Source organism: Tiliqua scincoides, chromosome 5 (genome assembly GCF_035046505.1).
Source record: "Tiliqua scincoides isolate rTilSci1 chromosome 5, rTilSci1.hap2, whole genome shotgun sequence".
Classification (NCBI taxonomy): domain Eukaryota; kingdom Metazoa; phylum Chordata; class Lepidosauria; order Squamata; family Scincidae; genus Tiliqua; species Tiliqua scincoides.
In genome coordinates, this window is record NC_089825.1 from 138,581,678 (window position 1) to 138,714,817 (window position 133,140).

A 133,140-nucleotide genomic window follows, 5' to 3' on the forward strand; every position below is an offset into this window, starting at 1 on the left:
TCCCATTTGTTGCATTTTGGACTTGCATTGCAGTTTGCAGCACTCCGAGTGACTTGCATTGTAAAAACAGACCTTCCGAAGCCATGATTGACAGCCCGGTCCGAACCAATTTTCCAGCCTCAATGCAGTCCTGAGGTAAGGGAAGGAATATACCCTTACCTTGAGGAGGCCAGGGATCTGCTGGTCCCACCCCGCTCTCGTCCCTGTTCCCCCCACTCTACCCCAGAACACCTCACCCTGAAAGTCCTTACTGCCACCCAGCACTCTTCCCTTGCTCCGGGCAGTATTAGTCCATCACTGGGCTCAGCACCGATTGGCGCTGGGCTGGTGCCAGCACTCCCTACTCGGAGGGTGCCATAAACATGCTTTACATCACGTTTATGACATCCAGCGGCAGTGCTCCTCATCCTTAGGTGAGTTCCATCCTCAGTGAGTTCCATGGTTGAATAGGAACCTGAACCTAGGTCTTCCTCTTCCCTGCGCAACACTCTGGCTACTCCATCACTGTGGCTCTGTAGTGGGTAGCACTGCCCAGCTCTGCTACCTGAGGTCTTCTTTACTGGCAATGGCAGGAGTGGAACAGGGAATTCTGCATGGAAAGCCTGTGCTCTGCCAATGAACTACAACTTGTCTTTATGTGTCATTACCCTGCCAGTTACCGTGGAAGGTATTAACTGTATGTATTTAAAAATTCTGCACTTATTCCACTTTGGCACACAAATACATACTATGCAAAGATGTCAGAATAGGGACATTTGATCATCTCAACTTCCTTAAGAAACAAATTAACAAAACATGGTTTCTAGTCCTCAAGTTTCTGAATGCCTACTCAATGTCTAGTGAAATACCAAGTGGAAACTGAGTGGTATTAGCTCAATCTTAGTCCCCAGCAGGAACAGAGAAAGCCAGGGATGGCCACTTGAGTTAACTCGTGTCATGGATGGCATTGAATCGCAATCAACCTGTGACTTGGTGCCAGTGACTTAGAAAAGTGTTTGGACCCAAATTGACTTGAGTCCCGACTCACTTTTGTGCGGGCTTGCAACTTGTGTGTGTGTGTGTGTGTGTGTGTGTGTGTGTGTGTGTGTGTGTGTGTGTGTGCTTGCTTACTTGCCACCTCTGTGTTGTGTCAAAGACCTTGTGGACCATCTGAAAGCTGGTGTTCATATCGACAGCAGTAAAAGACATGGTAGGAGCCGGGTAGGTTGGGCTGGGGGGTGGAGGGGAGGAGGAAGGCTTAAGTTGTTTTTTTTTTGGGGGGGGGCTGCATGAGTCTGGTGGGAAGAACCAGAAGAATGTAGAGCCAGCCACAACATGGCTATTTGAAGTCATTCAAGGAGAGTCTTGAATATTGGTCTGAAATTTTCCTTTGCATGCAATAAAATGATAAGGGGGCCTGGAGTTTAATCGTGAAATGTTAATTTACCACCCAATCCTATTGGGCATTTAGGACAGCAGGTTGTAAATACTGCTGCGCTGCTGTAAATGATGCATTGCCACCATGCGCGAAGGTGGCAGAGGGGAGCGGGCCAAAGTGTGGGGGAGGCAGTTCAGGAGCAGGAGGGAGTGGATTTCAGAGGCGGACACACATGCCTGATTCTCTCCACCTTTCCCAGCCCAGACCAACCCCCTGAGGCTCCTCAGTCAGCAACATAGCTGGTGCAAGTCCAACAAAACACACTGGCAACCAGGCAGCCTACAGGGAGGTAAGGAAGAAATGTTTTACTTATGTTTCCTGGGTCTGGTCACCCCCCACCATTGAATGCAGTACAGTAGGCACAGCTGCATGGCATAGAATGGAGAGGGATAGGATTGGGGCATTAATTTAATTTTTCATGTGTTTATTCCACCTTTCCTCTAAGGGCCACAGGGTGGTAGCCATGGTTTCTTCCCACCATTTGTACTCCAACCAACCCTGTGAGGTAGGTCAGGCTGCAGGACAGGCTGCAGTTCACCAAGGATGCCTCATGGCTAAGCAAAGATTTGAACCTGGAAATAAGAACCTTGCTCTTAAAAATAAAAGCAGGAGCTTGTGGATTCTATTCATGGTACCAGGACGGAGAAGCTACTGGGTTTGGAGAGGTGAGTAAGGCCTGCAAGGGTTATTGATATTCTCTTTCTTTCTCTGACTAGAACCAGCTATCGGGATGAATGGGTCAACAGTTGCAGAGTTTGTCTTCCTGGACTTCTCCTGCTCTCGCTCTGCTCGGTTCATCCTTTTAACTCTGGTCTTGACCTGCTACATCACTATCCTTCTGGGAAACACGCTTATCATGGTGACGGTGTGGACTGAGCCCAAACTCTTTCAGTGCCCCATGTACTTGTTCCTGGCTAATCTGTCCCTCCATGATATGACATTGGGCTCTATAGCATCTCCCAAACTAGTGACTCACCTGTTGAACAGCGGTGGAACCATTTCTTATGGAGAATGCATGGCCCAGATATGTAGCCAACACTTTTTTGGTGGTTCAGAAATTTTCCTCCTTGCTGTAATGGCCTACGATCGCTATGTGGCCATCTGCCACCCACTAAGATACACAACTATCATGAACCGACAACATTGCTTCGGTCTCCTCATATTTTGCTGGATAGGGGGACTCACTCATGGCATTTTCCAGGTAGCAGTCATGGCCCTACTACCATATTGTGGAGCGAATGTGTTAGATAATTTCTATTGTGACATCACACAGTTGATCAAGCTGGCCTGTTCAGAAACCTCTGTTGATGAAATACTCTTGATAGTCAGTGATGGCCTAGTAATTGTACCCTCCCTTCTGGCCTTGCTGGTTTCATATGCCACCATCCTGGCCACCATCTGTGGCCGTTTTGGGAAGGATGGTAGTAAGGCTCTGTCCACCTGCAGTTCCCACTTGACAGTAGTTGGCCTTTTCTTTGGACCCAGTATCTTTGTGTATCTGAAGCCCTCCTCCTACTCCCAGGTGGACAAAATGGCCTCTGTGTTCTACATGGTGGTCACTCCAGCACTCAATCCTCTGATCTACACTCTGAGGAACCAAGAGGTGAAGAGAGCCATAGGGAAGTTGAAAAACAAGTGTCAATGCATTCTGGTTCCTCAGAGGGAGTGAATTTTCCTTTTCCTAGCAAAGATGTTGTGCGTTTGAGCCGTAGATTTCAATGAATTGTTTGCCATTCTTACACTATTGTAGAACTATTATTATTATTATTATTATTTTGGTAATTATTTATTTTTTCACTGACTGTTGATAGTTTGCCAGTGGATATTTTGTTATAATACCCTTAAGTATGAAATGCTGGGACACATGTTAGGAAAATCTCAAAATCCACCTCCTTCCATGTACAGTGAAAGGATCTAAAATAGCAAGGCTCCACAGTTGCAAGCAATCATAGACATACCATTAGCTTGACAGGGAAGCTTAATAGGTTGAATGGCTGACTAAAGGGAGATGACTCCACAAACCTCCTGTTGCCTTGTCTTGCCTTGACTTGTCACACCAACCATCTTTTTGTCTGGAAGACTCTACATGCAAAGATGAGGGCTGAGGCTGAAACTTCTCACTGGGTCCTTGTCTCTTATTAATATCTACACTTGGAAATAAAAATGTTTTGGCAATGAGAAAGCACATACCTTGATCTGGGTTAATGTGGTCAAGTACTTGTCTCCCCTTCTTTTAATATTTTATTAATGGCAGAGTATTGTGATTTTTAAAAATGTTCTACCTCCAGAAAAAACCTCCAGATTCTCTGTCAGGAACCCACCAGGATTTTGGCACTAAAATCATATAAATCAAATTTATTCAGAGTTGCATTTCCACTACATTTTTAATCCACTTCCAATGCATTTCTGTTACCCCAATACATTCTGGAGACTGTAGTTTGTTAAGGGTAGCTCTAATAGCTCTCAGATGCTTTAACAAAGTTCTGTCCCCTCCACACAGAATACATTAGGGCAGGGTGTTTGGGATGAGTTCAAGAGTACATGCAGTAGTAACCAGTAGCTGTCAATCAACACTTAACCTAAATGAAGACTGGCAGCCCAATCCTGGGCATGTCACTCAGAAGTAAATCCCATTGTAGTCAATGGAGCCAGGGCCTAGGAGAGGGGAGTAAAGGGGATAATTCGTACTCGGGCCCAGGGTCAAAAAGGGGGCCCAGGAGCCAAAGGAGGGGCCCCAGAAATTTCCTAGGGTCTTACTTTTTCCAATCTATTCAGACTTGTAGCCTTCATGGGATGCTGGGGACACTACCACAAGCATTGCAGCTGCAGTCACTGGCAAACCATATATGCTTAGGAGTGTGTTTGGTTTTCCGTATTACTGCATCTATCTGCCGATGCCACATGGGTGGGTAGACCAGGGCTCAGAAGACTTTTCCAGTTGTCTCCACCCTCTGTCCTGTTTTGCCCTTCCCTGCCCCCATTCTGCTTGCCCAGCATTAACCTGCCCTGCTCTGGTTAATTCACCCCTCTCCCTTTGCAAAGGGGCCCCAAAGAAAACTTCGTACCCCCTGATAACATTCGTCTCAGAAGCCCTGAATGGAGCTTACTCCCAAGCAAATGTGGATTGGATCTTAGCCCAACAGCTCAATTCTTTGGGCTCTAGTGCTGTTGGTTCGCTCGTACGCTGACTCTGGGTGGTGCAAACATGTCCCTTGGGAGCCCAACCTGGAGCTTCTCAGGTCTGCGCCAACTATTTAGTCAGCGCAGATTTGAGAAGCCCCACTGCAGGGCTTGGGGCTTTCCCCAGGGGAAGGGGATGAAAATCCCCTTCCTCCGAAGAGACCTCCAGCTGCTTCCCAGCCCCCGCTGGATACAGCAGCAGCCATTTTTGCACCGTTGCTCCTCTGGGCACCGGGAAGCTCCGAATTAACCTCTTAAACTCTTTCACAGTAACCTGGTAATCCAAGAAGATGCTAAAATCAGCTGTGCATCGTGCACAACACTGTATGAGCTTTAAGCCATTTCTGCCCAACGTTGCATGTATGCAACAGGGATCAAACAGAAGCCCATTTGGAAGTGTACATCTGTGGGCTGGGCAAAAATGGGTTAATGACAGTAGAACTGTGTTCTGATGTTGCAAAGGCAGCCCAGGGCAAGGATTTATGAGGATTGGTCTATTAGAGTCCATTCTTGCTCAACTAAGTGACTTTGGGCTGGTTGCTTTCTCCAGCTAGCTTAGCTTTCTGGGGAAGGGCACCATGTTTGCCACACTGCGGACAGGTGGGGCACAAATTAAATAAATGAACTTTATCAAGCAGAGGAGTGCGTGCTTTTTTCAAGTGCTTTTTCCCCATGCAAGACGAGCCTACATCAGTAGAACTTGATGCAGCAAGTTCTGCTGTTTAGGAGAACTTCAAAAACTTTTTCCTTTGTAATTAATTAAGCCACTTGGGGGACAAGAGCAGGCAGCACCATCCAGCATGCTGATGTCTTTGTCAGCTTTCGAAAAAAAGAGCACCAGCTTTGAATACAGAGGGTGAGAAAGCAAAGGTCCTCATATTGCAGGAGGATTATATCCCGGGAAACTGGCTGTGCCCTCCCAGTTCCCAGAGGTGGTGAAAGATATGGGGTGGGGGAGTGAGTCATCTCACTCCAATTCTCCTTTTGCATTGTTACATGGAGAAACTTATTCTAGTTCTCAGTTTTCTCATTTTCATATGAGTAGCATCCTCGACCACCCCACCTTCCGCCTCCATCTCTTCTTTTGCTTGCCTGGATTTCGTGCATCCTCCATCATTTCAGAGTCTTCTGGAAAAGCCACAGAGTTTGTAGGATGCAGGATTGCCTTGCCATGAATTCTTGATCACTGAGATAGATGGAACCGAACCCACCTCTCCCTTGAGTGTGAATTCCTGCAAGAGTGAGTATTGCAGTTATTTCTTTGGCTTTGTAGACTGATCTGATCCTTCTGTTTTCTTGCTAAAGCCTCTTTTTGCAGCGTTGAATAATATGTCTTAAATGTGCATATGTGTTTGGTCATGACTCGCTAAGGATGCTGTTTTTGGTGTAAGAATAATTTATTGCAGTGTTTCACAAACTGTGGGTCGGGACCCATTAGTTGGGTCACGAGCCAATTTTAGGTGGGTCCCCATTCATTTCAATATTTTATATTTAATAGACTTGATGGTTGGTTGGCAACCTTCAGTTTCGAAAGACTATGGTATAAGCCTACAGCACCTGATATTCCCAGGTGGTCTCCCATCCAAGTACTAACCAGGCCTCACCCTGCTTAGCTTCCAAGATAGATAGACTTGATGCTCTCATGGTATGTGACTGCATTTGGGGATATATTGCAGACCTTAATTTTAGGTAGACCAATTTTAGGTGGGTCCCCATTCATTTCAATATTTTATTTTTAAAAGACTTGATGCTCTCATGGTATATGACTGCATTTGGGGATATATTGCAGACCTGTACTTTGAACAAGCTACTATGTATATTCTTTTAACAATGATAGTAAAGGAAACTTACTCCTGGGTAAGTGTGGGTAGGATTGCAGCCTAGGATTATTAAAAATTTTCCTGCTTGATGATGTCACTTCTAGTCATAACATCACTTCTGGTGGGTCCTGGCAGATTCTGATTCTAAAAAGTGGGTCCTGGTGCTAAATGTGTGAGAACCACTGATTCATTGCATTTAGGAACTGCAACACTCCAAGGGATTTTCATTTTAAAAGACAGAAGCTCAACCAACATAATGATTGAAATGGGTAAAATAATAAAATTAACACATGAAAAACTAAACACAGCAACTGGATAAAGGATGGAAATTGTGTTCTTTTGTTTTGATTGCATATTTTCTGAGCTATCAAGGAAGGAGTTTATTTTCTTTTTCAGTATTTCTATCAGTGCATATTTACAATATTATTAACTGAGACAGCGCAACTCCTAAGGATTTTAGTACACAACGTCTCAGCACAATATTAGTTCAACTTGGTAACAGTGAAAAAGTAACAGGAAGTAAAATCTTTTCCATTATTCTTCCAACCTTCTGATATCACTTGGCAACAAGACAATGCCATCATACAGTATATTATAACAATCTCTATATAGATATTAGAGCCTGTATAGATATTACAATGAATGTTTATATAAGAAATTCAATGAGTTAATTCAGTAATGGTAAAAATCAAAACTTTCAATTGGGAGGTTTATGGTTCAATTTTTTTTTTCAGCATTGACCAATCATAGTTTAGGATTTCCAAATTAAACATTGGCAAAGATTTTTACTGAAATATATTTTGATAAAACAAAAAGTAACAAAAGCCATTAGACTCAGTGCTGAGTCCTATGCAGGATCTGCCTTCAGAACTCCAGCAACAAGATCTGCTAGAAATCTCTCTGCAACACATGAAGCTTCCAAATGTTCAGATCAGATAAGTGATATCACACTGAGACCACACTGCCCTGAATGTTGGGCTGAAATAACTGTCTGTAGTAATGCAAGACAGGAGCCTTGTGTTTGGTCTCAAGGGCCCAATCAGATCATTAGACTCACTAGAATCCTTAGAATCCTATATGTACAATAAGGTGGCATAACACACAGGCTGCCAGGGTACCATGTGGGCTGCTCTCTTGGTAACACCTCTGCTGGTTTGCAGGATGATGCTGCCAGGGCAAGGTCCAGAAGGCCTCATGCCACTGACAGTGCTACACACATTAGCCTCTTGTGAACCTGGGCAGTGAAGAAAGAAGTTCAGGAGAAGCTTGGAGACAGGACAGGGGAGGATTGTGATGGGACTGGGACAGATCTCAGGGTCAATGGTTTCTGCCGAATCCTATGCCCCCACCACTGATCCGACACCACCTGAAAGGCTAATCAAAGCTATGCCAGCAAGATGGCTGGAGTAATCTTGGGGAGACCCAAAGGAGACCAGGCAGTGGGGGGGGCAAGTTAATAAGACTTTTCATTATTTAGCTCTTCCAGCTAGCCTACTTTCCAGCTAGCCTGCAGAATGAAACAGACTCCGGGTCAGCAGCCATGCACCGTGCAGCCCAGCCCAGCAGAGGACTGGGCTGCAAGAGCAAGAACTTGTGGGCTGTATTAAGATTTCTAAGAGAAGAATATAATATGGTAGGTGAGGTGACCAGGGTCTATAGCAGCAATTTCCAACCAGTGTGCTGAGGCCCAATGTTGTGCTGCAAATGGTCTGCAAATATGCTGCAATGTTTGAAGGAGGGTCATTTTATTAGTAGAGCCATTGGGGGGTATGAGCCCCCCACCAGCAGCGTGGTGTGCCTTGACAATTTAACTGCCTTGGCAGCATGCCATGAGATGAGAAAAGGCTGAAAATTACGGGCTTTTTGCAGAGGGTTCGAACTCATATTATACAGCGGGCCGAATAGCATTCATGAGGCCTGCTGAGGGCTGGAAGTGATGTAATTAAGCAGGAAGTGATGTCATAAAGCAGGTCATGGAGCAACTCATGAGCCACAACTGACAAGAGAAAATATGCAATTCTTGGTCATATCTGTGAGAGCTCATATGTGAGAGCTCAATTATCACCTGGGTGCCCTTTCAGCAGTGACTCCTCAGCACAGCTTAGCAGCTGAGAGTAGCTGATGGTGATGCTGGGAGAGCCCTATGAATGAAGAGCTCCCATGGGCTGCATTCGGCCCCCTGGCCTTATGTTTTATGCCCTTGGCCTAGAGTAGACATTTTCAACCTTTTTCAGCTCACGGCACACTGACAAGGAACTAAAATTGTCAAGGCACACTACCAGTTCTTTACTCACGCTAAATTACTACATTATAATTAATTTTTAATTAATATAATTAATACAATTAAATCACTACATGACAAAGGGCACAATCCTAACCAGGTCTACTCAGAAGTAAGTCCTATTTTGTTCAATGGGGCTTACTCTCAGGAACGTGTGGTTAGGATTGCAGCCAAAGACTCACAAGAAGTTTGGAGAGTATGAAGTTTGGAGTATTTCTGATTCTGGAAAGGAGGGAAAATGTTGTTATTAAAGTGTGATGCCAGAAAGTGCTGGTAAAGAGAGGTCAGACTGAGCACATAGTGGGGTGAGGGGCAATGAAGACACGTGATTGAAAGAAGTGCAGGATTCAGCTGGAGTGGGGGGGGGGAGAATGTGAGGAAAGTGAGTCTGGACCTTGGGAAGATACGGAGGAGTGAAGGGAGGGACGGTAAGAGAGGTGCTAACTGCAATTATGAGATTTGGGGGAGGGAATGTGCCTGTGGGAGGGAGTGGGGTGGGGAGAAGTGCCAGTTGCCTCCTCCTGTATTTAAGAAAAAAAAAAGTGTGACCAAAAGCCCGATTCTAGGCATGTCTACTCAGAAGTAAGCCCTTCTATACTCAATGGGGCTTACTCCCAGGTAAGTGTGGATAGGATTGTGGCCCAAAGCCCTTCGTCTGAAAGGCAAAAGGCAAGGCAGGGAGGGTCGCTCTGGGTAGTTGCAGGCAACTGTGGCAGGAAAAGGATCTTTCGGGGACCCTTCACCAGGCCAGCCAGTTCTTGGGCTGGTGGCCTCAGCAGACTCGCTCCCTTCCGACCTGCTTGCATGCTCCGGCCTCCCTCCTTCTCACTCACTCCGTGGGCTTCTCTAGCTGCCCAATCAGCATGCGGGGCGGACTTGATACCCAATCCTAGGCGTGTCTACTCAGAAGTAAGCCCCGTAATAGTCAACGGGGCTTACTTCCAGGTAAATTAGGATTGGGTTGCAGCCTTCCTCTCAGCAGCAGATGTAAAGCAGCCGTGGCCGCTCCTTTTTCGCTGGCTGCCACATGAGGGTCAAAGCAGCCGCTTCTCCCCCACGCTCGCAGCTTCTGCCTGGCCCCGTGGCAAACCTGAGGCTGCCTCGCGGCACACCAGTGTACCATGGCACAATGGTTGAAAACCGCTGGCCTAGAGTGTTAAAGGTATCCTATTTCTTTGTAATTACAAGTTTCTGAGGTTCTAAACCACTTTCCATACGAGTCTGATCTCCCTGATGTTTCATCAAGCTCAAACTTGCAGGGAATGTGGTCTAGAACCTCAGAAGCTTGTAAACAGAAACAGTTGAACTCTGACCATGAAATCCTGAAAGATTCCTGTTTGTTTTTTTCCCTCTTGAAACAGCCAACAAGATGAATGGGTCCATCATTACAGAGTTTGTCTTCCTGGACTTCTCCTGCTCTCGCTCTGCTTGGTTCATCCTTTTAACTCTGGTCTTGACCTGCTACATCACCATCCTTCTGGGAAACATGCTTATCATGGTGACGGTGTGGACTGAGCCCAAACTCTTTCAGTGCCCCATGTACTTGTTCCTGGCCAATCTGTCCCTCCTTGATATGACATTGGGCTCTGTAGCATCCCCAAAACTAGTGACTGACCTGTTGAACAGCGGCAGAACCATTTCTTTTGGAGGTTGCATGGCCCAGATATGTAGCCAACACTTTTTTGGTGGTTCAGAAATGTTCCTCCTTGCTGTCATGGCCTACGATCGCTATGTGGCCATCTGCCACCCACTGAGATACACAACTATCATGAACCGACAACATTGCTTCGGTCTCCTCATATTTTGCTGGATAGGGGGACTCATTCATGGCATTTTCCAGGTAGCAGTCATGGCCCTACTACCATATTGTGGAGCGAATGTGTTAGATAATTTCTATTGTGACATCACACAGTTGATCAAGCTGGCCTGTTCAGAAACCTATGTTGATGAAATACTCTTGATAGTCAGTGATGGCCTACTACTTGTACCCTCCCTTCTGGCCTTGCTGGTTTCATATGCCATCATCCTGGCCACCATCTGTGGCCGTTTTGGGAAGGATGGTAGTAAGGCTCTGTCCACCTGCAGTTCCCACCTGACAGTAGTTGGTCTTTTCTTTGGACCCTGTATCTTTGTGTATCTGAAGCCCTCCTCCTACTCCCAGGTGGACAAAATGGCCTCCGTGTTCTACATGGTGGTCACTCCTGCACTCAATCCTCTGATCTACACTCTGAGGAACCAAGAGGTGAAGAGAGCCATAGGGAAGTTGAAAAACAAGTGTCAATGCCTCCTGCTTCTTCAGAGGGAGTGAATTTTCCTTTTCCTAGCAAAGATGTTCTGTGATTGAGCCCTAGATTTCAATGAATTGTTTGCCATTCTTACACTATTGTAGAACTATTATTATTTTTTGTTTTTGTAGTTATTTATTTTTTCACTGACTTGATAGTTTGCCAGTGGATATTTTGTTATAATACCCTTAAGTATGAAATGCTGGGACACATGTTAGGAAAAGCTCAAAGTCCACCTCCTTCCATGTACAGTGAAAGGATCTAAAATAGCAAGGCTCCACAGTTGCAAGCAATCATAGACATACCATTAGCTTGACAGGGAAGCTTAATAGGTTGAATGGCTGACTAAAGGGAGATGACTCCACAAACCTCCTGTTGCCTTGTCTTGCCTTGACTTGTCACACCAACCATCTTTTTGTCTGGAAGACTCTACATGCAAAGATGACGGCTGAGGTTGAAACTTCTCACTGGGTCCTTGTTTCTTATCAAAATCTACATTTGAAAATAAAAATGTTTTGGCAATGAGAAAGCACATAGCTTGATCTCAGCTAATGTGGTCAAGTACTTGTCTCCCCTTCTTTTAATATTTTATTAATGGCAAAAATTCTGAGAGTACTGTGATTTTTAAAATGTTCTGCCTCCAGGAAAGAGCTCCAGATTCTCAGTCAGGGGCCCACCAGGATTTTGGCACTAAAATCATATTAAGTTTGCAATCCTAACCTACTTTCCAGCACTGGCGTAGCTGTGCCAGTGGGGCAAGTGTTGCATCCTGCAGTTGGGTGGCAGTCATGGAGGTCTCCTCAAAGTAAGGCATATTTGTTCCCTTATCTAGGAGCTTCATTGCCCTTACTTTGGTGCCGGAAAGTTGCTTAGGACTGTGCCCAAAGTGACACATTCTAGGCACAAGTTCAGCTCAAGTGGGCCACTGAGCAGATCTGATGGGCCTCACTGCCACTGCATGTACACTGGGAGGACAACCTAAAACACAAACATTGGTTCTGCACACCTGCATATTAGCGAGGAAGAACAAAAAAGGGGGAAGACACTACTGGTTGTTCAGATTCTGTTCTATGGACACAATGCGATCAAGCCGACCTGTACAGCAAAGGTACGAGCACCAGCAAGTAGATTGGCAGGCAGCCAGCCTGGCTCAGAAATCAAAAGAGTTCCTAGCAAGAGATAATTATATTAGGGCACAATCCCAAACAGCCCTTCGGCCGGCACAAGTCCCTTGCTCCAGCTGAGGAGTGTCATGAAAGTGCTGTACATTTGTATATTAGAGAGGAAGAGGAAGAAAGGGGGTAAACAGTACTGGTTTCCCAGACAGGACTGAGAAGAAGAGGGACAGGGGGACAAAATCCCCAGGGCTTGAACCTTTATAAAACAAACTATACAGTACAAAACAAATTTATTCAGAGTTGCAATTCCATTACACTTTTAATTCACTTCCAATGCATTTCTGTTACCCCAATACATTCTGGAGACTGTAGTTTGTTAAGGGTAGCTCTCAGGTGCTTTAACAAAGTTCTGCCCCCTCCACGCAGAATATATTAGTGTAGGGTGTTTGAGATGAGTTCAAGAGTACATGCAGTAGTGACCAGTAGCTGTCAATCAACCCTTGACCTAAATGAAGACTGGCAGCCCAATCCTGGGCATGTCACTCAGAAGTAAATCCCGTTGTAGTCAATGGATCTTACTTCTAAGTAAATGTGGATAGGATTTCAGCCTAACAGCCCAATTCTTTGGACTCTAGTGCCATTGGTACGCTCCTACTGCTGGCTCTGGGTGTTGCAAGCATACCACTTGATAGCCCCAAATGGAGCTGCTCAGGTCTGCACCAGTGATTTAGCCAGCACAGACTTGAGAAGCCCCACTGCAGGGCTTGGGGTTTTCCCCAGGGGAAATGGATGAAAATCCCCTTCCCCCGTGGAGACCTCCCGCTGCCTCCCAGCCCCCTCTGGATACAGTTGTATCCATTTTTGCACCGTTGCTCCTCTGGGCGCCCTTAAACTTTTTCGCAGTAACCTGGTAATCTAAGAGGATGCTAAAATCAGCTGTGCATCATGCACGACACTGTATGAGCTTTAAGCCATTTCTGCCCAAGGTTGCATCTATGCAACAGGGATCAAATAGAAGCGCATTTGGAAGTGTACACCTGTGGGCTGGTCAGAAATGGGTTAATGACAGTAGAGCTGTGTTCTGATGTTGCAAAGGCAGCCCAGGGCAAGGATTTATGAGGATTGGTCTATTAGAGTCAAATTCTTGCTCAACTAAGGGCACAATCTTAACCCCTTATGTCAGTACTTTCCAGCACTGGCATAGCGGTGCCAATGGGACATGTGCTGCAGCCTGCAGTTGGGTGTCACTCACGGAGGCCTCCTCAAAGTAAGGGAATGTTTGTTCCCTGACCTCAGAGCTGCATTGCCCTTATGTTGGTGCTGGAAAGCACCGACATAAGGGGTTAAGATTGCACCCTAAGTGACTTTGGGCTGGTTTCTTTCTCCAGCTAGCTTAGCTTTCTGGGGAAGGGCACCATGTTTGCCACACTGCAGAAAGATGGGACACAAATTAAATAAATGAAATGCATCAAGTAGAGGACTGTGTGCTTTTTCAAGTGCTTTTTCCCTATGCAAGACGAGCCTTGATTCAGCAAGTTCTGCTGCTTAGGAGAACTTCAAAAACTTTTTTCCTTTGTAATTAATGAAGCCATTTGGGGGACAAGAGCAGGCAGCACCATCCAGCATGCTGACGTCTTCATCAGCTTTAGAAAAAAAGAGCACCGGCTTTGAATACAGAGGGTGAGAAAGCAAAGGTTGTCATAGCGCAGGAGGATTATATCCAGGGAGCCTTGAAGGGCTGTGTCCTCCCAGTTTCCGGAGGTGGTGAAAGATATTGGGGTGCGCGTGTGTGAGTCTTCTCACTCCAATTCTCCTTTTGCATTGTTGCATGGAGAAACTTATTCTAGTCCTCAGTTTTCTCATTTTCATATGAGTAGCATCATTGACCACACCACCTTCCACCTCCATCTCTTCTTTGGCTCACCTGGATTTTGTGCATCCTCCATCATTTCTGAGTCTTCTGGAAAGACCACAGAGTTTGTAGGATGCAGGATTGCCTTGCCATGAATTCTTGATCACTGAGATAGATGGGACCAAACCTACCTCTCCCCTGAATGTGAATTACAGCAAGAGTGAGTATTGCGGTTATTTCTTTGACTTTGTAGACTGATCTGATCCTTCTGTTTTCTTGCTTAAGCCTCTTTTTGCAGTGTTGAATAAAATAATTTAAATGCGCATATGTGTTTGGTCATCACTCGCTAAGGGTGCTGTTATTGGTGTAAGAAACATCTCAATTTTATTGCATTTAGAAGCTGCTTTTCTGTGTGCAACACTCTGAGCGATTTTCATTTTAAAAAATAGAACCTCAACCAACATAATGGTTGAAATGGGTAAAATAATAAAAAATAACATGAAAATCTAAACACCATAACTGAATAATTAGGTATGGAAATTGTGTTTTTTGGAAAAAAAAATTTTTATTTTTTTGAGCTGTCAAGGTATGAATTTGTTTTCTTTGTCACTATTTAGTGCATATTTACAATATAATTAACTGAGACAGCGCAACCCCTAAGGATTCTAGTAAATATCTCAGCACAATATCAATTCTTGGTAACACTGAAAAAGTAAAGTAAAATCTTTTCCGTTATTCTTCCTGTTATCAGATATCACTTGGCTACAAGATAACTCCATTGTATATTATTACAATCTCCTGGAGAAGCTTGGAATTGCAAACAGACTGAAAGTAGTTATTAATTTTATTTCTATTTACCAGGCAGCCGAATCCTAATCTGTGCTTCTACCACCAGCTACGCAGGTGAGGAGGTGACTGGAAGTCTCCTCGGGGTAGGGAACAGGCATACAATTTAGAAATATACTGGAGAGACTGTATAAATATTACTTCCTTTATACAAGGAATTCAGTGTGTTAATACAGTAATGGTAGAGATTAAAACTTTCAATTTGGATGTTATTACGGTTCAATTTTTTCTTCAGCGTTGACCAATCCTAGTTCAGCATTTCCAAATTAAACTTGGCAAAGATATTTACTGAACTATATTTGGATAAAAAGTAACCAAACCCCTTTAGTGTCCAGTCCTATGCAGGAGCTGCCTTCAGAACTCCAGCAACAAGATCAGCTGGAAACCTTTGTGCAACACATGAAGCTTCCAAATAGGCCAGTGGTACATGTGATATAATTTCATTGATACCCCATCCTACCCCACCAACACTTTATTTGAAGAGATCACCCTGCCCTGAATTTTGGGCTGAAGTAATTTTATGTAGTAATGTGAGACAGGAGCCTGATGTTGGGTCTAGCCTAGATATTGAGTCTAAGGGCCCAATCCTATCCTTAGACTCAATAGAATCCTTAGAATCCTATATGCACAATAAGGTGACATAACACACTGGCAGCCAGGGTACCATATGTTCAGGATTGCTTTGCAATGAATTTTTGATCACTGAGATGGATAGGACCTGACGGATGGATAGGATCATTTATTGCATTTAGAAGCTACTTTTCTGTTTGCAACACTTCACATAAGTTTCATTTTTTTAAAAATAGATCCTAAACCAACAAAATGATTGAAATGTTTAAACTGATAAAAATGATAGCTGAAAAATCAAACCCTATAACCGAGTGAATAAAGTATGGAAGCTGTGTTTTGTTTTCATTAAACGCATTTTGAGCTGAAGAGGAAGGAGTTTATTTACTGAAAAGTTAGGCCCATTATCGTCAATGAGGGTTAGGTAAGTGTAGATAGAATTGCAGCCTTTCTGCCAATCCTATCACCACGCTATGCTGCTGGAACTCAGGTTCTGACAGCACAGCAGCCCAACTCAGAACACAATCCTAACCAGGTCTACTCAGAAGTAAGTCCTATTTTGTTCAATGGGGCTTGCTCTCAGGAAAGTGTGGTTAGGATTGCAGCCTTCGTTAATTGCAAATCAGGGTGCTCTCTAGCGCTCCACTGGGTCTCTGCCAGAGAAAGCAAGTGGTACCGGCTGTGCTGCAGCAGCCTCTCCAGATCCCCCGGGGTCAGTATGTCAGCAGCACAGTGGTTCATGCGCAGGCCGGGGAGGGAAGAGAGCAGGTGAGGTGAGCTCAGAGGGGCTTAAAACTAATCCACTCATACAATCAGGTGACATTGCATTTTTTAATTCATGGATTCTTCCTCTGACATCAACATCATTCATTCCCTTCTGTGTTGAGACTGGCTTCACACAGATCCCACTGCCTCTGCTCTCAATCCTTCAATATGTCATCAACTTGTGTTGTTGGCTTCAATGAGCCAGGCTGTTGAAACCTCTGCAGAAAAGGGCAGAGTAGAAACAAGGGAAATGACATTTGAATACAGCCTAGCTGCAAACACAAATAGGTGCAAATGGGAGGCATCCTCAGAGAAGACACAGAACCAAATCAGACTGGCTTGCTGATACTGTTAGTGCACAAGAAATTCTAACCTGAGATGTGGATATGAAAGTGGGATTTTAAAGCTGTAAACCAGAGTATGTCAGATGTTCTCCTTTGGTCATTCTAACCCAGGAGGCTGTCACAAGCTAAGCTATAAATAACCTTTTTTTAAAAAAAAAATGCACAGTACGCAGATGTCTGCCACTTAACAACAGGGGTGTGTTCTCCAGTCCCTGTTGTTATGCAATTAGGTCATTAAGTGAACATTCAGCCCAATCTATTGTCTTTGTTGTGTAAACAGACAGTCCCTGCCGCACACTCACTAGCTGCACAGGCTACTGGAAATAGAACCCTGACCCATTTGTCGCCCCCAATCCGACCCTCAGGAAGCTCCCAGTCTCCCTTGAGCCTCTGGCCCGTCAGAGACTATTGCAGCCCGCACTGGCCCGTTACTGCCTGTTGCGACGGCCAGATGCAAGCTGTGGGCCGAGTTAGACCAAGGCCTTTTATAGTCTCCATGTGTTTTCTGCTTTTCCCTGGGCATTATTTTAACCCAACCCCCCCCATTGCCTCTGAACAGCTTATGTCTGTATGTTTTCACTGTGCAAGAGGTGTGCGGCAAACAGTTCATAGTTCTCATGTGGTTCTACCTGCATGTGGTATAGTTCTTAGCAGCAACTGTTACCCTGCACATGCCTCATCTTGTCTGATTTCTGAAGCTAAGCAGGGTCAGGCCTGGTTAGTACTTGGATGGGAGACTGCCTGGGAATACCAGGTGTTGTAGGCTTATACCATAGTCTTTCTAGACTGAAGGTTGCCAACCAACCATTTATAGTTCTTGTGTGTATTATAAATAAGTTCAGTAAAATTCATTCATTCATATAAGTTCTGCTCTAGTGTATTCATTTATGTAAATTTATTCAAATATGAAATGTAAATTAATTCTTCTTTTTCTTGGCCCCCAACACAGTGTCAGAGAGATGATGTGGTCCTCCTGCCAAAATGTTTGCCCACCCCTGTTCTAGGCCTTCAGCTGCAATCCTATGCATACTTTTCTGGGAGTAAGCCTCCTTAACCAGAACAGCCTGCATGAGACTGCACCATGACTAACACAGGCTACCGGAGAGATAATCTTTCTCCAGTAGCCTGCACAGCCAGCTAGTGTCTGTTTACATAATTTCAGGAAAAATCCCAGAGGAAAAAAGCTCCAGAAAATTTCCAAAGTCAAGCATTATTTTTATCTCAAAGTCAAGATTTTTCTTTTCTTTTTTGGCCATTAGAGGTTTTAAAAAAAACTTTGGGGGCAGTGAGACAGTAGATTTGCAGTTCTAAAATCCTAGAAAGTACCACCCAAGGATCAAACCACCTTTGCATTGGAGGAACTATTGGCTAATCCTTAAAAATACAGTACTGTATCTGTAACATTTGCATTCCAGCAGTAACCACATGATCCTGTTCTACGATGTTGTTGTGAATTGCCTGGGCTCCAAATAACCTGAAGATTTGTGAGGAAGCTCTTGAATGATTTAATTTTTTTAAAGCATAGCCTCAGTGCTCACAAAAAGGTCATTTTCAAGCCTGTATCCTCTGAGGCCATATTTGCAAAAGTGCAATAGCTGCTTTGGTGTGGACGGCATAATAGGTATATTTGATGTCTGATAAGTAAAATGACTCTGATTTCTTAAATGGTATAACTTTTTCATGGCTTCTATGGAATAGCTGCCCTAGTGAGGCAAGGCCCTGGAAGCCACAAGTTATTATGTATGTGTATGTAGCCATTATGCTGAACCAAAATATTCCATGTTCACATGTTTGGCAGTTTAATAGGGAGGTGTTCAGGTGTTTGCTTATGTTTAATGAAGCCAATGTTGATGCTATGTTCTGAGTGAATTAGTTTAATTAACCAAATTATTAGAAATAGGGAAAATGTTTGTGGCTAGATATTCAGAAACAAACAAAGGCAAACTTATAGAGAGATGCTCAGAATTTGGAGTGCATTTTTAGGCTCTGTCTGCAAACAGAGTTACAGAGATGAGATTACAAGCAGGCAATAAATCAGAAAGGAAAGCCTGCTGGAGAAGTCCCTTTGAAGCCAAAGTCTGCTAATAAGGAATTAGGGAATGAAAATACATTCCCTCCTGCTCTTTTATAGAACACAAAATTGCAGAGAGCACCCAAGTCATTTATAAGTGAATCAGTTCAAAGCAATATGTTTAATAATGTTAATGCAATGGGTGAATTAGTTAAATAAGAAATGGAAAATTATGTCTAGCACTGTTTAAACCATATGAACTTTAATTCACCCCCTCTGGAGAAGTTTAAACAGAAGGCTGAGGCAAAAGCCATAAATCTAAGATGTTTCACTACTTAATTGTCGCAACATCAGATAAGAGAAGGCTAGAATTAGTAGCCGTCAAGCCTAATTAGAATGATGAATAGGACTATGCCGTAGCTTCACTTTGAAGTCAGGAATGCAACCCCCAGAGCCTGAATGGCTTGTAGGAAAAACACATAGAAAGAAGGATTTTTAGACAGAAAACATCTTGTATTTTAAATATAATTGAATAAGCTTTCTATAAAACAAATTGAGCATTAGCAAAGCTATCAGAAAGGATTCATGTCTTGTGCATGCAACATCATGGTGTGTGTGACCGCATTTAGGCTACAAACAGGCTACTGTGCAAAGTGTAATGAGAAGTGCCTAAGGTTGTAAATTAGCAGAAAGAGATATCTGGAAGCTGTTAAAGCCTCACACCCAAAGGTTTATAGAATTGCCAAATGAATCATGAAAGTCAGCATGTATGTTGATATTCTTCACTGCTTTAATGGTTAGAGAATACAATTAACAATATAAATGAAAGAGTGGATTCTAGTTGTTAAATTTAGTTTAATGAAAGCATGAAAAACACAGAATATTGGAATGTAGTAAAAGACTTAAGTCTCAAGCCTTGAAAATGCAGATGCCTAAAGTGAATTAATTAGGAAGACTCTAGAGAAGTTACAGTTTACAGATAAGACCTTTATCTAAGCAAAAGCATTCCAACTCTCTATATCATACCTGTCAACTAGATAAGGAGCAACATACAGAGAATAAGGGAGTAAACTAGAAAATTTTTATCTCTATCTGTTGGTGCCAAAAGCAAGAGTATTTTAATGAGAGAATAGTCAACCTTAGTTGACAAGAACCGATAAGTAAGGGCATCTGGAAAGTATCATCAGAAGCTCAAACGAACAAAAATATTCCAGAAATAGTCTGCCTGAATTCTAAAGTTAACAGAGAAAGCAGGCTTTAACAAAGAGAGAAAGTCATTTGAAAACCCTTGTTTTTAAGAAGAAATCAGTCTGTTTGGTATCAGATTAAATTAATACACATACCAAGAATGATAGAAAGTCAGAAGTTCAGTTAATAAAGAGTTTATATTGTTTGATAAAGAATAATTCAAACTAGCTCTGAATAAATGGGTAAACAGTGCCACCTACAGGTTGTTGGAAATCATGCTGTAACCTGAGACTAACCAATCAAATGCTTAAAACCTGTAGCCAATCCCAAGAAAGGCTTCATTTCTGATGTCATCCACCCTTAGCCAATGATAGTGAAATTTTTCAAACAAAGAAGCCAGAATCCTATATAAACCAAGGATTCATAGTGAAACATTGCTATTCTCTGGAGGGCAATGAGAGTCACCACACAGCTCTCACTGCTCTCATCACTTTGAACAAAGGAGAGGCCCATTGCTGGCAATGAAATTAAAGAAGCTTGCAGATGATCACCATTCTTGCCTACCGAGTTTGTTTTTGAGTTTGTTTTCAACTTTAAAGTTTGCTTTTGAAGTTTGCTGCGGACTTTGCATTTCACCTCGCAACACTAGGAAGTACCTTTCTGAGGAACTGCTATCTTTCCAGATTGTGTCTGAGGCAAAGCATTGCTTAGTACATCCCAATGGCCCCATGACTTCTTCCTTAAGGTAGCTACTGAGTGTGGAAAGCCATTTGTACAGTGGCTTGCCATCTGGACTGGGAGATTTTATCTGGACCACTGCAATGCCAGTTTAGGCACTTTGCCACTGGAGGGAGAGATTGCTGTGGAACCCCCCCCCCCACCACCATATAATCTCCCAAACTGGGAGAAAATCCCCCAAACATACATATGACTTGCTGCTTGGAGACAACAGACTCAGGGAGCAATTTAAAATCATTCTGCAATCATGAAGGTGTTTTTGTGTGTGTTGACCTTATTGATCACTCACTGATAGGTAGGTACTTTCTTTATAAAAACTGATGCTCAACTTGATGCTCAATAGCTAAATGCATTTTTTTGAAAGACATTTTGTTTGAGTGCATACAAGGCCACCCAAGTTTCAAAAGGAACTCATCTGTTCCGTTTGGCTCCAGGAACATGAGCAATCAGCAGCCCAGAATGAAGGCGCTTTCTTGCTCCTTTCAACACAGTGGGCCCACAAACTGCAGGTACGTGATAGGCTTTCCTATGGTTCTGGGAAAAAAAAACACTTACAGAGATCAAATGCAAGATGAGACACATGTGATGTTCCTTGCTATGATGTTGCTTCCCTGAAGAAGCATATGCAGGAAATTCAGAAAGAAGAAACCTTTGTTCACAGTTACTATTAGGTGCCATTCTATATTTTCCCTATGCAAATAAAGTTATTATTTTTAGAGCTCCCTATGAACATTCTGTAGGAGAGCTAGTGGCTCTGAGAGCCTGAGCTATGTATGAATTAGGAAACACTCCCCCCCCCCCGATCCCTCCTCAGCAATGCACTCACTAAATGGCCTTGGGCAAACTACTATCAGCCTTTTCTCCACCACACCCACAATAATATAGTGAAAAAATTCTGACCTGCCTTATAGGTTTATTGTATAAATTATTAAACTAATGAATGTGAAGTGCTTTGATCACAATAAAGTACTATAGAAATGGTAATTGCTCTGTTACAGACACACAATTTTCACACAGTCTGTCAAGGGTTCATCCCCGGGACTGCTATGTAATTTACTGGCTGTACAGTAGCAGGCCTGAAGCCTTGGCCAGACTTAGCCAGCACAGCACCCTGGGAACCAAGCTGATGCAATATCGGGTGATGTACACCAGGTGACACTCTGTGTGTGTGTGTGTGTGTGTGTGTGTGTGTGTGTGTGAGAGAGAGACAGCACATGCCAAGTCAGCATGACTGTGCAGTATTTCCCTCATGCTGATTGGCTGTCACCAGTATAAGTTCCTGCAGGGGCTAGCAAAGGTGTGGGAGATGCAGAGTGGATTTTGTGCCGAAGGCTACGTCAGTGCGATCAGTGATTCGTGTACCATTTGTACAGTTTGGACTGTTGCTCTTGTAAATATCTTGTACATAGTAAAGAACATTTGGTGGAGGACTTCTGCCTTGTGTCGTCTTTGTTGCCAGGAGTGTGTGCGCGCCGACCTTGAGAGATAGGCAAGCCAAGCTAGCAGCCGGGCAGCCAGCTGCATGAACGTCCACACTCCAGCAGCTCGCAACAGGTTATGGGCCCAGCACCCAGCTGCTATCTAACCCGAGCGCGTCTGTGAGCACCCCGGTGAGTCTGCAGAGCAAAGTTTATCTGCAAGAGACCTGTGTACAGTCCTGAAAGATGACTGCAGTGCCAGCATATCCACTGACAAGGCTCAATGAGAGCAATTATATGAACTGGGCTGTTAAGATGAAGATGTATCTTACCAAACAGTCGCTGTGGGAAGTTGTTCGAACTGCGCAGCTTGATGAAAGCCCTGAAATGGACATTGCAAACGAGCAAGCCTTGGCCACTATTATTTTGGGCTTGGAAGATAGCCAGTTAATCCACATACGAGGCATAGAGTCAGCTCACGAGTGCTGGAATGCACTACGCCAAGTTTACGTTTCTGACTCTGCCGTGTCAAAGATCAGCCTAACGAGATGGCTGTATCGTAAAAGATTAGAACCTGCCACCAGTGTTACAGAGCATCTCCGTGCCAGGCGGCAGCTATTTACAGAACTGGACGAGAGAGGAGTCTCGTTTCCGGAGCTGCACAAAGTATTCGTCGTCTTATCTTCGCTGGATGAGTCCTATGATACACTTGTGACGACTCTGGAAGCTCTCCCGGAGAGCCAGCTAACCCTTGCTTATCTCACCAGCTGGCTGGTGGAGGAGGAGCAGAAACGGGCAGACAACCGACAAGAGCGTGGGCAGGCAGCCAAGGAATCCCGAGTGAGGGAGGCTCCAACAAACAAGGCTGCTTTCCAAGAGAATGTTGATGTTCCTGGAGTGCTGGTTGTAAAACGCTGTTTCGCCTGCGGTTCCACATCACACCTGCGACGTGCATGTCCCTCCCTGAAGGATCGAAGTACAGGGAGGAAGGATATGAGGCGTCGGAGGGGCTACAAAAGCTCCAACGTCTCGGTGGTCCAGGTGGTGGAGCAGGAAAGTGAGCACCAGTGGCTGATCGACAGCGGGGCCAGTCAGCACGTCGCCCGAGACAAGGAACTATTTACATTTCTGCAGCCAGCTGCTCGAGCTGCAGTGAATCTGGCAGATGGACTCAGCTCCCCGGTTAAAGGGGAGGGCACAGTGTCAGTGCCAGGGTTTGGTGAGTCCGTGACTGATGTATTGTATGTCCCTCAACTGAAGCACAATTTGTTGAGTGTTGCTGCTTTGGACAGACAGGGATATTGTGTGCAATTTCAAAATGGGCACTGCAAGGTCTTAAAGGGAAATAAGGTCTGTGCACAAGGCACTGAAAGAGGTGGTCTCTATGTCTTGGAAGTAACACCTTCTGTAAATGCCACAAACTTGTGTAGAAATGAGGCAGACCATATTCACTGTTGCCATCTCTGGCATAGAAGACTTGGTCATCCTTCTTACGCAATTCTAGAGAAAACAGTGCAAAATGCCTGTGGTGTAAAATTCGATGAATGCCCTAATTATCTTGACTGTCAGACCTGCAAGAGGGTTAAGTCAAAGGCGTGCCCTGTAAATTTAAAGAGCGATAGACGAACGTCCTGTCCATTCGAATTGACTTATGCTGACCTTATTGGCCCCCTAGAAGAATCCTTCGGGGGTGCAAAATATGTCTTAGTTTTAATTGACCACTTTAGCAGGTTCAGTTTCTGTTATCTACTTTGAGAAAAATCACAAACCTGTCAACGTATCTGTGAGTGGGTGAGGTTTGTAGAGCGCAACTACGCGCACAAGGTTGGGGAACTTCAAACCGACCGTGGGACAGAATTTACGTGCTCTGAGTTGCAAAACTGGTTAAGAGCACAAGGCATACGCCAAAGGTTGATTAATAGGGGCATGCCTGCCGAAAATGGAATGGTTGAGAGACGGAATGGTTTATTGCAAATGAAAATGTGTGTGCTGTTAGCTGACTCAAACCTGGGAAGGAGGTATTGGACAGAAGCCATGTTAACAGCAAATTATTTGTTAAATCGTCTATGGACATCCGCCATAAATAAAACTCCGTACGAGGCGTTGTACGGGAGACCCCCATCTCTGAAGCACATGCGCACATTTGGGGTGTCAGCCTGGGTTAATGTCCCCCACAAATTTAGACGAAAAAAAGCGGACAAAGCGTTAAAACCGACGTTTTTGGGCTATGAATCTGGGGCTAAAGCGTACAGATTCTGTGATAGAAATCACAAGCTGACAATCTCTTGGTCAGAGACCTTTAATGAATCGGAAGGTTGGGACAGGCAACAAAACAGGGAGGAGAGCACGGCGAGGCAGAATTGCTACCTTCTCTCATTATCTGCACCTCTGTTCTCATTATCTGCTATTCAGAGACTTTCTGGAGACTGCAGGGACCTTCAGAATAGTGGCTGTGACCAGCACGGACCCCTTTAAGATGGACAGTGGAAGCTTCTGCTGGTAATTTTAAAGGAGTCTGCACTGGTTGCGGGTGCCATCCCAAAGGTCCCTGCAGCCTCTGGAAGGTCTCTGCAGCATTCAGATGTATTTTGGCACTTCCTGCTGCAGTCTGCTGGCTTTCTGAGGTTCGCTGTTGGATTCCTCTGATGGCAGGGAGGGTACCCCTTCTGCTTACCCCCATTGATCCCATTGGATTAATGGTTTATTATCTGCGAATTCACTATCCATGAGGGTTTCCAGGAATCTAACCCTAGCAGATAATAAAAACTGACTGTACAGGTTGAGTCTCATTATTTTTGAGGGTTCTGTTCCCTGAACTCACGTGGATGGCAAAAAACAAAATCGCACTAAAGCAAATCAATTTAAAAATCAAAGTTCTTTTCCTCAGTGATTTAAAAACAGCCTTGCTGACCTTTTGAAATGCACACAGAGACAATCCGTCTCTCTCCATGTGCTTAGAAAGGCTTCACTAGGAGGCAGCAACCCCTCCTTTCACCAGGAGCCCCAGCAAGGGGGAAAGAATGGATGAGGTGATAATCACTGACATTTAGCCTTCTTTCATGTGTTCAAGGGGAATGGGAGTGAAGCCTGAAGAGAGAATGATTGATGGATTGTAAGCTAGCTGCCCTCTATTCCATTAACAAGGCTATTGTTACTGTTTTCCTTTAAATTGCCCTTCTCATTGCTTTGAGATAGAAAAATCTGTGGATAATTAGGTTATACCTGTAATCGCTTGCATGACTATCTCTCTACAACAGTAAAAGCAGTTTTTTTAACTGTGATTTTAAAGGGATGCATTTTTGCCCCTTCCCCAGGGATCAGCACATTCCTTCTCATTTGCAGGGGCCATTCATGTTGAGTCAAATCCGTGTATAAAAAATCCATGTATAACAAGGTTGGACCTGTATATCACTTTATGTTGCATAGTCTTGATTTCACCAAGTGAGTTGTGTGCCTGAGAGATTCAAATCCAGATTCTTATAATTCCAGATCAGGAAAAACAAATTCAGATAAAGAAAATACCTTTGCATTCGGAACATTACTTACCTAATTTAATTGGGTTAGCCACAATTTTCAGAAGTCTACCATAGGAGCCCTACCCCCTTTATTACTTTTAGTTCTTTTGTATGATTACGCATGACTTTGTGATATCTATTGCCTCGTAATACTTTTGGCTTACAAAGACATAGCCAACCAGAGTTGTATATTACCCTCTGTGTCACTGATATTTGTTGTCTTATGGCAGTACAAAAATTATGTTACATTCTCATTGATGCCTGCAAAGAAACTGACATAAAAACACTGGTTGGCTGTTATGTCCATTCTGGGGGCTGCCTCCCCCCCTGGGGTTCCCCATCACCTACCCGCTGTTTGAGCTGAAGCAGAGGCAGCAGTCCAGGTCCTTTTGATACAGTTTAATCGGGTAAGTATCTTTACATTCATGAGAGTCGTTACAACACCCTTCAGCTAACAAGGTTTCTTCTCTCCTTCCACCACGTCTTCCTCGCAGATGCCCCGCCAAGTTGCCTCACTGGCTGAAGAAGTCCCGGAGCATCCCTGGTCCGGTGCTTGGCGCCTGGAGCCTCCAGAGGTAAGCCTGGGTAAGTGTTGGGGAGGGCAGCCGGGTTCCTCCCTCTTCCACTTGCCCAGGGGTGCCAGGTGGAAGGGCCTCCTCCAGGGCCTGTCCAGCCCATTTTCCTTTCTCCCTGGGCTCCCACCTCGCTCTCCTGGGGGCAAAAAGAGGCGGCCTCATTTCCTTCACGAGCCGTCCTCCCTGCCCATGTTCTGCCTTTCCCTTTCTCGCCCTCCCAGCTCCTTATGAGGCTTTGCCTCAGACTTTGGTGCCCTGCCTCTTCTAGGACAGGTGAGACCATGGGAACCCGACCATGAGGCTCCGCCCCTCCCAGGTTCCCCCAGGCGGGGAATCCCCACCTTCTGCTGTCCAGCCCCCTCCCACGGCAGCTGCAGGGGAAAGGCACCTCCCGCATGCCTTCCCTACGGCCGCTGCCGTCGCTGGGGCCAAGGGGCGGGTCCTCTGCCTCTGTTGTCCGCGGCGTCCCTGGGCCAGGTCAGGCTGCAGGAAGGACGGGCGTCTTGCTTGGGGCTGCTGCCGGCTGAGCTGCGGGGTGCTCGTGTCCAGGTAGGTCACCTCCCCCCTTCATGCAGGTGAGCCCCTCGAGCCAGGCTGGGTCCCTGGGGGCATGCCCTCCCAGTTGCGGGGTGTGTCCCTGTGACACTGGCACTGGGCTAGCTCTGGTTCTGGGCCGGCACTGAGTGCTCGCAACAGCATGTTTGTGACAGTGGGCACCAGCGCTGAACCGGTGAGTACTATTTAGTATTGGGGTCTTTATTTTATTTTTATTTATTTTTTTAACAAAGTTTATTTATTACAGATACAGGTAAGGAAAATCGGTTAGACTTAGGGCTGGGACTACACAAGTTACGCATGAGGGTATTGGCCATCGATTACAACATACATTAGTAAAAAAAAAAAATGATAATGTCTATAAACAAGTTATTCATCAATACAAAAATTATCATATTTGTTAATCTACTGATTAATAATTTAACTAAACAATCAATATTTTTTATCTAAAATTATCTATCCGATCATAAAAAGGCTTCAAATTTTAACTTATACGCTCTTCTTGCCACTAAACTAATATTTAGAATAACATATTTCTTATCTGACTTAATTTCTGATGTCGCACTTAAGAGGAATGTTTCCAGTTTAAATGGTAATACACACTTCAATATCTCTTGTAACAGTTTATATATCATTTCCCAATATTTCTTTGCTTTTTCGCATATCCACCACATATAATAAAAAATTCCCTCAATTCTTTACTTATCCAGCATTTGTTTGATGACCCAGGGTACATTTTTACTATTTTCTCTGGAATTAAATGCCATCTATAAAATATTTTATATAATTTCCTTTTTAAAGAATAACCCTTTTAGTTATCTTAATACCACTTTAGTTTTCGCAATATTTGTGTTCCAAGTTTCCATTTACATCTACTTAGATTTAACATAATTAATGGAATACTCTTCATTTCTAAAAAGAATTCGGTCCATTAATATCTACAAAAGAGAAAAAAAATTCTACTTTGTTGTTCAGTCATTTTGACTTTCTGTCTTAGTAGTTTCTTTGTCCTCTGTCTTATTGGTGTTTTCCTTCTTGCTCCTCCCACTGCTCCTTCCACTTCTTCTTTTTCTTCTTAACTCTCTTAAATTTCTTAATCCCTCTCTTTTCTTCTTTCTTTTTCTTCATTCTGTTCTTTTTGGATTTAATCCCAAAATTCTTCCTCTTCTTGAAACAATGTACTGTCTGAAAGTTTCCTCTTTTTTCTTCCTTAAAATTCTTAATTCTGATAATGACGGTTGCTTTTTCCATCTCCTGTCTCATTTCAAAAATCTCCACTTCTTTAGTTTCATCCAACATTTGACTCATTCTTTTTTCTTATCTGTTATTTGTAATCTGTTCCTGCATGCTTGTCAGGGAGGAGTTTATTTGCTTCATTTTTTCAGATAATTTTCTGACCTGTTGCTTCATTTCACTTCTGAAATCCCACAACAAATCCATTAATAAGGCCTGACTTTTACTAACATCCTTTAAATTTTTGAATGCCATTCTTATCAATATCAAATCAAGCCGAAATACCTCTGGCTGTAAAAAACAGAGATAAAATAGTCCAACAATTAAAAAAAACAACCAACTCTCATTATCTTGTTTCACCTTCTTGTAGGGCTAATTTCCAATTTTTATATCCAAAAGGGTAAGTCAATATTCCACTTGCAGTCAATAACAATGTCAAATCAGTCAAACAATTGAAGAGTCATCCAAGTCTTTATCTTGTATCCCTTCTTCCAAAAGGGGTGGATCAGTAATCCAGGTCAATAACACTGTCAAATTACTCGTAGTATGCCTTTAAATGACCAGGCCTGAATTGAGCCTTCTTGCTAGGAAAGTAAAAGTTATTTCAGCCGTTGAAGATTAGTTATTTATTTCTTTTCCATGCATGCCATTTAGCAGGGTGATCTTTATCTTTTTGTCTCTCTTTTTCTTGCAGTCACCCTTATTACGAAACAGAGAAAATTACTCCAGCAAGGGTTTCTTTAAATCCAGATTCGCTGATTTCCCCTCTGGGTGGTTACCAGCCAACGTAAATAATCTTAAAGTTAACTTTTCCTCCTTCCAACCTCTTGATTGCAGTTCTTGTTATAGCCTTTTAAGGAGCTGGTTACTCACAATTTAAAGCTTTTTTCGCTGTCATGTTGTTGTATCTAGGCCGTGGGGGGGGAGTTCCCAGCTGTCCGAATCATCTCCGAAGATGGCGTCCGGGATACAATGTGATTCAGCACGGAGCAAACAGGGAGAAAATCTCTGAAATTGCCGTTTCAAGAGACCTCCCCCCCCCCCCCCCGTTCAAGCTCTTAGCCTTCATTCCTTCTTCTTGGCAACGAAGAGTGCCTCATTGTTGAGGCACTTGAAAAACACATCTATTTAGCAGTCCCCCCGGAAGCCCTCCAAGGTTCCCTGCTACTTCACTGCCCCCCCAAAACACAGGCAGCCAGGGTACCATATGGGTTGCTATCACAGCAACATCTCTGCTGGTTTACAGAGTGAAACTCTCAGGGCAAGGCCCAGAAGGCCTCATGCCCTGACAATGCTACACAGATCAGCCTCTGGTGGACCCTGGGCAGTGAAGAAAGAAGTTCAGGAGGAGCTTGGAGACAGGACTGGGGAGGATCATGACGGGACAGAGACATATCTCAGGGGCAGTGGTATCTGCCGGATCCTGTGTCCCCATCACTGATCTGACAGCCTCTGAAAGGCTAAAGAAAGCCACACCAGCAAGATGGCTGGTGTAACCTTGAGGAGACCCAAAGGCAACCAGGCAGCGGGGAACAAGCTCATAAGACTTCTCATTACTTAGGTCTCTCAGTTAGCCTACCTTCCAGCTAGCCTGCAGAATAATAATAATAATAATAATAATAATAATAATAATAATATAATAAATAACATATTTATATACCACCTTTCTTGGTCTTTATTCAAGACTTTATTCAAGGCGGTTTACATAGGCAGGCTTCTTTAAATCCCTTATTAAATAGGGATTTTTACAATTGAAAGAAGGTTCTTTCTTTCAAGAACGACTACATTCAGGTGTTTCATTCCGATCTGGCTTCACATTCTGACCTCCATCCTCCCATGCTCAGAGCAGATGAAATAGCTCGGCTTCAGCTTGTCAGCTGCTTCAAGGTCGCACGGTGCCGGTGGCCTCGAACTGGCGACCTTGTGGATGTTATCTTCAGACAGACGGAGGCTCTACCCTCTAGACCAGACCTTCTGCCCAGACCAGACCTCCTGCCCAGAATGAAACAGACTCTGGTTCAGCAGCCATGCATCATGCAGCCCAGCCCAGCAGAGGACTGGGCTGCAAGAACAAGAACTTGTGGATTCTATTAAAAGTTCCAAGAAGATAATATGGTGTGGGAGGTGAGGTGACCAGAGTCTACAGCTGTGATTTTCAACCAGTATACTGAGACACACTGATGTGCTGCAAATGGTCTGCAGGTGTGCCATGGGAGTTTCAAGGAGGGTTATTTTATTAGTAGAGCCATTGGGGGATGTGAACCCCCCACCAGCAGTGTGATGTGCCTTGACAATTTTAGCACCTTGGCAGCGTGCCATGGGATGAAAAAAGATTGAAAATCACTGGCTTATTGCAGAGGTGTCAAACTTATACAGTGGGTTGAATAGCATTCATGAGGCTTGCTGAAGGCCCAATGTCATGAAGCAGGAAGTGATGTCATGAAGCAGGTCATCAACCACAACTGACAGAAGAGAAAATATGCAATTCTTGGTCATATTTTCAAGATATGTGAGAGTTCAATTATCACATGGCTGCCCTTTCAGCAGTGACTCCTCAGCACAGCTTAGCAGCTGAGAGTAGCTGATGGTGGTGCTGGGACAGCCTGAGGGCTACGTAAAGGGCTCTTGTGGGCCTCATTCGGCTCTCTGGCCTTCAGTTTGACACCCTGGCCTAGAGTGTTAAAGGTATCCTATTTCTTTGTAATTACAAGTTTCTGAGGTTCTAGACCACATTCCATGCAAGTTTGATCTCCCTGATGTTTTGTCAAGATCCAGCTTGCATGGAATGTGGTCTAGAACCTCAGAAGCTTGTAAACAGAAACAGCTGAACTCCGACCAAAAAAGTCTGAAAATATCCTATTTGTCTTTTCTCTCTTGAAACAGCCAACAAGATGAATCGGTTCACCATTATAAAGTATGTCTTCCTGGACTTCTCCTGCTCCTAGTAGAACATTGCTCAAAGTAGAACATGGTTGGCAACCTTCAGTCTCGAAAGACTATGGTATAAGCCTACAGCACCCGGTATCTCCCAGGTGGTCTCCCATCCAAGTACTAACCAGGCCTGACCCTGCTTAGCTTCTGAGATCAGACGCGATCAGGCATGTGCAGGGTAACAGTTCACACCAAAGTAGAACACAGGTTTTGTATACACAAAGTCCCAAGTTCACCACCTACAGTGTATGGTGAAATGATTTCAAATAGCAAGGCTTCTGCTTCACAGCTGCGAGCATCAGTAGCGCATTAATAAAACAGTTACTGGCCAAGCTTCACCAACTTTCATTGCAAAGCAGGGATTCGAACAACGAAATAAGAATCTTGTTCTTGAAAGTAAGAGTAAGAACTTGTGAATTCTATTCCTATCTCCAGAAGGGGAAGCTACTAGGTTTTGTGAGGTGACCTTGACCTGCAAGGGTTAACAGTGTTCCAGTGTAAATAGAAACAGTTGAACTGCGACCACGAAAGTCTGAAAATATCCTATTTGTTTTTTCTCTCTTGAAACAGCCAACAAGATGAATCGGTTCACCATTATAAAGTATGTCTTCCTGGACTTCTCCTTCTCCTAGGAGGAAGGAACATTGCTCAAAGCAGAACACAGTTTTAGTATACTAAAGTCCCAAGCCCACCACCTTCAGTGTATGGTGAAATGATTTCAAATAGCAAGGCTTCTGCTTCACAGCTGCAAGCAATCAGTGGGGCATTCATAAAACTGTTACTGGCCAAGGTTCACCAAATTTCATTGCAAAGCAGGGATTCGAACAAGGAAATAAGAATCTTGTTCTTGAAAGTAAGAGTAAGAACTTGATTCATAACTCCAGAAGGGGAAGCTACTAGGTTTTGTGAGGTGAGCTGGACCTGCAAGTGTGAACAGTGTTCCACCAGAGTAGAAGCAGCCGTCAAGATGAATGAGTCCACAGTTACAATGTTTGTCTTCCTGGACTTCTCCTGCTCTCGCTCTGCTCAGTTCATCCTTCTAACTCTGGTCATGACCTGCTACATCACCATCCTCCTGGGAAACACGCTTATCATATTGACGGTGTGGACTGAGTCCAGGCTCTTTCAGTGCCCCATGTATTTGTTCCTTGCAAATCTGTCCCTCCTTGATATGTCATTGGGCTCTATAGCATCCCCAAAACTAGTGATTGACCTGTTGAACAGTGGCGGAACCATTTCTTTTGGAGGTTGCATGGCCCAGATATGTAGCCAACACTTCTTTGGAGGTTCAGAAGCTTTCCTCCTCACTGTCATGGCCTATGATCGCTATGTGGCCATCTGCCACCCACTAAGATACACAACCATCATGAACCAACAATGTTGCTTCAGTCTCCTCATATTTTGCTGGATAGGAGGACTCATTCACGGCATTGTCCAAGTAGTGGTCATGGCCCCATTACCATATTGTGGAGCGAATGTCTTGGATAATTTCTATTGTGACATCCCACAGGTAATTAAGCTGGCCTGTTCAGAAACCTATGCTGATGAGATAGTCTTGATAGTAAGTAATGGGCTAGCAGCTGTACCCTCCTTTCTGCTCTTGCTTGTTTCATATGCCACCATCCTGGCCGCCATCTGTAGTCGTTTTGGGAAAGGTGGTAGTAAGGCTCTGTCCACCTGCAGCTCTCATCTGATGGTAGTTGGTCTCTTCTATGGACCCATTTTCTTTGTGTACATGAAGCCCTCCTCCAACTCCCAGGTGGACAAAATGGCCTCCGTATTCTACATGGTGGTCACCCCTGCCCTCAATCCTCTGATCTACACTCTGAGAAACCAAGAGGTGAAAGGAGCCATGGGGAAGTTGAAAAACAATTGTAGAAGGCTCCTGTTTCCTCAGAGGAAGTGAACTTTCCTTTCCCTAACAAATGCATTGCTGTGCATTTGGGCCCTAAATGAATTATTTGCAAGTAATTTTATTGCTTTATTTTTTCAGCGACTGATGATAGTTTGCTGGTAGATATTATCTTGCAATATGATTCAATATGAAATGTTATTACTGAGTGTATCATGCTAAATTATTTCAAAAGTCTATGATTCATTGTTATATGATTTTGAACCTACACAAACAATTTCATTATTTGTTGTCCAAAGCATGTACAACACTTGCAAATACAGCAGCATCAGAGTGGATTGTGTACCCAGTGTCATATGCAATATAATATCCTGGAAACTCTTCACCCAGTTCTAGGGGAAGCAAAATCTTTCTCTCCCTTGAGTTCTCATCATCCCAGGCATACTGCAATGATTGATGATGAAAGCCTCTGAACAGGCTGCTTCTCGCCATCCGGGAATGGTCTGCCTCCCGCTCCCCGCCTGCCCAGCCCGGGAATGCCCACCACCCTCCCTCCCCCCAAAACACCTCCTCCTCGCCTTTTCCCTGGCCTCCCCACACCCGCCCCCCGACTCCGAGCTCAACCAACACAAACTTACCCTGCCAGGCCTGGATCCCGTAGGGGGAGGCCAACGCAACTCCTTGCGCTAGCCTCTCTGACTCTAAAGTTGGTGCAGACGTGCCTTACAGCATGTTTGTGACACCCCCCGATCAGCACAAGTGACTTGTGCTGGACTATCCTGGGGGTTAGGATTGCACTGTACATCCCATAAGTGATCAAGCTGACCTGTACAGCAATAGTAGGAGCACCAGGAAGTAGGCTGGCAGGCGCCCAGGCTGACACATGAATTGAAGGAGTTCCTAGCAAGAGATAATTAATGTAATGTTCCAGTGAGTGGAGGCAGGGAGAGTACATGGACAGGGCACACTTGAGTAAGAGGTACATACTCTTTTAGATGGTCTTCTGCTGTCTCAGGGCCGAAGCCTATGGGCTTGTGTGTTGGTGGTACACTCGTACCACCAGAGCTAGGTGTCACAAACCTGTTGCAAAGCATGTTTGTAGCACCCTTTGAGTAAGTGGCACCAGCAGGGAGGCCTGCGTCACCCTGCCAGGGCCACGAAGGAAGGCCCAGCTGCCACCGTCAATCAGGTAAGCGCTGGATGGCATGGAGAGGATGGTGGGAGGGTGTGGGGGAAGCATTCCTGGGCGGAAGAGGGTGGGAGAGGGCGAAACGGTGGAGGGACCGACCCAGGAGGGGGGTTGGACTGGTGGAGGCCTCCTCTGCAGTATCCTCTGCTCTGTCTCGAAAGCCTGACGTGGGGCTTCTGAAGTCTGCACCAGTGATTTATCTGACATAGACTCAAGTAACCGCATTGCGGGGGCTGGGGCTTTGCTAAGGGTAAGGGGTGAAATGTCCCCTTCCCACGAGGAGACCTCCAGTGGCTTCCTTGGCCCTGCAGGATATGGTGGTGGCCATTTCAGCGCCACTGTAGCCTGTAGCACTGGGAAGCTTAGGATCAGGCTGCCCTACTCTTTCACAGTTATCTGGAAATCCCAGAGGATGCTAAAATCTGCAGTTCACTGTGCTTGCCACAGGATGAGCACTAATGACAGCAGAGCTGCGTTCTGATGTAGCAAAGGAAACCTAAGCCAAGGATTTATGAGGACTGGGGTCTTAGATTCAAATTCTTGCTCAGCTAGGGGACTTTGGGCCAGTTTCTTTCTCTCAGCTAGCTTAGCTTTCTGGGTAGTTTTACACACCAAGGATGGGTGGGATACAATTTAGATCAGAGGTGCCCAAATCCTTGCCCGGGGGTCATTTGTGGCCCTCTTGAACCCCCAATCTTTCACATAAGGAGCCCCTTTGGCATAACTGGGTCACAGATCCTGTGAGGGAAAGCTGCAGTGCTGGTCTAAAAATGGGAAGGAGAGGTTTAATTGTTTGCTTGCTTATTGAAGAAAGATGATTCAGGAATAATTATTTATAATCACATGATAAATAGTTGATGAGGATATTGTGATCAGCTGGAACTGCCAGGGTGAGAGCCAGCAATGTGCAGGTGCCTTGTGTGGTGAGCCGACAGTGGTACAGGTTGGATCATCTTCCTAGTCCAGTGGTTCTCAAACTTTTAGCACTGGGACCCACTTTTAGAATGAAAATTTGTCAGGACCCACCGGAAGTGATGTCATGACTGGAAGTGATGTCCTCAAGCAGGGCAATTTTCAACAATCCTAGGCTGCAATCCTACCCACACTTATCCAGGAGTAAGTTCCATTTACTATATTGTTAAAAGCATATATATCGTAGCCTGTTCAAGGTACAGATCTGTAACATTTCTCAAATGCAATCACATACCATGGTAGCATCAAATCTAATATATTAAAAATAAAATATTAAAATGAATGGGGACCCACCTGAAATTGGATTGTGAGCACCTATTGGGTCCCGATCCACAGTTTGAGAAACACTGCCCTAGGCAATGATATATTCCCAAGCAATCCCACACAGGATGGCCATTGGCTGTCCTCCACAGGAAGGCTTCCATTGTCCTCCTCAATGGCTTCCTGATCAGGCTGGGACTTTGCTTGGACAAGGATTCTTTCTTGTGGTCCTTGGTTCCTGGCTCCTGGCTCCATTTGATGGCTGCCTATAGCACAGCTCTAACAGTGGTCTGGTGGCCAAGGAAATGTACAAGGACCATCTGCAATCTTAGGAACCTATATTCAGGTAGCTGTCTTGCTGGGAGTATCTGTGGCAAGGTGAGTCAGGTCCTCTGAGAGAAGCATGCAGGGGTCCATCAAATCTGGACCCAGGTTCAAAAGGGGGCCTGGGAGCCAAATTCACATTTGAAGAGCCTCCAAAGAAATTTTGAATCCCTGATAAAATCCTCTTAGTGGCTCTGGGGCGAAAGCGGAGATTTTCAATGGGGATGCCCCATTACAGAACATCAGGCACCCATGTAATTTTCCTTTCAGATGTAAGTGCCCAAGATTTTAAAAAACCGCATTAAATTCTTGGACCTTGTTGAGTCAATAAATGATTTCATTTGTAATCCTCTGCTTCCTAGTCTTTTGGAACTATCTTACTGGTTTTACAGCAATGTTACTTTGACTGGGAGATGTTCTGGGTACCAAAGTGGTTGAAAAGCAGAGTTTGAAAAAATCCTTTCAAAAACAAACAAAACAAACAAATATAGAGCCACTAGCATGGAGAGAGGTAGCTATGGGCCCAGATATTTGGAAGTATACCTAACCACATAGTGGAAACCCTAAAGAGGGCAGAGGTGAAATGTATAGTAGGTGCCCTATTCAGGTGACCCAGCTGAAAAGGAAGGCTGGTCAGTGGGGAGCTGCGGGGCTATGACATTCGATGCTGGCACTTGCAGCCCGCATATTGGCCTGGGAAAGTCTTAAGCAAACAATTGTAAAACACAATTGAACAGAGGCTGTCTTTGGCTGAAAGACAGAGGTGAAGGAGGTGGCAGAGGGTGATGGAGGGAAGGTGAGACTACAGACTGGAGCATCTCCATGGGCAGTGAAGCAGTATCAGATGCTTCAGTGCTTTGCACACCCTGGCTGGTCACTGGTTCTTCTCAACAGGAAGATGCCTTTCTCACTCAGTCTGGGACTTTGCCTAAGGATTGATGGTCTTTACTGACCATTAGCTTGACCTCAGTGGGGATGACTTGATGATGACCCGCAGCTCAGCTTTGACAGGTAATCTTGAATGTGCTTCTTCTGCACATCCATGTAGCTGAAATGTGGCAATAGGGTCACAGGAGAGTTCCACGGGTCCACAGATAGAATCCCTGGAGGGAAAAGTCCCTTCCTTTTCTGGAGAAGCTTTCCATGCTTCTGTTGCTTGGACAGCCAAAGTGTCTAAAGCAAAAGGTGTCTACAGGTGAGCCATTTCTATCCCAGGCCCATAATGTAGTTTTGTTGTAGATGCTGCAGGTCTGAGCTGCACAGGGCCTGGATGGGGAAGCTTCTGTGCAATTATAGCCTTGTTCCCCCCAACCGAACATATGTTGGCTTTGTGCTGAAGAACTAATGAATGGATGGAGGTGAGGCCTGTAGGCACAATCCTGGCCTTCCCTTTCCATGTTGAGGATTTCCATTTGGTCAAGGGAACAGAGCTGAGATGTTAGGTCTAAACTTTCTGGAGAAAGAGCAGAGAATAAATGAAACCAAATGTTTATAGATAATATATTTGAATGTGTGCATTTGTTTCATTTAAACCCCAAACTCTGCTGCAGCCAAAGTGATTCAACAGAGCCTGTAAAGCCTTGGGCAAGCTCCTGCAAAAATCCCCCACACTGCATTTTAATACTGGCACAAAGGAACCCCATTCTGCGTACTCATTGGGGCTCTCCTTGATCTCAGGCGGAAGTTTCATGTGAGTTCTGCCACTATTTAGCACTCAGTGAATGACAGAGGCTGGCAGCTCTCATTCACAAGAGTGCCAAAGGAAATGCAGTCCCCAATTTGGGGCCTCAGCAGGAGGATGTGAAGGTGGTTGTAGAAATGAGGCAGAAAATGTCCTGCGTGACTCATTCCTATAACAATCTTTCATTCAATTAATGTAACTCAACTCTTGCAGAGAACCAGATCTCCCATCCACCCCCCCCCCCACACACACACACTCAAATATATGTAGACAATAAGGAGCACCTCCCCAATGACTGGGCTCTGGGAATCCACATCTCAGAGACTGATTCTGCTTATAATGCCAGAGAGCCCCATCCATGTTCCACACTTTTACTCCAGTAAAAGCTGTTTCCAGACCTCATGGTCAAATGCAGCATGAACACAAAGAATGCAAATGCATATCTGTGTTTCAGGTGTGAAACTCAATGGATGCCCTTAAGCAAATCACCATCTCTACCTCACTTCCCTTTCTTGCACCATCCATTTAATTTTTTTTTCCACATTTTTACACCTCCCTTCCTCCATGGAGCTCAAGGTGGGGTACATAGTTTCTTCCAGGGATGGGAACTCGAGTAAGTGACTCAAGTCTGAGTCGCAAAAATCAGCGTTTTTCACTGACTCATGTACACTCAAGTCACGCACATGGAAGATTCCACAAAACGCTTGAGTCAAGGGCCCCTTAACTCGGCACTCATCCCTACGCATGCAGACTCAAGTCTGACTGGGTATGCTTGCTTACTGTTTTAGCGGCATGAAAAATCCTTGTGGGGCCATCATTCAGGCTGAGCGAGCAGCAGGGAAGTTCCAGCCAGGAGGCAGGGAAGGGTTAATATTAGCTTTTGCATTCGATCAGGATCCCACTGGATCAGGGCCATAGGCCCATCTAGTCCAGCTTCCTGTATCCCACAGCGGCCCAGGGAGCACACCAGATAACAAGAGACCTGCATCCTGGTGCCCTCCCTTGCATTGGCATTCTGACATAGCCCATTTCTAAAATCAGGACATTGCACATATACATCATGGCTTGTAACCCATAATGGATTTTTCCTCCAGAAACTTGTCCAATCCCCTTTTAAAGGCATCCAGCCCAGATGCCATCACCACATCCTGTGGCAAGGAGTTCCACAGACCGACCACACGCTGAGTAAAGAAATATTTTCTTTTGTCTGTCCTAACCCTCCCAACACTCAATTTTAGTGGATGTCCCCTGGTTCTGGTGTTATGTGAGAGTGTAAAGAGCATCTCTCTATCCACTTTAAACTTCCCATGCATAATTTTGTATGTCTCAATCATGTCCCCCCTCAGGCACCTCTTTTCTAGGCTGAAGAGGCCCAAACGCCGTAGCCTTTCCTCATAAGGAAGGTGCCCCAGCCCCGTAATCATCTTAGTCGCTCTCTTTTGCACCTTTTCCATTTCCACTATATCCTTTTTGAGATGTGGCAACCAGAACTGGGCACAATACTCCAGGTGTGGCCTTACCATCGATTTGTACAATGGCATTGTAATATTAGCCATTTTGTTCTCAATACCTTTTCTAATGATCCCAAGCATAGAATTGGCCTTCTTTACTGCCGCCGCACATTGGAATCTCTAATAGGAATTGGAATTGGATTCTAATTGGAATCTCTAATAAGAAGGAACTGATGAAGATGAAGGATGGGAGGTCTGATTTGTTTCTTTGAATGAGGGAGATCAAGAGGAGGAACTAAAGGGGGTTCTTGTCTTAGGACTGGTTGAATAAGCCTAGGGAAAAAGGAGGCAGGGAAGTGGGGTAGGGGAGATTCATAGAGATCATGCTTTCCAATTGCATGGCTGCTGTGAGCTCCGTTGTTACTTGTGGGGAGGAAGCCCCATTGAATGCCCAACTACAGTGGAACTACTTCTGAGTACAGCTGCAAAGGATTGGGTTGTCCTGGTAAGCCTCTCAGCTGCTGCACATGACCCTCCTCCCTCTTGCCGCTTCTGTCTCCACTCTCACACAGTCCGTCCCATCCCCTCCCACCTTGTTTACAGATGGGCAGGGACGTCAGGAGAATGTTTAAAGAGAACTCTCTCTCTCTCTCTCTCTCTCACACACACACACACACACACCAGCATCAGCCTTTTTTTGCACCTGACACATGTATCAAAAAGACTTGTGACTCGAGTCTTTTCGAGTCATGAAAACGCTCCAGGTGACTCAGAAAGTGTCCCCATTAAGACTTGTCTCAGTGTCAGACACAGTGTCAGACAGATGATGTGGTCCTCCTGCCAAAAAGTTTGGACACCACTGATTTAGATGGATGAAGTGCATCGACTTCTGCTGATGTAGACAAAGCACTGGAAAAAAAGTACAGACCCTCTAAAGTTCTGTTGTTTAGGAGAACTTCAAAACCTTATTCATTTGTAATTATCCCATTTGGGACTGAACAGCAGTCAGCACCGTCCCCATTGTGCCTTGGTTTTAATGAAGAGCAAATTATCAGTTCAACTCAATAATTGGGGATGTTTCTGCCTCCCACTCAAAGAAAGAGAAAAACTGTAGGAATCCAGCATGAAGCAGATACTACAGGGTTGTGTTTGGATACCAGTAGCCCAGACCCAAATCTATTATTAGTGACAAAGCTCTCCCCATCAACTCAGAGAAACCACAGGGACTCCAGGCTACTTATCAGGGCAACTAGGAGAATTAAAATGAACACACAGAGCTGCATGGATGGGGCTGAAAAAAGGAGGCCACCATCCAAACTGCACTCAAAGACATTTGTGGTGACACGGATGCTCACAGGGCTATGACCACCCAACCATACATGGGAAGCAGGAGAACCAGACTGCCAATACGGCCCTTGGTATATCTTTCAAGCATAAGAGAGCTACTTACTAAGCCTCCAGTGAAGACACATCCGGAGCTTTGCTGAAAGAAACCTCCTTCAGTTCAGCAACACGGAGGGGGACAAATTCACCAATGACAAGATCATCGTAAGAAGAATCTTGGAGGCTGTGTTGAATGTCGGGCAGCAGACCCCAACTGGATTTAGAGTTCTTGCTGACAACATGGGCAGAAGCAAAAGCAGCAGCAGCAGCAATGAGAACAGCCTGAACAGGAGCATATCTTGGTCTCAGTCTCAATTGCGCTCAAAGACTTTCAAGGTGACACGGACACTTGCAGTGCTGGGGCCACACAACCATCGGCCTTTGCAAACAAAGAAACAAAACTATGGAACCAACCTTGACAGCCAAAGGGGTGAGGGAAACAGGGCCTTTAAACCATGTCTGACTCTCTGACATCCACTGAGGAAGGTTAGCTTCAGCTAGGGCACAATCCTAACCAGGTCTACTCAGAAGTATGTTCTGTTTTGTTCAATGGGGCTTCCTCTCAGGAAAGTGTGGTTAGGATTGCAGGCTTAGCCTCTTAAATCTACATGATGCACATTGTTTTGAAGAGAGGCTTTATAAAGGGATTGAAGCAGATCACCAGCTCCCAAGGAGAATTCAAGGGTTTTAGTTACAAGATCCTTAAGTGGCTGCTGTCTGCCCCTGGTGCTTCAGGAGCTGAAGGCAGGGATTATTATGATTATAGGTAAGGTCATTGCAGACCAGAACTTTTTTGACTATCTGCAGGGGTAAAGAAAATATGTTTGTCTGATCTGTAGCAAGTGGTTGTGTGTCTGTTCCCCCCCATGGGGAATTCAGTGGATTCAGAATAACCTGTGTATTGAAGATAACTTTGGGGGGGGGGGGTGTTGACAGACATGTTATACTGGTGTAGAAAGCAGGTGGAAAAGAGCCATCCAAGACTCATTGAGATTTTGAGGCTGTTGGTCAACTAAAACATCACATTTCCGACTGGGAAGGAATGAACCAATGTCACCTGGAGCTCAGTGTCACAGGAAATACATCAAGTTTCCTATGACCCAAAATCTAGACCTGTTCTTTCCCTAGAATCCTGTGAGAACTTTTGTGGAGTGAGCTCATCAAGACACCTTTGTTTGTGACCTGAGGGCCCGTGATCACTCATCCCTGGTCCTAAATGGGTGCCATTTAGCTATCCACTGCCATAAGTGAAATTGTGATGGCACAAATGTTGCACCACCTCAACGTCCTGCATTACTGGATAGAAATCTCTTTCTCTATTGTCAGGTCAGATGTCAGTGTCAGGTGCATGACAGAAGGATATCTAAGACTCATCTCCTGAAGGGATCAACAGTGAACACATTTTACTGCACCTGGGAGAAAAATGAGTGAATTCACCCTCATTTATTATATATTCTCACTGGTTTCAACCTGCTAAATGCAATACAAATATAATACAAGTTAATATTGCACAAAATTGCAAGGCACAAACTTGAAAGGGAGCAGAAGTATGAAAAGAAAATTGAAGGCCAGCCAGGTACCAAATTTATTTTTCCTTATAATCTGCTCCCTGGTGTTCAGCTCAGATTTCACCACAATAATGTAGAATTTGGGGAGAAAGATGAAACCCAACAATCCAGCAATAGAGACCAAGATGGAGACCTCCACGGCAACCATGTATTTCCCCTTGGTGCTGGAGAACATGAAGGCTGTCAATCAATCAATCAATCAATCAATTTAAAGAAGCAGTTCACCATCATCATAATCATTTATTATTTTTTGAGCAGTTACAGACAGCTTAGGATAACTAAAGTAGATGATTGCACTTTGGAGGAGAAGGAAGGAATGAGAAATTAGATGGACCCTGAAATGTCAGATTGGTGAAAGTTGAAATGAATCTCAGGATTATGTCCAAGAGGAACAGTTGGGAATAGAGAAGGAAGTCACACGAGTTTCTATAAAACAATGGACATATCTCAAGGGGTTCATGCACAATGCTATGGACGAAGGTACTCAAGCAATTCAGTCAGGTAACAAAGTTCTTTTTCCTTACTAAGTTCTCTTTGGTGTTCAGCTGGGGCCTCAACACAATAATGAAGAATTTGGGGAGAAAGATGAAACCCAACAATCCAGCACTAGAGACCAAGATGGAGAAGACCTCCACGGCCACCATGTACTTCCCCTTGGTGCTCAGGTAGGCTGGCACAAAGGACACCCAAACACTGCAAAAGACTAACATGCTGAAGGTGATCAGCTTGGCCTCATTGAAAGTATCAGGCAGCCTTCTGGCCAAAAAAGCCACCAAAACACTGACAAGGGCCAGGAATCCCATGTAGCCCAGAACAATGGAGAACATGAACGCTGAGCCTTCATTGCACTGCACTATGATCTGACCTATCAGGGAGTGCACGTCAAGCTCTGGGAAGGGGGGAGACACTGCCAGCCACGCTGCACAGAGGCCAGTTTGATTCAGACAACACACCACAATGACGGACATGGCCAATCTCTTCCCTAACCATTTCCTCATCCTGTTGGCTGGTCTGGTGGCCATGAAGGCCAGGACCACAGTGAGGGTTTTGGCCAACACTGAAGAAACTGCCCCAGTGAAGGTGATGGCAAACAACGTCTGCTGGAGAATGCAGGATGCCTTTCTGGGCTGGCCAATGAACAGAAATGTGCAGAGGAAGCAACACAGCAGGAAGAACAGCAGGGCACAGGTGATGTTCCAGTTGTTGGCTTTGACAATGGGGGTGTTCCTGTGCTGAATGAAGCTCCACACGAGCACAAGTGTGATGGTGGAGAGCAGCAGAGCAGAAGAAGCCAGAACGATTCCCAAGGGCTCTTCATAGGACAAAAAAGTGATGGCTTTGGGGATACAGTGATCCTGGTTCCCGCTTGGATGCTGGTCCTCTGGGCAGTCACTGCAATGATCTGCATCTAAAAGAAACATGCAGGGATTCAACAGTTCAAAGTGCATTTGTGTCACCTGAGCCTGTCTGGCAACAGTGCAGTCAATCATAGGATGAAGTGTGCTAATTAATACATACAAAAGAAATCACTCACTTAAATTTTTCTTTGCATCCATCCATGTTTATAAAACATCCAGGTATCCTTTGAATGTCAACCCTCAGTAAAACTGGCATCATGGGGGGCAAATTGCAGGCCAGCAGAGTTGTGTATAGGCTGCCTAGTCACCTGTAGGTCTCCTCCTCCATTTTGCTGATGCACTTCCGAGGAGAGTCAGGGAGTATTCCGAGGCAAGGTTCAAGGATTAGAGCCTGGTGCATGTTGCTGCCACCAAGATCCACCTCCTCTCTTCCCTGGCCTGATCTCTCCTCATCCACAACATGCCCCACTTCTGACTTACCGGCATCTGCAGCAATGTGGTTCCAGATCTGCAGCTGCTTTGAAGCAGATGCTTGGTTTGGCCCAGTGGTGGCACCAGCTTCACGCCATCACTGGGCCTATGAAAACGGTAGACACCTGTCCCACTGTCATAACAGTCCCATAGGACTGGGCCATACTTTCTGCTGAATTGTTGCTTTACTGATTGCATCAGTATGATGAATTGAGGATTGAACCCTAAGGGTCCAATCCTAAAGGTTCATAGCACCGGTGCTGAGCTCCAGTGCTGGCACTGGGTGCTGTAAATATGTCGTAAAGCACATTTACGGCACCCTTGGAGTAGGTAGTTCTGGATGAAGAATGCCATGTGACTGTGTGGATATAAGTGGGACCACCAGATAGTGGTATGGCCTTTCGGTTTTGAGATTCTATTCTGAGCGGGGGAATTGGGGAAGAGATGGGGTGGGAGGGGAGTGGGAGCGGCAGAGGCCTCCACCACCAGATTCTATCCTCTGTGTATGACCTAATAGCTTGACATGAAGGTTCTCACATCGGTGCCATCAAAATAGCTGGTGCAAACATGAGAAGCCCCATAGCAGGACCTGAGACATTCCTCGGGGGAAGGGGACAAAAGTTCCTGGACGCCACAGTTCCTCTGAGTGCTGGGAAAGAAAAGATTGGGCTGGAAGACCTTTGAGCAGCTCATTTCCACAAACTTCTGGAACACCGATTGGATGGAGCATCACCTTCTTCACTTACCCAGCTGGCTGGAAATCCTCCCTTCAGAGCACTGAGCACAATCATAGCAACAGATCTGCTCCCCCTGGCGTACCACCTTTGTCTGTCCAGGATGGCAGCTCTCAGTACATGTCGATCGGGGCAGCATCTTCAAAAAACCCAAAGGAAAGTGGTTTAATATGGAAATCAACTGTTTTCTCATTGCTATAATGTTTGGTTTGTTTTGCAAGAGAATACATTAATGACATATAAGTCACATCTATATTTGACATGTGCTCCCCTAACCTCGTATTCCGATTGATTTACTTCTATATTTATATATGCTTCTTGCCAGATATTACTGAAGGTGGTTTACGTAGGCAGGCTGTAGACCCAATAAGTGTCTTTACAATATTGTTCTATGTATGAATCCAGATGTTTTCCTTCCATGGTTACTTACCTGACGTACCACCTCTTCACCATATTCAATTCAGCCTCACAATTCATAGGAAGATATGGATAAACACAAAGACAAAAGAGCATAGATATCATATGCCTGGGCATGCATGAGCTTTGCATGTATTATCCATGGTTATTCATCCTATTCTACATCCTATTCTAATGTTATTCATTATAACAAGCCTGCCCCATTTGTCCGTGTTATTCTTGCATCACTGTTATGATAACCACAGAAGTCTGACAGATCCAGAGTAAATCCCAGTGAATGCCATAGGGCTTGCTTCAGAGTAAGTGCAGCATGCACAGGAATATGAATTCCCAGACATCTGCTGAAGAGTACTTCCATGTTCTTCTGCAATTATGGAACTATAGCTCAGGAAATACATACAAGATCCTTCCCACCTGCTCAAACTTCTGATTCCACACAATGGCGCTTCCATTAACGGCAAACTCTTCTCCTTCAGGAGCCCAGGAGTCCATCTTTCCTACCCTGACTCTATGGAAAGATAGATTGTGGAATGTGATGGTGTTGACGATATCAAAACCTGTTGCCAGTTCCCCATTTTTATCAAAGAATATTTCTTCGCCCGCACTGTTGTTGAAGCGAACATTTCTCAGAAAGTGGTGAAGCTGATTGGAGAAAAAGAAAAATAATACTTAGGGGTAAACGGTTGAGCAGAAGTTCTTTTGAAATCACTGGAATCTGTGACCTTGACCTTCTGGCAATGAAGAGACTCTGATTATACATGGAGGCGCATGGCTAGGTCATTGGACACCCGGGGCTCATACATTTTTGACACCTCCCCCTGTATGACAAAATTATTTTCAGTAGTAGTCATGACATGAAATGAATAATAATCAGGGCCAGAAAATAAATACTGTGAACATTTCCTGAAAGACTGCATACAAGCAAAACCCACAAGAACATTTTTTTGTATGTGATGATTATAAACTTTGCATAGTTAAACTTTCTCAGAGTTATTCTCAGCCCTCCTCCTATTCCCAGTCCCCATTTCCACCAGAATTCAAAATTCATTTAATAACCCCAAAAGTTATCCTTCAATCTATTGCTCCTCTAAATTAAGTCCCTTTCCAAATGGAAAGGACTCGGGCTCGGGCTTAGACAAACTAAAGTGAAAATATTGTCTCACTTCTAGCTCAGTCCAGTTGCATTGCAAGAGTGGATCCAAGTCCATCCATGAATGTACACAGTAGAGGCTTACAGTAAAATCCTACCTGCCATGGCTGAACAGCCCAAACATCCCCTGTGCCTCCAGTGCCCTTTAACTTATGCCTGGATATTGAAGAGTACATGGAATGTAGAGCATGCACTACAGCATGAGCAGCATTGTAGATACTGTAGCTCTCATCAGACATTTTCATTTCAAATATGGAACTGGGGAGACTGCTCAGCTTCTCCTCCCCAGTGCAGTTCCCTGTCTTTGGTAGATAGCAGTTGAACGTGGGGAGTGAACACCGAAATGCAATTGACCAAAACTCGTATGAGAAAGAAAATGCAGGCTGATGTGGATTTATTGCCTTAAGGAAGTCTTCATATCCAGGCACGTCCTTTGTGTGGGGTGTGAAGGACAAGGTACCATTGAAGGATTTGGGTGTGAATAAAAGTGGGTTTAATACGGTTGCAAAATCCCACTGAGATGTCATGATCCAAACCTTCTCTGTTGGGTCTTGCCTTACATTTTCATACAGTGCTAGAACAAATCGCAAACTCTCCATAGATTGTGAATCTCCATGAACAACAATCACGTTACTCCTGGACAAAGAGACAATAGATCTTACTCCTTCCAAACAGTCATAAAAGGGTTGGTTCTCTTCCACAAATGTCTTTAGTTCTGAAAGAACTTCTGTAAAAGCCACACAAATGTTGTTTTGGAGGAACCTGGGAAGGAGAGTCCTCAGAAATGTTTCTCCAGTGTCATTGTCTGAAACGAGGAGGCCAATCCAGTCCCATTTGAAGTGTCTAATCAGTCGAACAATCCCAGTGTACTGAGATCTTGTATTTGGGACCATCTGGTAGAGAGAAGGGTTCTGTCACTGAGTTCTGTCACTCAGTGCAGAGTCAAAGAAGCCATAATTGAGCTAAGTGGAAAGGCAATGAGCTTTTTAGGGCAGACAAACATCTCCCATTATTCCTAAATAAAAAGGTCCTCTCTCACATGCCTGGCAGGTTATATAGTAGATCTTTTTGTACTTTATCCTGTATGGAAAATGTGGAAGTCTCAATTTTGGGTGTAGTGTTTTGGGCAGGATGACCAAGAGGATTAGGATTAGTCATTCAGCCTACAATCCTTTCCGCACTTTCCTGGGAGCAGGTGTCATTGACTATCATGGGACTTACTTCTGAGTAGACAGGCATAGGCTTGGGCTCTCAGGATCCAATCCTGTCCAACTTTCCAGTTTTGATTCAGCTGTCATTGGATTATGCACTACATCCTGCAATGTGGGGCTTTCATGGAGGCCTCCTCAAGGTAAGGTACTTGTGAACTTTAGTTGAAAAGTGGTATATAAATACTGTTGTTGTTATTATTATTATTATTATTATTATTATTATTATTATTATTATTATTATTATTATTATTATTATTATTATTATTGGAGAAAATATTTTGCCCACATAGATTTGCTGCTAATTCAGTACAATTTATTCCCTCCTTAAAGTGGTTTTTTAAAAACTTTTGACATTTTTGTACAACACTTGATTAACATTTGACTCCAAGCTATGTGCTAAATGGGCAGAGCAGAGTCTTCTGACCGCACTTGTTGTAGCCCAGATTGTCTGCTCTCTTAGCAATCCTAGTGGCCATACCTTTCTCCTGATTATGAAACATACATACCTGTGGGATCCTGTAGATATTTAAGATGTGAGGCATCAGCTTCAAATTTTGAGGAATGAGCCCCCCGATGATGACAATGAGCTCCTTTTCCTTGCTGCAGATGTAATTAAGGGGATGCCCCTCATCTGTGAAAAGGAGACGCATAGTTCCAAAACAGGACCCCCTGGCATTGTAAGCGTTTTGAATAAATAAAAATTTCATTGTCTTGTTAGTCAAGAGGTCGACATCTTTCTCGATTTCGAACCTGGCAAACATCATGGCAAAGAGATGCTGGAAGTTCTTCGGAATTATGCTGAAATGAGACAATCACGTAGTCTTAGGCTCTGGTTCATATTCAGTATGGAGAATGGGAATGCTTCATGCTCTTTGCATAGCCCTTACTTGTGCTTAAAATCAGGTTGATGGCCCCACATGCAGCTCTGCTTTTATGAACTTTCTAACTCTCTCTATGTCCAGTTACAGGCAAGGAATTCCTGGTAACAACCTTTGATGGTCCAACAAGAAAAAGAGATGGAAAATAATATAACCCTATCACACTAGTTCCTTCTGAACAAAAGTCAGAAGGGATCTGGTCACTTGGCCCGCTGGATGTGTCCACTCATCTTCCCATAGTCTATGGGTGGTTGAACAGGACGACATTTTCTTCTCCTGGAACAAGCCAATGAGGAAAGTGGAGCCTCAGTTCCCCAACTCCTGAGAAGGGAAGGCTGGCTTGAGAGGTAACGTGTTTTGTTTCTATCATGGAACGGCTTTTTGCTCATGCCTTAATGCCCTTCAAGGGTAGAAAGGGACAAACAGATCCCCTTACAGTGCAGGGATTGTTTCATTAAAAACTGGTTTTGTTTTATTTTGGAGATGCTCTAGAGGATTTCCTGCTTACAGGCAGGGGTTTGGACTAGATGACGCTTTAGGTCCTTTCCAGCTCTAAGACTCTACTTTGCCACCATATGCATGTCTCCTCATTGTGTTCAATGGGGCTTACTTCCATGTCAATGTGAATAGCCATGCAGCCCTAAGGCCTAATCCTATGGGCACCTTCTGTTGATGGAGCAAGTGTTCCGCCACTGGAATCCCTCTCCACTACAGAAGCAGTGACAGTGCATGCAATGGAGCGTGAATGTGTGTGCACCACCAGAAACCTCAAGCTCCCCCAGAGCATGCAGTGTGCACCTCCACCTTTTAGAGTGGCAGGGGATGGAATTGGACAGTGTGTCTCTCTAATCAAGTATCCATTTTGCCTCTTTTGATCTGTTTCCTTCTACATTTTAAACTTCTCTGGCTTTTAAGAAACCAACTTTGCTGCTGTCATAGATCTGAGTAGCTCCAAGCAACAGCATTCGACCCAGTCTGGGGGCTTAGCATACTGGCACAACCACTGTCACGGAGGCTCACGCTCGACATGCCTCCCAGCCTGATCCTTCCTCGGAGCACCTCCTCTGCTGACCCACCTGCTCTGGAATGGGATCTGCACTCCTTCCGCGTTCAGGGGCTCCAGCCATTTGTGCCTTGGGCTGAAGGATTGCAAGTGCAGTCAGCCCAAGGCCCAGATCACACTGGGCCAGTAGTCTTGGCAAATTAGCCCCATGATTCCTGCAACTCTTCAAACTCCTGTAGGAGATACAGATAGATCACCTTTGGCAAGCCTGGCCAGTGACTCACTAAGCCTCTCTAGCTTCTTGTCACATTTGCAGCCTTGTTGATGACACAATTAGCACCTCCATCATGTTCTCCTTGACATGTCTGAGTCGAGGACTCTTGTCTAGGTTGGAATCTTTTAAGGGGGAGGCCTGAGATCAGCCCCAAGAATTCAACGTATAATAGGAACATGTGGTAAGTGTTTATGGGATTGCAGCCCTAGCAACTGCTTATGATGATGCCGAGTTGTATGAGTGAGTAGTGAATACACTGCAGCAATTTTCAACCCCTGTGAGTGGCACATTGGTGTGCCACGCAGGGTGTGCATGTGTGCCATGGCCATTTGGGGAGAGTCATTTATTAGGCCATTGGGTGATGTGGGAAATCTGACAGGCAGCTGGGTGTGCCTTGTCCAAGAACCCATGGTGAGTCTTTACAATTTTACACCCCTGACAGTGTGCCATGAGCTGAAAAAGGTTGAAAATATCCAATACACTGTATTGCTTTGTATTTTGACTGCACATTTTTGCTGTTGCATTATTATCTCCACAATAAAAGTGATCTATTGTTACACCGTCACCATTGTGCCCCATAGGTCTTGTGTGTCATTCCACTAAGTTGTGCCATTGACCAGCACACTCAAACCTGCATGCCTATTAGCTTTCCTCCATGTGTGTTCCTGTTCCACGTGTCTTTAAAAGCACACCCACTAGCAAAACCACTTTAGAGCACCGGCTGCAGCTCACATAACCAAATGCTATGTTCCTTCCTGCAAAAAAACTTCTTTGCACAAGGATAATGAGCATGGCTCATCGAAAGAGGTCTAGCCTAGTGTTAATAACAACAATAACAATAATAACAATAACATTATTTAGTGTTCATCTTGACATTCCAGTTCTCTAGTTGCTGGGGTCTGTTTGCATTTGTGAACTTGAACTTCATGCCACCACTTCTGCCCCTATTGCCACCAGTCCCAAAGTATGTAATCCTGAGTAATTTTTCTATATTTACAACACTGAATTTTAATCCAAACCACAACCCAACTTACCTTCCTTTCTGGGAAGACACATCTGGAGTTTCTTTAAAAGAGAGATCTTTCTGATCAACAATTGCGAGAGAGGCAAAGACAGCAATAGTTATGTCCGAAGACGGATAGCTGCTCTTCTGCCAACCCCCCCTGGAGTGGCAGTGGTTGATGACACCATAAGGCAGCAGTAGCAGCAGCACTGTTGACCATCTGAACAGCAGCATGTCTGAACCTCAGCCCCACAGCATTCTACCAATTTCCAGTGACTTCCACACACGAGGCACCATAAACACAATCATCAGTCATGAGGAGAAATGACCATAGAGGGGCTGAGCGAATCCCCACTGCCAAGTTTCTCACACGAGGTCTTCACACTCAAGTGACAGACACCTGGCTGTATGCAGTGAATACCCTACACCTGCCTCGTGTAGCTGGCTTTTCAAAAGCTTAAATGAACATTTTATCCTCAGCTCCCGAGGTACAGTCCACTGTTTTTGTTATGAATGTTGCAAGTAGCTTCAGATTATCCCTGAGAGTTCTCTAACGGAAGGCAATGATTTAGATAATTACCAGGAAGATGATTGCATTGAGAAACCTTTTCAAATGTCTGCAAGGCCTTTGGTGCTGCAGCACTCTGTAAATGCACAGGTCCTCAGGGGCTACCCGAGACACTACACATGCAGAGACTCCTTTTAGGACTGTAAAGGGTTCCAGAAACCAAAATATTTATGAACTGCTGCTCTCACATAACCCTGTGCATGACTACTCAGAAATATTGTTGTTGGCAACCTTCAGTCTCGAAAGACTATGGTATCGCGCTCTGAAAGGTGGTTCTGGAACAGCATCTAGTGGCTGAAAAGGCCAATTCGGGAGTGACAATCCCTTCCACACTGGGAGCAAGTGCAGTCTGTCCCTGGTCTGTCTCCCTGGCTATGGGCCTTCCTTCTTTGCCTCTTAGCCTCAGAAATAAGTCCCACTGAATTCAATGGAACATATTGACATCCTATAAACACTTCCCTGAGAGTACATCACATTGAGCTTAATGGTACTTTTGCATATACATGCATGGGATTGTGCTGTTGTTTCAATAATTATTAGTATGCCCACTTGCAGCTAAGGCAGAGAGGGAATGTGTCACGTAAATGGAGAATCTCACCAGGCAAATCCAGATTCATAGCTCATTCAGTTCACCAGGATGCTACAATAAAGCTCTCATGATATGTCAGGACCAGCACTGTATCACGTTAACTATTTCTCCCATCTTGGCCATCAGCCTGTTTCTTCAAGGCATAATGATCTCTGAGGCCTCCTCCGCCAGATCCTATCCTCTGTGTCCGACCTCATAGCTTGACATGAAGGTTCTCACATCGGTGCCAGCAAAATAGCTGGTGCAAACATGAGAAGCCCCATCGCGGGACCTGAGACATTCCTTGGGGGAAGGGGACAAAAGTTCCTGGACACCACAGTTCCTCTGAGTGCTGGGAAAGAAAAGATTGGGCTGGAAGACCTTTGAGCTGCTCATTTCCACAAACTTCTGGAACACCGATTGGATGGAGCATCACCTTCTTCACTCACCCAGCTGGCTGGAAATCCTCCCTTCAGAGCACTGAGCACAATCATAGCAACAGATCTGCTCCCCCTGGTGCACCACCTTTGTCTGTCCAGGATGGCAGCTCTCAGTACATGTCAATTGGGGCAGCATCTTCAAAAAACCCCAAAGGAGAAAGGGTTAGCATGGAAATCAACTGTTTTCTCATTGCTGTGATGTTTGGTTTGGTTTGTTCTGCCCGAGAATACAGTTATGACACACAGCTCATGAGCTCCTCTGACCTCTTATACGTATTGATTTACTTCTATACAGGCATGTGCCGCTTAACAATGGTTCACTTCATGACTGATCGCCTATTTGACGGTGGTCAAAGTGCAATGAAGGTGCTCTTAAGGAGGCAATCGCATCTCCTGTAGCCTGCAGCAGAGTGTCTTTCTACACAACAGAGAGGCTCTTAATGCAAAGAAGAGGCCATCTGTCTCCAGTAGCCTGTGCAGCCAGCGGTGTCTGGCAGGCGGTGTCTGTTTATGCAACAAAGGCAATAGATTGGACTGAATGTTCACTTAATGACCTAATCACGTAACAGGGATCAGGGAATGTGTCCCTGTCATTAAGTGGCACACACCTGTATTTATATAAGGCCTTTCTCATCAGATATTACTCAAGACGGTTTACATAGGTGGGCTGTCCTAGTTAGTTTCAATGAGGGTCTTTACAATATTGTTCTACATATAGAATCCTTCAGTCCCCAGATGTTTTCCTTTAGTTCCTTTACATACCACCTCTTCTCATCACCATAATCAATTCAGCCTGAAAATTCATGGGAAGAGATGGACAAACAAGGGGACAAAAGAGCATGGATAACATATGCCTGCATATATGAGAGTTTGGCATATATTATCCATGTTATTCATCCTAGTCTACAAGCACAAACGTTATAACAAGTCAGCCACATTTTTAGGTGTTTCTCTTGCATCACTATAACCACAGAGGGCTGGCAGACCCAGAGTAAATCCCAGTGAATACCGTAGGGCTTGCTTCAGAGTAAGTGCATCATGTACAGGAACATGCATTCCCAGGCATCTACTGAAGAGTACTTCTGAGTTCCTCTACAACTATGCAACTGTAGCTCAGAAAATGCATTCAGATCCTTCCCACCTGATCGAACTTCTGTTTCCACACAATGACGCTTCCATTAACAGCAAACTCTTCTCCTTCAGGAGCCCAGGGGTCCTTCTTTCCTACCCTGACTCTATGGAAAGAGTGAATGAGGAACGTGACTATGTTGACAATATCAAAACCTGTTGCCAGTTCCCCATTTTCAAAGAATATTTCTTCGCCTGCGTTATTGTTGAAGCGAACGTTTCTCAGAAAGTGGTGAAGCTGATTGGAGGACACGAAAAATAAAACACCGGGGTCAATTGTGGAGCAGGAGTTCTTTTGATATCACTGGAACCTGCCACCTTGGCCTTCTGGCAATGCAGAGACTGTGATTAGTATAAGCAGATGCATGGCTAGGTCATTGGACATCCGGGACCCATACATTTTTGACACCGCCCCCTGTATATGACAAAATTATTTTCAGTAGGAGTCATGACATGAAATGAATAATCATCAAGGTCAGAAAATAAAGGCATTGAACATTTCCCCACAAGCAGGGTCTGAAAGTCTCTGCAGCTAGTACTCGGTGATATCCTGCCCCTGCACCTGGAGGTTCACTGTAGGCAGAATGGTTAATAACCACGGATAGATCTGTAGTCCACCATTAATGTTTGGAACCCACTTTTAAAGTCGTCTAAGGCAGGCACCAACAACACAGAAAGTCCGCAATGCCCCACATTAACTTGCAACCCCTCCTCCTAATCAACAAGCTGGAGGAATTCCGTGTGACCTGAAAGACCTTGCATGGAAGCAAAACCTACGAGAACATTTTTTAATCTGTGATTATTATAAACTTGACATAGTAAAGCTTTCTCAGAGTTATTCTCACCCCTCCTCCTATTCCCAGTCCCCATTTCCACCAGAACTCACAATTCATTTAATAACCCCCAATAGTAATCCTTCAGTCTATTGCTCCACTACTCATCTCCGTCCTTCCAAGATAAAAAACTTTCCATCCCCAATGTTATCCCCTCCCCCACATGCCCCCCTCTTTGTGATCCTGTCCCCACCAGCTTCTGGGGTCCACTTTAAGAGTGACTAACTTAAAAGTGACAAACTAACTTCAACTCAGCCAGTGACTAACACCACCCAAACGTCCCACTAGTGACATGAATAGGGTTAGTGTCACACCCATTAACTTTATTTATTTATTTATTTATTTATTTATTTATTTATTTATTTATTTATTTATTTTACTATGCAACATTCCAGGTCACCCAACAAATGTCAACAACAAAGAACAAGTGGCAAACTTGACACACACAAAAGAATAGGAGTGCTGGTTTGAGTTCTGATCCATGGAAATTACAGCTGACTCAGACTAACACTTATTGGTTCCATGCTGTTTTATCACACCTCATTTGCTCTTGGAACAATTAGGGCACAATCCTAACCAACCTTCCAGCACTGACCTAGCTGCAATGCAGCCCCAAGGGAAGGTAACAAACATGCCCGTATGTTGAAGAGGCCCCTTTGACCGCCTCGCCACTGCAGGATGCCGGGCACGCCACATTGGCACAGCTACGTCAGTGCTGGAAAGTTGGTTAGGATTGCACCCCAAGTCTCATTGGTTGGTTTTGAGTGAAAGAAATCCACTTTTTGTTACATAAGGCAGTTGTGTTTTCCTTTTCTGGTTATTTGGCTAGAACGTTTGACAGAAAACAGATAACACGGTTTGTTTCATTACATTTTGCATTAAGTTACCTATCGAAGGATATACATCATGATGGCATGATTCAAAAAATAAAAAAGTATCCACAGTTTAGGCCACTCATAGTATCACCGTCCCCAAGTGTGTCACATGGTACTGCCTGCCTCCCACGAGCTAAACCACTGTAGACATACTAACATTGTGACATTCAGTTCAGAGGTAATCAACATAGTAGCAGAACTGAGGGACAGCCTGTCTCAACTGGGTTCCTCACTGTTAAAAATGAGCTTAAACACGGTTAATACATGGTTGATGCTTTTACAACCCAATCCTATCCACACTTTCCTGGAAGTAAGCCCCATTGACTCTAATGGGACTTACTGCTGAGTAGACATGCAGAGGATTGGGCTGCCAGTACCTTTCCAAATGGAAAGGACTAGGGCTTAGATAAACTAAAGTGAAAATATTGTCTCACTTCTCGCTCAGTCCAGTTGCACTGCAAGAGCGGATCCAAGTCCATCCATGACCGTACACAGTAGAGGCTTACAGGAAACTCCTACCGGCCATGACTGAACAGCCCAAACATCCCCTGTGCCTCCAGTTCCCTTTAATCTATGCTTGGATATTGAAGAGTAGATGGAATGCAGAGCATATGCTACAGCATGAGCATGAGAGGTGTGGAACTTCCTGCTGCAGGCTACTGCTGGTCTTCTGAGCGGCATGAAGGCCCAGCACCTACCAGTGCTGGGTTCTGCATCAGTGCCTTCTTTCTCCTGCTCACTGTGACAAGTCTTACAGCATGTTTGTGATGGCTGTCTCCCAGGCAGTGTGTAGGACACCAGTACTAGCCCAGGACTCTCTATAAAATTCATATAAATAATGAACCAGACGACTCTCTATATAATATATAAAACTTTTAGGATGGCCTGATTTGATGCCCTGCTGTCACCACCACAGTTAGCATTCTGGTTTGCAGAAATAATGAAATTGGTCCTGATAAGCAATGAGATGCAAATAAAACTAATGGGTCTAATCATTCAATTATTTTAACACAAGTTTATTTTTTGTCTTTCCATTTTGACATGCACACACAACAATGAATATTGGCTTGAAACCATTGTTTGTATGTTGTAACGAGAGGAAGGAGCCTGGAAGCGTCTAGAATTTGAGAACTAAAGAAAAAAGAGCGAAAACGTCTTGATTTTATTCATAATTTGGGGCGGTGGCACAGCATGATACATTGAAAGTCAGGTAATACATTACTGGACTAAAATGATTTAAAATGGGCTATTTGTGTCCAGGTTGGAATATTGTTCACTTACTCCATTTTTTTTAAACTGCACCAGAACCAAACATCAACATGAATGGATGGACTTCTCCTGTTCCCACACTGCACAGCTCCTTCTTTTTGTCCTGGTCTTGGCCTGCTACACCACCTCCCTTCTGGGGAATCTTCCTAATTAGGGCAGGAGGTCTGGTCTAGAGGGTAGATCCTCCATTTGCCTGAAGATACCATCCACAAGGTTGCCAGTTCGAGGCCACCGGCACCGTGCGACCTTGAAGCAGCTGACAAGCTGAAGCCGAGCTATTACATCTGCTCTGAGCGTGGGAGGATGGAGGCCAGAATGTGAAGCCAGATCGGAATGAAACACCTGAATGTAGTGGTTCTTGAAAGAAAGAACCTTCTTTCAAATTGTAAAAATCCCTATTTAATAAGGGATTTAAATAAAGTCCTGCCTATATAAACCGCCTTGAATAAAGTCTTGATTAAATACCAAGAAAGGCGGTATATAAATACCTGTTATTATTATTTATTATTATTAATTATGGTGACTGTGTGGTCTGAGCCCAAGCTCCATCAAAGCCCCATGTATTTCTTCCTTGCCAATCTGTCCATTATTGACATGTCTATGGGTTCAGTGGCTGCCCCAAAGTTAGTGACCGGCCTCTTGAACAGTGGTTCTGTCATCTCCTATGGTGGTTGTATGGCCCAGCTGTTTGGTCTGCACCTCTTTGGGGGTGCAGAGATGTTTGTCCTCACTCTCATGGCCTACGACCATTACGTGGCCATTTGCCACCCATTGAGATTTACAGCCATCATGGACCGGCAACGCTGCTTCAGTCTACTGATATTTTGCTGGACAGGAGCCTTCATTCATTCCACTGTCCAGATGGTGGTCATAGCCTAGCTACCATTCTGTGGACCGAATGTGCTGGACAATTTCTTCTGTGACATCCCACAGGTAATCAAGCTGGCCTGTGCAGAAATCTATGTGGTTGAGAAACTCATGCTGGTCAGTGGTGGCCTGATAACTCTACCTAACTGCCTGACCTTGCTGGTTTCATATGTCATCATCCTGGCCTCCTTCTGTGGCCGCTTTGGGAACCTCAATTACTTCCTCCCCCCCCCCCCAAAAAAAAGCAGTTTATACAGGTGAGATTTAGGAGCAAAGCAACAAGAAGGGGTTGGGGTGCTTGCTAAAACCTTTCTGTGCACATTGCTGCCATTGGTTTTCCTGCTTTTCATGGCTCATTTATAACAGAGATGGAGATATGCAAGAGGAAAACACCTGCTTTGCAAGAGCCTTCCAACCCCAGTGGAATCCTCCCTTTAAACTGACGGCCCAATCCTAAGCGTGCAGAGCACCAGTGCAGCAGCTGGTGCTGGATGTTGCAAACCTAGTGCCACAAACGTTCTCTTACACTGAGGAGACCTCCAGCCTGCTCACACCCAGCACTGGGTACAGTGTGGGCTGTGTGTCCTGAAGCTATGGATGATCACATGTACCTGTGGAATCTTGTAGATACTTAAGATGTGAGGTCTCTTCCCACTAAATTGATGGCCCAATCCTAAGCGTGCAGAGCACCAGTGCAGCAGGAAATATTTTTCTGGAGGAGACTCAGTCTCAGTGTTTGGTGAAAATTTTCTCCATTGTCGTCATCTGGTATGAAAAGGCCAATCTAATTCCATCCAAAATGATTAAGCAATTGAACAATTCCAGCATACTGAAGGCTTTCGTTTGGAATCATCCGGGTGAAAAGTGGGAACTGAATTTTATCACTCAACATGGGGTCAAAAGCGCATAGCTCAGCTAGTCAGGGAGACAAATATTTTTAAAGCGAGAAATGTATTCCTTCATTATTAAACAGTGTATTTCTTCTTACATTCAGAGAAAACACTACTCCAACAGATATACCCTTCAAAAACTTGCTATTGGAGCAGAGAGCACTGATACACACATAAAATTATACCATGGAGTGAATGCTAAGCAACTATGAGAGGAATTGCATTGACTCGTGTCTGACTCATGGCTTAAAGTACAGTGGGCTCATGCTCTGTAATGAGGTGAAGCAAACCGTACTAGAATTATAAGGCCATGGCCCTGTCATTCCAAGAAGCCCACAGAATTCCGGTGGCACGGGTATTAGCACGCCACCGGCGTTCACCCTGCCCGCCCACGAGACACAGGAAGGGCCAGCCTCGCAGCCGATTGGCTGGGGGCTAATTGGTCTGGGGCCACGTGCAGGCTGCTCAGGGAAGCCCGCGCAGTCGGGACCAGGCAGTGGTCAAGGGAGGATCCCTGCTTGCTGCTCCCCAACTGAAGGCCATGTGGGGTGGCCTCCGAGCTCAACCGTCTCTGCTGTGGGAGCCTTGCCTGCCCACCTGCCCTTCAAGGGTTCCACCGGAGGGCAGTGAGCAGTATCAGGCAGTTGTGCCCGGCTGAGGCTGCTTAGTGTGGCTTGGGGGTTCCCCCCCCCGCTTGCTTTCAAGCAGGGGTGACTCTTCGCTCCCCTTGGCTGTGAGCCGGTGGGGTTGGTGTGCTTCGTGGGTGGCGAGCGGGACTGAGCGCCTCGCTCGCGGGCTCAGCGGCTGCTGAGCTGTGGCTATCAGCGGAGCCAGGCTGGTGCCGCCTCCAGTGCCCTGCCCCACCCCGCCAATTCTGGCACCCGGCTGAGGAGGGGCCGTGCATGAGCCCGACCTGAGCCTCCCGCTGGGTGGTTAGGGTGGCGTCGGGGTTTGGGGGTTGGCGTGCTTCTGTGGGTGGTGAGAGCGGGACCTGAGGTCCTCGCCTCCGGGCTCGCTGGCTGCTGGGCTTCAGCTACCAGTGGAGCCAGGCTGGTGCTGCTTGCGCCTGCCTTCTCCCCCGCCCCTGCTGTCACCTTTTGGGGCACGCTGATAAGCGCTGCAGCGACCAGCTGCGCCTGGCGAGGGGCCAGGCATGCCTGAGCCCAACCTAAGCCTCCCGCTGGCTGGTTAGGGTGGCTTGCGGGGGCTGTGTGGGCGTGAGACCCATCCTCCCGCTGGCCGGAGGGGCGAGCCTGCTGCTTGCAGCTGCGCCTCGGTTGGGGGCAGCTGGAGTATACTGCCTGAGCTCCCCCCTGGCTGGGTTGGACTGTGGGCCCGTGTGTGCGTGGCTCCCGCTTGCCCTCCTGCCCCACGCTTGTTTTCCTGCCTCCCACGTTAGTGGAGAGTGAATGGCAGGCAGTGTTTGCTGCTGGCTGAAGCTGTGCGGGTTGTTTGGAGTTGAGCAGTCCTAGCTACGCTTCCTGGGAGTAAGCCCCATTGAATAGAACGGGCTTTCTTCTGAGTAGACCTTGTGGGGATTGTGCCCTGAGTGGAGCCCGGGGTGGTTCAGCAGGGGATCATTGCTTTGTGAAGCAAGGTTGAGCAGTACTCACTGCAAACTGCCCCCCCCCGCTTGACCCTCCCCCCTTTTTGGCTATTAATAATAATAATTAAAAAAAATACAATTGTTGTTAATTAATGATTGTTAAATAATAAGACGGTCATGATAAATAAGACTTCAATCTTGTCTACACTTTCCTGGGAGTAAGCCCCATTGACTATAATGGGACTTACTTCTGAGTAGACATGCATAGGACTGGGCTCTCAGAAATAATATATATATTTCTCTAATAGAAATATATTGGAGGGGTGAGAGGTGGCTGTCAGTTGCCACCACTCCCCCCCCAGGTTTTTTGTTGAGACGTCTGTATGCCCAATGAGGAATAAGAAATCAGGGGGGAAGGCTCCCCCCCCAGCTCGCACTGACTTCTTCCTCAGAGGAGGAGGATGATACAGCTGAGCTGTGGGCTCTGGTTGCACAGGTAGAAGCTTTTAAGAAGGAGAGTGCAATGTGTAAACGCTGGTTTGGGTGATGGTCAATGCATCAGGTGCTTCCCTCCCCAGGGAGGTCTACCAGGAAGGGACGTGGGGCGAACCTAACGCAAATCCTCTCTTCCAGAGTAACCATTGGAGGAGCTTAAGGAGTGACAGGCTCCAGCCAGACCTCCGGTTGTGCAAGCACAGTGGGACCCTGATGAGCAGCAGCAGCCACAGGTGGCATCTTCCCAGGTTCCTGGGTAGGGACAGTTCAGGTTCTTATCTGTGGGCACTCCATCATTTTCTGGGCACAGAAGGGATTAACCACTTTGGACAAGCTCATTGAGCGACAGGCTCCGGGACCTCCAGCTGTTCAGGTACAGGCATCGGATCTTGATGGTCTCTGGTGTCCCTTACAGCCTAGCTCCTTATGCTGATGTCCTGTATGGGGTTTTCTCTCAGGGAGCCACGGAAGGGTCAGGTGAGCGTCCACGAGTGGCCTAGTGGGATGTGGCCCTGCCTTTGGGTGGTCAACTCGCCTTGGCAGTTAAAGGAAAATTTAGCGGGGCGAGTTTGTTAATGTGTTTAGTTTATTGTGTGAGCAACCTGAGCCAGCCTTGAAGGTGGGTGACCCAGTGCCTGTCCCCCAAGTGGGGTGAAGGCAGAAAAATTGGTAGAAATTAGAATAATTGGTTGACCTGATATATTATTTATGCTGCAGTAGTTATTCAAATGTAGGCAGCACGGGCAGCTGCACTTTAAGTACCTGGATATTATCCCCTCGACTGGCAGGTTTCAGAGCAGGATTGTGGGTTCAAATTATCTGGCCGGCCCGGTCCAATTTGGGCGATTGATCCTTAGTGGGCATTTGCTCTGGGCGCAGCCGGGCCAGTGGCAGGGATGTTAGGAGTGTGATGCTTTGACCCCCCCGCTCCTGCTATGAGTTTAACTCCATGGGGCGGTGCGGCAGGGCAGGTTGCACCCTTGCACATGTCAGTGGGCAGTACAACGGCCAGCACTCGGTGTCCGTGTGCCCCAAGTTGGCAGGATTTAGGAGGAGTCCCAGGCTCCGAGCTGGGCAGGCCAAAAGTGGGGGTGGTCAGCCCCCTCAAGCTGGGAAGGTGGCCCACCCTGATTAGAGTAGAGGTGTTGGCTGTATTTTGTAGGGGTATCCTAAGTTTTCGGACGCTCAATCATTAGTTGAAGGTAGTGACAAGGGATTCAGATTCCTGCGGCCCCTCCCTCCAGGTCTACCTGGGCCAGGAATCTCCTGTCGGTAAAGGGTATGGAAGGAACAGTTTAAGCTAAGATAGATAAGGAATAGGGAGCCGGCCATCTGGCGGGCCCCTTTAAGTCTCCTCCGTTTCCCAATGTTTAGGTGTTCCTGTTACGTGTAGTTCCAAGAAGGTCCCTGGACCTTCCATCTCATTCACCATCTGTCCTATCCTTATGGGGGTTCAGTTAGTGATAGGATCCCTGCACACCTTAGTTCATTATGATATATTCTTTGGACCAAGCTATCAGGGTAGTATGTGGCTGTGGCCTTGACGCCCTTATGGCCAAGGTGGATATTGTGTTTACAATCAGACTCTTGCCCGTCCACCCTGATGATTTTTGTTTGCTTGGTTTCAGTTTAATGGTTCCTTATATCTGGATAAAGCGCTACCAATGAGATGCGCAATTTCCTGTGCCCTTTCGAGAAATCTGCCTCCCTTTTGGAGTGGTTAGTGGTGAGCAGAGCACGACTCGCCTCAATGGTCTATTATTTTGAGGGCCCCGCAACTACCCTTACGTTTTTGGTATTGAATTAGACACTGTACAGCGGTGCAGTAGGCCGCCTGGCAACAGGTTGGTTAGGCTGCAGCAGCTAATACGTGCTGGCCTCCAGGCTCCGAAAATGTCCTAGAGACATTTGCAGGTTCTCGTGGGACATCTGAATTTTGCCTGCAGGGTAGTTGCCCCCAGCCAGGCCTTTTTTCAGGAGGCTGCATGCCTGCATGGCAGGTATTAGAGGCTTCACCATCGCCTGCGGATCACCCAGGACATGAAGGCAGATGGGGAACCTGGTTACAGTTTTGGAGTTTTATAATGGTGTATCCTTTTGGCAGCAGGAGTGTTTACTTGGGGCGGGGCTGCAGGTTCACTCTGATGTTTCGGGTGGTTTTGGATTTGGAGTTATTTTAGAGAGAGATGGTGTTCTGCCCCTTGGCCGGATACATGGGTTTCAGAAGGGGTTACTGTAGACATGATTTTTTAGGGCTGTCCCCCCCCTTGCGGTGGCAGTTCAATTATGGGCAGAGGAATTTGCCAACTCCACCGTGCGTTTCTGGTGCGACAACCAAGCTGTGGTTTTTGTCGTTAACCAGCAGACGTCCCGGTCCCCACGGGTAATGGGACTGGTGAGGGTGTTTGTTTTGCATTGCCTTAAGATTAACACCTTGTTTTTCATTAGGCACATCCAGGGTCTTGATAACGGCATAGCCGACACCCTATCTTGTTTTTTAGGTGGAACATTTCCGGCAGCTGGCTCCAGGGGTGCGGCGGGATCCCGACCCGATGCCCCTTTGGCTTAGGACCCTTGGCTGTGCAGAGCGCAGCATGTAAATTTGTCTGCGCTTGCGCCGTCTACCTTCACAGCTATCAAAGGGAGGCAAGGGAATTTGAGGCCTTTTGGGCAGCCCTGGCCGTACCCCAAGTCTGGCCTATTCCGCCAGAACACCTGATGCGGTTCTTTTATACCTGCAGGGCATTAACGTATCTTGTGGGTCTTTATCAGTGTACTTGGCGGCATTGGCGTTCTGTGCCAAGGCCTCAAGTTTTGCTGATGCTGGTCTTGTTTGGCTGCACGTCCTGTGGTTTGGGATGCCTTGTTCTGTCATGTTGATGCCTCACCTGTTATGTTTTTCCAGTTAGGGTCCTTTTTCGCAGGGCAGTGGCGGACCTGGGGTTTCGGGCGGAAGATTACGGCCTGCACTCTTTCAGGATTGGGGCTGCATCGGCTGCAGCTGATATCGGCCTCCCAGCCCAGGACATTCAGAGGATTGGCCGTTGGCGCTCCTGCGCATTTTCGTATTACGTCAGAGAGCCTGACAAGCGCTGAGCAGGATTCGCTCGGCTATTCCCCCTCGCCCTGGTGGTAGGGGCGAGGGGTGATGCAGATACCACAGAAATTTCCAGGCGCGGCCTGTGACAGCGGTTGGGCGCTCTTTATACTGGCATTGCCAGGTGTTTATAGTGGCACTGCCACAAGTTCCTGTATTGCATGCTATATTTCCGAGCTTGTCCCGTGACAGTGGTTGGGCGCTCTTTATACTGGCATTGCCAGAAGTTTATAGTGGCACTGCCACATGTTCCTGTTTTGCATGCTATATTTCCGGGCTCGTCCCGTGACAGCGGTTGGGCGCTCACTTGCACTGGCTTTGCCAGGTGCTATATGGTTAAGTGATGCATGTTTCTGGAATTGTGATTCCTGTTTTCCTGTCCACAGGTTCCAGGGCGGGAGCAGTTCGGGTCATTATCTTCAGCCACTCCATCGTTTTCTGGGCAAGGAAGAGGGCGGCATCCAGTAGCTTTGGCATGCAGTTGCAGCTTGGTTCCTTGGCTACTGTGCATTGGGTTGCACGGCGGGGAATGCTGTGGGATCAGCTTCTTCCTGCTTTTTATGAGTTTGTGCATGCCCATGCCCAGCCTCACATCGTCGTTATACATTTGGGAGAGAACGACCTGGGCCAGAGGACGACTCTGTCCTTGAGGCTTCAGGCCTACAGCGATATTCTCCACATTAATCAGCATCTTGCGGGACGGTCATCTTATGGTCTGACCTCTTGCCTCACAGTGTTTGGTGTTATGCCTCTGATGTTAAAAAGATTGAACTGGATAGGAAGAAGGTAAATTCGTATGTGAGGCGGGCGGTACTCCTTTACGGAGTCGGTGTCATTTATCACCCAGGCATCAGCTATGATGCGCCCCAGTTGTTCAGAAGCGTTGGAGTACACCTTTCGGTGTTGGGCAATTATACTTTTCTTCTTGAAATGCAACTGGGCCTGCGGAAATTTGTTTCCGTGTGGGGCGGTGGGGCCAAGCGCTAGGCTGACCCCCCGGGTGGCAGGTATCGTGCGGGTTTTGGGTAGGTAAGGTCATATCGGTGTACACCGCAGGGTGGCAAGGGCCGGGTGGACTCCACGCTTGGTCATGCTGGCATTCCCGGCTGGGTGGCGCAGGCTGGATGAACCTCAGCCTGGTGGTAAAGGCGCACCGCGGGTTCGCTCGGGTGGCCTGAGCTAGCCTGCCACCCTGCCCCTTCGGGGTGACAATGAAGGGGGCGGCAGGCTTGTACTGACGCTGCCCTGAGTCTGGTGTGGTCGCCCAAATAACTATAGGGGGAAGTAGACGGGCAGCTCCGTTTCCCCCATGTAGAACCCGCATGACTTATTTGTTAGGCCATGTTGCAATCTGAAGTATATTTAAATAGTTAATAAAGTGGCCCTTTGTACCATATACCCTTGCCTGTGTCTTTATTGGGGGGTGCTGGGTAATTTGTAATGACAGCAGCTTCTGCTGAGTAGTCCTGTCAACTTCCACACTTGGAGGGGGTACAGGTAGGGTACTGGAAGCAGATCTCCACTTCTCTGCATTGAAAGTGCACACCTGTGAAGAAACATGCCTATGAAGACACATACCTGTGGGATTTTGTAGGCATTCAAGATGTTGGCCTTCTGCATGGAGTTTTGAGAAGTGAGCCCACCAATCGCAGCCATTAACTTCTTCCCCCTGACACAGTTGTAATTGGAAAGTTTCACTTTGCTGAAGAGGAGTTCCAGAGTGTTCCAAGAGGTTCTTCTTGCATTAAAAGAATTGTCCAACATCTGGTGTCCTAGTGTGGCATTGGGCATCGGCTTGGCATTCTTGTTGATCTCATTGATGGCAAAGAGAAATGCAAGGGCATGCTGGTAGTATTTAGGCACGAACCTGCAATGTGGGGCTTTTCAAATGTAGTCTTACTCCATGTATTAGATGAACAAGTTCACTTTCTCTACACACCCTGACCTCATTGAGGTGCTCTTTGCTGGAGATTGCTGGCTATTTCAGAATCCTATGTTCTGAAATTCTGCTGTCCAGCTTGCTACCCACACAGAGTGCTGGAGTGTGTTCCGGGACATTAACACTCTCCACAAAACACTGAGAGTCTCAAGACTTGTTTTCAAAAGATGGGGAAAGGTTTCATTTTTCCACCAAGTTGTGGTTTACTTTATGAATTGTGTGCACACCTCCAATAAATCACAGAAGACAAGGCACTTATAGGATGTTAGAGCCACAATTTATTAAATAATGCATATATCAGTTTCAAGCATGGCCTGCAGTGGACATTACTTCCTATCACATATAAATTCCCACTTAGTCCTCCAGTGCTACGCTGGAGGAGAGAGCCAGCTGCTGTCTTTTCTCCTCTTTTAAGCTATCCCATCCTGACTCCATGCTGAATTTCATCAAATGCCAATAATGCTTTCTCAATAACATCAGAAAAGGGGTTGAGGAAGCTCAGAGGTAAGTCCCATTATAGTCAACAAGGCTTTGTCTTAGGTAAGTGTCAACAGGATTGTAGCCTCTATCTCATAACACACACACACACACACACACACACACACACACACACACACACACACACACACACCACTTGAAGACCAACAAATCTGTTGAAGTACAAACATTTCTGTGTCGCTGTATTTTGAAGCTACCAGCTGCCTGTCTTTATTTCAGGAGACCCTTTGCAAGCTCCCCACCCTGGAGCATCTCCTGCCCGGCTGGGCCCCCTGCCATTACCACCCGAAGGCACTCTCTGGGATCAGGAGTGGCCTCTTTCAAGGCACCCAGGCCTTTAGTACCTACCCAGCAGTACTGATTCAAGACACACATGCCAGGCTCATTGCAATTTACTTACACTGAAATTATCTTTTAATGGAAATTCTCTTCTAAATCACGTTTAATTGAAAGAAAGATGGACTTTATATCAGGATCATGATTCTTCCAGTGTCATTTTAGCAGTGTGAAGGAGCTGCCTGTGCATCACAAAAACCCTGCGTGAAACTGAACGAAAGGAGATGCCACTGAAGGCAATGGGAGCTGTTGGGCCCTGTCACACCCAGAAGGCTCACTCCCATTGGCTGAAATGGCTGTCCATTGACCTGGTGGAAGAGCACTGTAGCCAAGCAGGGCTAAAGGGAGGCAGCCTGGTGGCAAAAGGATGGGATGCCAGTGGTGGCAGCAGCATGGCCAGGATCCTCTGCTTGGTAGCAGCCCTCCACTTGTGCTGTGCTTCCTGGCTTCCTTGGCTGGGTTGTGCCCCGGCACGTATTGTGCTACTCCCACCAAGGTCCTGTCAGCGTGCGAAAGACTCAGACTTTGGAACATTCTGGGTTTTGGAATTCCAGATAAGGGGTAATCAACCTCTCTCTCTCTCTCTCTCTCTCTCTCTCTCTCTCTCTCTCTCTCTGTGTGTGTGTGTGTGTGTGTGTGTGTGTGTGTTTGCTTGTGTGTGTATACACATTCTTTTTCATCAAGTTAAGAGCAGGGCTCTGCTGGAACAATAATTGGGCAAAAAAAATGACACATGAGGAACCTTCTCTAATGTACTAAATGCATGCATGTTCCAAAGTGTTTTACAAACAGCAAAGTAGTTGGACTTCACAATTTTTTTAAAAGACAAACCATAAAAGTGAGGGGGAAAATAACGAGACAAATAAGAAGAAAGAGAAGTTCAGTCATGTAGCAAAATCCTTTTTCCTTACTAGCTGTTCCCTGATATTCAGTTCAGGCTTCAGAACAATAATGTAGATTTTAGGGATGAAGATGCAACCCAGCAATCCAGCACTGGAGGCCAAGATGGAGAAGATCTCCACGGCCACCATGTATTTCCCCTTGGTGCTCAAGTAGGCCGGGATAAATGATACCCAGACACTGCAAAACACCAGCATGCTGAAGGTGATCAGCTTGGCTTCATTGAAAGTATCCGGCAGTTTTCTGGCAAAGAAAGCCACAGCAAAGCTGATGATGGCCAGAAAGCCCATGTAGCCAAGCACAGTGTAGAACATGGTGGGTGCACCTTCGTTGCATTGCACTATGATTTGAGTGGGCTGAGAATGCATGTCTGATTCTGGGAAGGGGGGAGACGTGGTCAGCCACACTGCACAGATGCCACTCTGAGTCAGAGAAGAGAGTATGATGACTGACACTGCCAGTCTTTTCCCTACCCATTTCCTCATCCTGTTTCCTGGCTTAGTGGCCATGAAGGCCACCACCACAGTGAGGGTTTTGGCCAAAACACAGGAAACAGCAATGGAGAAGATGATGCCAAACACGCTTTGGCGGAGAAGGCAGGTCACCCTCCCAGGCTGGCCAATAAACAGAAAGGAGCAGAGGAAGCAAAGCAGCAGAGAGCAGAGGAGGGCACAGGTGATGCTCCAGTTGTTGGCCTTGACTATGGGAGTATCGTGGTGTTGAATGAAGACCCACATCACTATTCCAGTGACTGCAGAAAAGAAGAGAGCCAAGGAAATCAATGTAGTTCCCAAGGGCTCTTGACTCGACAAGTAAGTTATTCTTTTAGGGATGCACTGATCCTGCTTCCTGTTTGGGTGGTGATCTTCTGGGCACTTGTGGCATTCTTCTGCATCTGGAAATAACAAGCAAATTCATGCAAATATAGTACAGGAGAACTTGCACACAGTTTGTGATTTTATTTAGTTATAGTTCCACATACCGTTATTTAAATATTGTCATATTCTGCTCTATGGATTATAGCAAGCCTTTCATCATCAGGATTAATCTGTCATGTGGAGCTTCTTACGACGGTGGAAGGCACATCCACTGTTGGAAAATGGCGGCCAACAGAGCAGGCAGCACTCCATTGGTGGCCATTTTTATGAGCGCTGCTTCATGAGGCAGCAGTGCTGCAGCTCAGCCAAGCAGACCCTGCAGAACCTAGTAAGGTCACAGTGGGGGCAGGTGATGGATAGGAGGGTGTGTGGGGAGAGGTGGTTAGTGGCAAAACTGGGTGAAGAGGGGGAGGAACAGGGGCGTGGAGGCAGCAGGAGTTGATGTCCCTTTGTACTCTTTTACTTACCTGTCTGGACCGAGATGCTATCTTCAGAGCACTGAGCGCAGTCATAGCAACACACCTGGGCACCCTGACGAACAATCCTGCTGTGTCCAGGAGGACAACTGTCAACACATGTGGACTGTGGAAGCATCTATCAACAAGTAGAAAAGCATCACATTGAGAACCTGAAACCAGCCATTTCTTCCTGTGGTCTGTCATGTTGAGTTCAACCTATTTACCCACAGAGGTTCTAAGAGGGATAATAATAATAATAATAATAATAATAATAATAATAATAATAATAATAATAATAATAATAATAATAAACAACTTTATTTGTTTCCCGCCCTTCTCCCTGAAAGGGACCCAGGGCGGCTAACAACATGTAAAAAACAGACTTAAAAAACATAAATTAGCACAATAGCAGATAAAAACATATTGAAAAACACATTAACAGAGACCATAAAAACGGTAGTCAGATTAAAAGACAGAATAAAAAGAGCACAAAAGAGCAAGTCACAGCGGACTCAGGCCTGTAAAAAACTACAAGATGTGTAAAAAATGTTAAGAAGGCCAAAAAATCAGAAGGCTTGTATAAACAGCAGTGTCTTCAGGCCTCGCCGGAAACTCTCAAGAGAGGGAGCCATTCTCAGGTCAAGGGGAAGGGAGTTCCATAATGTTGGTGTCACTACTGAGAAGGCCCTATTTCTTGTCGCCGCCCCATGTACCTCCTTAGGCGGCGGCACTTGTAAAAAGCCTTTCTCTGATGACTTAAGAGGACGAGCCGGATTGTACGGGAGTAGACCGTCTCTAAGATATCCTGGCCCAGAGCAGTATAGGGCTTTAAAGGTCAAAACCAGCACCTTGAATTGGGCCCAGAAACGAACGGGCAGCCAATGTAGCTCCCGGAGAAGTGGACTGACAGAGTAAGACCGCCTAGCTCCAGTGACCACATGGGCTGCCGCATTCTGCACTAATTGCAGTTTCCGAACCGTCTTCAGGGGCAGCACCACATAGAGTGCGTTACAATAATCTAACCTTGATGTCACCTTGATGTCACGATCCAAGTACGGCTGCAGCTGGCGCACCAGCCGAAGCTGAGCGAAGGCCCCCTAGCCACAGCCGCCACCTGGGAATCCAGGAGCAGCTGCGAGTCCAGGAGAACCCCCAGGCTGCGAACCTGCTCCTTCAGAGGGAGTGCAACCCCATTCAGAGCTAGCCGATAATCCAGCACCTGCATCGAGGATTTCTGAACCAGGAGAGCCTCTGTCTTATCCAGATTTAATTTCATTAAATTAAATGAAATTGATTGAAAGAGTCTCTGTGACACTCAAAATACCATGGTGCAACAGGGCCTGAGACAACAACAGCACTGAGAATGAAGTGTTCTGGGTCAGAGCACACCCTTCCTCTGATCTTTTTCTGCTGTGGATTCTACAATTCAGGAAGATAATAGAAATCCTCACTTGGCTGTACTTGTGATTCCACACTATGGCACTTCTGTTGATGGTGAACTCTTTTCCTGCAGGAGCCCAGGGGTCCATCTGTCCAACACGGATTCTATGAAAGGACTTATTGGGATATGTGACTGTGTTCATGATGTCATATGGAGCTGCCAAATCCATGTTTTCATCAAGGAATATTTCTTCCCCGACACTATTGTTGAAGTGAACATTTTTCAGAAAGGAGTGAAGCTAGTTTGGAAGTGAGAAAAATGTGAATGAGCTGCTTTCAGTGGTCAAAACCTAGTGCAACTTCCCTGAAACTCTTGGATTTGTTACATTTGCGCATAAGTTAATGGCCCTATCCCCAGGGCCACAGCACTAGTCTTAAGTGTGCGGCCCTGGCAGCAGCCATCACAAACGTACTGTAAAGTGATGGAATGTTTATAGTTATTAGATGCAGTTTGAGGCACATTTGCCTGGAAGTAACCCCATCTGAACTCAGTCTAACTTTCTTGTAAGTGGAGACATGCATAAGAATGCCCTGAATATCAGTGATCGGACTGTGGGGGAAATGCACCACGTCCTGGATGACATTCATAAGCACACTCCCTAACTCCCACCAATTTTGTCCAAATTATGGCCCACCCTGTATTCTTCTTAGAAATGACTCATTAGAGAAGACTAATTAAGGCCCAAATCCTAACCAACTTTCCAGCACTGACATGGCTGTGCCAGTGGGGCATATGCTGCAGTTGGGGGCAGTCATGGAGGTGTCCTCAAGGTAAGGGAATGTTTGTTCCCTTATCTCGGAGCTGCATCGCCCTGATCTCGGTCCTGGAAAGTTGGTTAGGACTGCGCCCGAAAGGGGACTGCACAAAACCTAAGATGATTTTGCCAGTCCTGGTTAAATTACTGAGAAAACACTTCCATTTTTGCCATATGTGAAACCAGCAGGAAAGAGAGAGGGTGCTGGTAATATCTGCAGTAGGGCAAGGTACTCTTGCCAATTACAGGTTGAGCCTATTTATTTGTGTGGATTCTGTTCCAAGCACTCACATAGAAGGTAAAAAACGCACTATAGCAAATCAATGCATAAAACCAAGTTTCTTTGCTCTGGTGATTTAAAAACAACCTTGCTGACCTTTGTGATGTAAGATAAGAGTCATTAAGAAGACAATCCATCAATCAGTTGTCCTGCAAGGGCTTACAAAGGCACTTCACTCAGTCCCTCCCTTCACCAATGCAAAGTGATTACCTTTCTTTCACATGCTCAGGAGGAAGGGAGGGGTCGCCTGGAGAGAGAAGGATTGATGGATTGTCAGCCAGCTGCCCTCTCTCTCTCTCTCTCATTAAGGAAGCTATTGTTAAAGGACTGGTCAGTTTTTTAAACTGATTTTAAAGGGATGCATTTTTCCCCTTCTCCAGGGATCAGCATATTCCTTCTCATTTGCAGTGGCCATTCATGTTGAGTCAAATTTGTGTATAAAAAATCAATGTATAACAAGGCTGAACCTGTATGATGTTTCTTATTAAACTGAATTAACAGGAGAATCCACTCTACCTGCCAAGGATGAACTTCCCTGAAGTCCCATGAACCTCCATCTCCCATCAATTTCTGCTTTGACTTCAATGAATATATGGCATGGAGCGCATGTGCCAGAGCATAAACAGAATTGTAGATGCCATAACTATGACCAGGCATTCCTGTTTCAAATATGGACTTGGGGAGGCTACTCAACTTTTCCCTCCCAGTGCAGCGTTTTCCTGCTGGAACATATTTGTCAGCTAAAGGCAATGAACAGTGAAATACTAGGGTCCAGAAGAGCTGGAACTCAACATGATGAAATTCTTTAAGAAATAATGTCTCAAGAAAATCTGCATATCCTGCCATTTCATTTGTGTGGAGTGCAAAGGACAAAGTGCCATTGAAAGTTTGTGGTGTGAATAGATCCAGATGGAATACAGAAGAGAAATCCCAGTGAGCTGTTATGATCCAAACCCTCTGTATTGGTTTCATTTCATCATATTCACTTTTTGATAGAATCTTGCGTAAACCCTCCATGGAACGAAACCCCCCATGAACAAGAATCACGTTGCTTTTGGCTGAGGAGATGGTGGAACGTGTTTGTTCCAGTTGGTCATGAATCTGCTTTTCCATTTCTCCCAAGAAGGACTTGAGCATTGGAACAACTTCCCTAAAAGCGATGCAAATGTGGCTCTGGAGGAGCCTGGACTTCAGGATCCGCCAGAAGGTCTCTCCGCTGTCGTCATCTGAGACAATGAGGCCAACCCAGGTCCATCCGAAATGCCGAAGCAGCTGCACAATCCCATCGTACTGAGCCTTTTCATTTGGGATCATCCGGTATAAGGAGGGGAACTGAGTTTTGTCACTTAAGGCCGGATCAAAGGAGCCGTAACTGAGCTAAAAGGAATGCCAGAGATATTTTCAGAGCTAAGAACCATTCACAATCTGCAAATAGCAATTGCGTCCCCTGATGCGTGACACAATAGAAGTTTGATTTGAATTTGTGTTTCATTGTCCAGCAAATATTGTGGAGATTTCTGATACTGCTGACTGGCCAGGATTACTGGAGTGCTAATTATATCTTATGCACAATGCCACATGTCAGAGTCCAATTAAAATTTTTAAATGGTTCAGGATTTGGCATAGAAAATGGGCAGGTTGTACTTTCCTTCCTTGCCCATTGCTTCTTTACTACCAATTTCTCAAATTTTCCCCTCCCCTGAGTGTGCAAAATGAAGGCCAGCACATGTTATGAACACTACCAGTTGACACATTGCTGGTAGCAGGAGGGCAGGAGGTCTGGTCTAGAGGGCTGAGCCTCCAACTGCCTGAAGATGAAGGTCGCCAGTTCGAGGCCACCAGCACCAAGAACGGCAAGACCTTGAAGCAGCTGACAAGCTGAGCCGAGTTATTCCACCTGCTCTTCGGAAGGAGCTGCTTGTCAGCCTGTGTGGGAGGAGGCCAGAAAGTGATAACAGACCGCAAAAGTTCCATCTGAAATGTTGTGTGGTTCTTGAAAAATAGAACCTTTCTTTAATTGTAAAAATCCCTACGGGGATTTAAACAGCCTGCCTACGTAAACCATTTTGAATTAAGGAGAAATCTGAGGAGGAATCTGACAACCAAGAAAGGCGGTATATAAATACCTGTATTGTTGTTGTTATTGTTATTGTTATTGTTATTGTTATTGTTATTGTTGTTGTTGTTGTTGTTGTTATTGTTATTGTTATTGTTATTGTTATTATTATTATTATTATTAGCAGAAGAGCTTAGCTTCTGGTTTTCTAACTAGAAAGCAACCTAACTCTAATACCCAGTATGCACACATTCTCATGCAAAGTGTAATTAGAACCTGATTGAAACATGAATGGCCAATACTAAGCAAAGAGAGCACAACAGAGTCTTTTGGCCCATCAGTTTGGGTGAGACATATGTAGAAATACAGCATGTTTGCCTTCCCTAACTTTTATATACACAGAGATGAAGGCACATACCTGTGGTATCCTATAGAGATTGACAATGTGGGGCATCTGCCTGGTGTTATAAGTGGTGAGTCCTCCAATGATAGCCCTTAGCTTGACTTTCATTCCACAATTGTAATTGAGGGGATTCTGAAATGCTGAGAAAAGAACTTCCATGGTGCCAGCACAGGATCCCTTTGCATTGAAAGCATTTAGACAGAGTGTGGAACTCAGTGAGTTGTTGGGTAAAAGGTTGGAATTTGTGTTGATCTCACTTACGGTAAACCAAAAAACAGAGACATGGTGGAAGTTCTGAGGTACTAAGCTGTACAGAAGTATGCTCGTTGAATATTAGACCTTGTACGTGTAGACAAGCATAGTATCTCTGAACTAAGGTATAGCTACTAGGCACTGAGGTTTGTAATACTTAATATCTCATAGTAGGTCTTTTGTATTTTGTTCCTTTAGAACAGGGATGGCCAACCCGCAGCATACCCCATGCCATGTTTTATGTAGAGAATCTTCATTGTGCAACTCCACCTTAATGTCACTTTCAGCGATTACCATGACAGATAAGTAGAGCTATTAGAGCCTCCAAATTTAAGGGCAGTATATCTCCCAGTGCCAGAAGGTACAAAGCAAGAAGGCTGGGAGTGCTGTCTGGTGCTTTCTAAAGTCATCTGACTGAGACCAGAAAGGTGGCCTGCATCAACCCTGAGTCCAACCCAGCAGGACTTGTTCCAAGGTGCATGTAATGTATGTTCATTGCCCTTCTGCACAGCGAAGCCTCCCTCTGCCTGCCCATCTTCTCATCCTCAGAGATGATCTTAGCCAGGATCTCTTTGCAGATGGTTTTTCTGAAGATGTGATCTTTGCCGAACTGGGCTTTGCTGATCTTGTTGGTCATCTCTGGTTGGCACCACCACCTTCTCGTTGGCACCACCCCATTCCATCCCTGCCGCCTTCTACAGCCACCCCTTGCCTTTTCAGTTCTCTACCAATACCGGTCTTCTCAGGTAAGAAAGTAACCCACCAGTTGGCGGAATGCAACTCACTGGCATCCGCCCTATTGGTTTTCTGTCCTGTCCGTCATTCTTTTCCTACCCTTCTCCCATTTTCCAACTAGAGCAAACCAAGAGGAGTGGGCGTGGCTGCCCTGAATGGACCCATTACGGTGTTAGAAACTTGGGGGCATGCTGTGTAAGGAGTTGCAAAGGAAGCAAGCAAACCATCAACTGCTGCAATGCTTTCTTTGTTATGATTTACATGTTTTTCAGAAATGCATGGCGACTTTGTGAGTGCCACTTTATGACGTAAGTGACGTCATTAAGCAGCTAATGGTCAGAAATCAGACCCTGTTCTCATATAAAAACTCATTAACTGCAAATGACAGAAGAGAAAGTACGCAAATCTTGATCATATCTCAAGATTTGGGAGAACCCAATTTTCATGTGGGCCGCCTTTTCAGTCATAACACCTCAGAAGCTGAGAGCCTGAGGGCCAGATAAAAAGCTTCCGGGGGCCGCATCCAGCCCCTGGGCCTTATGTCTGACACCCCTGCCCTAGAGACTGGGGGAGCTTTGTGAGCGGAAAAGGGTTATTACCAAGGAGTGGCCACCAAGATCCCGAGTTCTGCAAAGGATGGCACTGGAGAAATGGGAGCCCTAATGCAGAAGACTCTAGACTGGGAAGGAGTGGAGGCCAGGAGGAGGGAAGAGAAGGAGGGAAGAAGCAATGTCTGAAACTGAGCAAAAACGAGAGCAGAGAACCCCTGGCTTCAGCATTTCCAGAAACTACATATCTAGCCATCACTGCATGATATTGAAAGTCAATGCACATTTTTAAACTTCTGCACCTCAAACGCTCCGCATCTGATTCCTCTGAAATTTGACCAGCATATGGTGCACAATAAGGCTGCAATCCTATACACTCTTTCCTAGGAGTAAACCCAGTTGAGCACAATGGAACTTACTTCTAAGCAGACATGCATAGGATTGTGCTGTCAGTATATTCTCTGAGCCTTGGTTGATACATTTCAGACAATATTTTTTTTCATGTTACAATTAATGGAATGTTTATAATGGGGAATGCAGTTGGATTCATCGGCATTAAATGGCCCCATTATAACGAGGTCAAAGATAATGAAGACTTTCCCCCTTCTAGTCACAGAAATATTGAGAATGTCCATTTTCACATACTGAGGAACTACTTACATGCCACTTTGTGAGTAAAGTGGGCGTGTAGTAAAGTGGAACTCATCCCAAAAGTTAAGGAAAAGAGAGACAAATTCAGCAATCAGTATTTCATCTGGAGAAGCCTCAATAGGATTTGGAGACATCGGCCTCCAGCCACATTGGGAGTCCTGGTGCTTGCAGAAAACATGAGGCAGCAAAAGGAGCAGCAGCAATGCCATCTGCCCGTAGTTCTTGTCCACAGCTAAACCGGTCGATGTTTGTTGTGTGACACACACCAACTGTACAGTCGCCACAAGAATCAGTCTTGAAAGAAGTTCCTACAACCAAGACACTGCTGCACCCAATTCCCCACCTGGAGTCTCAAACTTTCGGTTGATCCTTCCTCGCCTGCCTCCAATTTACCTTGAAGAAGCTGGTAGCTGACAGGTTGCTTTGGAACCAGCCTTCATAGATGGAGTGCCTCATCAGCTCCTGGGATGGATTCATCTGTTTCTGTTTTGAATTCTGCTTGTGGTCTCTGGTTAGCCATGGGACTTTTGGAGCTAGATAAGTATAATTATCTGAATTACAGGGTTGAGAATTGCCATTTCCAACATGCTCAGTTCTCTGCAAAACTCAAGAAGTTATGTCTGTTGGCTATACAGCCAGGGATCAAACTCACTGCATGATGGCTATTGAGTCGAAGTTTCTGAACAGTTTTGATTTAGACTAGCATGAGAACAGTGGAAATAGAAGTGACCACAGATGACCAGTTTGGATTTCTATCTGTGGCTTTTAGCCAGCAGTAGTGGACCTACCATTCACTGAAAGGGGCTAATGTCCAGGTGCAAAGCTCTGCATGGTCTAGGACAGGGGTCGGCAACCTTAAACATTCAAAGAACCATTTGGACCCGTTTTCTGGAGAAAAGAAAACCTCAGGAGCCACAAAACACTTTTGACATTTAAAATGAAGATAACACTGCATATATAGTTTTGTTGTTGTTGTTTTTTTACCTTTATGCTCTTATAGGTCCCATTTTTATAATGTAGCCCCCTCTTGTAGGTCCCCTGTAGGTGCTGGGGCACCTTCCTTATGAGGAAAGGCTATGGCGTTTGGGCCTCTTCAGCCTAGAAAAGAGGTGCCTGAGGGGGGACATGATTGAGACATACAAAATTATGCAGGGGATGAACAGAGTGCATAGACTAGAGATGCTCCTTACACTCTCATATAACACCAGAACCAGGGGACATACACTAAAGTTGAGTGTTGGGAGATTTAGGACAGACAAAAGAAAATATTTCTTTACTCAGCGTGTGGTTGGTCTGTGGAACTCCTTGCCACAGGATGTGGTGATGGCATCTGGCCTGGACGCCTTTAAAAGGGGATTGGACAAGTTTCTGGAGGAAAAATTCATTACGGGATACAAGCCATGATGTGTATGTGCAACCTCCTGATTTTATAAATGGCTATGTCAGAATGCCAATGCAAGGGAGGGCACCAGAATGAGGTCTCTTATTATCTTGTGTGCTCCCTGGGGCATTTGGTGGGCCGTTGTGGGATACAGGAAGCTGCACTAGATGGGCCTATGGCTTGAACCAGTGGGGCTGTTCTTATGTTCTTATGTCCTTTTATTATGCAGCACCAAGAAAATATTTTTTTTATTTACTATTTACTTACCTTTGCTCTGCTGTTGTCCTGGTCCCTGGATCTTCTCTTCTCTGCTCCTTCTTGGCGCACTTTGTCAACTGAATGATGCTGGTGTGTGCCATGTCGTCAAGATGGCGTCACCAGCAAAGCCCTGCTGAGTGCCACCTTGTCAGGTTCAGTGAGGAAGAGAGGGCATGCTCGGAGTGAAGGGAAGGTTATAGGCCAGGGTCTGGGCCACACCCCCACATAGGTCATCCAAAGGAGACAGGTAAAGTGTAGGCTAGGGTCACTGGGCTATGGCTTACTTAACCCTTTCAGGACAGTATCCTGCCACCTCTGGACAGCAGACGGAGTTGCACCAAACTCCAACAGGTGTGACCCTAAGGTCTCAAGGGGGGAGGAGGAGGGGGAAAAAAGGGGCTTTGTGGGCACTGAGTAGTGAGCCCCACTGAAAAGGACAGGGCTCCCCTCACGCCCAGGGAGGCCCAAGACACCAGGCAGCCAGCAGGGACCATCCCTCGTGCTTCACCTGAGGGGAGGGGCTCCCACCTACCCCTCAAACCTGGACTGCAGTTTGCAGCACCCTCCCTCAGCAGCCCGGGAGACGACCGCCTACTGGAGCCCTTCCGTTGATGCCCTTCCCCACTGAGCCCATGCGCAGCCGTGCCAGCGCTGCCAGCTCTCCCTGCCCAGCCACGGGGGTCCCTGCAAGGAGCCCCCCGCGCTCGCCACCAGCAGCTCTGTCCTGAGGTTCAGCCCGCTGCAGGGCGAAGGTAGGAAGGGTGCAGGGAAGAGGTGCCTGGCTGCCCTGTGCGGGAGGGTCCCCGCCCCCTTGCCCAGCAGGGTGCTTGCTCACAGTGGGGGGCAGAGAGCAGGTCCGAGAGAGCCGCTGGTGGCATGCGCAGGGGGCGCCTTGCAGCGATGTGCTGCGGGTGCAGGCTGCTGGTGAGTGCGGGGCCGGGGCGCCGCCTTCGCCCACAGCAGCTCCTTCCTTGGCAGGCAGGGGCGGAGGCGCTCTCCTAGACCAGCTCTCCACCCCCACTGTAAGCAAGCACCCAGCTGGGCAAGGGGACGGGGACCCTCCCACACAGGGCAGCCAGGCACCTCTTCCCTGCAACCTTCCTTCCTTTGCCCTGCAGCGGGCTGAACCTCAGGGCTGAGCTGGCTGGGTGGCAGCCGTGGGGAAAGCGCCCCGCTTCCAGCCCCCACTTGAGAGCCGCATCAGACCAGTGAAAGAGCCGCGTGCAGCTCTGAAAACACAGGTTGCCGACCCCAGGTCTAGGACCACGCAGAAGCCTTACTGAGACTCCAGACGTGGTCAGACATGCAGGGAAACCTCAGATGCCTTCCTTGGTTTGCCGTGGAGTTCTGTGAGGCTCTGTAGGGATCCCATGAGTGGGGGGGTGGATTTGAGCACAAGGCGGTGGCAGCATCTTGCGGGGGAGCCATCACGGACCTTTACCCTGAGTGTGGGGCTGGGGAAGTCCACCACTGTTAGCCAGCCAACCAAAAAGTCACCCCAGATAACAGGATAAGTGAAATACAGTATTGAGATCGTACTTATTTCTCTTCATATTTTGCATTTAGCTTTTTGCCTAGCATAGAAAATGCTAACAACCTGATCCTGTATGTGAGACAAGCTGGTATAAAGGGAGCCCTGCCAGCATTCTGCCGGCAGAAGACAGTTTCTGCTGACAGATGTAGACCTAGTGCCAGCCAAAATGCTGCACCACCGTGTATCAAACACAGACGAGATGCTAGTGCAATCCCAGCAGCATGAGGGTATTCCATAGGTTTGTCACGGAGTACGGCAGTGCCAAATCCGATCCCTGCCCCGCTTCTTGGGTCTTTCTGGGGCCTTTCTTGGGTAGGTGGGTGCCTCCCTCTCATAGGACTCTCTATGGGCCCTAGAAGGGAGGGTTTGTCCCTGGGGTGGTGCAGTCCCTGGCCCACTTTGCACTCACCTTCACTAGCTAATGTACTGGGCTGTGATGGGCTCCTGGATGGCAGTGCCCCAGGAACTGCTGGGCTGGCTTTGCATCGGTGGGTGGGATGTCCATGGCCCTGAGCCCCCTTTCCCATCAGACAGGGCTGCTGTGTTCTTCTGCAGGCCATACTGTGGAACATGGCACAAACACCTTGGTGTCCTTGGTCCTCATCAGAAGTCCCCTGGATAGTTGCAGGCACCAGAAGAACATCTTCAGCATCCCACACATACACACCACAGTCATGGATGGTATGCCATGTTGAACCTGCCATAGGCCTTGGGGGCTCCACCACATAAGGCATCATGGGCTATGGATGGTACGCCATGTTGAACCTGGCCATAGGCCTTGGGGGCTCCATCACATAAGGCATCATGGACTAAGGCCATGGGGGTAGCCATGGTTAAGAAGGAGGCAGCTGGCTATCACCATGTGACTGCACGGCCCTCCAACTCCAAGTCCCCACACCTACCTAGGAGCCGGCTCTTCCCCTCTGGCCATGACGCCAAGGTGGCCTTGATGGCAGAAGTGTCAAGAACCTGGGCACCATGGATGCTGCCAGGGAACTTGGCAGTGATGCTGGTGAAGAGTCCCCAGGCATCACAGGTTGCCTAGACATTCAGGGTGTGCTGCTGATGTCTGTTGCAGTTCATCCTGGGCACTTCAGGTGGAGTGGATATACCCACATGTGTCACATCATCAATGGAGATGAATTTGAGAAACACCACAACACCATAGTATTCTTAATGCAGGTGATGCAGCTATGCCACAGCAGTGAGGAAGGTGACATAGACAGATAGGTGCAGGAAGTTGGCACTGAGGAACTCATCAACAGATCAACTGGTAGATAATTAGGCAGTTCCTGTATTGACATGTGATGACCCCTGGAAGCTTTCAGTCCCCAGGTAGTGGAGGGCCATCAGGAATTTCCGGAGGAAGGGGATGCTCTTCCGGGTTGAGACTGGATCCTGGGGCTGAAGAGCTGGCACAGTCCCTATCCAGCTGGTATGCCTGGATGCAGGACACATCTGTAAGAAGGGCCTGATGGATGAGAGGCAGGGTCCTCTAGGGGCAGTACCATGTATGCCATTCCTCTCGCTCAACGAGGTAGTGTGCAGGAGTGGCACATGCAGGGGGTCCTGACAATTGCTGGGAGGGAGGAGTGCCACTGCAAAGAGCTTCCCCAATGGAAAAATGAGCCCCGTGGGATGTGACCTGTGTTTTTTGTCCCACTGGTGTGCATCAGGGTGCTGCTATGGCCTGCTGCTCCCAGCTTCCCCCCACCCCCGGCTGTGCTGGCCACATACTTCAGTCCAGACCAATTGCTGCTTGCACAATCTGGTGCTGCTTGCACAACCTATCCAACCTGTTCCAGCCAATCTTCCCTCAATCCTCCCCCAAACCATAACCTGCCCTCACGACCCACAACTTCCTTCCACCTCTGACTTCTCTGTTCCAGCTGTGCATCTGGAAGTTCACAACATCGCCACAGCTTTTGTGACATGGTTAAGAGGACATAACAGCACTAGAGTGTGAGATCTGCTGCCGTGGGCTCTCTGTGGAATTGGGCTGCCCGACTGCTTTTTTCCATGAGTCTGTGAGCCCACCAATTTTCTCTCCCGAGGAACTTCCATGGCACAATGAGGCACTACAAATCTTTTTGCTGCCTGTGAATTATTTATTTTAAACATTTGTATCCTGCCTTTCCTATGCTGAAACAAAAGCGGAAGGTGACTTTTGAGTGGCAAAGTGCAACTTTTGAGTGGCAACTTCAGCTCAGCCCTCAATTTAACTTCCCATCAAACAGAAGGAAAAAGTTTAGTTAATAGAGTAATGTTTATAGAGAGACGGCTTCATTCAACATCACCATTGATTATCTTTTGACTATGAGGTGCTTCATAAGCATAAAGGTGGACTGGATTTTGCACATGGCCTATAGCCTTAAACAAGATAATACACAATACGGAAAGTGCAACATTGATAAGAGGAAAGGAAGAATTTAGGGAGGGACCAAAATTACTTTTTCCTTACTAGCTGTTCTTTGGTGTTCAACTCAGGCCTCAGTACAATGATGTAGACTTTAGGGATGAAGATGCAACCCAGCAATCCAGCACTGGAGGCCAAGATGGAGAAGATCTCCACGGCCACCATGTATTTCCCCTTGGTGCTCAAGTAGGCTGGGATAAATGATACCCAGACACTGCAACACACCAGCATGCTGAAGGTGATCAGCTTGGCTTCATTGAAAGTATCTGGCAGTTTTCTGGCAAAGAAAGCCACGGCAAAGCTGATGATGGCCAGAAAGCCCATGTAGCAAAGCACAGTGTAGAGCATGGTGGGTGCACCTTCGTTGCATTGCACTATGATTTGAGTGGGCTGAGAACGCATGTCTGATTCTGGGAAGGGGGGAGACGTGGTCAGCCACACTGCATAGATGCCACTCGGAGTTAGAGAAGAGAGTAAGATGACCGACACTGCCAGTCTTTTCCCTACCCATTTCCTCATCCTGTTTCCTGGCTTGGTGGCCATGAAGGCCACCACCACGGTGAGGGTTTTGGTCAACACACAAGAAACAGCAATGGAGAAGATGATGCCAAACACGGTTTGACGGAGAAGGCAGGTCACCCTCCCAGGCTGGCCAATGAACAGAAAGGAGCAGAGGAAGCAAAGCAGCAGAGAGCAGAGGAGCACTGTATATTGTATACAAATATAGTACAGGAGCACTTGCACACAGTTTGTGATTTTATTGAGTGTGCAATCCTAACCCCTTATGTCAGAGCTTTCCAGCACTGGCATAGTGGTGCCAATGGGACGTGTGCTGCATCCTGCAGTTGGGTGTCACTCACGGAGTCCTCCTCAAAGAAAGGGAATGTTTGTTCCCTTATCTTGGAGCTGCATTGCCCTTATGTCAGTGCTGGAAAGGGGTTAGGATTGTGCCGTTAGTTATATATCCACATACTGGTATGTAAGTATTGTTATAATCTCTCTATGGATTATGGCAAACCTTTCATCACCAGGATTGGGCTGTCGCATGGAGCTACTTATGACAGCAGAAGACACATCCTCTGTCGTAAGGTGGCTGCCAGCTTAGTGCGCAGCACTCCATTGGTGGCCATGTTGTGAGTGCTGCTTCGAGAGGCAGCAGTGCTGCAGCTCAGCCAAACAGACCCTGAAGAACCAAGTAAGGTCGCAGTGGGGGGAGGTGATGAGAGTGGGGCGGGGTGGCTACTGGCAAAACCGGGTGAGGAGGGGGACGATCCGGGGCATGGAGGCAGCAGGATTTGATGTCCCTTTGTATTCTTTTACTTACCTGTCTGGACCAAGATACTATCTTCAGAGCACTGAGCGCAGTCATAGCAACATACCTGAGCACCCTGACGAACAATCCTGCCGTGTCCAGGAAGGCAACTCTCCACACATGTGGACTGTGGACGCATCTGTCAATAAGTAGAAGGGATGGGGTTGAGAGTGGAGATTATCTGTTTCTTTTTCTCAGCTCCACAAAGTGAGGTTCCCATCCATTTTACACAAGAACACACTAATGACTAATCCATAGTGAATATATATGGAGCAATCAGTGTTTACAGCAATGTTCTCTGTGATTTACTAGCCTTTTGATTTGTCTTTCTACATTTTACATTTTGTTTTATCTTTTACTCTCTGCTCTGTTTTCCATTTGCAGTTCAGCCTCACCAGCCATATGAACTTATACCATCTGCTAGACCAGTGACTTTTCAACCAGTGTGACATGGCACATTAGCGTGTCATGAATGGTCCATAGGTATGCCGCAGGAATTTGGGAGAGGGTCACTTATTTGTGGGGCCATTGGGGATGTGAGCCCCCCATCTGTCACATGAGGTGCCTTGTCAATTCTCAGAAAACTGATAGTATGCCTTGACAACTTCACTGCATTGTCAGTGTGCCATAAGGTGAAAAGGGTTGAAAATCGTTGTGCTAGATACATGGTCCCTCTAGACCAGGGGTGCCCAAACCCCAGCCCAGGGGCCACTTATGACCTTTCGGGACTCCCAATTTGGCCCCCAGGGAGCACCCTGTGTCCAATGAGCCTCTGGCCGTCCAGAGACTTGCTGGAGTCTGCATTGGCCTGATGCAACTGCTCTTAGCATGAGGGCAACTGTTCAACCTCTTGGCATAGAGTCATCCCTGAAAAGTTGAAATCAGAGAAGGGAACGGGAAGGGAGAAAAGGCAAGAGCCTTTCTCTGTTCTTTTTGAACTGGGGATTGTATACTTTAGAAACATGCTAGTGTTTCCCACCTGCTTAAACTTGTGATTCCACACTATGGCACTTTGGTTGATAGTGAACTCTTTTCCTTCAGAAGCCCAGGGATCCATCTTTCCCACGCAGATTCTATGAAAGGACTTATTGGGATAAGTGACTGCGTTCATGATATCAAACGGAGTGGCAAAATCCATATTTTCATCAAAAAATATTTCATCCCCAGCACTATTGTTGAAGTGAATGTTTTTCAGAAAGGAGTGAAGCTATCTTGGAGGAGAGGAAGAAAGAAAAGAACTTGGGTCAATGATCAAGAACAAGTTGAATGCAATTTCTTTGACGTTTGACTTTTTCTAGAAAATATCTGACTAGCTAACACATAAAGCCTCTTTCTTACACAGGAAGCAGTGCATATCCCATAGGCACAGCAGCACCAACACTGGAAAATTGGATAGGATTCATCCCTTATTCGCTGCACTCATCAAGGGATGGCACCCGCTGGGCACTCCTTCAGTCCAAGGTGAACAGGGTGACAGGGATGCAGGGAGAGAAGCCCCATTTGAACAATGTTCTTTCCTATATGCCTCTCACGTCTTCAAATATGCTTTCTGGTTGCAGGTGAAGCTGTTTCTAATCTCCCAGGCTCCTCATGTCTGATGGGCTCTAATATTTACTATATTTACTGTGCCGTTTCAGGGCCGAATCCCATCCCATTTTCCAGTGCCGTGCTGTTGTGTCAGTGGGGTGTGTGCTGCATCCTGTGGTGGAGGGATAATCACTGGGCTCTTCTCAAGGTTTGGGAACATTTGTTCCTTACCACGGGGCTGCATTCGGGCTACACCGGAGCTGGAAAGTTGGATAGGATTGGGCCCTTAGTTTTCTCTGTTGAATGTTGAATATATTTAGTGATTGAACTAAGGGGGAAATGCAGGATACTCTTGATGAAACCCACAGGTCCACTCCCCCAACACTCTCCAAATTACAGCTCAACATGCAGTCTTCTTAAAACAGTAATAAATGGTGCCAGCACAAAACCTAAGGTGAATGAGCCCCATCTGCCCCTTGAATAAAGCACTTTGGACCCAGTCCTATCAATTCTTCCCATCCTGGAGCCTCCTTGTATCTCATTCTTCCCCTTCCATGCCCCATTTTGCTTCCTCCCTGCCCCTGCTGCTGGCAGGTTTGTCAACAGATGGGGAGCACTGCTCCCTCTTGTGGCAGCGCTCCCAAAATGTCTGCCGACAGTTGCGCCAACAGCTGCCATTTTATGGAATCATAGAGTTGGAAGGGGCCTAATTGGTCAACTAGTCCAATCCCGACAGTGGAACTGTTTCTTTTCCTACTGACCAGCACCTACAGCCCCCCCCCCCCGTTTTTAACCTTGACTGTACTGGGGCCTGAAGATATTTCACAACATAGGTAGATTAGAGGTCAGAATGTGGTTGCCAACAGGAACCAGTCACTGGTCAGATCAGCAGTGAATCAAGAAGAATTTGTTTGCTGTCCCCAAAAGGGTGTGGTAGTTTTGCAGGTCTCAGTAACGATTCCAAATAACCCCCCATTTTTGCAACCTGTGAAAGGAGCAGCATACATGGAGGCTGCTATTCATAACATACCTGGTGACAACATCAATTCTCCCAGACAGTTGCAATTGCCAAGAGAATCCACCCTACCTGCCACCGCTGGACATTCCGAAGATCCCATGTGCCTCCGTCCCCCTTCAGCTTCTGTTTGGACTTTGATGACTCCATGGCATGGAGAGCATGCACTATATCATAAACAGCATTGTAGATACCATAGCTCTGCCCAGACATTTTCATTTCAAAGATGGACTTGGGCAGGCTGCTCAATTTCTCCTCCCCAGTGCAATCTTCTGCTCCTGGTATATGTAGACCAATTGAAGGTACAGAACAGTGAAATACAGTAGACCAGAAGAGTCTGAAGTGATAAAGATTAAAATTGTTAAGATTTATTTTCTCAATGATCCCCTGATATCCTGCCACATCATTTCTGTGCAGTGAAAAGGACAAAGTGCCATTGAAGGACTGTGGTGTGAACAGATCCAGATGGAAAACGGAAGAGAAATCCCAGTGAGCTGTTATGATCCAGACCCTCTCTATTGGTTTCATTTCATCACGTTCACTTTTGGACAGAATCTTGCGCAAACCCTCCATAGAGCGTAAACCCCCATGAACAAGAATCACATTGCTTTTGGCTGAGGAGATGGTAGAACATGTTCGTTCCAGTTGGTCATGAATCTGCTTCTTCATTTCTCCCAATAAGGACTTGAGCATTGGAACAACTTCCCTGAAGGGAACACCAGAGATGTTTTCAGAGCACAGTAGAATCTTTCACAATCTGCAAATGTCAATGAATGCCCCCAAATGTGTGACACAATAGAAGTTTGATTTCAATTTGTGTTCATTGTCCAGCAAATATTGTGGAGACTTCTGATGCTGCAGTCTGCGCAGGACTACTGGAGTCCTAATTATATTTTATGCATAATTTCACATCTCAGAGTCTAATTAATATTTTTAAAACATTTAGGAATAGGGATTTGGAGCAGAGAATTGGGTGATATGTGCTTAGCTCTTTCCCTACTTACAGTTTCTCTACTAAAAATTCACTTGTATCTCCCCCCCCCCCCTCAGGATTCCAAAGAAAGGCCAACACATGTTAGGGGTTTCCCAGGGAGAACTGGGGCTGGAGTCCAGCAGGAGCCAGGAAGGAGGGGAGAGGAGAGAAGCTATGGGTGAGAGACAAAGACGAAGATGGGTTCCTGGAATTTGGGCTGCAGCTGAAGGCAGGATCTTTTTATAGTTGCCTGTAGTCTGAACCAAAGGAGGCCTGGAGGATCTGAGACCTCTTGCCATCTGTCCTGCTTCAAGGCACACTACTGGCTTGGGTCATGATCTCTTGGGAGGTACCCAGCACCACATGCACGTGGGGCTCAAAATAAAAAGAAATAAAAGTGCTTCTCAAGCAACACAGCAAAGGAGATTAGATTCTGCTTGGTAAAAAAAAAAAAAAAAAAAAGGCACCAGGGCACTAATACACATTATACACAGAAATTCATGTACTGCATTATTTAATACCTGATGATGAATACATGAATAAATAACATGTTGTGGGCAAAACAGAGCAGAGCCATTTTAACTCATAAATCTTGATGGGAAACATGCTTCGGACTAAAGATAAATTTAGTAATGAAGTATTTTTTTTCTGAATGTACAGGAGGATATTTGATCAGACTTTTCACTTGGACAGAAGTTCACTTTTCAAATATTAGGTACTACTTACTAGCTCCTGCCCCACCCAATGGGTAGGGATGGCCCAGGAGCTTTACCCCCTCTGGCTGGCTCCTTGTCCTCCCAGGGCATTCCCCTGTGGGGTTCCCTTGGGCTGTGCTCCCCCTCCTTCAGCTTGCCTTCCTTCGTCCTCCTCCTTCCCTGCTGTGGATCACTGTCAGGGTAAGTCCTGGGAGACAGGTACTCAGGTAGGTTCGCACGAAGGACACCCAATCACTGCAAAAGTCAGCCTGGGGCTATTAACTTTACCTGGGGGTGGGGGGGTTATGCTGGCCTCCAGAAAAGTCCAGGAGACTCTGAGATTGGAGCTCTGTGCAGTCATGGGGTCTGTGAGCCTCCTGGACCCTGCTAGAGGCCACTGCAATCCTCCCAGGTAAGGTGAAAAGCCCCTGGGTCGCCATGGCGTCATGATTACTGCAGCGCTACCAGGGCCTGTCAGTATTGCTTCATCTTCAAACTACATAAATGTCTTTAATTTACGCTTTTATTGGCTTGGATTCTCCATAATGTCTGGTGCAAAAGATCTTCGTACTCCACTATAAGAACACAAACAGGAACTTCTTTTGCTATCTCTGGAAGGGAAATGGGCCAACAATAAATGCATCAACAGAGAAAGGCACTCATCATGATTTTATTATCTAGTGATTGCTTAAAACATACTAAATGATTTTCTAATTATGAAGAAGATACAACCTTGTCCATAGGATTACATTTTAAAATGCAGTGAAATAGACAAGGAAAGAGGAAGCATGTGATGAACTGGGAACATTAGTCAGTACTGCAGATACTTGTTTCCTACCAGCTGCGCTCTGGTATTTAGGTTAGGTCTCAGTACAATAATATAGCACTTGGGGAGAAAAATGCATCCTAGTAGCCCGGCACTGGAAACCAAGATGGAGAAGATCTCCACAGCCACCATATATTCCCCCTAGTGCTCAGATATGCTAGGAAAATGGACACCCAAACACTGCAAAAGACCAGCATGCTGAAGGTGATCAGCTTGGCCTCATTAAACGCATCAGGCAATGACCTGGCTAAGAAAGCCACAGTGAAGCTGATGAAGGCCAGAAGCCCCAGGTAGCTCAGGACTAGAGAGAACATCTATCTAGAACAATAGGACAACACCTTGGAGGAGAAGGGAGGAATGAGAAATTAGATTGACCCTGAAATGTCAGATTGGTGAAAGTTGAAATGAATCTCAGGATTATGTCCAAGAGGAATAGTTGGGAATGTAGAAGGAAATCACATGAGTTTCTATAAAACAATGGACATATCTCAAGGGGTTCATGCACAATGCTACGGACGAAGGTACTCAAGCAATTCAGTCAGGTGACAAAATTCTTTTTCCTTACTAAGTTTTCCTTGGTGTTAAGCTGGGGCCTCAACACAATAATGTAGAATTTGGGGAGAAAGATGAAACCCAACAATCCAGCACTAGAGACCAAGATGGAGAAGACCTCCATGGCCACCATGTATTTCCCCTTGGTGCTCAGGTAGGCTGGCACAAAGGACACCCAAACACTGCAAAAGACTAACATGCTGAAGGTGATCAGCTTGGCCTCATTGAAAGTATCAGGCAGTCTTCTGGCCAAAAAAGCCACCAAAAAACTGACAAGGGCCAGAAATCCCATGTAGCCCAGAACAATGGAGAACATGAAGGTTGAGCCTTCATTGCACTGCACTATGATCTGACCTATCAGGGAGTGCACGTCAAGCTCTGGGAAGGGGGGAGACACTGCCAACCACGCTGCACAGAGGCCAGTTTGGATCAGGCAACACACCACGATGACGGACATGGCCAATCTCATCCCTAACAATTTTCTCATCCTGTTAGCTGGTCTGGTGGCCATGAAGGCCAGGACCACAGTGAGGGTTTTGGCCAACACTGAAGAAACTGCCCCAGTGAAAGTGATGGCAAACAAGGTCTGCCAGAGAATGCAGGATGCCTTTCTGGGCTGGCCAATGAACAGAAATGTGCAGAGGAAGCAACACAGCAGGGAGAACAGCAGGGCACAGGTGATGTTCCAGTTGTTGGCTTTGACAATGGGGGTGTTCCTGTGCTGAATGAAGCTCCACACGAGCACAAGTGTGATGGTGGAGAGCAGAAGAGCAGAAGAAGCCAGAACAATTCCCAAGGGCTCTTCATAGGACAAAAAGGTTATGGCTTTGGGGATACAGTGATCCTGGTTCCTGCTTGGATGCTGGTCCTCTGGGCAGTCACTGCAATGATCTGCATCTAAAAGAAACATGCAGGGATTCAACAGTTCAAAGTATACTTGCGTCACCTGAGCTTGTCTGGCAACAGTGCAGTGCAATCATAGGATGAAGTGTGCTAATGAATACATACAAAAGAAATCACTCACTCAAATGTTTCTTTGTCTACATCCATGTATGTAACATATCTAGGTATCCTTTGAATGTCAACCCTCAATAAATCTGGCATCAGGCTTTACCCAAATGTCAGCTGTGCTGTGCCTAGGAAGTGTGTGCTGTCATGGGGGGCAAACAGCTGGCCAGCAGAGTTGCGTATAGGCTGCCCAGTCACCTGTAGGTCTCCTCCTCCATTTTGCTGATGCGCTTCCGAGGAGAGTCAGGGAGTGTTCCGAGGCAAGGTTCAAGGATTCGATCCTGGTGCATGTTGCTGCCACCAGGATCCACCTCCTCTCTCCCCTGGCCTGATCTCTCCTCACCCACAACATGCCCCACTTCTGACTTACCGGCATCTGCAGCAATGTGGTTCCAGATCTGTAGCTGCTTTGAAGCAGATGCTTGGTTTGGCCCAGTGGTGACACCAGCTTCACGCCATCACTGGGCCTTTGGCAACAGTAGACACCTGCCCCACTGTCATAACAGTCCCATAGGACTGGGCCATATTCTCTGCTGAATTGTTGCTTTACTGACTGTATCAGTATGATGAATTGAGGATTCGTCCCTAATAGTCCAATCCTAAAGGTTCCTAGCACCGGTGCTGAGCTCCAGTGCTGACACTGGGTGTTGTAAACATGTCGTTAAGCACATTTACGGCACCCTTGGAGTAGGTAGTTCTGGATGAAGAATGCCATGTGACTGCGTGGAGAAAAGTGGGACTGCCAGGCAGTGGTATGGCCTTTTGGTTTTGGGATGGCGTTGTGAGCGGGGGAAGGGGGAATTGGGGAAGAGATGGGGTGGGAGGGTTGAGGGAGTGGCAGAGGCCTCCTCCGCCATATCCCATCCTCTGTGTCCAACCTGCCAACCAATAGCTTGACATGAAGGTTCTCACATCAGTGCCTGCAAAATAGCTGGTGCAAACATGAGAAACCCCATAGCGGGACCTGAGACATTCCTCGGGGGAAGGGGACAAAAGTTCCTGGATGCCACAGTTCCTCTGAGTGCTGGGAAAGAAAAGATTGGGCTGGAAGACCTTTCAGCAGCTCATTTCCACAAACTTCTGGCACACCGATTGGATGGAGCATCACCTTCTTCACTTACCCAGCTGGCTGGAAATCCTCCCTTCAGGGCACTGAGCACAGTCATAGCAACAGATCTGCTCCCCCTGGCGTACCACCTTTGTCTGTCCAGGATGGCAGCTCTCAGTGCATGTCGATCGGGGCGGCATCTTCAAAAAACCCCAGAGGAAATTGGTTTAATATGGAAATCAACTGTTTTCTCTTTGCTGTGATGTTTGGTTTGGTTTGGTACTGAGAATACAGTAATGACATATAAGTCACGTTTCTGTAAACATCTATATTCGACATGTGCTCCTCTGACCTCATATACTGATTAATTTACTCCTATATTTATATATGTTTATTGCCAGATATTACTCAAGGTGGTTTACGTAGGCAGGCTGTAGACCCAATAAGTGTCCTTTCAAAATTGTTCTATATATGAATCAAGATGTTTTCGCTCCTTGGTTACTTACCCTATGTACCATCCCTTCACGATATTCAATTCAGCCTCACAATTCATAGGAAGATATGGATAAACACAAAGACAAAAGAGCATAGATATCATATGCCTGGGCATGCATGAGCTTTGCATGTATTATCCATGGTTATTCATCCTATTCTACAAGCACAAGCATTACAACAAACCTGCCCCATTTGTCCGTGTTATTCTTGCATCAATGTTATGATAACCACAGAAGTCTGGCAGATCCAGAGTAAATCCCAGTGAGTACCATAGGGCTTGCTTCGGAGTAAGTGCAGCATGCACTGGAAGATTAATTCCCAGACATCTGCTGAAGAGTACTTCCATGTTCTTCTGCAACTGTGGAACTATAGCTCAGCAATTACATAAAAGATCCTTCCCACCTGATCAAACTTCTGATTCCACACAATGGCGCTTCCATTAACGGCAAACTCTTCTCCTTCAGGAGCCCAGGGGTCCACCTTTCCCACCATGACTCTATGGAAAGACAGATTGTGGAATGTGATGGTGTTGACAATATCAAAACCTGTCGCCTGTTCCCCATTTTTATCAAAGAATATTTCTTCGCCTGCACTATTGTTGAAGCGAACATTTCTCAGAAAGTGGTGAAGCTGATTGAAGAAAAAGAAAAATAATAGGGGTAAACTGTTGAGCAGGAGTTCTTTTGATATCACTGGAATCTGCGACCTTGACCTTCTGGCACTGAAGAGACTGTGATTATACATGCAGGCGCATGGCTAGGTCATTGGACACCTGGGGCCCATACATTATTGACACCTCCCCCTGTATATGACATAATTATTTTCAGTAGTAGTCATGACATGAAATGAATAATAATCAGGGCCAGAAAATAAATATTGTGAACATTTCCTGAAAGACTGCATACAAGCAAAACCTATGAGAACATTTTTTTCTATGTGATGATTATAAACATTAGATAGTTAAACTTTCTCAGAGTTATTCTCACCCCTCCTCCTACTCCCAGTCCCCATTTCCACCAGAATTCACAATTCATTTAATAACCCCAAAAGTTATCCTTCAATCTATTGCTCCTCTAAATTAAGCCCATTTCCAAATGGAAAGGACTCGGGCTTAGACAAACTAAAGTGAAAATATTGTCTCACTTCTCGCTCAGTCCAGTTGCATTGCAAGAGTGGATCCAAGTCCATCCACGGGAATGCAGGGGTGACTGTACACATTAAAGGCTTACAGGAAAATCCTACCTGCCATGGCTGAACAGCCCAAACATCCCCTGTGCCTCCAGTTCCCTTTAATCTATGCTTGGATATTGAAGAGTACATGGATTGGAGAGCATGTGCTACAGCATGAGCAGCATTGTAGATATTGTAGCTCTCACCGGACATTTTCATTTCAAATACGGAACTGGGGAGACTGCTCAGCTTCTCCTCCCCAGTGCAGTTCCCTGTGTTTGGTAGATACCAGTTGAACTTGGGGAGTGAACACCAAAATGCAACTGACCAAAACTTATGTATGAAAGAAAACACAGGCTGATGTGGATTTATTGCCTCAAGGAAGTCTTCATATCCAGGCACGTCCTTTGTGTGGAGTGTGAATGACAAGGTCCCATTGAAGGATTTGGATGTGAATAGAACCGGGTTGAATACTGTTGCAAAATCCCACTGAGATGTCTTGATCCAAACTTTCTCTGTTGGGTCTTGCTTTGCTTTTTCATAAAATGTTAGAATCAATTGCAAACTCTCCATAGATCGTGACTCTCCATGAACAACAATCACGTTGCTCCTGGACATGGAGACAATAGATCTTACGCCTTGTAAACGGTCATAAAAGGGTTGGTTCACTTCCACATACGTCTTTAGTCCTGAAAGAACTTCTGTAAAAGCCACACAAATGTTGTTTTGGAGGAGCCTGGGAATGAGAGTCCTCAGAAATGTTTCTCCATTGTCATTGTCTGAAACAAGGAGGCCAATCCAGTTCCATTTGAAATGCCGAATCAGTCGAACAATCCCAGTGTACTGAGATCTTGCATTTGGGACCATCTGGTAGAGGGAAGGGAACTGTGTTCTGTCACTCAGTGCAGAGTCAAAGAAGTCATAATTGAGCTAAGGGGAAATGAAATGAGCTTTTTAGGGCAGACAAACATCTGATGATTGCTAAATAAAAAGGTCCTCTCTCAAATGCCTGGCAGGTTATATAGTAGAGTTTTTTGTACTTGATCCTGTAACAAAAATTTGGAAGTCTCCATTTTCTGGGGTGTAGTGTTTTGGGCAGGATGACCAAGAGGCTTAGGATAATTCATTCAGGCTCCAATTCTGTCCACACTTTCCTGGGAGTAAGCTCTATTGACTATCATGGGATTTACTTCTGAGTAGACAGGCATAGGATTGGGCTCTCAGAACCCACTCCTGTCCAAGTTTCCAGCTTTAATTCCGCTGTCAATGTGTTATGCACTGCATCCTGAAGTGTGGGGCATTCATGGAGACTTCCTCAAGGGAAGGTACTGGAGAAAATATTTTGCCCACATACATTTGCCGCTAATTCAGTACAAATTATTCCCTCCTTAAAGTGGTTTTTTAAGAACTTCATCAGGTTTTGACATTTTCACACATCACTTGATTAACATTTGATTCCAACTCTGTGCTAAATGGATAGAGAAGAGTCTTCTGTCTTCACTTGTTGTAGCCCAGATTGTCTGCTCTCCTAGCAATCCTAGTGTCTGTACCTCTCTCTAGATTAGGGAACACACATACCTGTGGGATCCTGTAGATATTTAAGATGTGGGGCATCAACTTTGAGTTCTGAGGAATGAGCCCCCCAATGACGACAATGAGCTCCTTTTCCTTGCTGCAGACGTAATTAAGGGGATGCCCCTGACCTGTGAAAAGGAGACGCATAGTTCCAGAACAGGACCGCCTGGCATTGTTAGCGTTTTCAATCGGTAAAAAATTCAATGTCTTGTTTGTCAAGAGGTTGACATCTTTCTCGATTTCGAACCTGGCAAACATCATGGCAAAGAGACGATGGAAGTACTTCAGAATTACGCTGAAATGAGACAATCATGTAGTCTTAGGCTCTGGTTCATAGTCAATATGGTGAATGGAAATGCTTCATGCTCTTTGCATAGCCCTTACTTGTGCTTAAAATCAGGTTGATGGGCCCACGTGCAGCTCTGCTTTTCTGAACTTTCTAGCTCTCACTATGCTCAGTTACAGGCAAGGAATTCCTGGTAACATCTTTTGATGCCCAACAAGGAAAAGAGATGGAAAATAATATAATCCTATCACACTAGTTCCTTCTGAACAAAAGTCGGAAGGGATCTGGTCACCTGGCCTGCTGGATGTGTCCACTCATCTTCCCATAGTTTATTGGTGGTTGAACAGGATGACATTTTCTTCTCCTGGAACAAGCCAATGAGGAAAGTGGAGTCTCAGTTCCCCAACTCCTGACAAGGGAAGGCTGGCTTGAGAGGTTTTGTTTCTGTCATGGAAGAGCCCTTTGCTCATGCCTAGATGAACTTCAAGGGTAGAAAGTGACAAACAGATCCCCTTATAGTGCAGGGATTGTTTCATTAAAAACTGGTTTTGTGTTATTTTGAAGATGCTCTAAGAGGATTTCCTACTTGGAGGCAGGGGTTTGGACTAGATGGTGCTTTAGGTTTTTCCAGCTCTAAGATTCTATTATTCTTTACTTTGCCACTGTATGCATGTCTCCTCATTGTGTTCAATGGGGCTTACTTCCAGGTCAATGTGAATAGCCATGCAGCCCTAAGGCCTAATCCTATGGGCACCTTCTGTTGATGGAGCAAGTGTTCCATCACTGGAATCCCTCTCCACTACACAAGCAGTGACAGGGCATGCAATGGAGCCACCAGTGTGAATGGCTGGCGACCGTGTGTGTGCACCACCAGAAACCTCAAGCTCCCCCCAGAGCATGCAGTGTGCACCTCCACCTTTGAGAGTGGCAGGGGATGGGATTGGACAAAGTCTCTCTAATCAAGTATCCATTTTGCCTCTTTTGATCTATTTCCTTCTGCATTTTAAACTCTTCCAGCTTTTAAGAAACCAGCTTTGTTGCTGACATAGATCCAAGTGACTGCATTCGACCCGGTCTGGGGGCTTAGCCTACTGGCACCACCACTGTCACTGAGGCTCTCCCTCAACATGCCTCCCAGCCTGATCCTTCCTCTGACCCTCCTCTGCTGACCCGCCTGCTCTGGAATGGGATCTGCACTCCTTCCGTGTTCAGGGGCCTCCAGCCATTTGTGCTGGGGGCCTGTGCACTGCCTCAGCCCAAGCCTTGGGCTGAAGGATTGCAAGTGCCATCAGCACAAGGCCCGGATCACACAGGCCAGTAGTCTTGGCAAATTCGCCCCATGATTCCTACAACTCTTCAAACTCCTGTAGCAGATACAGATAGATCACCTTTAACAAGCCTGGCCAGTGACTCACTTAGCCTCTCTAGCTTCTTGTCACGTTTGCAGCCAAGTTGAGGACACAATTAGCACCTCCATCATGTTCTCCTTGACATATCTGAGTCCAGGACTCTTGTCTAGGTTGGAATCATTTAAGGGGAGGCCTGAGATCAGCCCCAAGCTTTCAACATATGATATAAACATGTGGTCAGTGTTTATGGGATTGCAGCCCTAGCAACTGCTTATGATTAGGCCAAGTTGTATGAGTGAGTAGTGAATACACTGCAGCAATTTTCAACCCCTGTGAGTGGCACATTGGTGTGCCACGCACGGTCTGCATGTGTGCCATGGACGTTTGGGGAGGGTCATTTATTAGGCCACTGGGGAATGTGGGCACTCTGACTGGCAGCTGGGTGTGCCTTGTCCAAGAACCCATGGTGAGTCTTTACAATTTTACACCCCTGACACTGTGCCATGAGCTGAAAAAGGTTGAAAATATCCTATACACTGTATTGCTTTGTATTTTGAATGCACATTTTTGCAGTTGCATTATTATCCCCACAATAAAAGTGATCTATTGTTACACCGTCACCATTGTGCCCCATAGCTCTTGTGTGTCATTCCACTAAGTTGTGCCATTGACCTTCACACTCGAACCTGCAGGCATATTAGCTTTCCTCCATGTGTGGTCATGTTCCAGATGTCTTTAAAAGCACACCCACTAGCAAACCACTTTAGTGCACCGGCTGCAGCTCACATAACCAAATGTTCTGTTCCTTCCTACAAAAAAACTTCTCCACACAAGGATAATGAGCAGGGAACATCAAATGAGTTCAAGACTAGTGTTCACCCTGACATCCTAGTTCTCTAGATGCAGGGGTCTTTTGGTATATGTGAACTTGAACTCACTCCAAGCCACCTCTAGTGCCCCCACTATTGCCACCAGTCCAAAAGTATGTAATCCCAAGGAATTTTTCTATATTTACAACACTGATTTTAATCAGAATTACTAGACATCAAAACCACAACCCAACTTACAGTCTTTCCAGGGAAGATACATCTGGAGTTTCTTTAAAAGAGAGATCTTTCTGCTCAACAGTACCGAAAGAGGCAAAGACACCAATAGTTACGTCTGGAGACTGATGGGTGTTCTTCTGCCTACCCCACCTGGACTGGCAGTTGTTGATGACACTGTAAGGCAGTTGCAGCAGCAGCACTGTTGACCATCTGAACAGCAGCATGTCTGAACCTCAGCCCCACAGCATTCTACCAATTTCCAGTGACTTCCACACATGAGGCACCATGAACACAATCATCAGTCATGAGGAGAAATGACCGTAGAGGGGCTGAGCAAAGCCCCACTGCTAAGTTTCTCACATGAGGTCTTCATACTCAAGCGACAGACACCTGGCTGTATGCAGTGAATACCCTACACCTGCCTCGTGTAGCTGGCTTTTCAAAAGCTGAAGTGCACATTTTATCCTCAACTCCCAAGTGGATTCAGCTGTTTTTGTTATGAATTTTGAAGGTGGCTTCAGATTATCCCTGGGACTTCTCTAACGGAAGGCAGTGATTTTGATAATGACCAGGCAGATGATCACATTGAGAAACTTTTTCAGATGTCTGCAAGGCTGAAGAAGCTGTGTGTGTGTGTGTGTGTGTGTGTGAAGAGCCCTACACATGTAGGACCTAATGTTTCATGTTGGATGGGTGGGTGGTGATCAACAGGTGGAGGAGGTTTAGGACGCAATCCTAACCCCTTAAGTCAGTGCTTACATCAGTGCTTACGTCCTACCCCTTATGTCAGCACCAACATAAGGGCAATTCAGCTCTGAGGTAAGGGAACAAACAATCCCAGACTTTGAGGAGGGCTCCATGAGTGACACCCAACTGCAGGATGCAGCACACATCCCATTGGCACCGCTGTGCCAGTGCTGGAAAACACTGACATAAGGGGTTAGGATTGCACCCTTAGAGTCCAATTTTGAGCTTCTGGACATCCAGAGGAGCAGCAGCACCTAAAGGCAACCGCTGCATCCTGAGTTCCATGTATGTACCTGCAAAATAACCGGCGCAGTGTTGAGAGGTCCCATGTCAGACCTCTCCACTGCATGGATCCACTGCATGGATGCCCGATGCAGTGTTCTTGATCCAGCGGAGCAGAGATCCACCAGTCCCGCCCCTCTCCCTGCAATGCTTACGGTGTGCTCACGGAGTCCCCAAAAGTGTCCACTGTCTGCCCCCTGCCTGGTTTGTTTGTCTGTCACTCCCACCTTCCCAGACATCTCCTGTGCCTCCATTTCCCTTTAATCTGTTCTTGGATATTGAAGAGTACATGGAATGGAGAGCATGTGCTACAGCATGTGCAGCATTGTAGATACTGTAGCTCTCATGAGACATTTTCATTTCAAATACAGAACTGGGGAGACGGCTCAGTTTCTCCTCTCCAGTGCAGTTCCCAGTGCAGTGCTTGGTAGATACCAGTTAAATGTGGGGAATGAACACTCAAATGGAACTGACCAGACACTATACAAGAAAGAAAACATAGGCTGATGCGGATTTATTGCCTTAAGGAAATCTTCCTATCCTGGCACATGGTTTGCGTGGAGTATGAGAGACAAGGTACCATTGAAAGATTTGGGTGTGAATAAAAGCGGGTGGAATACTGTTGCAAAATCCCCCTGAGATGTCATGATCCAAACCTTCTCTGTTGGGTCTTGCTTTGCATCTTCATAAAGTACTAGAATCTTGTCGAGGAGGGAGTAGCTCCTTATCTGGTTGTCCAGCGAAATGCAGCTTCAAGGACACAGCCCACAACGTAGAGAGTGCACAGACGCAAGGAAATCCATCACCATTTCAGTCTGTATTTACAAATTTACAATAATAGCAGCAGCAAAGCAAAACAAAGCAGAGACAGCAAAACATACAACACACATGACCACCAACGACCCACACATGAGGGCTCTCACAGTCTCTTATAAAGCTCTGTGCACGAATCAGGATGGGTGGTGTCTCCACACCCTGTCTCAAGCTACATGCCTCATCAGCTGGCTCACTCTACACCTGAGTCCTGGTGACTCAGCACTTCACAAACATTAGGCCCTACCTTATTCAGGCCTGCAAATTTAACCTGGGTTATGTTCTAACCCTGACAAATCAATCGCAAACTCTCCGTAGGTCGTGAATCTCCCTGAAGAACAATCATGTTGCTTTTGGACGCAGAGAGAATAGATCTTAGTCCTACTAGACGGGAATAATCCTGGTGGGGCCCTTGCAGCCCCGCCGCCATTTGCACTGCCCCTCCCCCTCAGCACATGTGGCAAAGGTGGGAAAATACAGACATTGCAGTGGGCTGCCTTTTGGAACTGAGGGCTGTGGTGCAGCTGTTGCTGGGGCTGGCAGGCTGCCCGGCTTCCGTCTGCACCAATCTGGCAAGCTCCCTGTCGCAGCTCTTCCATGCTGACACTCCAAACTTCTGAGAAAGAGGTAACGTGGAGCAGGGAGAGTCACAGGTGCCAGATGAGCAGCTCCATCATTTCTTTGATTTATTTGAAGAATACGGACTTGGATGAGAAACCAATTCCTCATTCCTGCCACTGTACTGCAGAGGGCCTGTAGGGTGAGCAGGATTCTCCGGCTGGATTTGGATGGCCTGACTCGGAACCATTTAGGTCTTTCCAGCACTGACATAGCTGTGCCAGTGGGGCATGTGCTGCACCCTGCAGTTGGGGGGCAGCTATGGAGGCCTCCTCAAGTTAGGGCCATCTTTGTTCCCTTTCCTCAAAGCTGAAAAGGGGGTGAGGATTGTGCCCTGAGTGTTTGAAGTCAGTCATGAGCACCTCCAGTGGTGCTCAAAAATAAATCCAAGTCAGTCTAGGCAGGTATAAAGTATAGTAACTGGTGCTGTTGCAAGGTGTTGCAAGATTCAAAAGCAAACTCAGTAGGCAAGACTGGTGATCGTCTGCAAGCTTTATTTCTTTGCCAGCAACAGGCATCTCAAGGGACTCCAGTCTGAAGCAGTGAGATCAATTTTCCCAGTCTGAACCTCTCCCTTATATTTCATTTTGGCTCCTTTGTTTGAGGAGTTTTGCACTTTCCATTGGCTGGAGTTTGACATCATAGATGGGGCTTGCTCTGGGTTGGCCGGAGATAGCCTTACAAACATTTGATTGGTTGGTTTCAAGTTACAGGTTTCAAATAAGGCAATACCATACATTTAAACATATAGAAAACTTTGTTTCCAAGTACCAGTAGAGTGTGCTGTGTTGTTAGCAACCTTCAGTCTCTAAAGACTATGGTATCGTGCTCTGAAAGGTGGTTCTGGAACGGCGTCTAGTGTGGCTGAAGAGGCCAATTCAGGAGTGACAATCCCTTCCACACTGGGAGCAAGTGCAGTCTGTCCCTGCACTGTAACCTCAATTATATTCAGAACTGGCTTTTGGCATGTCCTTGTACTTATTTCTTGGCATCCTTAACTTGGATGGCCTTGGCTAGGAGCCATCTGTTTATCTCTTACATTCCTTCTGCTAGACACCATGGGGCTCTCTGCCAAACTTTGTTTAAGCTGAGCTCTCTGACTTTCCTCTATTCCATGTTGTGATTCCCTGTATGTGACCTGTTACCTTTGGATGTACAGTGTAATTTATTTAATACAAGACAAACTAAATCCTTATTGTAAAAAGGATTGCTTTCAGAAAACTTTCTCTTTTACTTTGACCAAATTATAGCTCCCTCTACAGTCTCTTGTAGCCCAGACAAAGGCTCTCATAGATATTTCTGTTATCTTCTGTCTAGCTGGTTCTGCAGGTGTCTGTATCTCTGTTTGTTAGAAAATCCTATTTCACCTGTCAACAGATAAGCCTCTCTCACCAAAATGTTGCAGAGCCGTGTACTTTCCCTGCTCTGTCCATAAGCAGTTGCCAAAAGTCTATCTGAGATGCAACAAATTCTGCAAGTCTTTGAGTTCTCAAGGTCTCAGAGATACAGGCTTAGGAATGCTTTTGCCAAGACATCTGCCTCTGCCAAGGTTGCATTTGAGACTGGTGGCTTAAGCATTTCTAATAATAGAATCTAATAGCTTTTTGCTATTCTGTGTATTTTTATTAAACATTCTAACAGTTAAAACTCACTTTCATACTACCATGCCTTTATATATATGTTGATTACACTCTTAAAGACACTAACTATTAAATATTGAAGAATTATTGGCAACCAAGCCATCATAGTAATCTTTTTAGCACTTGCTAAGATGCTTTTGGTATAATACACACTAAATAGCTCTCCCAGTGTTTAATTTATGTATATGAGACTGTCTTTTTGGTTTAGAAAGGAAACCTCAAAGCATTATGATTTTAAATCTGCAAAAATGCTTTTTGCCAAGGGTTTTCATTTGCTCATTGTTCTCTGTTTACAAGCAAAGAGCTTGAGATGACTTGGGAGTTTCCCTCTCTCACCCTCCCTTTTCACAAGACAGTGCCTTCAATGTGTGCATTGTTTGGAACTGTTATCTGATGCCTTGGTATACTGCCAAGAGCTTCCTGACATTCTGCCAAATCTAGCTGCCAGCCTGCAGTTTTCAGACCTGGTTGAAGCAGAGACTAGCTTTTAAGCTTTTTAAGCATCTCAGCTTCTAAACATTTGCCATAATAGCATAACACTCTTTTAAGCATTTATCTTATCCATTCTGTCACCTTCTGTCAGTGCTACAAAACTAGCTCTTGCTAACAGTCTGGTCACAGCCAGGTGAACCAGCTTCTGCACCAGCCCTGCCCTCCTGCCTCGGTGTCCCTTTTTTCTGGCACTTTTCTGCCCCCTTCACTTCTCTTCAATTGCTGGCAGTGTTTTCTTTGCCTGTTTGTGCCTTTTTGCCCTTAACAAGCTCCTCCTTTCCCGGTGCTCTTCATGGCAGCCACTTGCCAATTGCCTCATGGCTTTCTCCTCAGGCAGCCACTTTCGTCCTGGGTGAGTCCACTCCCTCTGAGGAGCTGAGCTCCTGGCTCTTTCCTCCTCCAGCCTGGGGAGGGTCCTGATCACAGGCCGCGTAGACTTCTTAGGAACTTTCCCATTTGCTGTGCTTGTTTCTGCCTGGCCGCTTCCCTCCCCTTTGGCAGCACAAGCATTCAGAGTTGCAGAGACACAAGTTGACCTCCCACTGCTTACTCTTAATATGTGAATTTATTGGCATACAACTATAGAGTAATATCAGATGACAAAAGGTGGCATATATATTAAAGGGGGAACTTAGAATTCACTGTTGGGTTGTTCTACATAGTGAACAAATGTGTGGATTCTTAAAGCTTCTATGTGAGTGTCTGTCAGGATGAGGGAGGCCTGTGTGTGCTGCTTGTGCTGCCCCAGTTGCTTCCTCTCCCCACCCAGCTTGTCCAACTGCAGCGGCCAGGGAGTGATCAGTATAAGGCTTCCTGGGTAGATGATATGATGTCCAGGGAATAAGGGGACAGGTTAAGGAGGCTGCCTGTCTCTGCAAGAGGATTCAGGCCTGCTTGGAACTGCTCATTGGAGTGAGGCCACCTCTGAACTTCTGCAAGGCAAAGCAAATCAAAATCAGGAAAGTCAGATCATGAGGGTTGCACAGCCCCTTTCAAACCCTCTTTGTATGTCATTTCTTGCTTCATTTATGGGGAGAGACCTCCCTGGGGAAAAATTAGGATCTATTTGAATATTGGAACCAGAGAGCCTGAGGGGTGGTGGCTCTGGGGAGGGGCTGGATCTTGAAGATCCAGGTCAGCCCCTGCTTGGCCATGATACTTTTGGGGTGACTTTGGCAAGTCATTGTCTCTCAGTTTAACCTCACTCACAGTGTTGCTGTAGGGGACAAGGGAGAGACAGAACCATGTCTGAAGGAGCTCAGAACCTGAGCTCCTTCAAGTAAAGGTAGTATAGCATCTGAGAAATAAAGAAGGGCCAGGTCCTGTCTGGTTTTCCAGCGCTGGTGCAGCCGTGCCAATAAGACACCCACTGCATCCTGCAGTGGGGGAGCAGTCATGGAGGCCTCCTCCAGATAGGGGAACATTTGTTTCCTTTCTTCAGGGCTGCATTGCAGCAGCAGTGGTGCTGGAGGATTGGATAGGACTGGGTCCTAAGTGGTCCCTTGGGAAGGCATTGATATCAGGGTGGTTTGTTTGCCACTCCTTTGGCCCAGAATAGTGTCAGTGCTATCATTGGCTGCGTATGTCTTTATACAGCACTCTCAAATGTTTTGTAAACTCAGTCAGCACTCCTGGATTATCAGAAGTGCTACAGGTTACTCCTTAATCATCAATGAAGATTTCTACACACATGATTGGGGACATGCCCTTTAATTTACAGTGTTTTTAATAATCATAATCATAATCATAATCATAATCATAATCATAATCATAATCATAGCAGCAGCTTACTTACTGCACACCATGCTTGCTTGACATTACTAAGACCATTAGATGGAGGCTCAGGTCTCATAGACTCCTTTGTTTGGTCTTCCTTACTATGGCAAAACGTGTTCCTGAGCAGCAAGATTAGATATGTATAGGGGATTGATCGGTCACATTCTCTGTATTTTGCATCAGAATTCTCCCATTCCTTCACTATTTCCCCATAAGTTTAGGTCAGACTTAGCTCAGGCCACTCATGACCAAATTGCATTCAGGTGGTTAATTCATCCCCATCTTATATGGGCTATGCCCAGTGGCGTAGCTAAGGGGGTGCAGGGTGTAGCAGTTGCACCGGGCATCAAGCTTTAGGGGGGCAACAACCTGAGCTTGATACTAGTGACCAAAATTGTGAAAATCTTGCTATGTATAACTAAAACCATCATATTATATATCATTGGAAAGGTAATTCAATGCAGAATGCAGTTAAACAAACCAGATTGGAATATCTGTATTCTATCAAAAGTTATGGAAAATTTACCAGAAAATGAAAGCACAACTGTCTTATAGAACAAAAAGTGGATTTGCTTAACTCCAAACGGACCTGAGTCTGATTGTTCTGAGTGTCAACGAGATGTTCTTATGATACAGCATGGAACCAATAACTTTTTATTTATTTAATTAAATTTGTTTTTATCATGTGGGGGCTACAAAATCTTCTTTGACCCCAGCTATCAGATTGATGCCTTAGCTATGCCACTGACTGGGGGGAGGCAGCAGAGCAAGTGGGTGATGAGCTGCTGGGGGGAGGAGGCAGGTTTCCGCCCAATTTTCACTTTTTAAAAAGCCTAGGTGTGATGTCACTTCCGGTTGTGACTTCACTTCCAGGGCAACATTTTGAGCTTGGCACTAGGTTACATGATCATTAGCTATGCCACAGGCTATGCCAGCAAGTAGATTAGGCCTTCATGGGCCCATGGTTGTCTGGCAGTGACCAGCAAGCATTCAGCACCCTATTTTGGACTACATTTGTAAGTTGTTTAGTCCAACCTTTCAATAGCCCCTGGTTGCCTGGCAGTGCCACTCTCTTTTCAGCACTCTGTATGGGGCTACCTTTGTAGGTGAAGTAGGCCTTCAACGGCCCATAATTGCCTGGCAGTAGCTAATGACAGTTCAGCACCCTATCTGAGGCTATATTTGGCCCATCGTTGCCTGGCAATAGCTGGCAAGCATTTGGCACCCTATATAGGAGTTCCTTTATAGGTTCAATATTACTTTATTGGCCCATGTTTTCATTGCAGTAGCCAGCAAGCATTCAGCACAGTATATGGGACTACATTAACAAGTGAAATAAGCCTATACTGGCCCATAGTTGCCTGGCAGCAGCCAGCAAGCGTTCAGAACCCTCTCTGGGGCTATATCTGCAGGTGCATTTATTTGCCCATGTTTGTCCGGCAGTAGCTGCTGGGCATTCAGCACTCTATGTGAGTCTACATTTGTAAATGAAGAAGGCCTTTATTGGTCCATGGTTGCAAGGCAGTTGTCAGCAAGTATTCAGCACCCTATTTGGGACTATGTTTGCAAGTGAAGTAGGCTTTACTGGCCCATAGTTGCCTGGCAATAGCCAGCAAGTATTCAGCACCCTATTTGGGACTATGTTTGCAAGTGAAGTAGGCTTTACTGGCCCATAGTTGCCTGGCAATAGCCAGCAAGTATTCAGCACCCTATATGGGACTACATTTGTAAGTGAAGTAGGCATTTACTAGCATATAGTTGCCCAGCAGTAGCCGGCAAGCATTCAGCACCCTATGTGGGGCTATGTTTGCAAGTGAAAATGGTATTTATTGGCCAATGTTTGGCAGGCAGTGGCTGGTGGGTATTCAGGACCCCAGATGCAGCAGAATTTGCAAGTAAAATAGGTCTTCATTGGTCCGTGTTTGCCTGGCAGTAACCAGAGAGTTTCATTCCCCTATATGGGGCTACACTTACAAGTGATGTTCTTTAGTTGCCAATGGTTTCCAGGAAGTAGCTGGTGGGCATTTAGCACTCGTTGTAGGAATAGGTTTTTGTGAGTGAAAGAGGACTTCATTGGCCCCTGGTTACCTGGCAGTGGCTGGCAAGCATTCAGCACACTGTATGGGCTACATTTGCAAGTGAAGTAGGCCTTCATTGCCCAGTGTTTGCCTTGCAGTGGCTGGTTGGTATTCAGCACCCTACATGGGTGGGCTGCATTCATTCAGAATTGGGGCAGCATCTGTTGCAGCAGTATTAGTCTTTCACCAGTGGATATTAATGCATCGGCCAGTGGAGGTTGGTCGCTTCTAAGTTCTACCTAAGTAAGTACTAGGCCAATAGGCTATGTGCTGGCCTGGCTTGTGGATGAACGGTACCTGGTGTGATAGGTACCACTGAGTGAGTGTTTGGGTGCCCGGTGTGATGGGCGTCCCATGTGGGGGCCATGGCTGCGGCCTGGTCAGGGACTGGTGTGATAGTTCCTAGTTCTTTTGCCCAGTGTGATGGACACTTAAGGCGTACTGTTACAGGTCTTCGGTTACAGATTCAGGTTACTTACACTCCTTTCTGTATTTTCAGGTCGCTGCACAGTGTTCCCCACCTGTGTCCGCATCATTCTTATGTTCTTATTGGACACTCCACTGTGTTTTGGGCAAGGAAGAGGGCAGCGGCCTTGGAATTTGGCACCCAGCTCGACTTGGGCGACATGGCGGAGATCTCGTGGGCTTTGAAGAGATGTGTGCTCTGGGGCCAGCTACTCCCTTTGCACGTTTTGTGCTATTCCCACCAAGGTCCTGTCAGCATGCGAAAGACTCAGATTTTGGAACATTCTGGATTTTGGAATTCTAGATAAGGGGTAATCAACCTCTCTCTCTCTCTCTCTCTCTCTCTCTCTCTCTCTCTCTCTCTCTCTCTCTCTATCTATCTATCTATCTATCTATCTATCTATCTCTGTGTTTGCTTGTGTGTGTATACACATTCTTTTTCATCAAGTTAAAAGCAGGGCTCTGCTGGAACAATAATTGGGCAAAAAAATGACATATGAGGAAACTTTTCTAATGTATTAAATGCATGCATGATCCAAAGTGTTTTACAAACATCAAAGTAGTTGGACTTAACAATTTTTTTAAAAGACAAACCATAAAAGTGAGGGGGAAAATAACGAGACAAATAAGAAGAAAGAGAATTTCAGTCAGGTAGCAAAATCCTTTTTCCTTACTAGCTGTTCCCTGGTATTCAGCTCAGGCTTCAGAAAAATAATGTAGATTTTAGGGATGAAGATGCAACCCAGCAATCCAGCACTGGAGGCCAAGATGGAGAAGATCTCCACGGCCACCATATATTTCCCCTTGGTGCTCAAGTAGGCTGGGATAAATGATACCCAGACACTGCAAAACACCAGCATGCTGAAGGTGATCAGCTTGGCTTCATTGAAAGTATCTGGCAGTTTTCTGGCAAAGAAAGCCACGGCAAAGCTGATGATGGCCAGAAAGCCCATGTAGCCAAGCACAGTGTAGAACATGGTGGGTGAACCTTCATTGCATTGCACTATGATCTGAGTGGGCTGAGAACGCATGTCTGATTCTGGGAAGGGGGGAGACGTGGTCAGCCACACTGCACAGACGGCACTCTGAGTAAGAGTAGAGAGTATGATGACTGACACTGCCAGCCTCTTCCCTACCCATTTCCTCATCCTGTTTCCTGGCTTAGTGGCCATGAAGGCCACCACCACAGTGAGGGTTTTGGCCAACACACAGGAAACAGCAATGGAGAAGATGATGCCAAACACGCTTTGGCGGAGAAGGCAGGTCACCCTCCCAGGCTGGCCAATGAACAGAAAGGAGCAGAGGAAGCAAAGCAGCAGAGAGCAGAGGAGGGCACAGGTGATGCTCCAGTTGTTGGCCTTGACTATGGGAGTATCGTGGTGTTGAATGAAGACCCACATCACTATTCCAGTGACTGCAGAAAAGAAGAGAGCCAAGGAAATCAATGTAATTCCCAAGGGCTCTTGACATGACAAGTAAGTTTTTGTTTTAGGGATGCACTGATCCTGCTTCCTGTTTGGGTGGTGATCTTCTGGGCACTTGTGGCAATCTTCTGCATCTGGAAATAACAAGCAAATTCATGCAAATATAGTACAGGAGAACTTGCACACAGTTTGTGATTTTATTTAGTTATAGTTCCACATACCGTTATTTAAATATTGTCATATTCTGCTCTATGGATTATAGCAGGCCTTTCATCGCCAGGATTGGGCTGTCACATGAAGCCACTTACAATGGTGGAAGGCACATCCACTTTTGGAAAATGGCGGCCAACAGAGCAGGCTGCACTCCATTGGTGGCCATTTTTATGAGCGCTGCGTCATGAGGCAGCAGTGCTGCAGCTCAGCCAAACAGACCCTGCAGAACCAAGTAAGGTAGCAGTGGGGGCAGGGGATGGATAGGAGGGTGGGTGGGGAGAGGTGGTTAGTGGCAAAACTGGGTGAAGAGGGGGAGGAACAGGGGCGTGGAGGCAGCAGGAGTTGATGTCCCTTTGTACTCTTTTACTTACCTGTCTGGACCGAGATGCTATCTTCAGAGCACTGAGTGCAGTCATAGCAACACACCTGGGCACCCTGAAGAACAATCCTGCTGTGTCCAGGAGGACAACTGTCAACACAAGTGAACTGTGGAAGCATCTATCAACAAGTAGAAAAGCATCACATTGAGAACCTGAAACCAGCCATTTCTTCCTGTGTTCTGTCATGTTGAGTTCAACCTATTTATCCACTGAGGTTCTAAGAGGGATTGAAAGAGTCTCTGTGACACTCAAAATACCATGGTGCAACAGGGCCTGAGACAACAACAGCACCGAGAATGAAGGGTTCTGGGTCAGAGCACACCCTTCCTCTGATCTTTTTCTGCTGTGGAATCTACAATTCAGGAAGATAATAGAAATCCTCACTTGGTTGTACTTGTGATTCCACACTATGGCACTTCTGTTGATGGTGAACTCTTTTCCTGCAGGAGCCCAGGGGTCCATCCGTCCAACACGGATTCTATGAAAGGACTTATTGGGATATGTGACTGTGTTCATGATGTCATATGGAGCTGCCAAATCCATGTTTTCATCAAAGAATATTTCTTCCCCGACACTATTGTTGAAGTGAACATTTTTCAGAAAGGAGTGAAGCTAGTTTGGAAGTGAGAGAAATGTGAATGAGCTGCTTTCAGTTGTCAAAACCTAGTGCAACTTCCCTGAAACTATTGGATTTGTTACATTCACACATAAGTTAATGGCCCTATCCCCAGGGCCACAGCACTAGTCTTAAGTGTGCGGCCCTGGCAGCAGCCATCACAAACGTACTGTAAAGTGATGGAATGTTTATAGTTATTAGATGCCATTTGAGGCACATTTGCCTGGAAGTAACCCCATCTGAACTCAGTCTAACATTCCTGTAAATGTAGACATGCATAAGAATGCCCTGAGAATCAGTGATTGAACTGTGGGGGAAATGCACCACGTCCTGGATGACATTCATAAGCACACTCCCAAACTCCAACCAAATTTGTCCAAATTATGGCCCACCCTGTAGTCTTCTTAGAAATGACTCATTAGAGAAGACTAATTATGGCCGAAATCCCAACCAACTTTCCAGCACTGACATGGTTGTGCCAGTGGGGCATATGCTGCAGTTGGGGGCAGTCATGGAGGCGTCCTCAAGGTAAGGGAATGCTTGTTCCCTTACCTCGGAGCTGCATCGCCCTTATCTCGGTCCTGGAAAGTTGGTTAGGACTGCGCCCGAAAGGGGACTGCACAAAACCTAAGATGATTTTGCCAGTCCTAGTTAAATGACTGAGAAAACACTTCCATTTTTGCCATATGTGAAACCAGCAGGAAAGAGAGAGGGTGCCAGTAATATCTGCAGTAGGGCAAGGTACTCTTGCCAATTACAGGTTGAGCCTCATTATTTGTGTGGGTTCTGTTCCAAGCACTCACATAGAAGGTAAAAAATGCACTATAGCAGGTATTGGCAACCTTCAGTCTCGAAAGACTATGGTATCACGCTCTGAAAGGTGGTTCTGGCACAGCGTCTAGTGTGGCTGAAAAGGCCAATTCGGGAGTGACAATCCCTTCCACACCGGGAGCAAGCGCAGTCTGTCCCTGGTCTGTCTCCCTGGCTATGGGCCTTCCTTCTTTGCCTCTTAGCCTCAGACTGTTGGCTAAGTGTCTCTTCAAACTGGGAAAGGCCATGCTGCACAGCCTGCCTCCAAGCGGGCCGCTCAGAGGCCAGGGTTTCCCACTTGTTGAGGTCCATCCCTAAGGCCTTCAGATCCCTCTTGCAGATGTCCTTGTATCGCAGCTGTGGTCTACCTGTAGGGCGCTTTCCTTGCACGAGTTCTCCATAGAGGAGATCCTTTGGGATCCGGCCATCATCCATTCTCACGACATAACCAAGCCAACGCAGGCGTCTCTGTTTCAACAGTGAATACATGCTAGGGATTCCAGCACGTTCCAGGACTGTGTTGTTTGGAACTTTGTCCTGCCAGGTGATGCCGAGGATGCGTCGGAGGCAGCGCATGTGGAAAGCGCTCAGTTTCCTCTCCTGTTGTGAGCGAAGAGTCCATGACTCGCTGCAGTACAGAAGTGTACTCAGGACGCAAGCTCTGTAGACCTGGATCTTGGTATGTTCCGTCAGCTTCTTGTTGGACCAGATAGCAAATCAATGCAAAAAACCAAGTTTCTTTGCTCTGGCGATTTAAAAACAACCTTGCTGACCTTTGTGATGTAAGATAAGAATCATTAAGAAGACAATCCATTAATCAGTCGTCCTGCAAGGGCTTACAAAGGTGCTTCACTCAGTCCCTCCCTTCACCAATGCAAAGTGATTACCTTTCTTTCACATGCTCAGGGGGAAGGGAGGGGTCCCCTGGAGAGAGAAGGATTGATGGATTGTCAGCCAGCTGCCCTCTCTCTCTCTCTCTTATTAAGGAGGCTATTGTTAAAGGACTGGTCAGTTTTTTAAACTGAATTTAAAGGGATGCGTTTTTCCCCTTCTCCAGGGATCAGCACATTCTTTCTCATCTGCAGTGGCCATTTGTGTTGAGTCAAATCCGTGTATAAAAAGTCCATGAATAACAAGGCTGGACCTGTATGACGTTTCTTATTAAACTGAATTAATAGGAGAAACCACTCTACCTGCCACGGCTGAACATCCCTGAAGTCCCATGAACCTCCATCTCCCATCAATTTCTGTTTTGACCTCGATGAATCTATGGCATGGAGTGCATGTACCAGAGCATAAACAGAATTGTAGATGCCATAACTATGACCAGGCATTCCTGTTTCAAATATGGACTTGGGGAGGCTGCTCAACTTTTCCCTCCCCGTGCAGCGTTGTCCTGCTGGTTTATATTGAGCAACTAAAGGCAATGAACAGTAAAACATATCGGACCAGAAAAGCAGGAACACAAATTGATGAAGTACTTTAAAATATAATGTCTCAAGAAAATCTGCATATCCTGCCATTTCATTTGTGTGGAGTGCAAAGGACAAAGTGCCATTGAAAGATTGTGGTGTGAATAGATCCAGATGGAATACAGAAGAGAAATCCCAGTGAGCTGTTACGATCCAAACCCTCTCTATTGGTTTCATTTCATCACGTTCACTTTTTGACAGAATCTTGCGTAAACCCTCCATGGAACGAAACCCCCCATGAACGAGAATCACGTTGTTTTTGGCTGAGGAGATGGTAGAACGTGTTCGTTCCAGTTGATCATGAATCTGCTTTTCCATTTCTCCCCAGAAGGACTTGAGTGTTGGAACAACTTCCCTAAAAGCAATGCAAATGTGGCTCTGGAGGAGCCTGGGCTTGAGGATCCGCCCAAAGGTCTCTCCGCTGTCGTCATCTGAGACAATGAGGCCAACCCAGGTCCATCCAAAATGCCGAAGCAGCTGCGCAATCCCATCGTACTGAGCCTTTTCATTTGGGATCATCCGGTATAAGGAGGGGAACTGAGTTTTGTCACTTAATGCCGGATCAAAGGAGCCGTAGCTGAGCTAAAGGGAATGCCAGGGATATTTTCAGAGCTAAGAACCATTCTGCAAATGTCAGTCGATGCCCCAAATGTGTGACACAATAGAAGTTTGATTTCAATTTCTGTTTCATTGCCCAGCAAATATTGTGGAGACTTCTGATGCTGCAGTCTGGGCAGGATTACTGGAGTACTAATTATACCTTATGCACAATGCCACATGTCAGAGTCCAATTAAAATTTTTAAAGGGTTCAGGATTTGGCATAGAAAATGGGCAGGTTGTACTTTCTTTCCCTGCCCATTGCTTCTTTACTACCAATTTCTCCAATTTTCCCCTTCCCCTCAGTGTACAAAATGAAGGCCTGCACATGTTATGAACACTACCAGTTGACACATTGCTGGTAGCAGAAGGGCTTAGCTTCTGGTTTTCTAACTAGAAAGCAACCTAACTCTAATATCCTGTATGCACATATTCTCATGCAAAGTGTAATTAGAACCTGATTGAAACATGAATGACCAATGCTAAGCAAAAGAGCAAAACAGAGTCCTTTGTCCCATCAATCTGGGTGAGACATATGTAGAAATACAGCGTGTTTGCCTTCCCTAACTTTTCCATTGCTTGAAAATATACACAGAGATGAAGGCACATACCTGTGGTATCCTGTAGAGAATGACAATGTGGGGCATCTGCCTGGCGTTATAAGTGGTGAGTCCTCCAATGATAGCCCTTAGCTGGACTTTCATTCCACAATTGTAATTGAGGGGATTCTGAAATCCTGAGAAAAGAACTTCCATGGTGCCAGCACAGGATCCTTTTGCATTGTAAGCATTTAGGGAGATTGTGTAATTCAGTGAGTTGTTGGGTAAAAGGTTGGAATTTGTGTTGATCTCACTTACGGCAAACCAAAAAACAGAGACATGGTGGAAGTTCTGAGGCACTAAGATATAAAGAAGTATGCTCGTTGAATATTAGACCTTGTACGTGTAGACAAGCATAGTATCTCTGAACTAAGGTATAGCTACTAGGCACTGAGGTTTGTAATACTTAATATCTCATAGTAGGTCTTTTGTATTTTGATCCTTTAGAACAGGGATGGCCAACCCGCAACATACCCCATGCCATATTTTATGTAGAGAATCTTCATTGTGCAACTCCACCTTAATGTCACTTTTAGCGATTACCATGACAGATAAGTAGAGCTATTAGAGCCTCCAACTTTAAGGGCAGTATATCTCCCAGTGCCAGAAGGTACAAAGCAAGAAGGCTGGGAGTGCTGTCTGGTGCTTTCTAAAGTCATCTGACTGAGACCAGAAAGGTGGCCTGCATCAACCCTGAGTCCAGCCCAGCAGGACTTGTTCCAAGGCGCATGTAATGTATGTTCATTGCCCTTCTGCACAGCGGAGCCTCCCTCTGCCTGCCCATCTTCTCATCCTCAGAGATGATCTTAGCCAGGATCTCTTTGCAGATGGTTTTTCTGAAGATGTGATCTTTGCCGAACTGGGCTTTGCTGATCTTGTTGGTCATCTCTGGTTGGCACCATCACCTTCTCGTTGGCACCACCCCATTCCATCCCTGCCACCTTCTACAGCCACCCCTTGCCTTTTCAGTGCTCTACCAATACCAGCCTTCTCAGGTAAGAAAGTAACCCACCAGTTGGCGGAATGCAACTCACTGGCATCTGCCCTATTGGTTTTCTGTCCTGTCCGTCATTCTTTTCCTCCCCTTCTCCCATTTTCCAACTAGAGCAAACCAAGAGGAGTGGGCGTGGCTGCCCTGAATGGACCCATTACGGTGTTAGAAACTTGGGGGCATGCTGTGTAAGGAGTTGCAAAGGAAGCAAGCAAACCATCAACTGCTGCAATGCTTTCTTTGTTATGATTTACATGTTTTTCAGAAATGCATGGTGACATTGTGAGTGCCACTTGGAAAGTGTGCACGTGCCACTAGCGGCACATGTGGCACAGGTCAGCCACTCCTGCTTTAGAACATTGGTACATCATTGGAAAGGAAAGAAGGATGCGGTGGAGGCTAAGAGGCAAGAATGGGACAGGCACCATTGGGGAAGCAAAGGAAAAGAAGGAGGGGGGAGAGAAGTTGCTACTAAACTGGAGTGATGAGAAGAAGGGCAGAGGAAGAGAAGGTGGGGCAGTGGTAGCAGGAAGGAGAAACAGATGAACACTACAAGGCAATGGGCGTGGCCTGATGTAGAGAGGAGGGCAGGCACCCGAGAGCAGGGGTGTCAAACTCGTTTCATACAGAGGGCCGAAGTTAGCATTCAGGGCTCTAGCTGAGGGCCGGCAGTGATGTCATTAAGCAGATAGTGACATCATTAATCAACTAATGGTCAGAAATCAGACCCTGTTCTCATATAAAAACTCATTAACTGCAAATGACAGAAGAGAAAGTACGCAAATCTTGATCATATCTCAAGATTTGGGAGAGCCCAATTTTCATGTGGACCGCCTTTTCAGCAGTAACACCTCAGAAGCTGAGAGACTGAGGTCCAGATAAAAAGCTTCCGGGGGCCACATTCGGCCCCTGGGCCTTATGTTTGACACCCCTGCCCTAGAGACTGGGGGAGTTTGAGAGGGGAAGAGGGCTATTACCAAGGAGTGGCCACCAAGGTCCCGAGTTCTGCAAAGGATGGCACTGGAGAAACGGGAGCCCTAATGCAGAAGACTCTAGACTGGGAAGGAGTGGAGGCCAGGAGGAGGGAAGAGGTGGAGGGAAGAAGCAAAGCCTGAAACAGAGCAGAAACGAGAGCAGAGAACCCCTGGCTTCAGCATTTCCAGAAACTACATATCTAGCCATCACTGCATGATATTGAAAGTCAATGCACATTTTTAAACTTCTGCACCTCAAACGCTCCGCATCTGATTCCTCTGAAATTTGACCAGTGTATGCTGCACAATAAGGCTGCAATCCTATACACACTTTCCTAGGAGTAAGCCCAGTTGAGCACAATGGAATTTACTTCTAAGCAGGCATGCATAGGATTGTGCTGTCAGTATATTCTCTGAGCATTGGTTGATACAGTTCAGACAATATTTTTTCATATTACAATTAATGGAGTGTTTATAATGGGGAATGCAGTTGAATTCATCGGCATTAAATGGCCCCATTATAACGAGATCAAAGATAATGACGACTTTCCCCCTTCTAGTCACAGAAATATTGAGAATGTCCATTTTCACACACTGAGGAACTACTTACAAGCCACTTTGTGAGAAAAGTGGGCGTGTACTAAAGTGGAACTCATCCCAAAAGTTAAGGTAAATAGAGACAAATTCAGCAATCAGTATTTCATCTGGAGAAACCTCAATAGGAGTTGGAGACCTTGGCCTCCAGCCACATTGGTAGTCCTGGTGCTTGCAAAAAACATGAGGCAGCAAAAGGAGCAGCAGCAATGCCATCTGCCCGCAGTTCTTGTCCACAGCTAAACCGGTCGAAGTTTGTTGTGCGACACACACCAACTGCGCAATTGCCACAAGAATCAGTCTTGAAAGAGGCTCCTAAAACCAAGACACTGCTGCACCCAATTCCCCACCTGGAGTCTCAAACATTCAGTTGATCCTTCCTTGCCTGCCTCCAATTTACCTTGAAGAAGCTGGTAGCTGACAGGTTGCTTTGGAACCAGCCTTCATAGATGGAGTGCCTCATCAGCTCCTGGGATGGATTCATCTGTTTCTGTTTTGAATTCTGCTTGTGGTCTCTGGTTAGCCATGGGACTTTTGGAGCTAGATAAGTATAATTATCTGAATTACAGGGTTGAGAATTGCCATTTCCAACTTGCTCAGTTCTCTTCAAAACTCAAGAAGTTATGTCTGTTGGCTATACAGCCAGGGGCCAGACGCAGTGCATGATGGGTATTGAGTAGAAGTTTCTGAATTGGTTTAGACTAGCATGAGAACAGTGGAAATAGGAGGAAGAAGTGACCACAGGTGACCAGTTTGGATTTCCATCTGTGGCATTTAGCCAGCAGTAGTGGACCTACCATTCACTGAAAAGGGCTAATGGCCAGATGCAAAGCTCTGCATGCCTCTAGGACCACGCAGAAGCCTTACTGAGACTCCAGACGTGGTCGAACATGCGGGGAAACCTCAGATGCCCTCCTTGGTTTGTTCTGGAGTTGTGCGAGGCTCTGTAGTGATCCCATGAGTGGGGTGTGTGTGGATTCGAGCACAGGGCGGTGGCAGCATCTTGCGGGGGAGCCATCACGGACCTTGACCCTGAGCGTGGGGCTGGGGAAGTCCACCACTGTTAGCCAGCCAACCAAAAAGTCACCCCAGATAACAGGATAAGAGAAATACCGTATTGAGATCGTACTTATTTCTTTTCATATTTTGCATTTAGCTTTTTGCCTAGTATAGAAAATGCTAACAACCCGATCCTATGTGTGAGACAAGCTGGTATAAAGGAGCCCTGCCAGCACTCTGCTGGCAGAAGACAGTTTCTGCTGACAGACGTAGACCTAGTGCCAGCCAAAATGCTGCACCACCGCGTATCAAACACAGACGAGATGCTAGTGCAATCCCAGCAGCATGAGGGTATTCCATGGGTTTGTCACGGAGTACGGCAGTGCCAAATCCGATCCCTGCCCTGCTTCTTGGGTCTTTCTGGGGCCTTTCTTGGGTAGATGGGTGCCTTCCTCTCATAGGGCTCTCTATGGGCCCTAGGAGGGAGGGTTTGTCCCTGGGGTGGTGTAGTCCCTGGCCCACTTTGCACTCACCTTCACTAGCTAATGTACTGGGCTGTGATGTGCTCCTGGATGGCAGTGCCCCAGGAACTGCTGGGCAGGCTTTGCATCGGTGGGTGGGATGTCCATGGCCCTTGTCATGAATATGTGCAGTTTAGGCCTAGTTGCATTGCAAAGCCTGAACCAAAGTAACCCAGTAACATAGAAGTGGCTTGCATCCTCCATGTTGGCAAACTTCAGTCTTGAAAGACTCTGGTATCGCGCTCTGAAAGGTGGTTCTGGAACAGCGTCTAGTGTGGCTGAAAAGGCCGATTCGGGAGTGACAGTCCCTTCCACACCGGGAGCAAGTGCAGTCTGTCCCTGGTCTGTCTCCCTGGCTATAGGCTTGTATCCTAGCTGCAAGGAATTTACAACTCAATGAAAGGTGAAAATGTACACCTCAGCAGACCGAGAGGTGCCCATGAATCCCCAGTGGGGAGGGGGAGAACTAAGAGGGCTAGCATCCAGCCCCACTTCGAGAAGATTCTGTCCCCAAGAGTTCTGATTGGTCAGTTCAAAAAAGTACAGAGTCACCTCATCCTGTAGCATGAGAAGTATAAGACCAAAGCCCAAAGGGGTGTCTTGTCTCTTATTCTTTGGTCTTTCTCTCTTGGTGGGAAAGGTGGTGGGTGCTCATCCTGCCCCGCCAGGGCCATGTGGCCTCATAGGTAACTGGGGCTGAAGATCTACAACAGAAGCTGACCCAGGTGAGAGTTAGGGAATAATAGAGATAGCCAGTTAGCTTTATTATTTTAATGCTGAGATATTTCCTAGAAGTTTCATGCCTCTAGTATTTGCTGCCTTTTGGAACTTTATGTAACCTTATGTACTTCATAAAGTAAAAATCCTTTTACTAAGTTGTTCATTGTCTGTTGGGGACAAAAGTTCAGAATCCTGCCTAGCCGTTCAGCAAGCTACCAAATACTCATTGAGGACTAGTAACTTGAGATCTGAGGCTTTAAATTAAAGAAAGTACTCAGTGCCTGCAAGGGATAGAATTAAGCCTAGAGGGTCTCAGTGTCCCTGGAAAGAGACACTGGCACATACAGGGTGGTGGCAGTTCTACCGAACAGGGGTCCTTGAGGCTCTAGGGTTCAAGAACTAAGAACTCTGAGCACCCAAAACCCTGGGAGTGTACGACAAGTATACGACAGCCCTGAGCCCCCTTCCCCATCAGCCAGGGCTGCTGTGTTCTTCTACAGGCCATACTGTGGAACATGGCACAAACACCTTGGCGACCTTGGTCCTCATCAGAAGCTCCCTGGATAGTTGCAGGCACCAGAAGAACATCTTCAGCATCCCAAACACACATCACAGTCATGGATGGTATGCTATGTTGAACCTGGCCATAGGCCTTGGGGGCTCCATCACATAAGGCATCATGGACTAAGGCCATGGGGGTAGCCATGGTTAAGATGGAGGCAGCTGGCTATCACCATGTGACTGCATGGCCCTCCAACCCCAAGTCCCAACACCTACCTAGGAGCCAGCCATTCCTCTCTGGCCATGATGGCAAGGTGGCCTTGATGGCAGAGGTGTTGAAAACCTGGGCACCATGGATGCTGCCAAGGAACTTGGCAGTGATGGTGGTGAAGAGCCCCCAGGCATCACAGGTTGCCTAGACATTCAGGGTGTGCTGCTGATGTCTGTTGTAGTTCATCCTGGGCACATCAGGTGGAGTGGATATACCCACATGTGTCACATCAACAATGGAGATGAATTTGAGAAACAACATAACACCATAGTATTCTTACGGAGGTGATGCAGCTATGCCGCAGCAGTGAGGAAGGTGTCATAGACGGACAGGTGCAGGAACGTGGCATTGAGGAACACATCAACTGGTAGATAATTAAGCAGTTCCTATGTTGACATGTGATGACCCCTGGAAGCTTTCAGTCCCCAGGTAGTGGAGGGTTATCAGGAATTTCTGGAGGAAGGGGGTGCTCTTCCAGGTTGGGACTGGATCCTGGGGCTGAAGAGCTGGCACAGTCCCCTATCCAGCTGGCACGCCTGGATGCAGGACACATCTGTAAGAAGGGCCTGATGGATGAGAGGCAGGGTCCTCTAGGGGCGGTACCATGTATGCCAGGGGTGCTCAGACTTTCAACTTTAGGGATGCTGGACCTTTAACAAGTGTATAGAAGAGAGAATTGCAGCAGGTGCAACTTGTCATCCCACAGATGACAAGCTACACCTGCTGAAATTCTCTCTTCTATACACTTGTTAGGTCCAGCATCCCTAAAGTTGAAAGTTTGAGCACCCCTGATGTATACCATTCCTCTTGCTCGACGAGGTAGTGTGCAGGAGTGGCACATGCAGGGGGTCCTGACAATTGCTGGGAGGGAGGAGTGCCACTGCAAAGAGCTTCCCCAATGGAAAAATGAGTGCCATGGGATATGACCTGTGTTTTTTGTCCTGCTGGTGTGCATCAGGGTGCTGCCATGGCCTGCTGCTCTCAGCCCCCCCAGATGTGCTTGCCACATCTGGAAGTTCACAACATCGCCACAGCTTTTGTGACATGGTTAAGAGGACATAACAGCACTAGAGTGTGAGATCTGCTGCCGTGGGCTCTCTATGGAATTGGGCTGCCCGACTGCTTTTTCCCATGAGTCTGTGAGCCCACCAATTTTCTCTCCCGAGGAACTTCCATGGAACAGTGAGGCACTACAAATCTTTTTGTTGCCTGTGAATTATTTATTTTCAACTTTTGTATCCTGCCTTTCCTATGCTGAAACAAAAGCGGAAGGTGGCTTTTGAGTGGCAGAGTGCAACTTTTGAGTGGCAACTTCAACTCAGCCCTCAATTTAACTTCCCATCCCTCAATTTAACTTCCCATCAAACAGAAGGAAAAGGTTTCATTTGCTTTAGTAAATAGAGTAATGTTTATAGAGAGACGGCTTCATTCAACATCACCATTGATTATCTTTTGACTATGAGGTGCTTCACAAGCATAAAAGTGGACCAGATTTTGCCTATAGCTTTAAACAAGATAATAGACAATACGGAAAGTGCAACAGTGATAAGAGGAAAGGAAGAATTTAGGTAAGGACCAAAATTACTTTTTCCTTACTAGCTGTTCTTTGGTGTTCAACTCAGGCCTCAGTACAATAATGTAGACTTTAGGGATGAAGATGCAACCCAGCAATCCAGCACTGGAGGCCAAGATGGAGATCTCCACAGCCACCATGTATTTCCCCTTGGTGCTCAAGTAGGCCGGGATTAATGATACCCAGACACTGCAAAACACCAGCATGCTGAAGGTGATCAGCTTGGCTTCATTGAAAGTATCTGGCAGTTTTCTGACTAAGAAAGCCACGGCAAAGCTGATGATGGCCAGAAGGCCCATGTAGCCAAGCACAGTGTAGAACATGGTGGGTGCACCTTCGTTGCATTGCACTATGATCTGAGTGGGCTGAGAACGCATGTCTGATTCTGGGAAGGGGGGAGACGTGGTCAACCACACTGCACAGATGGCACTCTGAGTCAGAGAAGAGAGTATGATGACTGACACTGCCAGTCTTTTCCTGACCCATTTCCTCATCCTGTGTCCAGGCTTGGTGGCCATGAAGGCCACCACCACGGTGAGGGTTTTGGCCAACACACAAGAAACAGCAATGGAGAAGATGATGCCAAACACGGTTTGACGGAGAAGGCAGGTCACCCTCCCAGGCTGGCCAATGAACAGAAAGGAGCAGAGGGAGCAAAGCAGCAGAGAGCAGAGGAGGGCACAGGTGATGCTCCAGTTGTTGGCCTTGACTATGGGAGTATCGTGGTGTTGAATGAAGACCCACATCACTATTCCAGTGACTGCAGAAAAGAAGAGCAAAATCATCCATGGATTCAGGTCATCATGATTTACTGTTTGTCAAAAGCATTCAGTTCACTAACGGCCCAATCCCAGGCTTCCTGGAGCCCGCAGGAGCAGCAGTGCCAAAGTGGCCACACAGGAAAGGACTTGGAGGTCTTGGGACTTTTTGTTCCTTTTCTCCTGGGTAAAGCCCCAAGCCCTGCAATGGGGCTTCTCAAGTCTGTGCTGGCTATTTTACCAGCGCATAGTTGAAAGACTCCATGTCAGGACAGAAGGCCCAAGGCAGAGTTCTGGATCTGGTGGAACACAGCTCTGCCAGTCCCACCCTCCTCCCGCCCCTGTTCCTCCTCCTCCCACGCTCCCCCTGCCCTCCTCCCACCACTGAACACCTTTCTCCTTACCCTGATGAACCTCACTGCCGCTTGGAGCTTTTCCTTTGCTCCAGGTGGCACATGGCTGGAGCAGCACTCATCACAGACTGGCGCTGGGTTGGCGCCAGGACTGACCCCATGCAAATTGTCAGAGGTGTGACTTATGGAACATTTGCAACACTCTGCACTTGCGGTATGCCAGCAGTACAAGCTCAGGATTGGGCTCTCAGTCAGCACCACAGGCTGAGGAGAACAAGAAGTTTACAAACACCATGTTATTCCCCTTTCCTTGGGACAAAGGACCTCTATCACTGAGAAATGCAAGCCTGCTGAAAGTGCGACATGGATTCATTGAAGTAGCAGAAAACTGACTAGCCAAGAAAGCGAAACTGAAGTTGTTTCAGGACCTGTGACTTTGTAGTACTAAGTAATACTTAATCTGTACCTAGAGCAGCAGTTGAGTTGAACCACCTGCCTGTACAATTAGGTGGGGTGTGCTATGGGGGTGAGGGAGATGTACATACCTATGTTCCTCCTCCTTGAATTGAGATGCATTGTCCAAACCGACCAACAATGTGACCTACACATCTGCCGCTCTGCTTGAGATTAGTATTTGTATGCATAGAAACCACCAGAAAACGCTGATCAGACTGTTGATCGCTTAAGACGGCCTAGATTATTTTCCATCTATGAAGAAGACACAACTTGTCCGTAGGATTACATAGAGACTGGGGGTGGGAGGTGTGTGATGAACTGGGAACATTAGTTAGTGCTGCAGATGTTTGTGTCTTACCAGCTGCTCTCTGGTATTTAGGTTAGGTCTCAGTACAATAATATAACACTTGGGGAGAAAAATGCATCCTAGTAGCCCAGCACTGGAAGCCAAGATGGAGAAGATCTCCACGGCCACCATATATTTCCCCCTGGTGCTCAGATATGTTGGGACAAAGGACACCCAAACACTGCAAAAGACCAGCATGCTGAAGGTGATCAGCTTGGCCTCATTAAACACATCAGGCAATGTCCTGGCTAAGAAAGCCACAGTGAAGCTGATGATGGCCAGAAGCCCCAGGTAGCTCAGGACTAGATAGAACATGAGGCCTGAGCCTTCATTGCACTGCACTGAGATCTGACAGATCTGGGAGTGCATGTCTAATTCTGGGATTGGTGGGGACATTGCAAGCCACACAGCACAGATGACAGCTTGAATAAGACCACAGGGAACAATGACTGACACGGCCAGCCTCTTCCCTACCCACTTCCTCATCCTGTTTCCTGGTTTGGTGGCCATGAAGGCCACAATGACAGTGACGGTTCTGGCCAACACACAAGAAATGGCAATGGAGAAAATGATGCCAAACAGTGTTTGACGGAGAAGGCAGGTCACTGTCCCAGGCCTCCCAATGAAGAGAAAGGGGCAGAGAAAGGCAAGCAACAGAGAAGCGAGCAAGGCACAGGCGATGCCCCAGTTGTTGGCCTTGACAATGGGAATATTTTGGTGCTTTATGAAGCTCCACATCACCAAAACTGTGACCAGAGAAAGGAAAAGAGCAAACAAAGCCAAAGTAATTCCTAAGGGCTCTTCATAGGAAAGGAAGGTGATATATTTGGGGATACACCGATCCTGGTTCTTGTTTGGATGCTGACCCTCAGGGCACACGTGGCAATCTTCTGCATCTGGGAAGAAGTGGAGAAGTCTCAGTATTTTAAAAAGTGGATGCCTGTCCTCTGTAATTCAGTGATAACAGTCTAGTGTAGGTGTTGCATGAAATGTAGCACAGAGTAGAAAATTACAACAGAGTCCTTTCAATTTCTATCAGTGAAAAGTTTTCAAAAGGAAATCACTAAACTAGTCTTGAAGCTTTCAGACTTCAATACCATCAGAACTCATCAGTATTTCTACCAAAGGATCATCACAATATTTCACCTGGACATAAGTAATGGCCCAGTTCTATCCCCCTCCATGTTATAGAATGCAACTGTACTTCATTCAGCAAATGTTGCATGCTACTGCATGCTGCAGGAGGTAAGTAATTTTTTTAAATCTTTAATTACTATTTTTTACTTACCTCTGATAGGCTGCCTGCTCACCTATGGGTCTACCTTGTCTATGGCAGCTATATTGTTGGCATAAGTCAATGAACAGCCAAGGGGCAGAGAGAGCAGAAAAATGGGGCATCCAGCATGTCACCGAATCTACCCTACTGCCCGGCACAGTTGCTCCCCAACATTCCCTGTTATTCCTCCTACTCACCCAAGATGCACCCCCATCGCCAACCGGAAGTGATGTCATGGTTGGAAGTGATATCATCAAGCAAAATAAAATAATTATAAATAATTAAATTAAAGAAAAACAAATAATTAAATAATGGGAAGCCAGCCCTGTTTCACCAGGCGAATTTTCTCTGTAGCCTGCCTGCAATAATACACCCACCCCCACAGAAATATCAGTGAGATTTTCAGCCCTCCCCAGTGCCCAGTTCAGTGTAAGTTCTTCTATTGCAAGCATATCACTATCAGGACCCACCTGGCTTTGCAAGTCTAAAAACAAATAAAAATTGACCTTACCAGCTGAAGCCTCTGTTTTATTCTTGGGAGGGGGGTGCTGCTTTCTGGAGCATTTCTTGAGCTCTACTTTCATCAGATTGGGGTATTGCTGCTAGCCTTGCATTTCCCTGTGCCTGACTTGACCAGCAGCCAAGGCACGTTTGCTTACTCACAAGTAAACACGACTGTGTGGCTTATTTTCACTTTCCATAGGGCTCAATACGTTGGTCTGCTTGGAGGGAGGGACTTCCTTCTTGGGTGTTTTTTGGGGTTGCTTTCATTGGATAGGAACCATTCTGGTGTTGGTGGATTTCTCTCAACCTGCCCATTCCGATGGACTAAGGCAAGTTTGCCTATTTGCGAGTAAACATGTAATATGACTCAGTTTCACTTTCCATAGGACTCCATGCATTTTTTGTTTTCCATTTTTGGGGGCACAACGTTTAATGAAAAGGAGATATTTTATTTTGGTTTTTTGCATTGCATTCTGCTGGAAATTCCACATCCAATGGTATATATCATGATGGGGTTATTCGAAACCTCCACAATGTTAGCAATGTTGGTTCATTTGTGGTGTCACCCCACCCCAAGGGAGGTAACTGGGGTGGACCGCCCCCTGCCCCTCGCTAGCTATGCCGCTGATTGGTGGTTTGAGGTTTTTATGAACAAATATGCATAGCAAGAAAATGTAGAAAATAAAACTTCATGGAATTATAAGTTCTCAGAAAGACAGGAAGGGAGTGACCACTGAGAAGGCCCTTCTGCAAATCCCAATCAGTCAACCTTCAGATAGGAGGGGAAGGTGCAAAAGCATCTCCCCAGAAGATTTTTGGACAGATCTAGAGATGGGGGTGAAGGCAATACTTTGGATACCCACTCCCCAAGCTGTTTAGGACTTTAAAGGTGAAACCTAGTACTTTAAAGGGCACCCAGAAGCAAACTCATAACGAACGGAGCCCCTCTTATTGCTCTCACAGATGCATTTTGTTTCTCAGTATTTTTCAAGGGGTTCTGTGAGACACAAGTGCATGAAGGAATCAGCCATAAACCCTCCATGATCTGTGAATTCCCATGAACGAGGATCACTTTGCTGTCAGTCAGTGACAGAACAACACTCATGTTGTGGAGTTTATAAAACGGTGTTTCTTTTGACCAGTAAGTCTTCAGTGCTGGAATCATTTCCCGAAAAGCAAAGCAAATACTGTGTTGGAGCAACCTGGGTGCCAGAATGCGCAAGAAGGTTTCTCCAGTCTCATCATCAGAAACCAGGAGTCCAACCCAGGTCCATCCAAAATGCGCCAGCAGATCAACTATCCCAGAGTATGGAGGGTTTTCATTTGCAACTATCTGGAAGAGAGGAGGGGACTGAATTGCATCACTCATTATAGAGCCAAGTGCTCACTCAGGGTCCAGTCCTATTCAGCTTTCCAGCTCTGATGCAGCATATGCAGCACTGAGGTAAGGGAACAAATTCTCCCTTACTGAGGTGGCCTCCATGACTGTTCCCCCACAGCAGGATGCAGCATGTGCCCCGTTGGCCAGGCTGCATCCAGGCTGAAAGGTTGGATAGGATTGAATCCTGACTAAGCTCAGAGGAAAGGCAACTATATTGTTGCAAATAAGACAAGACAGAGTGAACTCTCTGTGTGTCATCTCCAAGTTATATTTTATAGACAAAGGTGTATTTTAAAAAAAACAAAAAAACCAAAACAAAAACAGTGCTATACTTGCAAAAGAGTTAATTACATGCTTCCTGCAAATGCAAATCCCATATCCTCAATTTTGTGTTTTCTACCACAAAAGTAGGTTGTGCAGAGATTTTGGAGGAAGAGTGGCAAAACTGGGGTGCAAGTTTGGAAGGGGAAAATTTGAGCAGAAAAGAAATGAGAGAAAATATTTAAACCCTTCAGTGCCCAAGACTTCAATCTAGAATATTGTCTTTTTTTTTTCCCCCTTCCCCATGGAGTTGAACTCAAGTGTTCAACTAATGTGAACCTGATGGGCAAAGAAGATGGTAGAATTGTGATAGATTCCTAATGGAGAAGTTGATGTGCAAAAATGAAAAAAATAAAATTCTTGTAACTGCTTCTCTGCCCCCAAATCCCCCCACCCCCACCCCCAAAAACTGCTTCTCTTGAGGTGGCACAAGTCCAAGGAGAGTGGTGGCTTGAAGCTGCTCTGTTCTCCCTGCGAACGGGGGTTGGGATCCGGGACAACTGCGGAACCCCAGCCCCAACTCCCATTCCTTGCCCCCGCCCGCCCTCCCCCTGCCCAGGAACACCTCCCCCAGCCCCCCCACCTCCTTTCCCTGCCTACCTTTGCTGCTTGTGTCGGCCCAGCTGGCCAATGCAAGCCTCAGAGAGGAAGCAAGTGCAGAGGCTTCTGTCAGCCTCTGCAGGCCAGTGCTTCTTGGAGCGCCAGCCTGGCTTCCTCTCAAGGAAGCACAAACATGTCTTATGGTACGTTTCCGACCCTCCTGGGCTGGCGCCCAAGTCATTTCTAGGAATTAGCCCTAAGTAGCTAGATCAGAGTCCTTTGACCACTTTCGGGAGGGGGCAGTAAAAACACAAATGCATCTGTTCCTCTACCTTACCTAATGACTGGGCCTGTACCTATGAAAGAAAGGACATGCCTGTGGAATCTTGTAGACCCTTAAGATGTGGGGCATCTGGTTGGCATTGTGGGACGTCAGCCCTCCAATGATGGCCATTAACTTCTGTACCCTGCCGCACTGGTGATTCAGAATTTTCCCTTGCCTTCCAAAAAGGAGATACATAGTGCCTAAACAGGTCCCCATTGAATTGGTGGCACTCTTTCCGATCTGAAATCCCAGTGTCTTGTTGGGCAAGAGGTCAGCATTCTCGTTGATTTCATTGATTGCAAATACAAAGCTCAGGAGTTGGTGATATTTTTTGGAACAAAGCTGCAATGACAATTTCCCTTACTTAATATGCACATGATTCCTATTTTCATTGTATAGACCAGTGGCGTAGCTAATGATCATGTAGCCTGGTGCCAAGCTCAAAATATTGACCCAGAAGTGACGTCACAACCAGAAGTGACGTCATGCCTGAGTTTTTTAAAAAGTGAATATTGGGAGAAAACCTGCCTTCTCCCCTCAGCAGCTTGCCACCCACTTGCTCTGCTGCCTCCCCCCAATCAGTGGCATAACTAAGGCATCAGTCTGCTACCTGGGGTCAGAGATTTGTAGCCCCACACCAGACAAAATCAAATTTATTTAAGTAAATAAATAAAAAGTATGCCCCTGATTGGTTCAAGACACTCTGCTGGTGATGGAAATATTTTTAGGATTCGTTCTCTTACGCAATGCTAAACAGTCATAAAGCCTTTAGATTTCAAAATGTAGACTTTTATTTACAGCTATTTACAGGTTAGAAACAGATTTCAGATTCAGGTTGGATACAGGTTGGATACAGAAGTTTTACCCTTTTGGCTGGTTCCTTTGTTTCTCAGAGAACCACACCCAGACCTTCTTACTTGTACTCTGTAACAAACAACGGACTCATGTGATATTGCATGTGACTTCCACTTCCTTATTGGGCATACTGGTGCATGGTTCCAGCCCTAACTGGGAAGCCTGTTACCCATCTATGGAGAAATTTCTGGCCTGCAACTTTGATTACACAAGAGTCTGGAATTTTACTTCTTAGGATACTATGACGTACATGTTCTTTTGTGAAGGTCAACTTGACATAATGGCTTTCCTATCCTGTTTTTAACAGCAACACTAGTCATTGCTTTGGCTCCTAATTTTGGTTGTTTTTCTCATCTGAGAGAAGTTAGGTTAACCCTTTAAAATCTCCATCACTGGGGTGAAGAGGGATGGTTATTCTCTCCCCGCTGATATATATAAGAGGGGCACCACTTGAAAAAGTGCCTTTTTACCCAGTTAGCAGGGGTAACTATATTATGGTACATTATGGACTCATATTATCACCTTATTGGTTTCATGCTGTATCATGATAACATGTCATTGGCTCTCAGAACAGTTAGTCTCATAGGTCAGTTTTGATTTAATAAAATCCACTTTTTGTACCATAAGGTTTTTCAATTTTTAGTTAATCGGCCATAACTTTTGATAGTATACAGATATTCCAATGCAGTTTGCTTCATTGCATTCAGCATTAAATTACCTTTCCAATGATATATAACATGATGATGTTATTCATACATGCCAAGACTTTCACAATTTGGTCACTAGTGTCAACCTCAACTTGTTGCCCCCCTAAAGCTTGATGCCTGGTGCAACTGCTACCCCCTCAACCTCCTTAGCTATGCCACTAGTATAGACAAAAGGTCAGTTCGATCACACATTTATGGCAGTGGATCTCGCGATCTGCTACTGTTAGTCCATTTACAATGGCATGAGAGGGGTGCTACCATCAGGCACTTGGGAGCTGCTGGTGCAAATGTCCTGAGTCTCCAATCACTGCTAACATGACTGCTTTAACTCCTGGGTTCCTCTCTTCTCCTCTCCCCCTTATCTTTTTTTTCCCCAGCAGCCAAAAAAAGATGTGATTTTGACTTACCAGCACCGTAGAATTTCGCACATTTATATTCATAGCTACTATATGATCAATAGCTTACGCTAAGTGCGTGGCTACAGAAGCCCCTTCCAGACACAAATTCTCCTCCTGTTCAAAATCTCCTTGACAGAAGCAGAGAACTTAAAGGATCCTATTTGCATGCAACATGAAGGGTGCAATCCTAACTGCACCCTGAGCCAGCACAATTTTCCTTGGGGGAAATTAGCAAATACTGTATGTACGATGGACTATCGTTAGTCTCAGGTCAAGTTTTATGATCATCATAGCTTCTTGGAAGCACCTTAAACTTTTCTTTAAAAATATATCACCAGGCTCGACACTGAGGTGGCAGTAGTTCTTCCAGCTTTTAACTCTGGATGGTGCCAATTTTCTCTCTTGCTAAAGCTGGTGGTGGAATGTGTTGTGGTCGATCCCTCCTGTCCACCAGCAGAACATATAAGACATGTTGAGGGACTGTATGCACACTGGGCATTGCACAAGCACCCACCACAAATTGCATGAGACAAGATCCAATAAATTGGGCCACTTCATTGCTGACAGAATTCATTCAACTTAATCATGCTGTGGATCCTGACTGGGGAGCTCCTCCCATCCCCCTTTGGTCTGGACACCTCCCCTGAGGGAGTCAGATGCAGGTGTTCATGTCCCCCTTGGGGTGTTAGCACCCTGGCTCCAACCAGCGATCAGCTCAAGCCAACCTCTGATTCCCCACCAATCCCTGGAAACAGGGTCAAGGCAGCAAAATTGCTCAGCTCATCCCAAGCTGGAAAGCATTTAGGATGCACCTGGCAATTCAGGCCTTAAGGGTCACCAGCCAGCATCCCCAAGACAGCACCTGGAGATGGGTATTTGCTTCCCCTGAGGCCCTTACATACCATAGATGCGCATGAGATCCCTGTTCCTAGCCCCAAACCTGTACTGTTCCTGCCAGAAGTGGCCAACTGGCTAAACCAGGGGTGTTAACCAGGGGTGGGCAGGAGGTCTGGTCTAGAGGGTTGATCCTCCATTTGCCTGAAGATAACATCTGAAGGTCACCAGTTCAAGGCCACCGGCACTGTGCGACCTTGAAGCAGCTGACAAGCTGAGCCGAGCTATTCCATCTGCTCTGAGCATGGGAGGATGGAGGCCAGAATGTGCAACCAGATCAAGAAAGAAACATCTGATTGTTGTGGTTTCTTGAAACATAGAAACCTTCTTTCAAATTGTAAAAATCCCTATGGGGATTTAAATTGCCTGCCTATGTAAACCGCCTTGAATAAAGTCTAAGAAGAAATCTGAGGACCAAGAAAGGCAGTATAGAAATACCTGTATTTCTATATCAATTGGGTGGACGAAGTGGGAACGGATGACATTTTGGATGTGGGGGTGATGCAAGGCTGTCATCAGACAGCCATTGTCACAAGGAGGCAGCCTGCTCAGCTGTGTCAGTGTTGTTATGGATATTAGCAGAGTACCTGCACCTGCAAAAATAAGGCAACTCTTTAATGACATCTCTGATTCTTCCATATCTAACAGTTGGACCAATTTACAGTCTAAGTGGAATCTATGAATGCTTCACAACAAATTATCTTCACAACTGTTGTTCGGAGAACTAAAGAAAATAATCCCTTTTGCTGCTATTGTGAGAGAAATGGGTCAGTGCTAATAAGCAAGTTGGAAAAGTCAGTTCATCCTTGTTTATTCCTTGTACGGTTGAAACCTCCTAAATGTTTTACAGACATAGCAACAGACACAAGCTTGTCCACAGCTTTAGGTTAACATTTGGATAAAAGAAAAGACACAATATTGAATGGGAGGAGAGAGAGGCTTAAAAAGATTGGAGGTGATCAATCAAGTGCTAAAATTCTTTTTCTGCACTAGCTGTTCCCTGGTGTTCAGCTCAGGCTTCACCACAATAATGTAGAGTTTGGGGAGAAAGATAAAACTCAACAATCCAGCACTAGAGGTCAAGATGGAGAAGATCTCCACGGCCACCATGTATTTCCCCTTGGTGCTTAGGTAGGTTGGGACAAAGGACACCCAGACACTGCAAAAGACCAACATGCTGAAGGTGATCAGCTTGGCCTCATTAAAAGTATCAGGCAATGTCCTGGCTAAGAAAGCCACAGTGAAACTGATGATGGCCAGGAACCCCATGTAGCTCAAGACAATGCAGAACATGATATTAGAGCCTTCATTGCATTGCATGAGGATTTGGCCCATCTGAGAATGCATGTCAGACTCTGGAAAGGGGGGAGAGGTGGCCAGCCATACTGCACAGAGGCCGGTTTGCGTAAGAGAACAGAGAACGACAATGGACACCATTGTCTCTTCCCCACCCATTTCCTTATGTGGTTTCCTGGCTTTGTAGCCACAAAAGCCAGAACCACAGTGACGGTTTTGGTCAACACCGAGGAAACAGCCCCAGTGAAAGCGATGGCAAACCAGGTTTGCCGGCGAATGCAGGACACTTTCCCAGGACAGCCAATGAACACAAAGGAACATAGAAAGCAGAGCAGCAAAGCAAAGAACAGGGTGCAAGTAATGCTCCCGTTGTTGGCTTTGACTATTGGAGTCATCCGGTGCTGAATGCAAGTAGATAAGCAGGTACCACTTCAGTGGGAAGATAACAGAGTTCCGTGTGCTTCAGCATTTAGTCACGCTGGCCACATGACCACAGAAGACGTCTTCGGACAACGCTGGCTCCCTCAACGTTGAGATGGAGATGAGCACCACAACTGTGCAGGGGAAACCTTTACCTTAACTTTTTATTCCGATAACAGATTAACGTTCAGGGCTTGATTTGTTTAGCTGAGTTTGGCATTATAATGATACATCATGGACAGAGAATCATGATCAGACTTCATAAGTTGTAGTATACCATAGAAACAATGAACAAAGCATTAATTAAAAATCATATTCATCATATTCCCCTGCTCTCTCCAAGTGTGAGATCTCTTCTTTTCATTTTGGAGTAAATAAATCAATAAATAATATAGAATTTCCTGATTTACCAGTGGAATAGGAGCTGGCATGTCTCAGTTCAGCTAATTAATTCAGCATCACACATTTCTATGGACATAGCATTCCTCTGGAAATAATGCAACATATACCTATTAAAACGGACCACAAGGAACAACTTCAGAAAGCTTGAAAACCTGAGAGGCAGTGTAGTGCAGTGGGTAGAATAAGGCCCTGGAAGATCGAGATTAAATTCACCATTTGACCATAAGTGATCTTAGCCCAGGAACTCTGAGCCTAACGTAAAGTACTTTTCAGCCCAATCCTATCCTCTTTTTCTGCTGGCACAACACATATTCCACCAGAGGAAAGAGAGGCTAGATTGGCCCATCATTCACCCATTTCTGTGATCACTGTGATTGCAGGCATTTATGCCTATATGAACCAGTCCTTTCTGCAGATCACTTATACAAACGTCGGAATGGCCTCCCCATTTAGCTTTGAATGTGTTTTCTTACCCATCTGGCTTGAAATCCTCCCTTCAGAGCACTGAGCACAGTCATAGCAACAAACTGGCTCCACCTGACGAACCACTCTGCTCTGGCCAGGACGACAACTCTCAACACATGTGGATTGGGGCAGCACCTCAAAACAACAGAAGAGGTTTTCTGGGGAGAATTGTCATATTGCTTCATGATACTTATACCATCAGCCACCCCAATGCAGTTACAGATATATGCACTCCTGTAGTGGGAATGCATAGTCCCTCTACTCACTTCCCAATGAATTTAAATTAGACCTCTTAAGCACTCTGGGGAGAGCTGCAAGGTGACAGTAGAATGTTTCCCTGCACTCTTCTGCTTTTAAAAGTAGCATGTTTGAGAGCAGTGTCTGAATATGTCACATTCATAGAGCAGATTTTAAGCACTTCATATGGTATCTGAGGTTCAAACTACACAATGCATTAAATGAGTAGATTGTCCCTTTTCAGATCATTGGTGTCTGTAACCAGGTGGTGTCAGATTGGGGGCAATCTGCATCAGGAGGGTGATGTAAAGAAAAGGGACTTTTTTACTTTTCTCCCAGTGCAGCCCCAATTCAGACCTATCTGCCCCCTTGGCTCCTACGTGAAAAATAACCAACAAGCATACAAGGGCCAAATTATGCATTTAAAGACATGTGCAGTTGACTATAAAAAATAATTACAATAGCTCTTTAAGTATATTACATGCACTTGACCAAAAAAAAAAAAAATCAGAGAAAACCAACAGTTTAAACACTGCAGACAATTTACCACCTGCAATTCCACTTATTAAATGCTTACCCCAGAGTGAGCCTGAGACTGGAGAATGAAGCTGCTATTCTCTCTATAGGTCTCACTTCCCACATACCAATCATAGTTTTTAATGAGACAGCATGTATTTTATGAATAAAAGGATTTGCAAGGTAATTTTGAGTATGTGCAATTTTAACTTTACATGCCGACTCTGGAATGTAACCCTTGAATAAGATGCAGGTTGACTATATATCTTATTGCAAATGCCATCATCAACTAGCTCCACCAGCTTTATAAGAGCAGCCAAGAGTATCTCAACAGTTACCCAACAACCTGGATTACAACTTGCAACTGTAAAACCTACAGTTTGGTTCTTCCTACAGTAATGATTCATTACCTACAGTAATGGTTCTTTCTACCTGGTTAAACCTGTGATTCCACACAATGGCACTTTCATTAATGGCAAACTCTTTTCCTCCAGGAGCCTGGTGGAACATCTCTCCAACTTCGACTTTATGGAAGGATTTATTGGTAAATGCAACCAAATTGATGATATCATATCAGTAGTATAAGGGACCCACCTTCTGTCAAAATACCGGAACCATGTGACCGGATGCGGAAACCCCTCCCCCCTCCCCACCCCCGGAAGCACGTGACCGGATGCAGAAATACGTCAGCGGAAACCACGCCCCGGAAGGGGTGGAGGGTGGGCATGTGACCCCTCTAGGAACTCCTCACGAGACCCCTGACCACGTGGTGGAGGTTTCAGAATGGCAGGACCAGGGGGGTGGGTGGCGCCCAAAGGGCGCCATTTTCTGCGCCGCCCCCCGGAAATGGGGTGCCATGTGACCCCTGTAGGAACTCCCCTCGGGACCCCGGACCAATAGGAGGGGGTTTTAGGGACCACAGGACCGCTGCGTGGTGTGGAGGGTGGTCCCGAGGATATGCCAGGGCATGTCTGGACGAGGGGGGAAATTTAAACTGCCGGGGAGAGGGGGAGAAACCCTCTTTCTTTTGCAACCAGTAGAGACTTACCACAACAAACAAGCAAAAATAAATAAATAAAAAAAATGGAGAGACCCGTGGAACTTGACTTGCCAGAGTGTTTAGGGACGACAATCAATTTTTATAATCTGGAGCCAGAGCAAGGTGTTGCAACAATAGACTGGGCTGCATATTTGAATCACGGCGAACAACTGAGTGAGAATGCAACAGCCACAGTCGCAGCCACTGTGGAAAATGCACCGATCTCTTCCCTAGAGACACCCAAGAGGCCTACAGAGCCAAGCAACCATGCAGCAGCCCCACTGCAAAAAAAGCAGAGGAAGCGTTATCACAGTACCAGCTCAGACGATTATGAAAAACCCTCTCTACACCTTATGTACAAGCTTGCCTTAAATGAAGAAAGCCGCTGTTACCCATCTGTCCCATGCAAGTGTGATAAAAACAAGAACAATGTTGGACAGCATGACGCTGTGGAATCTTTGAAAGCCAAGAATGCACAGGTAAGATTCTTTTGGAGTTGTGAACAAAAAAAAAATGTTTTAGGATGTGTGAATAGTTCTGAAAGAGGGGTCTAATCAATTTTAAATTATTTTAAGGAACCACCTGTGGAGAAAGAGGGCCCCAGCTTACCTGAGAACAGATAGTATTTGGTAGGTGACCTTCTGGGGGTGGGGTGTGGGGGGGGTTTGGTTATATTTTAAAGAAAATTTAATATTTGGCTAAAAATATTTTGCAGGATCTTTTAGAAAAACAAGAATCTTTCGTTACACTGAGACATCTGTTAGGACTGCAATTGACAGAAGCGGATAATGTCCTACCAAGAAACTTCTCAAGTGCAACACGTGGAATAGCCAGAGCAGTTGTTCACAGCGTGCTGAAATTGTGCTTACAGAACTACTTACATGAGCTGTGTCAAGGCTGCCAGGTGAATGCCCCTGGGCAGCTAGCACATGAGTGTGTCAACTGGAGACAGTCTGATATAGACACAAGTTTGAGAGAACTGTGTTGGAACTTGAATGTACCCGCCATACTGCATCTTATTTTAATGCTTGGTTTTACAATGCACTGTCTAGATGTGGATTGTGAAACAATCCAATACACACTGTCCCTCAGTGAAACAGTGCACAAGGCGCCAGAACCCCAAAAAATGTTATACAAGATTTTAAAATTATCAGATCAGAGGTTTGTACAGCACATGCAGCATATCACGGGGAGAATGAATTATCATAGATTCCTTGTGAAATGATTGACTTTTAAATATTGCTGTGTTTTAGATTTTTGTAGCCACTGTACATTTTTTTATGTTGTATGTGTAAAAGCAGGAATAAAAAAAAAGTTTTGTTTCAAAACAGGCTGGCTGGTCACAGGGTGTGGAAAACCAGCACAGGGCTCCATTTAAACAGAGTGATTTAATCAATTCAAACCTAAGGAAACAGTTTAGCAGCTGGCTGGTCACAGGGTGTGGAAAACCAGCACAGGCCTCCATTTAAACAGTGATTTAATCAATTCAAACCTAAGGAAACAGTTTAGCAGCACACCTTCCCCAAGCTCACATGCTCATTAACAACCTGAAGCTGCTGGATTTGGGGGGTGGTTGGGTGGGCGGCTCTGATCTTTTCTTTGCAGGAGCTGGGGGGAGGCGGACACCACTCCCAGAATTCTGAGCAAGCAGCCAAAGGAGCAGCCAATCATAGGAGGCCAGGCAGAGAGCCATATAAGCACCGATCTCAGCCACCATCTTCCTCTCTCCACCTGAACCTGGGTAGACAGACTTATCTCCCACACAGGTGAGTATATACAGACCTCCATCTTGGGTGGCAAGCCCTGTGGTTGTTTTTGATGCAAGTGGGGAGGGGGGTGGATGTTTGGTGGGGCATGGGGTTTGCTAAATGCAGTTTGTTTTTTCCCGTTTTGCTGGGGTCAGCCTGGTTGCTAGCTGTGCTCCCTTGAATCTGGGTAGCTATTTTGGGGGAAAGCTGTCTGCATTCTGGATAAATTCCCTGTTTATAGATTTAGTTTTCTGAGTGAGGCTTGCATTTGTGAGCCTGGCCGCCATCTTGGGTGGCAAAGCATGTGCTTGCTTTTGCTGGAAGGGGGCGGGGTGGGGGTGGATGTTTGGTGGGGCATGGGGTTTGCTAAATGCAGTTTGTTTTTTCCCCATTTTGCTATGGCAAGACTGGTTTAATGTCCTGTTTATAAAATGTTTATATATGTTTATAAACATTATAAATGTTTATAAAATGTCCTGTTTATAGATTTAATTTTCTGAATGGGGCTTGCATCTATGTGATGTGCCTGAAATCATTGTCCGTTTGTTAAATCTTGAATGTTTTTTTTCAAGTATTTACTACCCAGGTGACTGTGAAAATGGCAGAGCAAGGAGGCTTCACAGAATCACAGATGGCTGGTCGGTATTCTTGATTATTAGTCTGAAATTGCACCTTTTTTAAAATAAATAAAAAATAGAAATAAAAATGGCAATCAATGTCTATTCTCTTCCCTGACTCAGCATGGT

The 133,140-nt window shown here is 46.0% G+C and overlaps 6 protein-coding genes across 6 annotated transcripts; 3 read left to right on the forward strand and 3 right to left on the reverse strand.

The window, feature by feature from the left end:
* Positions 1 to 2,147: 2,147 nt before the first annotated feature.
* Positions 2,148 to 3,086, forward strand: LOC136653856 (olfactory receptor 4Q3-like). Its single transcript, XM_066630735.1, has one exon. It carries the CDS (start codon positions 2,148 to 2,150, stop codon positions 3,084 to 3,086), a length of 939 nt encoding a protein of 312 aa, XP_066486832.1.
* Positions 3,087 to 10,067: 6,981 nt separating this feature from the next.
* Positions 10,068 to 11,006, forward strand: LOC136653857 (olfactory receptor 4Q3-like). The gene has a single exon (XM_066630736.1). It carries the CDS (start codon positions 10,068 to 10,070, stop codon positions 11,004 to 11,006), a length of 939 nt encoding a protein of 312 aa, XP_066486833.1.
* Positions 11,007 to 31,606: 20,600 nt separating this feature from the next.
* LOC136653859 (olfactory receptor 4Q3-like) lies at positions 31,607 to 32,545 on the forward strand. The gene has a single exon (XM_066630737.1). It carries the CDS (start codon positions 31,607 to 31,609, stop codon positions 32,543 to 32,545), a length of 939 nt encoding a protein of 312 aa, XP_066486834.1.
* Positions 32,546 to 39,818: 7,273 nt separating this feature from the next.
* On the reverse strand, positions 39,819 to 69,014 carry LOC136653860 (vomeronasal type-2 receptor 26-like). The gene is made up of 5 exons (XM_066630738.1): positions 68,856 to 69,014; positions 67,414 to 67,459; positions 66,080 to 66,963; positions 44,715 to 44,942; positions 39,819 to 40,034 (listed from the first exon to the last, which is right to left on the reverse strand). Exons 1-5 carry the CDS (start codon positions 69,012 to 69,014, stop codon positions 39,819 to 39,821), a joined length of 1,533 nt encoding a protein of 510 aa, XP_066486835.1.
* Positions 69,015 to 76,731: 7,717 nt separating this feature from the next.
* LOC136653861 (vomeronasal type-2 receptor 26-like) lies at positions 76,732 to 90,056 on the reverse strand. The gene is made up of 6 exons (XM_066630739.1): positions 89,967 to 90,056; positions 89,143 to 89,269; positions 87,132 to 87,910; positions 80,159 to 80,263; positions 78,600 to 78,738; positions 76,732 to 77,201 (listed from the first exon to the last, which is right to left on the reverse strand). The coding sequence occupies exons 1-6, from the start codon at positions 90,054 to 90,056 to the stop codon at positions 76,732 to 76,734; spliced, it is 1,710 nt and encodes a 569-aa protein (XP_066486836.1).
* A 14,492-nt stretch (positions 90,057 to 104,548) lies between these two features.
* Positions 104,549 to 106,461, reverse strand: LOC136653862 (vomeronasal type-2 receptor 26-like). The gene is made up of 2 exons (XM_066630741.1): positions 106,275 to 106,461; positions 104,549 to 105,459 (listed from the first exon to the last, which is right to left on the reverse strand). Exons 1-2 carry the CDS (start codon positions 106,459 to 106,461, stop codon positions 104,549 to 104,551), a joined length of 1,098 nt encoding a protein of 365 aa, XP_066486838.1.
* Positions 106,462 to 133,140: the final 26,679 nt, after the last annotated feature.

Coding starts and splice junctions, on each gene's coding strand:
- LOC136653860 (XM_066630738.1), bottom strand. CDS start 69,014: ATGGATTTGGCAGCTCCATATGACATCATGAACACAGTCACATATCCC. Junction 66,964..67,413: donor TAGCATCTCGGTCCAGACAG/GTAAGTAAAAGA, acceptor TGTTATTTCCAG/ATGCAGAAGAATGCCACAAG. Junction 44,943..66,079: donor TGAATATCAGGGAACAGCTA/GTAAGGAAAAAG, acceptor TTCTCCAATCAG/CTTCACCACTTTCTGAGAAA.
- LOC136653859 (XM_066630737.1), top strand. CDS start 31,607: ATGAATGAGTCCACAGTTACAATGTTTGTCTTCCTGGACTTCTCCTGC.
- LOC136653856 (XM_066630735.1), top strand. CDS start 2,148: ATGAATGGGTCAACAGTTGCAGAGTTTGTCTTCCTGGACTTCTCCTGC.
- LOC136653861 (XM_066630739.1), bottom strand. CDS start 90,056: ATGGTGGGAAAGGTGGACCCCTGGGCTCCTGAAGGAGAAGAGTTTGCC. Junction 80,264..87,131: donor AATACATGGTGGCCATGGAG/GTCTTCTCCATC, acceptor GTGGCCGTGGAG/ATCTTCTCCATCTTGGCCTC. Junction 77,202..78,599: donor GGGGAAGAGCCGGCTCCTAG/GTAGGTGTGGGG, acceptor CCCCTTGCCCAG/CTGGGTGCTTGCTTACAGTG.
- LOC136653857 (XM_066630736.1), top strand. CDS start 10,068: ATGAATGGGTCCATCATTACAGAGTTTGTCTTCCTGGACTTCTCCTGC.
- LOC136653862 (XM_066630741.1), bottom strand. CDS start 106,461: ATGGATTTGGCAGCTCCATATGACATCATGAACACAGTCACATATCCC. Junction 105,460..106,274: donor TTCTATTATCTTCCTGAATT/GTAGATTCCACA, acceptor TGTTATTTCCAG/ATGCAGAAGATTGCCACAAG.